This window comes from Oratosquilla oratoria, chromosome 15, assembly GCF_046742065.1.
Source record: "Oratosquilla oratoria isolate Oo_2021 chromosome 15, ASM4674206v1, whole genome shotgun sequence".
Lineage (NCBI taxonomy): Eukaryota > Metazoa > Arthropoda > Malacostraca > Stomatopoda > Squillidae > Oratosquilla > Oratosquilla oratoria.
Window position 1 is genome coordinate 45,766,751 of NC_134791.1, and position 144,179 is coordinate 45,910,929.

The 144,179-nt window shown below is 39.3% G+C and overlaps 2 protein-coding genes across 2 annotated transcripts; one reads left to right on the forward strand and one right to left on the reverse strand.

Moving 5' to 3' along the window:
- The first annotated feature begins 15,456 nt into the window (after nt 1-15,456).
- Alg7 (Alg7 dolichyl-phosphate N-acetylglucosaminephosphotransferase) lies at nt 15,457-90,741 on the forward strand. The gene is made up of 7 exons (XM_076198856.1): nt 15,457-15,685; nt 25,093-25,240; nt 27,690-27,893; nt 58,702-58,829; nt 80,459-80,690; nt 87,376-87,564; nt 90,067-90,741. The coding sequence occupies exons 1-7, from the start codon at nt 15,598-15,600 to the stop codon at nt 90,368-90,370; spliced, it is 1,293 nt and encodes a 430-aa protein (XP_076054971.1). The 5' UTR covers nt 15,457-15,597; the 3' UTR covers nt 90,371-90,741.
- Nucleotides 90,742-130,424: 39,683 nt separating this feature from the next.
- Nucleotides 130,425-131,288, reverse strand: LOC143033157 (carboxypeptidase B1-like). The gene has a single exon (XM_076198356.1). The coding sequence runs from the start codon at nt 131,286-131,288 to the stop codon at nt 130,425-130,427; it is 864 nt and encodes a 287-aa protein (XP_076054471.1).
- Between the last annotated feature and the right edge of the window lie 12,891 nt (nt 131,289-144,179).

A 144,179-nucleotide genomic window follows, 5' to 3' on the forward strand; every position in this document is an offset into this window, starting at 1 on the left:
AATTCTTTCACAAATTTTTGCTATTGTACTTGTTAGAGAGACTGGTCTATAGTTGGTAGGTTCTTCTTTATTTCCTCCTTTATATATAGGTACTATATTTGCTTTTTTCCAATCTTCTGGAACTTTTCCTTCTTTTAAGGAACTGCTTATTATGCTATGTATTTTGTCTGCCAGTTCATTCCTGCATTCTTTCAGAATCCAGTTTGCTATTTCATCTGGCCCATGCGATTTTCTGACATCAAAATTACCCAAGTGTGTCAATATTTCATTCTTTGTTACTTCTATTTCTTCCATATGGGGGACTTTTTCTTTCCACTCAATCTCTTCAGGTTGTATATTTTCCCTTGTAAACACTGATTTAAAATGTTTGTTCATAATTTCTGCCATTTCCATTTCCTCAGTGTATTCAACTCCTTGTCTTAATTTCTCCAAGTCTTGTTTGTTTTTCAGTTTATTGTTTACAAATCTGTAGAATAGTTTTGGTTGATCTTTACACTTTTCTATAACATCTTTTTCATATTTTCTTTTTTCCTCTCTGCACTTTTGTACATATTCATTTCTATAACCAGTATATATTTTCCATTTTTTCAGGTCTTCTGTCTTTTTTCCATCTTTTGTCTTTTAACTCCCTACAACTTTTGTTGTACCAGCATTTTACATATTCTTTTTCTTGTTTTTGTCTTGGGACATACTTTTCCACTCCTTTTTTGTAAATTTTTGTCAAAATATTCCATTTCTCTTCCACTGATGTTTCTTCTTTGTATATTTCTTCCCAGTTTTCTTGTTGGAAGAATTCTCTTATTTTATCAAAGTTTGTTTTTTCATACATCATTCTTCCTTTTCTATATTGTTCATTTCTTTTCATATATTTTTCTTCATTAAGTTCCAGTTCAATCAATATGTGGTCACTTTTACCTATTGGTGTTTTATATTCAATCTTGTCCACTATTCTAGGTTCAGATGTAATTATTAAGTCTAGTCTCGATGGTTCTTCTTCATTTCTATACCTAGTGTTCTCTTGTATCCATTGTGTCATTGAATGGTCAGTAATCATCTCAAGTAGAGCATTTCCCCATGAGTCATCACCATTCTTTACTGTCATTTCTTCCCAGCAGATTTCTTTGCAATTAAAGTCGCCCATCATAACTATTCTTCCTCTGTCTTCCATTATTTTAGTTAATGCTATCTTTGTGTCCTCTAACATACTTTTATGTTCACTCTCCTCCCATGAGGCTGTTTTCGGAGGCACATAATTGATCACAAATTTTCTGCTCTTCTTATCTCGGTCTTCCACTTCTATCATAATCATCTCTACTGTATTCTTTCCATATATGACACCTTTCACGTTTATATCCTTCTTAGTCAGGAACATAACTCCACCCCCTTGTTTTTTCTCTCTGTTTCTAATCCAATAATTGTATGCATCATGTCCTACACTGTTGGGTGGTAGTGGGCCTTTTAATTTTGTTTCTACAATTCCCATTATGTCCGGTTCTTTTTCTTTCAAATAATCATTCAGTTCATTCAATCCTGTTATCAATCCATCTATATTTGTGTAAGACGCTCTTAGTTTTCTGCCACTTCCATTGTATTCTCTGTTTCCCTTATGTTTTTCTTTTGTATGTCGAACTGCTTTATTTTCATGTTCACTACTCTCCAATAGAATCTCTCTTTCTCTGACTCCGTTCTTTCCTCGTTTTTTGCCTTAGCTTCAAGTCTTTTCTGTTTTTCTGCCTCTCTTTCCTCCTTATTCATTTCTCTTTTTATCCATACCTTTTTATATTGATCATTTGTTGCTAGTTTCCCTGTTTTGGATAGAATTTTCTCTGCCGTTGTTTGTGACCTGAATTTAATCTTAATTGGTCTGGTCTTATCTGTACTATATTTTCCGAGTCTGAATTTTTCCTCAATTTCCTTTATAATTTCTGGTTCATCTTCCTGGACTAATTTTAATAAACTGCTTACTCTTTCATTTTCCTCCTTGATTCTTGCGGTTCTATCTGGGTTATGTTTCTCTTCCATTCCTAATATAATTATACATTTCTTTTTGTCAGCTAATTCTCTTACTATATTCTCCTTCTGTCTCATCACTTTAATAACTGAGTCTTCATTATGTTCTTTCAATTGCTGTTTGACTATGTCAGTGAATGAAACCTTATTCCCTTCTTGGGTTGTTCTCCAATTTTTAGCTTCTTTAGCTATTGTCTCTCTGTTTTCATTACTATTCTTCTTCAATTTCTCATTCTCCTCCTTTACATTTCTTAACTGTCTTTTTAGGTCCTCTATTTCATCAGTTAATTTTCTGTTTGCCTTCTCTAGTTGTTCCAACCTTTCAATTCTCTGGAAAATGGAGTCAACATTACCTAACCTACTTTCCAAGTCCTCGATCACCTTATCAACTCTCTCCTCTAGTCTTATCAGTCGGGGGGGGGGGTTGTGTCCCCCCCACCCTCTTTAAATCCCTGGAACATATTCTCGTCACTTTCTACTGTATTGCTCCTCTCTATACTTCTAATCTTTACATTTTTATTAGACATTTCATCATCGCTCAGTCTTTTGTTTACCTTTCGCTTGTCTGGCTGGGCCAAGTCTACTCCCTCCTCATTTCCTTCCATTTCCCTCAGTAATCCCTCCCCTTTTCCTCTTTCCCTACTTTCCCACTACTCCACGAGCAATTTCCCCCCCACCCTGTAAAAACACTAGGCACCTCTCTTTGCGTTGGGATCCACAGACTTCAGTTTTCTTCAGAACGTCATCCAAGCCGTCCATTCGCTGAAGTGTGTGTGTGTGTGTGTGTGTGTATATATATATATATATATATATATATATATATATATATATATATATATATATATATATATATATATATATATATATATATATATATATCAGATAAGTAAATCAACTGATTGTAAACTGTGTGTAATACTTGATTGTATCACAGTAGACACAGTTGATTTACTGTTATAAATGAACGAAATACCTTACACTGGATTGAAACGTTTGGGTATTACGCTTGCTAACCGTCCGGCCACCGTGTTTAATTAATATTTACTACTTCCTACCCTAACCTAATCCTATAAGATGGTGCTACTATAGCGTGAGGTCCACCGCCATATGTCGCCTACCCAGGTGAAGCCTGAGGTCTACTGCGTGACCCGTGTTCTTCCAGGATGCTCCCCGCACCTGTCCATCGATCATGTGACCTGCCCAAATGTCAGGGGAAAAAGTTACCCCTTTAAAATTTTGGAAATACAGTACTTAGAAATTGATTCATCATCCAGCTCTAATATTTTTAATTTACTATTGTAATGATTAGAATTAATCATAAAGAAATCCATAAAAAGAACTGGATTCGTTAACAAATGATAAAAAAAAATGTTACTACGTAAACATTAAGTCCTAATCTCGCTATTGGACGAAGGGTAAAGAATGGGCCCATTGTTTGAACTGATCTAGCTACGTGGCATATTAGAGAAGCCACGAAAACTTCAAGACAGCCGACTCAGGCTGCTAAATCATAATCCGAAATAATCCCTTCACGAAGGGAACCAGTCCTGGAGTAAAATGTACTATTGAAAGGGAACACAAGTTTGCAACACCCCCCCCCCTTCCCTGGTGTGGGAAGTTTATGGAAGTTCTGGAAGAATAAATACAGAGAAAAGATCGAGTTTCCTTTCAACCAAGAATGGAAAAGTGGACTAGGACCCGCTTACCCAATCTCCATGTCCTACCAGACGACTAATCTGCGGTCAAGTACCAACCCTCATCCTTCGGTTTGTGTGTCATTGACACAAGGAGCAGCGGAAAGATGATCGCTTACCCGGAGGGAGCGTTGCAATCTCTATCAACTGAATCAGTGTTGATCGGAACCTATGGTATTTTGATGTAGTGATATGTCTGTCGCGTTTCGCCGCGATAGAATGGTGGCAGCGTGTTTGGGTTCTTTAGCTTATGCTATTGATTCCTCTTACCCACGAGACCTAATTACAGTGAAGAAGGTCACATAGTGTAGTAGTAGAAACTTCTTTAATTTGTTTTAAGCTTGATCTTTGTCATGATTTATACTTTGCATGTCTCAAGTATTGTTATTGAACAGATATGTCTTATGTTAGATGTTCACCTTTCTAAGATTTTTTTTTAGTAGTTAAAGCACACTTGGAAACATGATGCCTAATGATGTGGATGACTCCTTTGCGGAGTTCAATCAATTGGAAAAGGAAGTCCAACAAACAGAAACAGAAACACAAAATTTTACACAGTCCCATCAGGAAGTGTGTTCACAGGTAAGGGATTTAGAACAACAGATTAGCGAAATGAACAGGGAAATGTCTCATCTACAGGGGACAATACGACACTTAATGCAAGTGCATAATAACACACAACCACCAGTAACACCAACACCTCATACACCTCACAGTCCATACAACCCCTCCGCAAGTGCTCACCCCAATCCCGTAGCAGGGACACCACAATCCGGACCCCCAGTACCACCACGTAATATTGCACAAAACACACCACAAGGTGCACCTGCATTCATTGGTACAGAATCCCTATCACCTATAAGAGCCTGGCCAGCATCACATAACCTTACCATCACCACACCCTTCCCTAATCCACCCCCAGCCTATCCACCTCCGCAACCTCCTGTTAATCAGACAAACCCTTCCAATCTACACCAAAGCAATCAGAATGTCATAGCCAGTCCTGGTGGATCACCTAATTGTCCCCTTAATAACACAAACCCCTTCCTTTATTCAAACATTGTCCCAATGCCAATCCCTCAGGAAAGGGTATTCAAGCTAAAGGATGTTGGTCTCCTCAAACTTAGTGAGCTAAGGGGAGTTAGCGCCGATAATAGGCTGAATACTTTCTTCAGGCAGGTGGAGTCGTGCACCAGCTCAGATGAAGAGAGAAAGGAAGTAGCATTAACAAAATCTGAGCCAGATATAGCTACGCTCTTAACAGCGGAGCTAGCCACGAAGGGTAACAATCTAGCTTGGGATGAGATGAAGAGGATCATGAAACGTCAGTTTTTAGGTTCGGCTACACTGGTGCAGGCATGGCAAGAGGTAAATGCCCTGGCTTATTATTTTGATGAACCTCCTAGCTCTGTCACTAAACTACAGTGTAGAATTGCAGCTTTAGCACTGAAGTTCCCCAATGAACAAATCCCAACATCAGATAAATTCCTTAAGACAAAGATATATGAGGGATTGAGTTCAGAAGCTCAAGCTAGATTAGTTGACTTCCTAGCAGATCATATTCCCTTGGAAAAATTTATGCTATATGCTGAAGAGGAATACTATCGAGCTCAAGGAATGAACCGAGGTAATAGAAACAGGACCATGCCCATATCAGGTGCTGGGAGTTCCCAGTCACCAACCCCAGTAACAGGTACTCCTCAAGTGGGAACTCCAAGTAGTGAAATAGATAAACTGACAAAGGAAGTAAGGGAATTAAGCAAAAGGGTTGAGAAAATATCCATGAGGACACCACAGAGTAGTAACACTTACTGTGCCTTTTGCAGAGTAACTGACCATAACCTGTCAGCTTGTCCTCGTAATCCACCTAGGGGAGTATGTTTTGATTGCAATAGACCCAATAGTCGAAGAGGGCACACAGGATGCCTAGGACAGGCAAATAAGAATAACACACAATGACTGCGAGGTCTAGCAAGATCTCCAAGTATAAGTTTAATGATTAATGATTCCATAGTTACAGCTTTAGTTGATACGGGTAGTTGTGCCAGTATAGCCAAGAAATCCTTTGTGGACAGTTTAGGTTTGAAGCCTGATAAGATGAGAAATTTACCTAGTTTAACGGGAGTCACAGACACAGTTGTACCGGTATTAGGATCTGTTTATTTGGGTGTTAGTATTGGCCATCGAGTAGTTACTCACTTATTTTATGTTGTGCCAGACCCTCTTTTAGATACAGAAGTCCTTTTGGGTGCAGATTTACTGGGAAGTGCCCGTCTAACCTGGGATCATAAGAAGGGTATACTAGTTTGGGATAGTATTACCTACAAGGTGCGGCTTCTTAAACGGAGACCTTCCACAAGGAGAATTAAGAGTCTCAGGATAGTTCAACCATCAGACCCTGATGTAAGGGAGATTAGGTTGAAGAAACCAATTATCCTACCTCCTTCCTCGGCAAGGATATATGCCATTAAAGTTAAGGAAGATATAGATAGTGTACTTGAATTTGAGTCGGGATTGAAACATAGTGGTGCTATGAAAGCTTTATGCCTTAAAGTCAATAAGGATCAGGAAGTCCCCCTACCTCTAATAAACAGTACAAAGGGTATAGTTAAGTTAAAGATAGGAACATTAATAGGTACTTATAATAAGATTGATGAAAGGGACTTCAGTTCAGTAACTCCCATCTGTAGAAAGATTGATATCAAGAATGATCTTATCCCTGAAAGCATGCGTGTTGCACCAGGACGAGGAAGCACTAGAGAGGAGAAATTAGAGAATCTGATTGAACAACAGGATTGGTCACATCTAGATAGGGGACAACAAGCCCAATTAAAGGACCTAGTAATGGAGAACCACCAGATTTTCATAGTAGAAAGTAATGAATTAGGGAAATTCCAGGGAGTTCAAGGGCATATTAATGTTAGTGATCCACAGCCCGTTAGGAACCCAATGTATAGATATCCCGAGAAGGCTAAGCAGATTATCTCCGATCTGTTAGAGGATATGGAGGCCAAAGATATAATTGAGCCATCCACAGCTGCTTGGTTGAGTCCTATAGTGCTCGTCAGAAAACCCGATAACTCTCAAAGAATGTGTCTGGACTATAGAAAAGTTAACACTCACCTTCAGACTGATATTCATCCATTACCTAGATTGGAAGAATTAGTTGAAACTGCATCTGGAAATCATTTTTATGCCTCTTTAGACATGAAGGATGCTTATTACCAGGTGGAGTTAGATGAAGACAGTAGAGATTTGACTACTTTTAGTGATGGAGTTACATTATATCGATTCAGGAGACTCCCCTTTGGCCTGAGTTGTAGTCCAGCCATTTTCTCAAGAGTAATTGGAAATATCTTAGCCCCCTTATTAAAGAAGGGCTGGGTCAAGAATTACTTAGATGACATTGTAGTATGGGCTCCTAGCTTAGAAGAATTAATTGAGAGATTGGGAGAGTTGTTCCAATTATTTGGTGAAAAGGGTGTGAAATTGAATATCAAGAAGTGCCAGTTCGCTCAAGAAGAGATCAAATTCCTTGGCCACATCATATCCAAGGAAGGATGCAGACCTTGTCCTGACAACCTGAGTGCAATCAGAGATATGAAAGCTCCTACCAATATCAAGGAGATTAGAAGGTTTTTAGGTATGTGTGGATTTTACCGTAAACACATACGCAATTTTGCAAAAGTTGCTGTCCCCTTAACCAATCTTCTGAGAGGGAAAGAACCATTTAGTTGGACACCAGAGTGTCAATCTAGTTTTGAACAGCTAAAGCAACTTTTGATGACAGCTCCGATACTTATTAAAGCAGATACAACAAAGCCTTTTCAGCTATTTACAGATGCTAGTTTAGATCATATAGGTGCAGTATTGATGCAAGAGAGTGATGGTCTTCTGAAGCCAGTTGGGTATTTTTCAAAGAAACTAAAGCCGGTAGAACAGAGATATTCCACTACCGATCGAGAAGCTCTAGCCATAGTACTGGCCTGTAGACGCTTCCATCATTTCCTTTGGGGTAACATGTTCACTATACAGACAGACCATCAGCCACTTGTATCAGTATTCAAGCGAAAAACAAAATCTCCTAGAATGAATAGATGGGTTATTGAAATGCAAGACTACCGTTTCAAAGTTGTGTATAGGCCAGGAAAACACAATGAAGTAGCAGATCAGCTAAGTAGACCAGTTAGAGCCATCTTTCACAATAATCAAGACAATTATCTTGGATTGAGTAAGGAAGAATATAAGGATAGCCAGCTAAGTGAACCAAGATGGGGTGACCTGATTGCTTATTTAGAAGGAGGAAAATTGCCTAGAAAGAGGTTTCCCCGAGCTTTAATTCATCAGTTCATACTATATGAAGGTTTGCTGTACCTGAGTGCGGACAGGCAAGATAATAGTATACAGTTAAGGCTTGTAGTACCTCAAGAGCTTAGGAAAACAGCACTAAAATTTGGTCATGAACATGTTGCAAGTCACTTAGGTAGGAGGAAGACTATTGATGCTTTGGAGACATACTTCTATTGGCCTTCACTTAGATCAGATGTAGTTAAATATGTCAAAGAATGCATCACCTGCCAAGTCCACAAAGGCAGTCACTCCTTACAGCAGAGATTCCAAGAACTACCTCCAGTAAACAAACCCTTGGAGCGTATCAGTATTGATTTGACCGACATGGTGTCTGGGGCAAATGGATACAGATACGTTCTTACTATCATTGATCACTACTCACGCTATGTGAAGTTTTACCCACTTAGGAACAAGACTACAGAAATTGTCAGTAAAAACTTTGAGAAATATTTGAATGATTTTGGAGTTCCAAAGTGTGTAATTCTTGACAATGGCGCTGAATTCACGTCCCAGCAGTTTAGAGACCTTTGCAAGTCACACAGCATAAGCACTGGTTTCATTACTCCCTACCATCCCGAGGGTAATAGTATCTCTGAAAGGATGCACGGAACCATGAAAACTTTGCTAAATGTCATGTGCCAGGGTCATCCACATCAATGGCCAAAATATTTAGGAGAGACTCAGAGGACCCTTAATTGTGCTATACATGCAACCACAGGTGAACAACCTCATTACGTATTTTTTAGTAGAAGGCCTTTTAGACAGATACTTAGTGAATTACCCTCAATAGATGATGAAGTGATGGACTCTGATATTGCTCGAGCTCACGACATCATCCAAAAGACCCATGCAAAAATGTCAAAAACCTTTATCCATTATGCAAATAGAAAAAGACGGAACAAGAGTGTTGAACTAAACTCTTTAGTTTGGGTGAAAAATGAAACCCAGTTACCTGGAACAAGTCGCAAACTAAATGTGAAATGGCTTGGGCCTTACAAAGTTATTGAAAGTGTCCGTGATGGGTCAACTTATGTACTACAAAATCTGTTTGATGAAACTTTCCTAGAACGTGCTGCTGATAAACTTAAGCCGTTCCATGGTGATGAACAGTACTTACTTAACCTACAGGAGCACGCAGAAACAGTGCCTGACATAGTGAGTGAAGGAATTCGCACAAGAGGTGCTAGAAATATTGTGCCTCCTTCCCGTTTAATAGAAGAGATCTAGACTCTGGTGATGAATATTACTGAAGTGAAGGACCATCCCTCAGCAGGATGGTGAATTAATCTGTCCCTAGTTGTAAGGACATACTATTTTTATACTTTTATACTTTTGTACTTGCTTGTAACTTTTGTGTAGTACCATAGAATTAGTCAAAGTAGATATTCCTCTAGGTTTAAGTTGGAAGGAAATAAGTTTGTAATGGAAATTTTGTAATGTGTCACAGAGACTTGTCATAAATGTGAATGTTTTAGTGGTATTATGGATCTCGTCTTAAGTCTTACTCTTGTGGTACCTGGTTGGTACATTTCTTAGGATGGAGTGCGCCCCTTTCCAAACCCCTTTGAAACTCAATTTTTACGAGTTGTTTCTGGCAAGGAAGTCTGGACGGATAGTCATTAGGACGCCTAGATAAGAGCCAAGTTTGTCTTCTTAAATGGAGAAGCTCTTTTGAGGTAGAGTGCCGTGATCTCCTGTGTAAGTGGAGTCAATCCAACCCCAGCATTAGGCCAGGCAAAGCTACTAGGAAAGCAGTTTGAATGCACACCTATAGGGTAGTGTCCCCATTTAAGTGCTCCAATATATCCATGTTTTATGTTGTTACAAGAGTAAAAATTTTTTGTGTGCTAGACTGAGTTTGTCAGACAAAGATCTATATTCCACTGGAGCAGACACATAGTAAGGGTTAGGCCAGCCCATGACGGAGAGTGACTTGATATTAGAGTGGACATGAATCAATTTTTCCCCAAGGGAAAAGCTATGTCAGGGGGAAAAGTTACCCCTTTAAAATTTTGGAAATACTTAGAAATTGATTCATCATCCAGCTCTAATATTTTTAATTTACTATTGTAATGATTAGAATTAATTATAAAGAAATCCATAAAAAGAACTGGATTCGTTAACAAATGATGAAAAAAAAAATGTTACTACGTAAACATTAAGTCCTAATCTCGCTATCGGACGAAGGGTAAAGAATGGGCCCATTGTTTGAACTGATCTAGCTACGTGGCATATTAGAGAAGCCACGAAAACTTCAAGACAGCCGACCCAGGCTGCTAAATCATAATCCGAAATAATCCCTTCACGAAGGGAACCAGTCCTGGAGTAAAATGTACTATTGAAAGGGAACACAAGTTTGCAACACCCCCCCCCCCTTCCCTGGTGTGGGAAGTTTATGGAAGTTCTGGAAGAATAAATACAGAGAAAAGATCGAGTTTCCTTTCAACCAAGAATGGAAAAGTGGACTAGGACCCGCTTACCCAATCTCCATGTCCTACCAGACGACTAATCTGCGGTCAAGTACCAACCCTCATCCTTCGGTTTGTGTGTCATTGACACAAGGAGCAGCGGAAAGATGATCGCTTACCCGGAGGGAGCGTTGCAATCTCTATCAACTGAATCAGTGTTGATCGGAACCTATGGTATTTTGATGTATTGATATGTCTGTCGCGTTTCGCCGCGATACAAATACATAAAAAACGTGACCTGTCCACGTGACGTAACCTAACCTGATCTATTTGTGTCATTCTTAGAAGATGTACGGTGTGTATCGCTGGAATAAATGTATGGAAATATATGATAACATGTTTATTTTTACATTTCTTCTGTAGCCAAGCCCTTCCTTACTTACCGGTAATTGTTGTATATATTTATTGTATATGTATCCCCTTTATTGTATATGTAACACTTCTTTATTATACACGAGTACTTAATATCAACATATATTTATTGTAAATGTTTTGTATAAGTAAGCCTATGTAGTCATTACATTATATAAGTACCCTATACACAATTAAATAACCGATTATATATACGCCATTAGGCGTACGCTAAACGCGTATGCGTCTATGCCAATTGTACACGTCATAGCATTAAGGTACTAAATATATGTTACCCTTAACCATTTTGCATGCATATTCATCATTATATGTGATTGTTCTCTTGTTTCTGTATATTCTTATGTATATACCTAGATATGTTAGTATTTATTGTTTTGCCCAATCTTTTTCCCGCCTGGCAACAATGTATCAGGAAGTAGGGCACGAGCGCGTCTATGCCCAAGCTAGGCCCCCAAGCATTCGCTTGTGACAGATCACTTCCTGCCATACTTGTGTGTAGACCTCCGCAATAAACTCCTACCAAAAATACCGCGTGTTTGGCACTTACCACACTTCCTTTAATATGAATGTAATTAGAAATCCAATTATCTATCTAAGTCATTCCTAGGATATGTACAAATTATGTGTTTATCGCTAAAGTATATGCATGGAAATGGTAGACCTCACGCTATAGTACTAACGGGAGGTAGATCTCACACTATAGTGTGGTAGACCTCGCGCTATAGTAGCACCCATTCCTAGGATATGTACAAATTATGTGTTTATCGCTAAAATAAATGTATGGAAATGGTAGACCTGACGCTATAGTACTTACGGGAGGTAGATCTCACGCTATAGTGTGGTAGACCTCACGTTATAGTGTGGTTGACCTCACGCTATAGTGTGATAGACCTCACGCACCCATTCCTAGTATATGTACAGATTATGTGTTTATCGCTAAAATAAATGTATGGAAATGGTAGACCTCACGCATTAGTACTAACGGGAGGTAGATCTCACGTTATAGTAGCATCCATTCCTTGGATATGTACAAATTGTGTTTATTGCTAAAATAAATGTATGGAAATGGTAGACCTCACGCTATAGTACTAACGGGAGGTAGATCTCACGCTATAGTGTGGTAGGCCTCACGCTATAGTAGCAACCATTCCTAGGATATGTACAAATTATATGTTTATCGCTAAAATAAATGTATGGAAATGGTAGACCTCACGCTATAGTACTAACGGGAAGTAGATCTCACGCTATAGTGTGGTAGACCTAACGCTATAGTATAGTAGACCTCACGCTATAGTGTGGTAGACCTCACACTATAGTGTGGTAGACCTCACGCTATTGTAGCACCTATAAGATTTACTTTATCTTTGGAAGATATGTGTTTATCGTTGGGAAAGAACACTCTTGGCCACAATCCCTTTCACAAACTCGCTTATTTTCCTATAGTCTAATACAAAAGACTTTCTTTGTTCAACCACCACGTTCTGTAGATTCGTGTATGTGTAATTTATAATGTTTATACTCCCTTTTCCCCCTGTTAGGGAGGGTTTTTGGATTAGAAATCGTACTTAAATTATTTATATGTATATCCAGATGTGTTCATTAATATCAATATATACTGATATGTGCGATTATAGACGATTTCTCGTGTACACCGCACGTGGGAGAGGCGCAGCTTACAAATAGTCTGTACGGTGTGGTCTAAGTGTGATGTGTCGTATTAGGTGTTTGTGTTTGGCGTGCAGGCTTTCTAGGTGTATCGTGTGAAGTTTGTGTTTGTGTTGGTTGAATAAACGAATGTTGGAAACTCGGTGTAGTGACTCAGCGGTTTTGAAGTCGCTCCATCGCGAACCGTGAACTTGACAGTGGCATTCTGAACCTTCTGATGGTCGTAGTTGTTAGTGGGACGTGTCAGCTGGCTCAGTCCAGGGGATTGGCACAGAATCTAGGGCTAGGTACAATCGACGTTTGGTGGACGCTGTTGCAGTTTTGAAGCGTTTTAGTCTTCCCAGCACAGCCTTAGCCCTCGTTCCCTGTCTGCGGAAGTGTGGGGTCTAGGTAAGGCCACTATCCAGTGTGCTACCCAGCACACAGGCATAGTTTTTCACTGGGACGTTTTGTGTTGTTTATTTTAAGTGGAGTGTTCGTGATTGTTATGTTGGTTTGCTTGCAGCAGAAGTATACAGCTTTACATTTCGAAGCGCTGGTCTTAATGCACTATTGCATTACGTGTAACGCTCCCTGCAGCGTTTTGTGTCTGCTAATGTGATTAGTGTCGTCCGCATACGAAAAAGTAAGAGCTCGGTTGCGTGGGTATGCCGGCTTTGGCAGGTCATTCGTATATAGAGTGTACAGAGTGGGGGCAAGGACTGACCCTTGCGGTACTCCAGCCTTCTGCACAAAAGGTCGCGACAGACAGCCTCGCCACTTTATTCTTATTTTCCTGTCGCCCAGGTAGTTGCAGAGCAACCTTGTGAACGGCAGGGCAAAGTCGAAATTGTGGTACAGTTTGTACTTAGGCCTTCATGTCAAACAGCATCGAATGTCTTCTCCACAGCCTTACAAAACAAAATGGCCTTACCAGGGCGACCGTCTGGCGGTCTTTGAACACATTGAGTGGTCATGGAAATAACGTCGTCTGTACCGCGCCCCGGCCGAAAACCAAACTGGCAGTCCCCCAGCACATTCTCCGTCTCCAGATACCCAGTCAGGCGACGGCAGAGAACGTGCTCAAACACCTTACCAAAGTACTCCGAAAGGGAGATTGGCCGGTATAAAAGTGGGGGCGGAGACGGGTTTCTGGGGTTTGGGAATGAGGATGGTACGGGAGGCATTGAGAAGCTGTGGGAAGTACCCAGAGGCTAGTGAGCTATTGTATAGTGTTATCATGTGTGAGATTATGTTATCTGGCATATGTTTGAGTAGGTGTGCATCGATGTTTGAAGGGCCATTGGATTTGAATTTTAAAGCCGAGATTACCCCCCATTACCTCTTCCAAAACGTTGGAGGCAGATAAGAGGATCATCTCCATTTAACTGAGAGAGATCAACAGTCTCGTCGGGAACGAGGTCACTACAGCTATTCTGTGCAAGGTGCTAAAGCAATGTGGTCCTTGCACAGGATGGGGCTTACAGATCTCCACTCCATGCTAGCGCCAGAAGGTCAGCCTGGTGTTGGGGGGAGTGTGCAGAGTGGTTGAGATGGCTGATGACCTTGGGTGGAGACACAGAGCACTCCTCCAGCTGTCGTTTGATGGTCCTCCAGAACTTGGCTGTTCTATGGGCTACCTAGGACAGACCACCCACTAGCGCAGGATCGGCTTGTATGGGAGGGCGTCTTTTAAATCCTGGTAGCGGTTTCTGACTAGTGTTCTGATTGGCCGCCTTCCCTTTGGATATGGGCCAAATGTGAGCCCTAGTGAATTCGCGCGCTTCCGCTCGCGTTGTTGACATCATCAGTCCCGGCTCGGTCTGTAAGGGAGACGGTTGTCTCAGACGCGGTCGGTGTTGGCGGATTGATTACAATCACTACACATGCATTAGATTGTTCACAAACCTTATGGCGCTGTGGTTAGAGTTCTCGCCTGTCACTATAGCGGTCCGGGTTCGACTCCCGCCCAAGGCTATAATATCTCAGTATTGCTTCGCAGCTGGTGATACTACAACTCTCGTGGGCGAGGAATTGTGTGTGTGTGCGTGTAAGGTCACATTATTATCCATAGATTGGTCATACGAGCTCTGAGCTCTCATCAGGGAGGTTATAACTGTTGATTACGAGTCCAACGAGAATGCAAATAGTGAAATTGGCGTCACAGCCGAAGATCGGCGAAGGAAAAGTTCGTCTGTTACCGATATTTTGATAGACCTTTTTATCACATTGCGTAATAATTAGGATTTGTTTTTGCATTATCTTTATAAAAAGTGACTAAGCCATACATCTAGCAAATATTCACCACCTCTATGAAAACCCTCTCAGTTGACCTTGAAGTCTAACATAATGTACTTCCTCTCCTCTCTGTCTTGTGATTTCCTGCATGTTTTGCACAAGGAAACAATCTCTCACCGTTTCAATAAATTTATACTCAACACTGTTTATTTCAGCGGTTGTAGTGTAGTTTGTCCTGTTTATGATTGGAAGATTAAAATAATCGAGAATTATTTGATAAGAAAATTGTTTGTTGCTCATTTCTTGCATCACCTTAATTTATGCAGTTTATAATTTTCTGCCATGTTGCTACTAGGGCTTCTATATATTGAAGCAATTAATATATCCTTGTTATCACACTTGAATTTAATGCATAAGCTTTCAGTAATGCTGTTTAATATAAATTTCACTTTAGGATAAACCTTCCCTTGATAGACAAGCTGACCCCTGCCTTTCAGTTTCTCTGCATAGTTTCTATTATTTCTTTTTTTGATTAACGCAAATAATTATTCACATAAGTTGATGCAAAAAATTGGAAGGTAAATGTGGAGATACTATATATACGTCAGTGTAACGATACCTTTCATGTAACCAATGAAAATGTTACACCCAACAGAAATTTAACTTTGTTAGCCTGGGGCTATGGTTCGTAAATACAGGGGTTGTGTAGGATTCAGACGGGGAGAGGGTGAATTGAATCTTACTTGTCAAATGTTCAGCCAGCGTTGATTAATTTTTGTGATACTTTCTCATTTACACAAATATAACTTGCTCTTGTTAAGATGATTGCTGTCGTCATGGAAACAGGAAGATTGTTGTCTGCTATCATCAGTAGGTTGTATGTCAACAGCTGCTGCCCGCCGACTTCAGGTGGTTATTTTTGTGTTACCTTTGAGTTTGGATGTTAACAAAATATATAGTTATGGAAACAACATGGCAGAAATATTTAGAATCTGAATTACTCTATGGTATTATGTTAGGTTTTATAGTACAATAAATTAGTAATTGATTTTTAACTGCTCCTATGGGTTACATTAATGTTGTGACATATCCATAATCCTGTCGAGTACAATCATGTGTAAATTTTTATTATTATTTGGGATCGATTTACCTCAGCTTTAAGAATAATTTGAGTTTAAATTTGTCTCCAGACACAGTACGAAAAATTAAGTCATTTCATGTGCTTGATAATAGGACCAGAAGACTTATTTTTTCAATGCCTGTATCCTGTTCGGGGTCTTGCTAATCACAGTTTTCCACAGTCTTCCACCTCTAAACACCATCATAATGTTATTTTTGGGTTTTGTTTTTGCCAAAATCATAATCAGAAAAATCAAAAACCCATAATGCAACCGAATAATATTCTAGACAACATTATTTACATGTTTTATGCAAAACACATATAATATGGCAGAAACAATGTCCTGGACCACTAATTCTACTCTTGTACTAGATCAGTCATACTAATTACCAACAATTGCTGACAACTACTGACAACTCCAATGGTATTATTTTTAGTTAATATTGGCATCAATAAATTATTTGTGCCATGTTTTATTGTGTCTGTAATTTTTAAAGCATTGGTGGGTCGCATCAGTATCTAGAATATTTGTTCGTGTTCAGGATTCTCAATGGTGCTGATTACAATTTTGGCAAAACAAAACCAAGAAATAAAATTTTGAGGGTGTTTTTGGGTGGAAGATGGTGATTAGCATGACTGTCCTGACAGGTATAAAAATGGGTCTGATGTTTTATCATAACTGAGCAAAACACACCAAAACCCTCCACTGTTGTCATATCTTGCTGAAACTTGGTGTAGTTAGGTATTTTGACATGTTCTTTCAAATGGTGAAACCAGATATTACTTATCTGATATTTCTTTTTAGATAATGGTCAGTTTCTTAGTATTCCACCAGTATCACTTGCATAGTTCATAATCATGAAGTTTTCTATGTGTGATACTGCCCTTGATCATTAAGTTTGATATATAAATATATATATATATATATATATATATATGTGTGTGTGTGTATATATATATATATGTATATATATATATATATACATGTATATATATTTATATATATATATGTATATATACATATATATATATATATATATATATATATATATATATATATGCTGCATGTTATTGTGGCAAAGTAGCATGCAGTTGATACTTTAGGGTCTATATGGGGTGCCCCTATGGACCAGAGTCACACATCATCTTGTCTGTAAAAGAGGAAAACTCTCTACATAGAGAAATGATGACGCTTTTATACTATGACTGTCCCTCCGTTATGCTGTCCCCCAACCCCTTGTTACTGTCCTGTACCATTTCTCTGAAAATTAATTTCCTTTTTTTGCCTACCTACCCTGTGGTGGGGGGAAAAGACTACTGCCACCAAGTATTTCCACTTGAATTGTAAAAGGCGACAAAAAGGGATGGGGGATGGGATTAGGAGTCCTACTACTTGTAGCCCCAGAAGGGGACATTCCTGAAAAAGAAATTAAAGGCATATGAGGGTTTGGGAGCTTTCCAACCAGTACCCTAAAGTTTGGGTTTTTTAGTGTATGTGGATGTGGTACAGATGAGAGTAAAAGGGAAGAGATAGGCAGTATGTTTGTGAGAAGAAAGATTGATGTACTGGCTTAGAGTGAAACTAAAATGAAAGAAAAGGGCAACTGTGAGTTTGGGAGTGTAGCTGGGAGGTACTCAGGAGTGAAGAGGGGATGAGGGAGAGAAGGGGTGATACTAGTAAGTGAAGAGATAAGTAAGCGGGTAGTGGAGTGGAAGGAGGTGTCATCAAGGTTGATGTGGATGAAGGTGAAGCTGGGAAAGGAGATGTGGGTTTTTGTAAGTGCATATGGGCCTGGTAGTGAGAAGAACGTAGAGGAAAGGGAGGCATTTTGGGTAGATATAAATGAGTGCATAAAGGGATTAGGGTAGGAAATGAACCAATACATGGAGTGATTGGGAAGTGTGGAGTTCTAGGTAAAAATTGTAGTGGAGAACTGATGGTGGAGATATGTCTTGAAAGAGAGTTGATGATAGCAAAAACAGTGTTTAAGAAGAAAGTCAAGCTTAAGTACACATGGGAGAGGGTGGTGGATGGAAGGGTGGCAGATAGAGCGTTAATGGACTATATAGTGGTGACCAGGAGTATGGTAGGAAGAGTTAAGGATGTACATGGTCTAAGGGGAGGGAGTGGGGGAATATCAGATCATTTCCTGGTGGAAGGTAAATTGAGAGTGGAGAATAGGTGGAGAAAAAGGAAAAGGGCAGATAGTAGGGAGATACTTAAAGTGAACTGCTTAAATGAGGAAAAAAAGGAGAATGAGTATAAGAAGTTGAGAGAGGAGTGGGAGAGAGTAAAGGATAGAGTAGAACTAGGAGTGGAGGAGGAATGGGGATGGTTCAAGGAGGGAGTCATAAGGTGTGCAAAGATGGTGTGTGGAACAAGGAGGGTGGGAGGAAATAGAAAGAAGGGTAGTGAGTGGTGGGATGAGGAAGCAAAGAAGGGTGTAGAAAAGAAGCAGGCATTCATAGATTGGCTACAAATTAGGATGAGGGAATCATATGAGAGGTACAAAGTAAAGAGAAAGGAAGTTAAGCATAAGATAAAAGAAGCAAAGAGGAGAGCAGATGTGAAATGGGGAAAGAGTATGACAGAAAATTTTGAAAGTAATAAAAAGATGTTTTGGAAGGAAGTTAAAAGAGGAAGAGGAGGTGAATCAAGTAGAGAAGAAAAGGTAAAAGGTGCAAATGGAGAGATGATAATGGAAGAGAAGGCAGTGAGAGGAAGGTGGGCAGAGTATTTTAGGGAATTGCTAAATGTGAAGGAGGATAGGGAGGGAAAGGTAGTTGCAGTGGGAAGCACGAAGAAAATGAGAGTGATGAGTGAGGAAAATGGAGGAGAAATAGGTAAGGATGAAGTGAAAGCAGCTGTTAAGATGATGAGAGCAGGTAAGGCACCTGGGTTGGATGGATGCCATGCAGAATGTCTGAAGAAAGGAGGTACAGTTATGGTGGACTGGCTGGTGAGGTTATTTAATGTTTGTTTAAGAGAGGGTAGAGTGCCGGAGGACTGGAGGAGTGCCTGTATAGTTCCGCTTTACAAAGGGAAGGGGGACAAGTGTGAGTGTAGTAGTTACAGAGGGATCAGCTTGTTAAGTGTAGTTGGGAAGGCTTATGGGAAGGTCTTGATTGAGAGGATTAGGAGAGGAGGGTCTTGATTGAGAGGATAAGGAGAGGAGGGTCTTGATTGAGAGGATTAGGAGAGGAGGGTCTTGATTGAGAGGATTAGGAGAGGAACAGAGGGAGTAATTGGTAAGGAACAGTGTGGTTTTAGGACAGGTAGGGGATGTGTAGATCAGATTTTTGTGATAAGACAGATATGTGAGAAAGCTATAGGAAAAGGTAAGGATATTTTTTGGGCTTTTATGGATCTGGAAAAGGCTTACGACAGGGTAGATATGAAGGCACTGTGGGAGGTACTGCATATATATGGGATAGGAAGAAAGCTGTTAAGAGCACTCAAGAGTTTTTATGAGAGTAGTAGAGCTTGCATTAGGATTAGAAATAGAGAAGAGAGTGAATGGTTTGAGGTAAAGGTGGGACTTCGTCAGGGGTGTGTTATGTCGCCCTGGCTATTCAATCTTTACATGGATGGGGTGATGTGAGAGGTGAATGCAAGGGTAGTGGGTCAGGGTTTGGAGATGATTAACTTCTTCAGTCCGGGCCAAAATCTCGCGGGCAGCATTAGCTGCCAGACGTACAATGTGTCGTAATAATACTCGCATCATAAAATATAGTCACCACTTATATCGATCGTTCTCTCTTTCACCCGTGAATTTTGATAACCATAGAAAATGTGATGAAGACAGTTTAGAGAGTATGTCATTACGCAGGGGTAACTACAATAAATATAATCAAGACGCCGATATGGCAGCCTCGCGTATCCACTTGCTCCTCATGCCGCCTACGTATGCGGCACCGTATGGAAGGGGTTAAAGAAAATGGAGAAAAGTGGGAGGTGAGCCAGCTGTTGTTTGCTGACAACACTGCGCTTGTAGCAGGATCAGAGGAGGGATTGAGGAAGTTAGTGACAGAGTTTGAGAAGGTGTGTGAAAGAAGGAAGCTGAAGATAAATGTGGGTAAAAGTAAGGTGATGAGATGTACAAGGGTAGAGAGTGACAGTAGGCTGGAAGTGAGCATTAATGGTGAGAAACTGGAGGAAGTGGATAGTTTCAGATACTTGGGTGCGATTGTGACAGGAAAGGGAGGAGTGGGGGTGGAGGTAGAATGTAGATTGAGAGAAGTGAGTAAATGCCTTGGTGGATTAAAAAGTGTAATGAGAAATAGACATATGGGAATGGATGCTAAGAGGAGGTTATATGAAGGAGTGATTGTGCCAACAGCAATGTACGGGGCAGAAACATGGAACATGAGAGAGGAAGAGAGAAGGAGTTTGAATGTGTTTGAGATGAAATGTCTGAGAAGTATGATAGGGGTTACTAGGCTAGATAGAGTGAGAAATGAGGAGGTGAGGAGGAGAACAGGGGTGGAAAGGGAGCTGGGAGATAGGGTTGATGAAAGAGTATTAGGATGGTTTGGACACATGGAAAGAATGAGTGAAGAAAGATTAGTAAAAGAAGTGTGGAAGGTGGAGGTGGAAGGAGTATATGAGGGGGCATCCTAGGATGAGATGGATGGATGGGGTGAAAGGGGCTTTACAAAAGAGAGGAATGTCTGTAGAGGAAGGACGGGAGAGGACAGAAGATAGGGGTGAATGGAGAAGGGTTGTGTATAGATGAGGCTGTGATGCATGAGGGGGAGTGGGTGGGGGATGGGGAGTGAGGAAGTATGTATGAGAAAAAAATTTGCTGCAGCCCAAAGGGATTTCTCCCCGACTTCTCCTTTCCTGCATGAGGCGATGGAGAGGGGGGGGTCGCCGAATTTATGAAGCGGCCTTGCTGTGGATGTGCTGTGTCTTGCGACACTGCTTCTGACCCAGGGCAGTGGAGAGGATGGAGGGATGACCCGTCATCTAGGAGGTGCCAAGATAGGAGGGAGGGAGGAGGGTGGAGGGGAGTGGAATATATGGGAAATGAAATAGGTGGGAGTGATTTCTGTGCCTTTTTCTTTTTGGCTACCCCCCATGTAAGGGGGAAAAAGCCTTTGGTATATGTATGTGTAAGGTAAACTTTTAGAAGTGCACATTATACATGGCTACCCCCTTGTGTAAGGGGGAAAAAGCCTTTGGTATATGTATGTATGTACACCTGCACAATACAGCAATAAAAGATTGAATAATAATTTTGTAAATTATAATATATCAACATAGTATACCTTATTCTTGGCAGAAATCAATGACAAAAAGTTGCTAAAACCTATACATAAGCAAATATAGGTGCTTTGACTGCTTGAGGAACCATCTTTGCTTTGATAGATGCGGAAGTCGAAGAAATTAAAATATGATAAATTCGTCTAACCTAACCTAACCAACCTATCTAACCTAATCAAACCTACCTACCTAACCTAATCTACATTAAGTAATGAGGTACCTGTAATTCTAGAGGTCATCAGGGTCATCATTGTCATCTTCGGGCTCTGAATCTATAAAAAAAAGAGATGGCATCTAAAGGAGTCAATGTGACTTTGTTTGATTATGCATAGCTTTTAGCAACATTTTCTGTTATTGATTTTTGCCAAGAAAGATAGTTATTACATTGATATATTATAATTTACAAAATTGCATAGGTGATAAGTTATACCTGGTTTCACCATTAGAAAAAAAATGCCAGAATACTTATCCACAGAAAGTTTTAGCAAAATATGACACAATTAAGTGGAGGGTTTTGGTTGGTTTTGATAAAATGTTAGACTGTACAAAAAATGGGTAAATACTACAGGGTTTTGTGTGTATATACGATTTTGGATGTAATCATCTTTGTTTTACTCATATGTTTGATATTTTATTAACTATACTAAATATATTGTTAGAAACATAATGGAACTATTGATTATACATACAGACATATACCAAAGGCTTTTTTCCCCATTACAAGGGAGGTAGCCAAAAACAAAGGCATAAAATCCCCTCACACCCATTTCATCCCCACACGCTCCACTCCTATTCACCCCCCCTCCCTCCCTCTTATCTTGGGTCATCCTTGCATCTTGCCCACTGCCGTGGGTCAAAAGCAATGTAACAAGACACAGCACATCTGCAGCAAGGCCACTTCGTTTAATTGGCGACCCCCCCCTCATGGAGTAAAAGAGAAGATGGGGAGAAATCCCTTCGGGCTGCATCAAAATATCATCCACACATACTCCCTCACCCCCCATCTTCCACCCACTCCCCCTCATGCAGTCACAGCATCATCCACACACAACCATTCTCCACTCACTCCTATCATCTCTTTTCTCCCTTCCTTCCTCAACAGAAATTCCTCTCTTTCCCAATGCCCCTTTTACCTCATGTTCACTCCTTCCACCTCTGCCTTCCACACATCTTTAATTAATCTTTCTTAACTCATTCTTTCCATGTGTCCAAACCATCCCAATACTCTTTCATCAACCCTATCCCCCAACTCCCTCTCCACCCATGCTCTCCTCCTCACCTTCTCGTTTCTCAATTTATCCAGCCTAGTAACCCCAACTATACTTCTCAGGCGTTTCATCTCAAACACATTCATAATCCTCCTCTCTTATGTTCCATGTTTCTGCCCCATAGAGTGATGTCGGCACAAACACTCCTTCATACAATCTCCTCTTAGCATCCATTCCAAAATGTCTATTTCTCATTTTACTTTATAATCCACCAAGGCATTTACTTGCTTCTATCAATCTACATTCTACCCCTACCTCCACCTCCACTCTCTTTCCTACCACATTTGCATCCAAGTATCTAAAGCTGTCCACTTCCTCCAGTCTCTCTCCCTTAATACTCACTTCCAGTTTGCTGCCACATTCTCCCTTTGTACATCTCATCACCTTACTTTTACCCACATTTATCTTCAACTTCCTCCTTTCGCACACCTTTCCAAACTGTGTCATTAACTTCCTTAATCCCTCCTCTGATCCTGCCATAAGCACAGTGTCATCAGCAAACAACAACAGGCTTATCTCCCATTTTTCTCCAAGGCCAAGGCAACATAACACATCCCTGGCAAAGTCTCACTTTTACCACAGACCACTCACTCTCTCCATTTCTAATTCTAACTTAAGCTCTAATACTCTCATAAAAACTCTTGACTGCTTAACAGCTTTCCTCCTATCCCATATATTTGCAATACCTCCCACATTGCCTTCCTGTCTACCCTCTCATAAACCTTTTCCAAATCCATAAAGGCCAAAAAAACATCCTTACCTTTTCCTATAGCTTTCGCACATATCTGTCTTACCACAAAAATCTGATCCACACAACTCCTACCTGTTCCTTACCAATTACTCCCTCTGTTCCTCTCCTAATCCTCTCAATCAAGACCCTCCCATAAGCCTTCCCAACTACACTCAACGAACTGATCCCTCTGAAACTACTATATTCACACTTGTCCCCTTTTCCCTTGTGAAATGGAACTATACAGGCACTCCTCCAGTCCTCTGGCACTCTACCCTCTTTTAGACACTCATTAAACAACCACATCAACCAGTTCACCATCACTGTACGTCCCTTTTTTAGACACTCCACATGACACCCATCCAACCCAGGTGTTTTACATGCTCTCATCATTTTAATAACTGCTTTCACCTCATCTTTCCTTATTAACCTCCATTTTCCTCATTCACCACCATTATTTTCTTAGCATTACCCACTGCAGCTACCTTTCCCTCTCCATCCTCCTTCACATTTAGCAACTTCTAAAATATTCTGCCCATCTTCCTCTTACTGTCAACTCTTCCATTATCATCTCTCCATCTGCACCTTTTATCTTTCCTTCTCTTCTTGATTCACATCCTCTTCCTCTCTTAATTTCCTTCCAAAATATATTTTTATTACTTTCAAAATTTTCTGCCATACTTTATACTCTTACCCCATGTCACATCTGCTCTCCTATTTGCCTCCTTTATATCATGCTTTACCTGTCTTCTCTTTTCTTTGTACTTCTCATATGATTCTCTCTTCCTATTTTGTAACCAATTTGTGAATGCTCAGGTTTTTTCTTCTACAACCTTCTTTGCTTCATCATCCCACCACTCACTACCCTTCCTTCTATGTCCTCCCATCTTCCTTGTTTCACACACCAACTTTACACACCTTATGACTCCCTCCTTGAACCATCCCTATTCCTCCTCCACTCCTAGTTCAAATGTCCTTCACTCCCTCCCACTCCTCCCTTAGCTTCTTCATGTACTCCTCCTTTTGTTTCTCATTTAAACAGTTTACTCTAAGCACCTTCCTACCTTCTGTCCTTTTCCTCTTTCACCATCAATCCTCCACTCTCAACTTTCCACCAAAAAATGATCTGATATTCCACCACTGTCTCCCCTTAGAATACATACATCTAAAACTCTTCATACTCTTCTCCTGGTTACTACTGTGTAGTCCATGAAAGCCCTATCCACCACCATCCCATCCATCACCCTCTCCCATGTGTAGTTATGTGTACTATTGATTATAAAGAGATAAAAAGTACATCACTAGAGGGCATCACATGTCATAATCATTTATACCTAACTGTAATATCTTTGTTTTTACATTTAGTTTCTGTTATGATTCTATTACTTTAAGGTCAAAGCATTGTTGAACATGCATTATATTTGCCTGTATGGAATAATTTTTGGTAGAATTTCAGAAACATTCAAGCACATGTATTTATCATGAAACTTATATTGTCCAATAGCTCTAACATAACATAACCTAAACATTCCATAGAGAAAATATATGTTGAATCTACAACTAGACTAACAGTGTATCAGTAGTGTCTCTATGAGGTTGAATAGAGTTATGATACATATAAGTTATACTCTTTAGTTAATGGTTGGAATATTATTGAACTCTGGTAAGCAACAGGTAGATAAAGCTAAATAAGTACTTCAGAAGACATTATTATAAAGAATATTCAGAACTTGATGTTTGTTGTCTCTAGATTTATCAAATGAATGCTTTATGAAGATTTTATTTATTGGGTGTATGAGATGTATTGAGTTCTATTTAGTGTAAAAATCATTCTTATTGGTAAATGATAATCAAAATTTTTGTACATCTTCAAAGTAATTATTATTATTGTTATTGTTGTTGTTGTTGTTATTATTTAATAAATTTTTTCAGACATGTTGTTTGCAGTAGTTGTGAATCTAGCCCTGTCTGTGGCAGCAGTCATAACTGTTGTCAGGACAATACCAGCAGTATCAAAGATGTTTATTGGAGCTGGTTTATATGGCAGAGACATGAATAAAAAGGACAGGGAAACAAAAATGTGAGTAGTTTTTTTTTTTTATCTTGAAACAAACTATCCAGGGTGGATGTCAGTCCTCATAGCCATATTTATTAATTCTCTATGTAATTGGTAGTTACTGTTTACCTATTCTCTTTTCTTACTATTGTATTAAAAAATTGCTTTAGTGGCTCTCATGACTACCACCAACATGAATTATTCTTTTTATAATTATTTCACCTGTTCATAGTTTAATTAAATTAATAATAAACAGTATCCATATCTCCCCTCTCTCCCCTCTTATTAACTAATATACACTCTATCCACCTCTGCCCTCCACACACATTTTACTAGTTTCTCTTCATTCATTCCTTTCATATGCCCAAACCATCCCAATATTCTGTGATCAGTCCTATCTGCCACATCTTTTACCACCTCAACTTTCTGCCTCTCCTCCACATCTCTCACTCTTTTCATCCTCATAACCCCCACCATACTTTGTAAACACTTCATCTTAAACACATTCAAACACCTTTCAATCTATATACCAAGAGCTTTTTCCTGCTTATAAATAAGATAGCCAAGTCAAAGGCACGTACCTACTCCTACGCATTCCACTTTCCTCCTCTACTCTTTCCTCCCTCTCATCTTAACTCCTCATAGATGATGGGTCATTCCTGTATCCTGCCCACTGCCCTGGGTCAGTAGCAATCTAGCAGGACACAGTACATCCACAGCAAGGCTGCTTCACTTAATTGGTGAACCCCTTCTCCATTCCCTCATGCAGAAAAAGAGAAAATTGGGAGGAATCCCTTCAGGCTACGTCAGAATATCATTCACTCATAGGCACCCCCTAACCCCTCCACCCTTGCCCCTCCCTTCCTTGCATAACAGTATCATTTATACAAAGTCACTCTTTACTCATCCCTGTCTCTTGCCTTCTCCATTCCTTGCTCAACAGACATTTCCCTCTTACTGAATGCCCCCTTCATCCCCCATCCATCCATCTCATCCTCGGTTGTCCCCTCAAATTCACTCCCTCTGTCTCTGCCTTCCACACCTCTTTTACAAATTTTTCTTCACTTATTCTTTCCATATGTCCAAACCATCCCAGTACTCTTTCATCAGCCCTATCTGTCATCTCCTTTTCCACTCTTGCTCTTTTCCTTACCTCCTTGTTTCTCACTCTGTCCAACCTTATAACCCCCTATGATACTCCTCAGACATTTCATTTCAAACACATTAAAACTTTAACTCTCTCCCTCTCATAAATTCCAAGTCTCTACCTCATAGAAAGCCTATGGCACAATCACCCCTTCATACAATCTCCTTTTTGCATCCATTCCCAGATGCCTATTTCTTATGACACTTTTTACTCTTCCAAGACATTTACTTCTCTCAATTTACAATTTACCTCTACCTCCACTCCTCCCTTTCCTGCCACATGCAACTCCAAATACATAAAGCTAACCTTGTACATCTCATCACCTTACTTTAACCCACATTTACCTTCAACTTTCTCCTATTACATACCTCCCCAAACTCTGTCACTAACTCCCTTAATCCCCCCTCTCACCCTGCCACAAGTGCAAACACCAAATGACTCACCTGCCACTTTTATCCATTTTCTTTAACCATCTCTAGTCCCCTGCCCAGCAAATTTGGAGACAATAGATTTCAGTTCATGGTCTATATCATTTATAAATACAGTAAGTCCTCATTATACGGTACATATGCGTTCCTGAAAACCTTACCGCAAATTGAAATTGCCACCAAATCCATTATAACATGTAATAATAGGATATGGCAGACGTACCTTCTCCCTGCTCTTTCATCTTCAAAACACGAGCAGATACCGTATCTGTGAATTTTTCTTACCGTAAATAGAATCATGGGTAGTAATTACCAAATACCGTAACCGTGAATTTACCGGATAAAGAATTACTGTATAAGGAGGACTCACTGTACTATGAATAGAAGTGGCCCAAGAATGGAGACCTGAGGAACTCCATTCATAAAAAAAATTCATCTAGAAGTTTTACCATTTAGAGCAATGCTCTGTTTATGATCATGTAATCAATTACTAGTCCAGCTGAATAGGCTACCACTTATTGTGTGTGAAGCTAATTTAGCTTGTGTTGAGTTACGAGTTGTCGGTAATGCATCACATCTTGAATCTTGATGTGGCCAAATGTTTTGAAACTAATATAGCACAAATAACTCATGCCAATATTAACTAAAAGCAATATATTTTGATATATCATTGGAGTTGATGGTAGTTGTTGGTAGTTGCCAGTAATTAGTATGACTCTTTATATACATTACATTCAACACACACAACCTATGGACAAATGGCTTTAACAGACCAGTAGTCTTCCCTTTAGAGTTCCCCTATACTCTGTAGTCTCCAGGTTTGTAATTTTGCTCCCATATTGCTGTAGTGTATTATATAGAAATTAATAACCAATGCAGTGTCTTATCTCTCTTTCAGACCAGAAGGCCTGGGAGTCATCACTGGTTGTGTGTTCCTCATTGTGATGTTCCTCTTTCTTGGGGTTCCTTTTGGGCAGCACTTCATGAACCCCAATGCATCATTCCCACACTCTGAGTTCTCAGAGTTCCTCACATCACTGCTATCCATTTGCTGTATGCTTTTCTTGGGCTTTGCAGATGATGTCTTGAATCTTAAATGGAGGTAATGTAGAATGATTTAAGGTTAACATTAGGTAAACTTTGTATTGAAAGAGAAATTTCATTTATTACTTTTTCAAAACAGAGTAATTATCATATGTATATGTATTTGTTCACCAACAGTCATTAGTGGTGGTAATGAAGGTAGTAGTGGTGATGATAATGGTAGTGATGTGGTGGTGATGATAGTGGTGGATGTGGTGGTGACAGTAGTGATGGTAGTGGTAATGGTGATAGTTGTATTAGTGGTGTTGGTAGAGTTGGTGATGGTAAGGGTAATGGTGGTGACGGTGGCAGTGGTGGAAGGGCCATTAAGAAACTAAAAAAACTCCAGAGCTGAAGATCTAGACAGGATCTCAAACATCCACCTCAAACACATTGGCCAAAATGCATAAGAGCCTTAACAGATATTTTCAACTACTGGCTAAACAACAATATTCAAAACATCAAGAAGAAAGATCGTGTATTACTTATCTTGAAACCAAACAAATCACTGGAGGACCCCTCATCATATAGACCAATCTCACTATTATCCACGATATCCAAACTGATGGAAAGGTTAGTTGCAGCAAGAATCAAATCAGAAATACTTACCTCCTCGAATCAACATGGAATCAAAGAGGACCATGCTACCTGCTATCTGCTCACAAACATTCCACAAGTCCTGGAAAACTTTAACAAAAAGCCTCACCAGAAAGAACAATTACAGTTGCAGTAGTTAAAAATATATAATTTCTTTAGCAAGGACCTCAGACACATACTGTACTTTCCAAAAATATCATAGAGATTAATAACCATAACAAGAAGTGGCTAATCGACTTTATAGCAGGAAGACTATGCAGTGATGTCCATGTGACATTCAGCCCACATATCAAGGGACTTGAGAGTAAAAATTGAAAAAAAAAAATCTATTGACAACCATTTCTAGCACAACTGGGAAATAAAGAAACTTTAATAACCATCTTTAAACAATTCATAAAAACAACCCTAGAATATGCCTCCTCAGCATGGTTTCCATCAATCAACAAATCAAACAACAACACTCACAAACACTACAGATTGAAGCACTGAAAGTAATAACAGATATGCCAAAACCACCCTGATAGGACACCTACACTCTGAAACCAAAATCCTTCAAATACAACAAACTATGAAAATGAAAGGAATACAATTCTATGCCAAAACCCTTCACACTACATCTTATAAGCACTGCCAACAGAATGCAACAAAAAACTACCCCAGTAGCATACTACTCAAATATTGACAACATATCACCCAAACCACATGAAACATCTACACAGAAATATATTCACACCCAGGTAACTAATTAACCCCTTCCATACGGTGCCGCACACGTAGGCGTCATGGGGAGCGAGTGTATTCGCGAGGCTGCCATATCGGCGTCTTGATTATATATATTGTAGTCGCCCCTCCATAATGACATTCTTTCTAATTCTTTTGTAATCGCATTTTCTATGGTTATCAGAATTCACGGGTGAAGAGAGAACGATCAATATAAGCGGTGACTATATTTTATGATGCGAGTATTATTACGACACGTCGTACGGCTGGCATTGGCTGCTGCCACCGAGATCTAAGTCCATGACGCCTACGTGTGCGGCACCGTTTGGAAGGGGTTAAGCACTTCAAAAGAAAGACCACCAAACTCAATACTCTAACAACAACCCCCAGATACAAGTCCCACAGAGAAACTCCTCCTACACCAGGTGGTCTTTCTTGAAGGCTTGATTAGTTACCTGGATGTGAATATGTTTCTGTGTAGATGTTTCATGTATTTACCTAGTTGTACCTTATGGGAAGGGGAGCTATGCTCATGGTGTCCTGTCTCTGTATCTTTCCATGTCTAAATTGTCCTTAAATTTGTGTATTGTTTTTGCACACACTGTTTTTGTTTAGTGTGTTCCATACATCCATTACTCTGTGGGGAAAGCTGTGTTTTTTCAGGTCTCTTCTATAGCTGTCCTTTTTGAGCTTCCTTCCATGTCCCTTTGTGTTTCTCTTATCCCAATTTAGTAAGTCTTCTCTATCCAGGACTTCGATACCTTTCATAATTCTGTAGATAGTCAACAAGTCACCCTTTTCTCTTCTTTGTTCCAGAGTTGGTAATTCTAGTTTTGACAATCTGCCCTCATATGACCGTTTTGATATTGTTGGGGCCATCTTCATAGTTGCTCTCTGGATTTTCTAAATTTTCCTTATATTCTTTTTACCTAGTTGTATTTTACGGGAAGAGAGCTATGCTCGTAGTGACCCATCTTTGTATCTTTCAGCATCAAGTTTGTTCTTAAATTCTTGTATAGTTTTTGCACTCATTGTTTCCTCATCCAATTTATTCCAGATATCCACCACTCTGTGTGGGAAACTATTCTTTTTCAGATCTCTTCTCCCACTATTCTGTTGATATGTTTATCTGGTGCCATGTCATTGCTGATGGTTACTCCTAGGTCCCTTTCTGAGTTAACTTTTTGACTTCCTTTGTACATGCATACATACATATACCAAAGGCTTTTTCCCCCTTATAAGGGAGGTAGCCAAAAAACAAAGGTGTAAAAACCATTCCCACCCATTCCATCCCTATCATACTCCACTCCCTTCCACCCTCTTCCTTCCCTCTTCTTCCTTTGTACCAATTTTATACTGTCCCGATATAGATTTGTACTTTTTCCAAACTCCATTTTACTACATTTCTTGATGTTGAAATTCACTTCACACTTTTGACTCCATTCCCAGACATTATCCTGGTCTTTTTGTAGTGATCTACAATCTTCCTCTGTACTTACTCTCTTCAATAGTTTTGCATCATCTGCAAAGAAGTTCATATAACATTCCACACCTTCATGTCATTTATATATGTGGCAAACATTATCGGAGCCAATACAGAACCTTGTGGGACTCCACTTATAATTTCTTCCTAGGTTGAGTTCTTGTCTCTAAGTACCACCCTCATTTTTCTCCTGTTCAAGAAATCTTTCATCCATTCCAATATCTTTCCTTGTATTCCACCTATTATTTCAGTTTTTCTTAGTATTTTTTTGTGTGGTAATTTATCAAATCTTTTTTGTAGATCTAAGAAGGCACAATCTGCCCATCCATCCCTATCTTGTATTACTTCTATTAGCCTCGAGTAAAAGCAAATCATATTTGTGGCACATGATCTTCTGTGTCTAAATCCAAATTGTTATGGATTTAGTATATTATTCTCTTCCAAATGTTTAATCCATTCACTTTTGATAACTTTTTCACATATTTTTGCTATTGTGCTTGTAAGGGAGACCCTATTGTTAGTTGGATTTTCCTTGTCCCCTCCTTTGTATATTGGTACCATATTTGGATTTTTCCAATCTTGTAGTAGTTTTCCCTCTTTGAGTGAAAAATCAATTATGTTGTATATTTTGTTTAATAGTTCATCTATACATTCTTTTAATATCAAATTTGCAATTCTATCCAGCCTGTGTGATTTTCTGATGTCAAGGGTTTTTTATTTGGTCCCTTATTTCCTTCTGTGTCACAGTTATTTCTTTCATTGGGGGAGATCTTTCTGTCCATCCTCCCAATTTTGTGTACTTTCATTTGTGAATACAGATTTAAAAGGTTTGATCATAGTTTCAGCCATTTCTACATCATCTATATATTCATTATTCCCTTGACACAGTTTCGCAATTTCATATTTATCTTTTAGTTTGTCATTCACATACCTGTAGAATAGTTTAGGTTGGTCCTTGGATTTTCCTATTATGTCCTTTTCATAGTTTCTCTTTTCTTCTCTGCGTAGTTTTACATAATTTCTTAGTTTGATGTATATTTGCCACTTGCTCTTTTTTTTTTTTCCATCTTTTCCAGGCTTTGTCTCTTCTATCTTTAGCCTCATTACATTTTTGTTGCACCAGCACTTCATTTACACACATTTTTGTTTCTTCTTTGGTACATATTTGTCTATTCCCTCATAATTTTCTTTTAATATGTTCCATTTCTCTTCCATCTTTTTTTCTTCATTTAAGAATTTTTCCCAGTTTGCATTTTGAAAGAATTTTCTGAGTTTCTCAAAATGTGTTTGTTGTACATTAGTCTTCCTTTTCTATGTTTCTCATTTCTCAAATCAGTCTGTTCTTTTAGTTTGAACTCTATTAGATGTGGTCACTCTTCCCAATTGGTGTCTTGCATTTTATTTTATCCATGATTTCAGGCTCTGATGTAAATGATCTAGTCTCAACAGTTCTTCATTGTTTCTATACCTGGTATTTTCCTTTATCCATTGAGTCATAGTGTATTCAATAGTCATATCCAGTAGAATATTTCCCCAAAGGTTCTTTTCCACCTTTCACTGTCATTTCTTCCCAACATATTTCTTTTGAATTAAAGTCACCTATAATTACTGTTTCCTATCAGTAATTCAATTAATGCATTCTTTGTGTCTTTCAACATTTTGGAATGATCACTATCTGCCCAAGACTGTGTTTTTGGGGACACTTATATTACTACAAATTTTCTACTTTTGATGTCACTGTTTTCAACTTTAATCATAATTAATTTCACATTATTGTTTCCTTCTGTTATTTAGTCACACTTAAGCCTTTCTTAGTCAAAAACATGACTCCACCCTGTTTCGCCTTTCTATTTTTTGCCAAATGGTTGTATAGACCTTGTCCCACAGTATTTGATGGTAGAGGACCTTTTAATTTTGTCTCCACAATTCAATTATTTCTGGTTTCTCTACTGTCAATGATTTCATTTGTGTAGTCCTAAAATCATGCTGTCTATGTTAGTACATATGTATATGTTATTTTTAATTTTTTGTTTCTTCTCTTTTTTTTTTTAATTATGTTTCCTTTCTTTGTTTTTTATATGTACCAATTTCTTGGCCTCAGGTCCAGTACTCTAAAAAAGAATTCATTCTTTTTCAGTCTCTATTCTTCTCTTGTTTTTTAGTACTGGATGATATGTTGTCAATATTTGAGAAATATGCTGCTGTTGAAAGCCCTCTTATACCGACTGCTTGGCCAGACAGTCTAGGGAATGACAACAACACCAGACAAGAATCACACTAGCATGACTGGACTGAGAACACCATCTATTTTAAAAAAAACACAAACACAATGTAGGCCTGGCCACAATTTCAAACTACCCTAGATGCAACCACCACACAGAAGACACAGAACACCATGGATTACAATGCCCTACACTAACAATATCCAGACAACAACATGATACAGACACCACCTGAATTGTGAACATTCAAGTTATGAACATTCAGAGATACAAAAAAGAATTCTATTAGTTCATTTTTTGTTTGGATGCAAAAGCTGAAAGTCTGAGTTGAGCACTTCAGACTAGTTCATGTTTACACTACTACCTAGGCAGTGCTGCCTGTTTACTTGTGAATGCAGTCAGACGTGCTGTGCTCCATTTGTACCCTGGAAATGATTTTATCTCAGAATACTGTATTCACCACATCCCTTATTCATCATGCCTGGTGGTAAGTGTAAAGTTAGTGACGATAGCAGCAGTGCTAAAAAGTGTCAGGCCATCTTGATAGAAACAAAGTTGGTGGTAGAAAAAAAAAATTAGAAGGTGGCGCAAAAATGATTGATGTGGTGCAAGCATACAATGATGATGAGGTAATCATTATAGGTGGAGGGGAGAAGGCTTTTGAGGTTGAAGGGACTGGATTGAAGAATTGGTCTGTGGATGACTGGATAATTTTTTATTTATTTATTACTTTATTGTGTTATTATTATGGTCACATCCAGTAGTATGTTTCCCCAGAGGCCTTCTCTTCCTTTCACTGTCATTTCTTCCCAACATATTTCTTTTGAGTTAAAGTCACCCATATTACTATATTTCCTTCTTTCAGTAAATCAGTTGGTGCATTCTTTGTGTCTTCCAACATTTTGGAATGATCGCTTTCTGTCCAAGACTGTGTTTTAGGGGGTACATACATTACTACAAATTTTCTACTTTTCATATCACTTTTCAACTTTTATCATAATCAATTCCACATTATTTTTTCCTTCTGTTATCTTAGTCACATTTAAGCCTTTCATAATAAAAAAACATGACACCTCCACCTTGTTTCTCCTTTCTATTTTTCATTCAATGGTTGTATAGACCTTGTCCCACAGTGTTTAGTGGTAGAGGACTTCTTAATTTTGTTTCCACAATTCCCATTACATCTGGTTTTTCTAATGCCATATAATTGTTTAATTTGTTTAGTCCTGAAATCATGCTGTCTGTGTTGGTATATCTTATTTTTAATTTTTTCCTTTCTCCTCCTCTTCTGTCTATTACTTTTTTCCATGTATTTGTGTAATTTTAATTATTTGCTAGCTCTGTTGTTTTTGATAATACTTCTGCTATCACTGAGACCTTAGTTGGATTTTTAGTGGCCTATATTGTTTTTCTTTAGAGTATTTGCCCATTCTATGCACTTCCTTAATCTCTTTGTCCATATCCTGTCCCTCCTCTTGTATCTCCTTCAGAATTGCTTTGGCAATTTCTTTCTCATCCTTTTCTCTTTGATATATAGGTACATTATATTTTTCTTTAATACCATAAACTACAATGCACTTTTTTTATATCTGCTTTGACCTAATTTTCTTTTTCCTTGATTACTTTGCTTACAGTTTCTTTGGCATTTTCTTCCACTTGTACTATTTCCTTTAAAGTTAACTTTTGATTTTTTTGTTCCACTTTCCATTGTTTTTTTTATTTCTTGGTGATCAGTCTCCTTAATCATTTCTCCTACTTTCTCGGTCACCACTTGTATTTGTTCTCTCACTTCCTTTTTCAAGGCTTCATTTTTGTTTTTACCTTCATTTTTCATTCATTCTCATTTCTGATCATATTTAATTCTTTATTCAGATCAAGCTCCTTGTTGGTCTTGTCATTAGCTCTTTTAAGTTGACTTTTTTCTTTGTGCATTTCCCTGTACTCTTTTTTTTCAATTGTATTAGTTCATCCAACAAATCAGTAATATCCCTATTTTTTAAAATATTTTTGTATCCAACTCCAGACCCCTATACCTAAAAATCCACTTTCTCTTGCAAACCCTGAAAAAGCGTAATTATCGAACCTTTGATATGATTTTGGGGTTTCATTCATACAGGATCTTTTAGGAATTACCCCCAGTGTGTGTATTTACCTAGTTGTATTTTGCAGGAGGAGAGCTATGCTCGTAGTGACCCACTGTTGTATCTTTCCGCATCCAGTTTTTTCTTAAAGTCATGTATAGTTTTAGCACTCACTGTTTCCTCTTTCAGTTTGTTCCAGATATCTATTACTCTGTGTGGAAAGCTATTCTTTTTCAGATCTCTTCTGTAACTGTCTTTCTTAAGTTTCTTCTCGTGTCCTCTTGTAGCTCTTCTGTCCCATTTTAGTAGGTCATCCCTATCAAGAATTTCCATCCCTTTCATAATTCTGTAAATAGTTATCAAATCACCTCTTTCTCTTCTTTGTTCTAGGGTTGGTAAATTTAGTTTTTCCAATCTTTATTCTTTTGTCAAATTGCAAATTGTCATTGTCATTTGTCTTTGTCATTGCTCTTTGAATTCTTTCTAGTTTTTTTTTTGTACTAGGTCTCCATAGAAAGGCTGCATATTCCAATTTTGGTCTTATCAGTGAAACTAGTATTTTCTTTACCATTTCTTTATCCATGTAGTCAAAGGTCACTTTCGTTGATCTTAATAAGTTCAAAGTTTCTCTGAGTAATTTGTTGGCATGTGTCATGTTGTTTGAGATAGTTACTCTTAGGTCCCTTTCTGAATTTACTTTTTTTACTTTGTACCAATTTTATATTGACCTAAGATTCTATTTTTGCTTTTTCCAAATTCCATTATACTCCATTTCCAGACTTTGTCCAGATCTTCATGAAAAGATTTGGAATCTTCTTCTGTACTTACTCTCTTCAATAGTTTCACATCTACAAAGAACTTCATATAACATTCCACGCCTTCATCCATGTCGTTTATATAAACAGCAAACATTATTGGAGCCAATACAAAGCCTTGGGGGACTCTGCTTATCATATCTACCCAATTTGTATTCTTTTCTATAAGTACTACCCTCATTTTTCTTCCATTCAAGAAGTCTTTCATCCATTCCAATGAATTTCCCTGTATTCCACCTATTGTTTCAATTTTTCCTAGTAGTTTTTTGTGTGGTACATTGTCAAAAGCCTTTTTTAAGTCCAAGAAGGCACAGTCTGCCCATCCGTCTCTTTCTTGTATTATTTCTATTAATCTTGAGTAAAAGCATATTGTAAAAGCATATTAAGTTTGTAGTACATGATCTTCCACTTCTAAATCCAAATTGCTTGGGGTTTAGTATGTTGTTCTCTTCCAAGTGTTTAATCCATTTATTTTTAATAACTTGCATATTTTTGCAATTGTGATTGTAAGGGATACTGGTCTATAGTTTGTTAGATTTTCTTTATCTCCTCCCTTGTATATTGGTACAATATTTGCATTTTTCCAATGTTGTGGTACTTTAACTTCTTTGAGTGAGAAGTCAATTATCTTGTGTATTTTATCTGTAAGTTCATCTATACATTCTTTCAATATCCAGTTCACTATTCTGTTGGGCCCATATGACTTTCTGACGTCAAGGTTCTTTATTTGGTCCCTTATTTCTTTCTGTGTCAGTGATATTTCTTTCATTTTGGGGGATCCTTCTCGCTGTCCTTCATCTCACATTTGTGAGCTTTCAATTGTAAATACAGACCTTCAGCCGTTTCTATATCTTCTATATATTCTTTGTTTCCTGCACACAGTTTCACTATTTCATGTTTGTCTTTTAGTTTATCATTTACATATCTGTAAAATAGTTTAGGTTGGTCTTTGCATTTGTCTATTATATTTTTTTCATAGTTTCTTTTTTCTTCTCTGCGTATATCTACATATTTCTCAGTTTGATGTATGTTTGCCATTTAGTCACTTTTTTGTCTTTTTTCCAATTTTTCCAATTTTTCCAATCTTTAGCATCACTACTTTTTTTTTTATTATACCAACACTTTATGTAAACCCTTTTTTGTTTTTGCTTTGGTACATGTTTATTTACTTTAACTTTTTTTTTTTCCATTTAGGAATGTCCCCTGTGGGGCTACAAGGAGAAGGATGCCTAGTCCCACTCCCCATCCCTTTCTTCTCACCTCTTACGATCCAAGTGGAAATACTTGGTGGCAGTATTCCTTTCCCCCATCACAGGGAATTCCCCCACAGCAGAAAGTGAATACTCAGAGAAATGGTACAGGACAGCAGCAAGGGGTTGGGGGACAGCATAATGGAGGGACAGTCCTATTATATAAGTGTCATCATTTCTCTATGAAGATTTTTCCTCTATCATAGACAAAATAATGTGTGGCTCTGGTCCGTAGGGGCGCCCCATATAGACCCTAAAGTATCAACTGCTTGCTACTTTGCCACAATAACAAGCAGCCAATACCCCAGAAGGGGAGATGCTGAGATGAGAGGGAGGGTGGAGGAGTGTGGAGTGTATTCAGGGATGGAATGGGTGGGAATGATTTTATGCCTTTTCCTTTTTGGCTACCTCCCTTGTAAGGGGGAAAAGCCTTAGTATATGTATGTACATGTTTATTTGTTCTCTCCTTATATTTTTCTTTAAAAATGTTCCATTTCTCCTCCATCTTTGTTTCATCATTTGAAAATTTTCCCAACTAGCATTTTGAATCGTTTTTTCTAAGTTTTACAAAGTCACTTTTGTTGTACATTAATCTTCCTTCTCTGTGTTTCTCATTTCTTCTCACAATATTTTGTTCCTTAAGCTTGAACTCTATTATTATGTGGTCACTCTTCCCAATTGGTGTCTTATAATTCATTTTGTCTACAATTTCAGACTCAGAAGTGAATATCAAGTCTAGTCTCGATGGTTCTTCATTATGTCTATATCTAGCATTTTCTTTGACCCATTGAGTCAATGTATAATCAATGGTCAGATCCAGTAGGACATTGCCCCAGAGTTCCTCTCCACCTTTTATTGTCAATTCTTCCCAATTTATTTCCTTTGCGTTAAAGTCACCCATAATTATTATGTTTTCTCCATATTTCAGTGTCTCTGTTAATTCATTCTTTGTGTCTTCTAGTAATTTTGAGTGTTCACTGTCAAACCAAGTTTTTTGTTTTAGGGGGCACATATACAACTATGAACTTTCTGGTTTTCATACTGCTATTTTCAACAACTTTAATTGAGATCAGTTCCACATTTTCTTTACCTTCTGCTATCTTTATTACATTTAAGCCCTTTCTAGTCAATAACATGGCTCCTCCCCTTGTTAATCCATTCTATTTTTTGACCAAAGGTTATAAACCTTGTCCCACCATACTTGATTGTATAGGACCTTTTAGTTTTGTCTCCACAATTCCCATTATGTCTGGTTTCTCTATTGACAAGAAGTCGTTTAATTAATTTATTCCAGAAATCATACTGTCCATGTTTGTAAATGCCAATTTTAATTTTTTTCTTCTCTTTTTTGGTTTATGTTTCCATTTATCTGATGTACCATTTTCTCAGTCTCAGATCCAGAACTCTCCAAAAAAAAAACTAATTTTTTTCAGTCTCCAATCTTTTCTCGCTTTTTTCCTTAGCTTCATTTCTCAGTGCCCTGTCTTTCTCTATTTTCTCTTCATTCATTTCCTTTTTTATCCACACATTTTTGTAATTTTCACTCATTGCTAGTTTTGCCGCTATTGATAGTATTTCTTCTGCTATCATTTGAGTTCATTTGAGAGGAAAAGGACAAAAGGTAGGGAGGTGCTTAGAGTGAACTCTGTAAATGAAAAGGAAAAGGAGAAGGATTACAAGAAGAAGCTGAGCGAGGAGTGGGAGGGAGTGAAGGATAGAGTAGAGCTAAGAGTGGAGGAGGAATGGGGATGGTTCAAGGAGGGAGTCACAAAGTGTGCAAAGATGGTGTGTGGAACAAGAAGGACAGGAGGAAATAGAAGGAAGGGTATTGAATGGTGGGATGAGGAAACAAAGAAAGTTGTAGAAGAGAAGAAGCGAGCTTTCACAGATTGGTTACAAAATAGGACGAGGGAGTCATATGAGAGGTACAAAGAAAAGAAAAAAGAAGTAAAGCACAAGGTAAAGGAGGCAAAGAGGAGAGCAGATGTGAAATGGGGTAAGAGTATGACAGAAAATTTTGAAAATAATAAAAAGATGTTTTGGAAAGATATTAACCTCTTCACTCCGGGGCACATCGCATGTCTGGCAGCATTAGCTGCCCGACGTGCGATGTTGCGTCATAATAATCGCATTATAAAGAATAAAGTCAGTGCTCAATCGTTCGTTCTCTTTCACCCGTGTATTTTGATAACCATAGAAAATTGATAAAGCCAGTTTAGAGAGAATGGAGATTACGTAGGTACGACTACAATAAATATAATCAAGATGCTGACGTCGGCATCATCGACTTGCTCCTCATCCCGCCTACATAGGCGTCACCATATAGAAGTGGTTAAGAGAGGAAAAGGAGGCGAATCAAGTAGAAAAGAAAAGGTAAAAGGTGCAGATGGAGAGATGATAATGGAAGAGAAGGCAGTAAGGGGAAGATGAGCAGAATATTTTCGGGAGTTGCTAAATGTGTATTAGGATGGTTTGGACACATGGAAAGAATGAGTGAAGAAAGACTAGTAAAAGAGGTATGGAAGGCAGATGTGAAGGGAGTGAACATGAGGGGACGTCCTAGGATGAGGTGGATGGATGGGGTGAAGGGGGCTTTGGGGAAGAGGGGAATGTCTGTTGAGGAAGGACGGGAGAGGACAGAAGACGGGTGAATGGAGAATGGTTGTATATGGAGGATGTTGTGATGCATGAGGTGGAATGGGCGGGGGGATGGGGTGGTGAGGTAGTATGTGTGAGCAAAATTTGACGCAGCCCGAAGGGTTTTCTCTCTGTCTTCTCCTTTTATGCATGGGTGGACGGAGAGTTGCCGATTTAATGAAGTGGCCTTGCTGTGGATGTGCTGTGTCTTGCGACACTGCTTCTGACCCAGGGCAGTGGAGAAGGTGCAGGGATGACCCGTCATCCAGGAGATGCTAAGATAAGAGGGAGGGTGGAGGGGTGTGAAGTGTATTCTCCCAGTTAAGAAATCCTTCATCCATTCCAGTAACTTACCTTGTATTCCTTCTGTTATCTCAAATTTTCTTATTAATTTTTTATGTGGTACTTTGTCAAATGCCTTCTGCAAGTCCAAGAAGGCACAATCTGCCCAGCCATCTCTTTCTTGTATTATCTCAATTACTCTCAAGTAAAAGCATATTAACCCCTTCCATACGGTGCCGCACACGTAGGCGTCATGGGGAGCGAGTGTATTCACGAGGCTGCCATATCGGCGTCTTGATTATATTTATTGTAGTCACCCCTCCATAATGACATTCTTTCTAATTCTTTTGTAATCGCATTTTCTATGGTTATCAAAATTCACGGGTGAAGAGAGAACGATCGATATAAGCGGTGACTATATTTTATGATGCGAGTATTATTACGACACGTCGTACGGCTGGCATTGGCTGCTGCCACCAAGATCTAAGTCCATGACGCCTACGTGTGCGGCACCGTATGGAAGGGGTTAACCCCTTCAATATGGGCCAAAATCTCGTGGGCAGCATTAGCTGCCAGACGTGCGATGTTGCATCATAATACTCGCATTATAAAAAATAAAGTTACTGCTGTATTGCTCGTTCTCTTTCACCTGTGAATTTTGATAACCATAGAAAATATGATGAAGCCAGTTTACAGAGTATGGGGGTCACGCAGGTACAACTACAATATATATAATCAAGACGCCAACATCGGCATCCTCGCGTACCCACTTGCTCCTCATGACTCCTATGTAGGTGTCATTGTATTGAAGGGGTTAAGTTTGTGGTACATGATCTTCCACTTCTAAAGCCAAATTGTTTAGGGTGTACTATTTTATTTTCTTCCAAGTGTTTGGTCCATTTGTTTCTGATGACTTTTTCGCATATTTTAGCTACTGTGCTTGTAAGGGATACTGGTCTGAAGTTTATAGGATCTTCTTTGTTTCCTTCTTTGTATATTGGTACTATGTTTGCATCTTTCCAATCTTGCAGTACCTTTCCTTCTTTGAGTGAAATGTCAATTATCTTATATGCCTGTCAGTTCATCTATACACTCTTTCAGTATCCAATTTGCAAATCCATCCGGTCCATGCGATTTCCTAATATCTAGGTTTTTTTATTTGGTCTCATTTCTTTTTGTGTTACATTTCTTTCTTTCATTTTGGGTGATCTTTCTTGTTGTCCATCTTCCCAAATTTGTGAGCTCTCAATTATAAAAACAGACCTGTGTGTATTTACCTAGTTGTATTTTACGGGAAGGGGAGCTATGCTCGTGGGGTCCCGTCTTCATATCTCATTTTATCTAAACTATTTTTAAATTCATGTATTGTTTTTGCACACACCACTTTCTCATCTAACTTGTTCCAACTGTCTATTACTCTGTGAGGAAAGCTGTTCTTTTTCAAATCTCTTCTATAGCTGTCTTTTTTTATTTTCTTTCCGTGTCCTCTAGTATTGTCCACTATTCTAGGTTCGGATGTAATTACTAGGTCTAGTTTCGATGGCTCTTCATTTCTATACCTAGTGTTCTCCTGTATCCATTGTGTCATTGTATGGTCAGTAACCATCTCAAGTAGAGCGTTTCCCCATGAGCCGTCTCCACCCTTTACTGTCATTTCTTCCCAGCAGATTTCTTTGCAATTAAAGTCGCCCATCATAACTATTTTTCCTCCCTCTTCCATTATCTTGTTTAATGTTATCTTTGTGTCCTCTAACATACTTTTATGTTCACTCTCTTCCCATGAGGCTGTTTTTGGGGGCACATAATTTATCACAAACTTTCTGTTCTTCTTATCTCTGTCTTCTACTTCCATCATTATCATCTCTACTGTATTCTTTCCATATGTGACACCCTTCACGTTTATATCCTTCTTAGTCAGGAACATAACTCCACCCCCTTCCTTTTTCACTCTGTTTCTAATCCAATAATTATATGCATCATGTCCTACACTGTTGGGTGGTAGTGGACCTTTTAATTTTGTTTCTACAATTCCCATTATGTCTGGTTCTTTTTCTTTCAAATAATCATTCAGTTCATTCAATCCTGTTATTAATCCATCTATATTTGTGTAAGACACTCTTAGTTTTCTGCCACTTCCATTGTGTTCTCTGTTTCCCTTTTGTTTTTCTCTTGTATGTCGACTTTCTTTAGTTTCATGTTCACTACTCTCCAATAGAATCTCTCTTTTTCTGACTCCGTTCTTATCTTGTTTTTTTCCTTTGCTTCAATTCTTTTCTGTTTTTCTTCCTCTCTTTCCTCTTTATTCATTTCCCTTTTTATCCATACCTTTTTATATTGTTCACTTGTTGCTAGTTTCCCTGTTTTGGATAAGATATTCTCAGCCGTAGTTTGTGACCTGAATTTAATCTTGATTGGTCTGGTCTTGTCTGTACTATATTTCCCTAGCCTGAATTTCTCTTCGATTTGTTTCATTATTTCTGGTTCATCTTCCTGAACTAATTCTAGTAAATTTCTTACTTTTCATTTTCCTCTTTGATTCTTGTGGTTCTATCTGGGTTATGTTTCTCTTCCATTCCTAATATAATTATACATTTCTTTTTGTCTGCTAAGTCTCTTACTATATTCTCCTTCTGTCTCATCACTTTAATAACTGAGTTTTCAGTTTGTTCATTCATTTGCTGTCTGATTATGTCAGTGAATGCAACTTTGCTATTTTCTTGAATTTTTTTCCAACCCTCCTTGTTCTCCTTATTATTCTCCTTTAAGACTTTATTCTCATCTTTTACTTCTTTTAACTGTTTTTTTAATTCTTCAATTTCCTTAGTTAAGTTTTTGTTCGCCTTCTCTAGTTCTTCCAATTTTTCAACTCTTCGTATAATATTGTCAACATGACCGAACCTACGCTCCAAGTCCTCGATCATCTTATCGACCTTCTCTTCTAGTCTTGTCAGTCGGGGGGGGGTTTGTGTCCCCCCCCACCCTCTTTAAATCCCTGGAAAATATTCTCATCACTTTCTACTGTATTGCTCTTATCTATACTTCTAATCTTTACATTTTTATTAGACATTTCATCGTCGCTCAGCTGGTCGGGGGGTCGTTTGTTTACCTTTCGCCTGTCTGCCTGTGCCAAGTCCTCTCCTTCCTCATTTCCTTCCATTTCCCTCAGCAATCCCTCCCCTTCTCCTCTTTCCCTACTTTCCCACTACCCCACGAGCAATTTCCCCCCCACCCTGTAAATACAATAGGCACTTCTCTTTGCGTTGGGATCCACGAAACTTCAATTTTCTTCAGAACGTCTTCTAAGCCGTCCGTTCGTTGAAGTGTGTGTGTGTGTATTTACCTAGTTGTACCTAGTTGTATTTTACGGGAAGGGGAGCTATGCTCGTGGGGTCCCGTCTTCATATCTCATTTTATCTAAACTATTTTTAAATTCATGTATTGTTTTTGCACACACCACTTTCTCATCTAACTTGTTCCAACTGTCTATTACTCTGTGAGGAAAGCTGTTCTTTTTCAAATCTCTTCTATAGCTGTCTTTTTTTATTTTCTTTCCGTGTCCTCTTGTATTTCTGTCATCCCATTTGATCAGATTCTCTCTATCAGTAATTTCTATGCCTTTCATGATTCTGTAAATAGCTATCAAATCTCCTCTCTCTCTTCTTTGCTCTAGTGTCTGTAGTTTAAGTTTTTGTAGTCTCTCTTCATATGATAGTTTTGAGAGTGTTGGTGCCAGTTTTGTGATTGCTCTTTGTATTCTTTCAAGTTTTTTTATACATTTTTTTGTACTTGGTGACCATATCGTTGCTGCATATTCCAATCTTGGTCTTATCAGGGTGATTAGGATTTTCCTCACCATTTCTTCATCCAGGTATGTAAATGCCACTTTGATTGTTCTTATCAAATTATAAGTTTCTCCAAAAATCTTATTTATATGTTTCTCAGGTGACATATTATTCCTAACAATGACTCCCAGGTCCTTCTCATTTTCTACTTTTTTTATTCCTTCTTCTCCCAAATTATATGCTCCTGTTATTCTGTTTTTGCTTTTTCCAAATTCCATTATACTACACTTTTTTGTATTGAACTCCATCTCCCACTTCCTACTCCATTCTTGTACTTTATTTAGATCTCTCTGTAGTGATTCACAATCTTCTTCAGTTTTCACTCTTTTCAGTAGTTTTGCATCATCTGCAAAGAAGCTCATATAGCTTTCAATTCCTTCATCCATATCATTAATATATATAGCAAACATTATTGGGGCCAGAACTGTTCCCTGCGGGACACCGCTTATTACTTCATTCCATTTTGAGTGCTGATCTCTTATCACTACTCTCATTTTTCTTTCTTGCAAAAAGTCTTCCATCCAATTTAGCAATTTACCTTGTATTCCTCCTTCATATTCTAATTTCTTAAGCAACTTCTTATGTGGTACTTTGTCAAAAGCTTTTTTTAGGTCTAGAAATGCACAATCAGCCCATCCATCTCTTTCTTGTATTATATCTATTAGCCTTGAATAGAAACATATTAAATTGGTGACGCATGATCGTCCTTGTCTGAATCCAAATTGCCTTGGATTTAGTGCGTTGTTTTTTTCCAAGTATTTTACCCATCTACTTTTGATAATTCTTTCACAAATTTTTGCTATTGTACTTGTTAGAGAGACTGGTCTATAGTTGGTAGGTTCTTCTTTATTTCCTCCTTTATATATAGGTACTATATTTGCTTTTTTCCAATCTTCTGGAACTTTTCCTTCTTTTAAGGAACTGCTTATTATGCTATGTATTTTGTCTGCCAGTTCATTCCTGCATTCTTTCAGAATCCAGTTTGCTATTTCATCTGGCCCATGCGATTTTCTGACATCAAAATTACCCAAGTGTGTCAATATTTCATTCTTTGTTACTTCTATTTCTTCCATAGGGGGGACTTTTTCTTTCCACTCAATCTCTTCAGGTTGTATATTTTCCCTTGTAAACACTGATTTAAAATGTTTGTTCATAATTTCTGCCATTTCCATTTCCTCAGTGTATTCAACTCCTCCTTGTCTTAATTTCTCCAAGTCTTGTTTGTTTTTCAGTTTATTGTTTACAAATCTGTAGAATAGTTTTGGTTGATCTTTACACTTTTCTATAACATCTTTTTCATATTTTCTTTTTTCCTCTCTGCACTTTTGTACATATTCATTTCTATAACCAGTATATATTTTCCATTTTTCAGGTCTTCTGTCTTTTTTCCATCTGGTCCAGGCTTTGTCTCTTGTCTTTTAACTCCCTACAACTTTTGTTGTACCAGCATTTTACATATTCTTTTTCTTGTTTTTGTCTTGGGACATACTTTTCCACTCCTTTTTTGTAAATTTTTGTCAAAATATTCCATTTCTCTTCCACTGATGTTTCTTCTTTGTATATTTCTTCCCAGTTTTCTTGTTGGAAGAATTCTCTTATTTTATCAAAGTTTGTTTTTTCATACATCATTCTTCCTTTTCTATATTGTTCATTTCTTTTCATATATTTTTCTTCATTAAGTTCCAGTTCAATCAATATGTGGTCACTTTTACCTATTGGTGTTTTATATTCAATCTTGTCCACTATTCTAGGTTCAGATGTAATTATTAAGTCTAGCCTCGATGGTTCTTCTTCATTTCTATACCTAGTGTTCTCTTGTATCCATTGTGTCATTGAATGGTCAGTAATCATCTCAAGTAGAGCATTTCCCCATGAGTCATCACCACTCTTTACTGTCATTTCTTCCCAGCAGATTTCTTTGCAATTAAAGTCGCCCATCATAACTATTCTTCCTCCGTCTTCCATTATTTTAGTTAATGCTATCTTTGTGTCCTCTAACATACTTTTATATTCACTCTCCTCCCATGAGGCTGTTTTCGGAGGCACATAATTGATCACAAATTTTCTGCTCTTCTTATCTCGGTCTTCCACTTCTATCATAATCATCTCTACTGTATTCTTTCCATATATGACACCTTTCACGTTTATATCCTTCTTAGTCAGGAACATAACTCCACCCCCTTGCTTTTTCTCTCTGTTTCTAATCCAATAATTGTATGCATCATGTCCTACACTGTTGGGTGGTAGTGGGCCTTTTAATTTTGTTTCTACAATTCCCATTATGTCCGGTTCTTTTTCTTTCAAATAATCATTCAGCTCATTCAATCCTGTTATTAATCCATCTATATTTGTGTAAGACACTCTTAGTTTTCTGCCACTTCCATTGTGTTCTCTGTTTCCCTTATGTTTTTCTTTTGTATGTCGAACTTCCTTAGTTTCATGTTCACTACTCTCCAATAGAATCTCTCTTTCTCTGACTCCGTTCTGTTCTCGTTTTTTGCCTTAGCTTCCAGTCTTTTCTGCTTTTCTTCCTCTCCTCTTTATTCATTTCTCTTTTTATCCATATCTTTTTGTATTGTTCACTTGTTGCTAGTTTCCCTGTTTTGGATAAGATATTCTCTGCCGTTGTTTGTGACTTGAATTTAATCTTAATTGGTCTGGTCTTGTCTGTGCTATACTTTCCGAGTCTAAATTTCTCTTCGATTTGTTTCATAATTTCTGGTTCATCTTCCTGAACTGATTCTAGTAATTGGCTTACTTTTTCATTTTCCTCTTTGATTCTTGTGGTTCTATCTGTGTTGTGTTTCTCTTCCATTCCTAATATAATTACACATTTCTTCTTGTCTGCTAAATCCCTTACTATATTCTCCTTTTGTCTCATCACTTTAATAACTGAGTCTTCAGTATGTTCTTTCAATTGCTGTTTGACTATGTCAGTGAATGAAACCTTATTTCCTTCTTGGGTTTTCTTCCAATTTTTACTTTCTTTAGCTATCGTTTCTCTGTTTTCTTTACTATTCTTCTTCAATTCCTCATTCTCCACCTTTACCTCTCTTAACTGTCTTTTTAGGTCTTCTATTTCATCAGTTAAGTTTTTATTCGCCTTTTCCAGTTCTTCCAATCTTTCAACCCTTTGTAAAATGGTGTTCATATGACCTAACCTACTCTCCAAGTCCTCGATCACCTTATCAACCTTCTTCTCTAGTCTTGTCAGTCGGGGCGGGTTTGTGTCCCCCCCACTCTCTTTAAATCCCTTGAAAATATTCTCATCACTTTCTACTGTATTGTTCCTATCTATACTTCTAATCTTTACATTCTTATTAGACATTCCGTCGTCCTCCAGCTCGTCTTGTGGTCGTTTGTTTACTTTACGGCGGTCTGTTTGGACCAAGTCCTCTACTTCCTCATTACCTTCCATTTTCCCAGCAATCCCTCCCCTTCTCCTCTTTCCTTACTTTCCCACTACCCCACGAGCAATTTCCCCCCACCCTGTAAATACAAAAAGGCACTTCTCTTTGCGTTGGGATCCACAATCTGCACTTTTCTTCAGAACGTTCTTCAAGCCGTCCGTTCGTTGAAAGTGTGTGTGTGTATTTACCTAGTTGTATTTACCTAGTTGTATTTTACGGGAAGGGGAGCTATGCTCGTGGGGTCCCGTCTTCATATCTCATTTTATCTAAACTATTTTTAAATTCATGTATTGTTTTTGCACACACCACTGTGAGGAAAGCTGTTCTTTTTAAAATCTCTTCTATAGCTGTCTTTTTTTATTTTCTTTCCGTGTCCTCTTGTATTTCTGTCATCCCATTTTATCAGATTCTCTCTATCAGTAATTTCTATGCCTTTCATGATTCTGTAAATAGCTATCAAATCTCCTCTCTCTTTTCTTTGCTCTAGTGTCTGTAGTTTAAGTTTTTGTAGTCTCTCTTCATATGATAGTTTTGAGAGTGTTGGTGCCAGTTTTGTAATTGCTCTTTGTATTCTTTCAAGTTTTTTTATACATTTTTTTGTACTTGGTGACCATATCGTTGCTGCATATTCCAATCTTGGTCTTATCAGGGTGATTAGGATTTTCCTCACCATTTCTTCATCCAGGTATGTAAATGCCACTTTGATTGTTCTTATTAAATTATAAGTTTCTCCAAAAATCTTATTTATATGTTTCTCAGGTGACATATTATTCATAACAATGACTCCCAGGTCCTTCTCATTTTCTACTTTTTTTATTCCTTCTTCTCCCAAATTATATGATCCTGTTATTCTGTTTTTGCTTTTTCCAAATTCCATTATACTACACTTTTTTGTATTGAACTCCATCTCCCACTTCCTACTCCATTCTTGTACTTTATTTAGATCTCTCTGTAGTGATTCACAATCTTCTTCAGTTTTCACTCTTTTCAGTAATTTTGCATCATCTGCAAAGAAGCTCATATAGCTTTCAATTCCTTCATCCATATCATTAATATATATAGCAAACATTATTGGGGCCAGAACTGTTCCCTGCGGGACACCGCTTATTACTTCATTCCATTTTGAGTGCTGATCTCTTATCACTACTCTCATTTTTCTTTCTTGCAAAAAGTCTTCCATCCAATTTAGCAATTTACCTTGTATTCCTCCTTCATATTCTAATTTCTTAAGCAACTTCTTATGTGGTACTTTGTCAAAAGCTTTTTTTAGGTCTAGAAATGCACAATCAGCCCATCCATCTCTTTCTTGTATTATATCTATTAGCCTTGAATAGAAACATATTAAATTGGTGACGCATGATCGTCCTTGTCTGAATCCAAATTGCCTTGGATTTAGTGCGTTGTTTTTTTCCAAGTATTTTACCCATCTACTTTTGATAATTCTTTCACAAATTTTTGCTATTGTACTTGTTAGAGAGACTGGTCTATAGTTGGTAGGTTCTTCTTTATTTCCTCCTTTATATATAGGTACTATATTTGCTTTTTTCCAATCTTCTGGAACTTTTCCTTCTTTTAAGGAACTGCTTATTATGCTATGTATTTTGTCTGCCAGTTCATTCCTGCATTCTTTCAGAATCCAGTTTGCTATTTCATCTGGCCCATGCAATTTTCTGACATCAAAATTACCCAAGTGTGTCAATATTTCATTCTTTGTTACTTCTATTTCTTCCATAGGGGGGACTTTTTCCTTCCACTCAATCTCTTCAGGTTGTATATTTTCCCTTGTAAACACTGATTTAAAATGTTTGTTCATAATTTCTGCCATTTCCATTTCCTCAGTGTATTCAACTCCTCCTTGTCTTAATTTCTCTAAGTCTTGTTTGTTTTTCAGTTTATTGTTTACAAATCTGTAGAATAGTTTTGGTTGATCTTTACACTTTTCTATAACATCTTTTTCATATTTTCTTTTTTCCTCTCTGCACTTTTGTACATATTCATTTCTATAACCAGTATATATTTTCCATTTTTCAGGTCTTCTGTCTTTTTTCCATCTGTTCCAGGCTTTGTCTCTTTTGTCCTTTAACTCCCTACAACTTTTGTTGTACCAGCATTTTACATATTCTTTTTCTTGTTTTTGTCTTGGGACATACTTTTCCACTCCTTTTTTGTAAATTTTTGTCAAAATATTCCATTTCTCTTCCACTGTTGTTTCTTCTTTGTATATTTCTTCCCAGTTTTCTTGTTGGAAGAATTCTCTTATTTTATCAAAGTTTGTTTTTTCATACATCATTCTTCCTTTTCTATATTGTTCATTTCTTTTCATATATTTTTCTTCATTAAGTTCCAGTTCAATCAATATGTGGTCACTTTTACCTATTGGTGTTTTATATTCAATCTTGTCCACTATTCTAGGTTCAGATGTAATTATTAAGTCTAGCCTCGATGGTTCTTCTTCATTTCTATACCTAGTGTTCTCTTGTATCCATTGTGTCATTGAATGGTCAGTAATCATCTCAAGTAGAGCATTTCCCCATGAGTCATCACCACTCTTTACTGTCATTTCTTCCCAGCAGATTTCTTTGCAATTAAAGTCGCCCATCATAACTATTCTTCCTCCGTCTTCCATTATTTTAGTTAATGCTATCTTTGTGTCCTCTAACATACTTTTATATTCACTCTCCTCCCATGAGGCTGTTTTCGGAGGCACATAATTGATCACAAATTTTCTGCTCTTCTTATCTCGGTCTTCCACTTCTATCATAATCATCTCTACTGTATTCTTTCCATATATGACACCTTTCACGTTTATATCCTTCTTAGTCAGGAACATAACTCCACCCCCTTGCTTTTTCTCTCTGTTTCTAATCCAATAATTGTATGCATCATGTCCTACACTGTTGGGTGGTAGTGGGCCTTTTAATTTTGTTTCTACAATTCCCATTATGTCCGGTTCTTTTTCTTTCAAATAATCATTCAGCTCATTCAATCCTGTTATTAATCCATCTATATTTGTGTAAGACACTCTTAGTTTTCTGCCACTTCCATTGTGTTCTCTGTTTCCCTTATGTTTTTCTTTTGTATGTCGAACTTCCTTAGTTTCATGTTCACTACTCTCCAATAGAATCTCTCTTTCTCTGACTCCGTTCTGTTCTCGTTTTTTGCCTTAGCTTCCAGTCTTTTCTGCTTTTCTTCCTCTCCTCTTTATTCATTTCTCTTTTTATCCATATCTTTTTGTATTGTTCACTTGTTGCTAGTTTCCCTGTTTTGGATAAGATATTCTCTGCCGTTGTTTGTGACTTGAATTTAATCTTAATTGGTCTGGTCTTGTCTGTGCTATACTTTCCGAGTCTAAATTTCTCTTCGATTTGTTTCATAATTTCTGGTTCATCTTCCTGAACTGATTCTAGTAATTGGCTTACTTTTTCATTTTCCTCTTTGATTCTTGTGGTTCTATCTGTGTTGTGTTTCTCTTCCATTCCTAATATAATTACACATTTCTTCTTGTCTGCTAAATCCCTTACTATATTCTCCTTTTGTCTCATCACTTTAATAACTGAGTCTTCAGTATGTTCTTTCAATTGCTGTTTGACTATGTCAGTGAATGAAACCTTATTTCCTTCTTGGGTTTTCTTCCAATTTTTACTTTCTTTAGCTATCGTTTCTCTGTTTTCTTTACTATTCTTCTTCAATTCCTCATTCTCCACCTTTACCTCTCTTAACTGTCTTTTTAGGTCTTCTATTTCATCAGTTAAGTTTTTATTCGCCTTTTCCAGTTCTTCCAATCTTTCAACCCTTTGTAAAATGGTGTTCATATGACCTAACCTACTCTCCAAGTCCTCGATCACCTTATCAACCTTCTTCTCTAGTCTTGTCAGTCGGGGCGGGTTTGTGTCCCCCCCACTCTCTTTAAATCCCTTGAAAATATTCTCATCACTTTCTACTGTATTGTTCCTATCTATACTTCTAATCTTTACATTCTTATTAGACATTCCGTCGTCCTCCAGCTCGTCTTGTGGTCGTTTGTTTACTTTACGGCGGTCTGTTTGGACCAAGTCCTCTACTTCCTCATTACCTTCCATTTTCCCAGCAATCCCTCCCCTTCTCCTCTTTCCTTACTTTCCCACTACCCCACGAGCAATTTCCCCCCACCCTGTAAATACAAAAAGGCACTTCTCTTTGCGTTGGGATCCACAATCTGCACTTTTCTTCAGAACGTTCTTCAAGCCGTCCGTTCGTTGAAAGTGTGTGTGTGTGTGTATTTACCTAGTTGTATTTTACGGGAAGGGGAGCTATGCTCGTGAGGTCCCGTCTTCATATCTCATTTTATCTAAACTATTTTTAAATTCATGTATTGTTTTTGCACACACCACTTTCTCATCTAACTTGTTCCAACTGTCTATTGCTCTGTGAGGAAAGCTGTTCTTTTTCAAATCTCTTCTATAGTTGTCTTTTTTTATTTTCTTTCCGTGTCCTCTTGTATTTCTGTCATCCCATTTTATCAGATTCTCTCTATCAGTAATTTCTATGCCTTTCATGATTCTGTAAATAGCTATCAAATCTCCTCTCTCTCTTCTTTGCTCTAGTGTCTGTAGTTTAAGTTTTTGTAGTCTCTCTTCATATGATAGTTTTGAGAGTGTTGGTGCCAGTTTAGTAATTGCTCTTTGTATTCTTTCAAGTTTTTTTATACATTTTTTTGTACTTGGTGACCATATCGTTGCTGCATATTCCAATCTTGGTCTTATCAGGGTGATTAGGATTTTCCTCACCATTTCTTCATCCAGGTATGTAAATGCCACTTTGATTGTTCTTATTAAATTATAAGTTTCTCCAAAAATCTTATTTATATGTTTCTCAGGTGACATATTATTCATAACAATGACTCCCAGGTCCCTCTCATTTTCTACTCTTTTTATTCCTTCTTCTCCCAAATTATATGATCCTGTTATTCTGTTTTTGCTTTTTCCAAATTCCATTATACTACACTTTTTTGTATTGAACTCCATCTCCCACTTCCTACTCCATTCTTGTACTTTATTTAGATCTCTCTGTAGTGATTCACAATCCTCTTCAGTTTTCACTCTTTTCAGTAATTTTGCATCATCTGCAAAGAAGCTCATATAGCTTTCAATTCCTTCATCCATATCATTAATATATATAGCAAACATTATTGGGGCCAGAACTGTTCCCTGCGGGACACCGCTTATTACTTCATTCCATTTTGAGTGCTGATCTCTTATCACTACTCTCATTTTTCTTTCTTGCAAAAAGTCTTCCATCCAATTTAGCAATTTACCTTGTATTCCTCCTTCATATTCTAATTTCTTAAGCAACTTCTTATGTGGTACTTTGTCAAAAGCTTTTTTTAGGTCTAGAAATGCACAATCAGCCCATCCATCTCTTTCTTGTATTATATCTATTAGTCTTGAATAGAAACATATTAAATTGGTGACGCATGATCGTCCTTGTCTGAATCCAAATTGCCTTGGATTTAGTACGTTGTTTTTTTCCAAGTATTTTACCCATCTACTTTTGATAATTCTTTCACATATTTTTGCTATTGTACTTGTTAGAGAGACTGGTCTATAGTTGGTAGGTTCTTCTTTATTTCCTCCTTTATATATAGGTACTATATTTGCTTTTTTCCAATCTTCTGGAACTTTTCCTTCTTTTAAGGAACTGCTTATTATGCTATGTATTTTGTCTGCCAGTTCATTCCTACATTCTTTCAGAATCCAGTTTGCTATTTCATCTGGCCCATGCGATTTTCTGACATCAAAATTACCCAAGTGTGTCAATATTTCATTCTTCGTTACTTCTATTTCTTCCATAGGGGGGACTTTTTCCTTCCACTCAATCTCTTCAGGTTGTATATTTTCCCTTGTAAACACTGATTTAAAATGTTTGTTCATAATTTCTGCCATTTCCATTTCCTCAGTGTATTCAACTCCTCCTTGTCTTAATTTCTCCAAGTCTTGTTTGTTTTTCAGTTTATTGTTTACAAATCTGTAGAATAGTTTTGGTTGATCTTTACACTTTTCTATAACATCTTTTTCATATTTTCTTTTTTCCTCTCTGCACTTTTGTACATATTCATTTCTATAACCAGTATATATTTTCCATTTTTCAGGTCTTCTGTCTTTTTTCCATCCGGTCCAGGCTTTGTCTCTTTTGTCTTTTAACTCCCTACAACTTTTGTTGTACCAGCATTTTACATATTCTTTTTCTTGTTTTTGTCTTGGGACATACTTTTCCACTCCTTCTTTGTAAATTTTTGTCAAAATATTCCATTTCTCTTCCACTGATGTTTCTTCTTTGTATATTTCTTCCCAGTTTTCTTGTTGGAAGAATTCTCTTATTTTATCAAAGTTTGTTTTTTCATACATCATTCTTCCTTTTCTATATTGTTCATTTCTTTTCATATATTTTTCTTCATTAAGTTCCAGTTCAATCAATATGTGGTCACTTTTACCTATTGGTGTTTTATATTCAATCTTGTCCACTATTCTAGGTTCAGATGTAATTATTAAGTCTAGCCTCGATGGTTCTTCTTCATTTCTATACCTAGTGTTCTCTTGTATCCATTGTGTCATTGAATGGTCAGTAATCATCTCAAGTAGAGCATTTCCCCATGAGTCATCACCACTCTTTACTGTCATTTCTTCCCAGCAGATTTCTTTGCAATTAAAGTCGCCCATCATAACTATTCTTCCTCCGTCTTCCATTATTTTAGTTAATGCTATCTTTGTGTCCTCTAACATACTTTTATGTTCACTCTCCTCCCATGAGGCTGTTTTCGGAGGCACATAATTGATCACAAATTTTCTGCTCTTCTTATCTCGGTCTTCCACTTCTATCATAATCATCTCTACTGTATTCTTTCCATATATGACACCTTTCACGTTTATATCCTTCTTTGTCAGGAACATAACTCCACCCCCTTGTTTTTTCTCTCTGTTTCTAATCCAATAATTGTATGTATCATGTCCTACACTGTTGGGTGGTAGTGGGCCTTTTAATTTTGTTTCTACAATTCCCATTATGTCCGGTTCTTTTTCTTTCAAATAATCATTCAGTTCATTCAATCCTGTTATCAATCCATCTATATTTGTGTAGGACACTCTTAGTTTTCTGCCACTTCCATTGTGTTCTCTGTTTCCCTTATGTTTTTCTTTAGTATGTCGAACTGCTTTATTTTCATGTTCACTACTCTCCAATAGAATCTCTCTTTCTCTGACTCCGTTCTTTCCTCGTTTTTTGCCTTAGCTTCAATTCTTTTCTGCTTTTCTGCCTCTCTTTCCTCCTTATTCATTTCTCTTTTTATCCATACCTTTTTATATTGATCATTTGTTGCTAGTTTCCCTGTCTTGGATAGAATTTTCTCTGCCGTTGTTTGTGACCTGAATTTAATCTTAATTGGTCTGGTCTTATCTGTACTATATTTTCCGAGTCTGAATTTTTCCTCAATTTCCTTTATAATTTCTGGTTCATCTTCCTGGACTAATTTTAATAAACTGCTTACCCTTTCATTTTCCTCCTTGATTCTTGCGGTTCTATCTGGGTTATGTTTCTCTTCCATTCCTAATATAATTATACATTTCTTTTTGTCAGCTAATTCTCTTACTATATTCTCCTTCTGTCTCATCACTTTAATAACTGAGTCTTCATTATGTTCTTTCAATTGCTGTTTGACTATGTCAGTGAATGAAACCTTATTCCCTTCTTGAGTTATTCTCCAATTTTTAGCTTCTGTAGCTATTTTCTCACTGTTTTCATTACTATTCTTCTTCAATTTCTCATTCTCCTCCTTTACATTTCCTAACTGTCTTTTTAGGTCCTCTACTTCTTCAGTTAAGTTTCTGTTAGCCTTCTCTAGTTGTTCCAATCTTTCAATTCTCTGGAAGATGGAGTCTACCTTACCTAACTTACGTTCCAAGTCCTCGATCACCTTATCAACTCTCTCCTCTAGTCTTATCAGTCGGGGGGGGGTTGTGTCCCCCCCACCCTCTTTAAATCCCTGGAACATATTCTCGTCACTTTCTACTGTATTTCTCCTCTCTATACTTCTAATCTTTACATTTTTATTTGCCATTTCGTCATCCGGTGGTCGTTTCATGTTGACCTTACGCCCGTCTGCCTGGGCCAAGTCCTCCACATCCTCATTTCCTTCCATTTCCCCAGCAATCCCTCCCCTTCTCCTCTTTTCCTACTTACCTACTGCCTCACGAGCAATTTCCCCCCCCCCCCTGCAAACACAAAAAGGCACTTCTCTTTGCGTTGGTATCCACAATCTGCACTTTTCTTCAGAGCGTTCGTCAAGCCGTCCGTTCGTTGAAAGTGTGTGTGTGTGTGTGTGTGTGTGTGTGTGTGTGTGTGTGTGTGTGTGTGTATTTACCTACCTAGTTGTAATATACGGGAGGGGAGCTATGCTCCTGGTGACCCGTCTTTGTATCTCTCCGCATCAAGTTTTATCTTAAAATCTTGTATAGTGTTTGCACATACTGTTTTGTTTTTTAATTTGTTCCATGTATTAATTGTGTGTGTGTGTGTGTGTATTTGTTTGTTTGTTGTGTTGGTGGTACAATTAACCTCCCATAAGTCTGCATAATAGGAATGCAGTCCATGCCCACTTATGAGATTTTCCAATCTAAATGAGTCATGCCTCTGGTTACCCTATTTCTAGCCAAAATAAACTGTTTTAAACTATTTATCTTGTTTTACTGCTGTAGAAAATCCCTTCTTGTGTAATATAGAAGTACTTGAAGACTTAAAGAAGACTTGAAATGGCACTCTCTTCTTTTAGTTATGTAAACTTGAAATACATGAACACTGATTTATATTACACTACCACAACTTGTTGAACACTAACATATATTAAAAAAAATGTAGAATGGCATCACTGCCACCATACATTGTAGGTCATTAGGCACCACTGTCACTGTCAAAGATGCTTTCTGGCAGTTCTGAAGAGGATTCAATGAGAAAGCAGCTGGATGATTCACTGCTAGTGGAAGGCTGGGCTAGCCTTGCTGACTTATAATTAATATGACTTATGGAATGCTGATTTATGGGGGGTATACTGTACTTGTGAAATGTAGTGTGAAGGGTGTGTGATGTTTAGGGTTCTAGTGGGGTATTACATTTCTGTCATTTTTTTTGTTATGTTCTATTGGGAGGATTTTTGTGTCTGTGTCTAGGTGTCCTATATCAATGATTTTGGTAAATCATCTTATTATTCTCAGTGCTCCATTCTGCAGTATTTGTAAATTTTGTTTGGGTTCAATTTGCTGATTATTGGGAACCATCCTGTGGTGTATTCTAGAGTGGTTCTTATGAATTGTTAAAAATGGTAAATAGAGTTTCTATTGTCCAAAGTGAATGGTAATAATGGTTTGAATAGATTTATTTTCTTGTTGATTTTTGCTGTCAGGCCTTTGAAATGTGGGCTGGATGTTAGACAAATATCAAATGTTAGACCCATGACTTTTGGGTTCCTTTTTATAGTGATATTATTTGGCCATTTAATTATATAATAGGGTATTTTTTTATTTGTGGTTGTCTGGAGTGAGCAGTGTTACCATTGATTTCTGGGGTGAAGCTTCCATTTTGTTATTTTTGAGACACTGTTCCAGTTTGTTCAGTTAGGCTTGGGTGTTTTTGCTGCTATTTTGTACTTACTGTGCAGGGTTATTATTGTCATCTGCATTTGAGAGAACATTGGTGCTTAGTTTTAGTTCAGAAGTTGGTAGATCACTCATGAAGAGGTTGAACAGTTAGGGTGAAAGTATTTCACTTTCAGGGACTATTGTATAGACTTTTTGTACCTTATATTTTGTTGTTTTGGGTTATTCTGGATTGTCTTCCACTGTAGAGCTGGGAAACCACCTCTTGACATTGTTATGGATGTCTGTCTTGGTGATTTTTTTGTTTTTTTTTTCCACTTTTTGAATATCCATGTATTTACCTAGTTGTATTTTGTGGGACTAGAGCTATGCTTGTTTTGACCTGGTTTTGTATCTCTCCACATCCAGTTTGCTTTTGAATTTGTGTATAGTTCTGACATTAACTGTTTCACTGTTCAATTTGTTCCAGACGTCAGTCACTCTGTGTGGGAAACTGTTCTTTTTCAGATCTCTTCTGTAGCTGTCTTTCTTTAGTTTCTTTGCATGTCCTCTTGTTTCTCTTTGGTCCCATTTTAATAGATCATCTCTATCAAGAACTTCCATTCCTTTCATAATTCTGAAAATGGTCAACAAATCACCTCTCTCCCTTCTCTGCTCTAACGTTGTCAGTTGCTATTTCTCCAATCTTTGTTGTATGTCAAATTTGATAGTGGAGGTGCCATCTTAGTCGCCACTCTTTGGATTCTTTCTAATTTCCTTGTGTTTTTCTGTGTGCTAGGTGCCCAAATTGATATAGCATATTCTCGTTTCGGTCTTGTCAATGTAACAATTAATTTCTTAACCATCTCTTCATCCATGTAGTCGAATGCCACCTTCATTAATCTTAACAAATCATAAGTCTCTCCAAATATCTTATTTACATGTTTGTCAGGTGTCAAGTCACTTGAGATGATTATTCCTAGGTCCTTCTCTGAATTAACTTTATTTACTTCTTTGTCTCCAATCATATATTTTCCCAAAACTCTATTTTTGCCTTTTCCGAACTCCATTATGCTACATTTCTTGATGTTGAAATTAATTTCGTATTTCTGACTCCATTCCCATACTTTATGTAGGTCATCTTGTGACGATCTGCAATCTTCTTCTGTTTTCACTCTGTTGAGCAATTTAGCATCGTCAGCAAAGAAATTCATGTAACAATTCACTCCTTTGTCCATATCATTTATGTATATGGCAAACATTAAGGGAGCCAAAACAGAGCCCTGAGGGACGCCACTTTTTACTTCTTCCCATTTCGAGTTTTTAACCCTCACCTTTCTTCCATTTAGAAAGTCCTTCATTCATTCCAACAGCCTGCCTTGAATTCCTCCTATTTTTTTCAATTTTGTTTATTAATTTTTTGTGTGGTACTTTGTCAAAAGCCTTTTGCAGATCCAGAAAGGTGCAGTCCACCCAACCATCTCGTTCTTTTATTATTTCAATCAGTCTCGAGTAAAAGCATATTAGGTTTGTGGTGCACGATCTTCCACTTCTAAAACCAAATTGTTTGGGGTTTATTATATTGTTTTCTTCCAAATGTTTGATCCATCTGCTTCTGATGACCTTTTCACATATTTTACTTATTGTACTAGTGAGGGACACCGGTCTAAAGTTTGTAGGATCTTCCCTGTTTCCTCCTTTATGTATTGGGACTATGTTTGCATATTTCCAATCTTGTGGTACCTTTCCCTCCTTTAATGAGTCTATTATCTTATGTATTCTATGTAGTTGGTATAGTAGCTTATGTACTTTATTTTAGTTTGATAATTGTGTACTTTTAGATGGTCAATAATTTTACTTTGTTGTACTTATGATTTGAAATTTTTCAGGTACAAAGTAGTTTTTCCTACATTAGCATCACTACCATTATTGATGGTGTACTACATAAATTTCAACTCCACCACCATTGTTGTTCCAAAGCCACTACGAGTATACATTGGAATGACAGCTGATATTGGTAAGATCACATTTGTTTGTTTTTCTTTTATTTACCTAATAATGGTTCCCAACGATCAGCAAGGCAAACACAAACAACTTACAGACTTTATAGAATGGAGCACTAAGAGTGATAGCCGAATGCACCAAAACCAACCCTATTGAACACCTGCATTTAGAAACCAAAATCCTCCCCATAGAACATGGCATGAAAATGATGGGAACACAATTCTACACCAGAACCCAAAACACAACACACCCTTCACATTACATTTCACAAGCACTACTAACAGAACAGAAAAAAAGCAATATACTACTCAAATATCTATAACAGCCCTTCATCTATACTACACAAAACATCCACATAAAAACACACACACACACACTCAAATTGAAAGAATACAAAGGGCAGCAACCAAACCCCCAGCCTGACAGGTAAACCATATGAGGAAAAACTAAAAGCATTGGGTCTGCTAACTTTGAAAGATGGAAGAGAAAGTGGTGATATGATTATAGCATTCAGGTCACTAAAGGGTATAGATTACATTGGCAGAAGAGATCTCTTGATTTAGGATAGGAGAGCTTTAAGAGGTCATGAGAACAAATTAAGGAAGACCACATGTATAAAGGGTTTGAAGAAATAGTTTTCTATATAGATGCATGAATACTTGGAATACCTCAGAAAAGTGATGTGTTTAGAATGAAATTGCTAACACTTTTTAAGGAAAATGTCAAGAATAAGTATACATGGGAAAGGGTGGAGGATGGAAAGGTTGATAAAACAGTGGACTATGTAGTGGTACCTAAAGGAAGGATAGGAAGAGTTCTGGATGCCCATGTTCATAGGGAAGAGAATGGGGAAATATCTGATAATTTATGGTAGAAGGTAAATTGCGAGTGGTGGATAGGTGGAGAAAGGAAAAGCATGGAAAGTAGAGAGGTGCTTAGAATAAAAATTTTAAATGAAAAAAAAAAGGAGTACTTGAAGAAGCCGAGGGAAGTGTAGGAGGTAGTGAAAAATAAAGAAGTGGGAATAGAAAAGTAATGGATGTTTCAAGGATGAAGTGACAAGGTGTGCAATAAGGGTATGTTGAATGAGGAAGATGGGAGGAAGTGAAAGAAAGGGTAGTGAGTGGTGGAATGATGAAGTGAAAATGGTAGTGGAGAAGAAGTGAGCACTTAGGGATTGGTTGCAAAGTAGGATTTGGGAAGCACATGGGAAGTTCAAGGAAAAAAGAGAAACCAAACATAAGATAAACAAAGCATAGAGGAGAGCAGATGTAAAATGGGGTAGGATTATGACAGAAAACATTGAAAAAAATAAAAAGATGTTTTGGAAGGAAGTTAAAGAGAACAAGGGCGTGAATCAGGAGAGGAAAAGGTAAAAGGTGCAGATGGATAGATGTTATGGTTGTGAAGATGGTAAGGGGAAGATGGGTAAAATATTTTAGAGCATTGTTGAAATTGGAGGAAGATAGGTAGGGATTGATTGTGGCAGTGGAAGAGATACATAAAAAAATTATGTACAAGGAGTTTTGAAAATTATGAGAGCTGGTAAGGCTCCTGGGTTGGATAGGTGTCATGTGGAGTGTTTGTAAAAGGAAGGTACAGTTATAGTGGACTGGCTTGTGAGATTGTTAAATGTGTATTCAAAGGGAGGGGAGAGTCTGGAGGAATGCCTGTATAGTTCCACTGTACAAGGGAAAAAGGGATAGATGCAATTGTAGTAGTTTTAGAGGGATTAGTTTGACTGTAATTGGGAAGGTTAATGGGAGGGATGGGATGGTGAAGTGAAGATGATAGTAGAAAAGAAGCAAGAAATTAGGGATTGGTTGCAAAGTAGGACTGAATAACATGGGAGGTACAAAGAAATGCAATTGTAGTAGTTTTAGAGGGATCAGTTTGACTGTAATTGGGAAGGTTAATGGGAGGGATGGGATGGTGAAGTGAAGATGATAGTAGAAAAGAAGCAAGAAATTAGGGATTGGTTGCAAAGTAGGACTGAATAACATGGGAGGTACAAAGAAAAAAGAAAAGAAGAAAAGATAAAGTGGGCAAAGAAAAGAGCAGATGCAAAATGGGATGGGAGTATGACAGAAAAATGAAAAGAATAAACAGATGTGGAAGTTAAGGGAGGAAAGGGGTAAGTCAGGCAGAGAGGAAAAGGTAAAAGGTGTAGATGGACAGATGTTAATGGAAGTGTAGGTGGTAAGGGGAAGATAGGTAGAATATTTTAGAGTGCTGTTGAAGGCGGAGGATAGAGATTGATTGTAGCAGTGGTAGGCACTAAGAAAATGATGGTGATGGGGCCAGGAAAATGGAAGAAATATAAGAAAAGATGATGTGCAAAGAGCTTTGAAAATTATGAGAGCTGGTGTAAGGCACCAGGATTGGATGGGTGTCATGAAGAGTGTTTGTAAAAGGGAGGCACAGTTATAGTGGAGTGGTTAGTGAGATTGTTGTTTGTCTAAAAGAGGGGAGAGTGCTGGGGGCAGTGGAGGAATGTCTGAATAGTTCCACTTTACAAGGGAAAAGGGGACAAATGTGGTGGTAGTAGTTTTAGGTGGATCACTTTGTTGAGTGTAGTTGGGAAGGCTTATGGGAGGGTTTTAATTGAGAGTATTAGGAGAGGAACAGAGGGAAAAATTAGTGGGGAGTAGTTTGAGTTTAGGAAAAGTAGAGTATACATGGATCAAATTTTTATGGTAATGCAGATTTGTGAGGTTTTGGCAAAAAGCAAGTACAATTTTTGGGCCATTATGGTTTTGGAAAAGGCTTTCAACCAGGTAGACAGGAAGGCACTATGGGAGGTATACTGGGGTCTTGCAATTTGGCAGGGTTAGGGTGATTTTTGAGGCATTGAAATGTGATTTGTCAAAATTAGGGAAGATGTGTCCCAGCCCTTCTTCCTGACCTCCCAAAAATAAAAAACACCCAATATAAAGGACATTTTTACTGATGCCATCTCATTACAAGCTTTTATATTCAACATATTAAATGTATAATACAATACACTGGTTTTGTGCCTACTGCTTGAGGGCAGTCAAACATTTTTCCTGTTTTCAAAAAGGGAGATAAATCATCTATATGCCTAAGCCCGCCACTTTTGTGCTCTTACTTTCGTACATCTCTTAAATTTTCACCACTGTCTTTGTTCCCACTTTTAAAGTTCTGTTTCTTCAATTTTAATCTTTAGTATTGGGCAGTGAAACTTGTCAAAAAGTTTTCTTCCTTCATGAATTTTACTGCAAGGGACTCCCATCAAGAACATTCATTTTAGGTCCCATTTTTAAAGTTCTATTTCTTCAATTTTAATCTTTAGTATTGGGCAATGAAACTTGTCAAAAAGTTTTCTTCCTTCACAAATTTTATTACACTTGTTTCTCTCGGGTACACCAAGGGACTCCCATCAAGAACACTCAGTTTAGGTCCCAGGTAAGTTCTGCAGTGACATTATTTCTTTAATCCAGTGATCTTGAACTTATATTTAAGATCCTCCCTAAACCACTTCCATACTGTGCGTAGGCGGCATGAGGAGCAAGTGGATATGCGGGGCTGCCATATCGGCGTCTTGATTATATTTATTGTAGTTACCCCTGCATAATGACATACTCTCTAAACTGTCTTCATCACATTTTCTATGGTTATCAAAATTCACGGGTGAAAGAGAGAACGATCGATATAAGCGGTGACTATATTTTATGATGCGAGTATTATTACGACACATCGTACGTCTGGCAGATAATGCTGCCCACGAGATTTTGGCCCGGAGTGAAGAGGTTAAGGGCATGATCTTACAATCGTGAACCAATTGAATTTTCTCCACCCTTTCTCCAATCAGATTCGTTGTTACAAGTCTTCAATATTGTTTACTTAAGCAATCTTGAATCTCTGCATAACTTAATTTACAAGTAAGCAAAACATTCTGGCCCCCAGCCATTATTTATAAACACAAGGTTGGGCAACTTCTCGCCTTTGGGTATTATATAAATTAGAAATATAACACTCGTCATGTACTCCTCTTTCTACCTACTTGTCTACTAGCCTCTTACAGGGCTAGGCAGCTACCACTTGGTTGTCCCAACCAACTCTTTTAAACTCTCTTACGGGGCTTTGGCATGCTACATTATTATGGAATTCAACATTTCATATAATATACATGGAGCTAAATTAGTAGTTAAAAATATTTCAGCATAAACTGGCTAAACAAGGTTAAAAGAAATATCATCTACCCAATGGTAACCCAAAAATACATCTACATGTACAAATGTAGCACTAAATACATACTGATTCTTAAAACAAATTAGTATATCTATAAATTGGTTCAGTAAATTGATAAACTCACAGTTATCAAGATCTGAAGATCTCATAATTTCCAGTAAAAAAATCAAATAGTATTTGATGTTTTCCTCATTCTGACTGTGAAATCACTATAATGAAGTAATTTCAATACCTCTTGTACAAGAGTTTGTGGAATTACCAACTGATTCACTGGGCCCCTAGAAATATCCTTCCCACTTACAACTGTTTTTCTATACAAAAGTCCATTGTTCAAATGAAATTCCTCTATCTTATACCCTTTTGGTAGTTTTGGAGGAATACCTCTTGGGTTCATCAAATTCTGGGCTACTTTTTCCCAAGTCTTATCTTTTCTTTGTTCCCTTATTATCATTTCCTCATCTAATGTTACTAGTTCATCTATACTGCAGATGAAATTGATCAACCCTGACATTGGTTGGCTAATATTTCTAGATAGTGCATCTGCTGCAACATTCTTTCTACCTGGAATATATTCAAACTTAACCTCATAACACTGAAGTGTAGTAAACCACCTGGCTAATCTGCCCCTAAGATTCTTATGCTTGAATAAGTTCTGGATAGCTGTATGATCAGTCCACACTCTGATTGGATATCCCAGTATCATATCTCTAAAACTTTCTAATGAATATATCACTGCTAAGGTTTCTCTTTCTGTGATGGAGTAGTTTCTCTCTGCACTATTACAAAGTTTCTATGTGTAAGCTGTCAGTTTCAATGATCCATTTTTCTCTTGCATCAGTATGCCGCCTAACCCTATATCAGATGCATCATTACAAAGAGTGAACTTATCATAATCAGAAAATATGATAACTGAAGAACTAGTAAGTTTATCTTTCAACTTGTCAAAAGTTTGTTGTGCTGGTCCCCAAATGAACTTTGAATCTTTCCTCAACAAAGAACTTAATGGATTAGCTATATCTGCATAACCCTTGATAAAATTTCTATAATACCCTGTCAGTCCAAAGAAACTTCTAACTTTTTCTACATTGTCTGCAACTGGATCATTCTTTTCTGCTTCTTCCTTTGAATTTACTGTACTAAGTTGTCTATTTTATGTCCCAAATAGATGACACTGTCTTGCAAAACTTACATTTTTCAAGTTTCAATTTCAATCCTGCTTCAACTAGTCTTGAGAATACCAAATCTAATTTCTTAAAATGTTCAGCCATTGTTTGGGAAACTATTAAAATATCATCTAGAAATATACTGACAGTGTTTCCTAACAACCCATCTAAAACTGTATTCATTAATCTTATATAAATTAATGGATTATTACTTAACCCAAAAGGCATTTGTTTGAATGCATAGTGCTCCGTTGTTGAAAATGCTGTATAACCCCATGAATCTTCATGATACTCGATCTGCCAGAATGCAGGTTTGATATCTGGAGTGCTAAAATACCTTTTCTTGGTTCCCAAACTATGAAGTATATCTGCTATCACCAGTAATGGTAATATGTCAGGATAATATATTTTTTCAATTCCTTATAGTCAATAACTGGAATCATGGTACCATCTGATTTTGGCACCAGAATCAAGGGGAAGTTCCATTCACGTAGATTATGTTCAGTAATATCCTGTGATAACATTTCATTGATCAATTTATCTACAATGGCTAGTTTGGAATGTGGTACTCTATAGGCAGGTATATAGATAGGTCGAGACCCTGGTTTTAATTTGATCTGATGTTTTAAAACTGTTGTTTTGCCCATGGCATCTCCCGGCAAAGCAATTGCTTTATTGTGCTTCAAGAGCAATGGAACTAAGCTTTCATCCAACTTAGGACAATTAGTAGGTTCTAGTTGATTCTTATATTTCTCTCCCAAGTATGTTTCTTCCTGAATTGAACAGATTGATGAAATTGGGGATTCCACTTCCCCAGTACCCTCATTTAAAATCTTAATAGGTCTTGTACAGACTTGAAAACATCCTATTTGTGTATCTTTTCTTAAGACTATGTCTTTATTCAAAGTACTAATCACTAATATTTCTACCTTGTTCTTGTGTGTCATATAAATTCCTGAGTCCAATTTCAAACCTTTTATCCTAATTGATTCTGAGATGGTTAAGATTTCTTCAGTGATGCTTTCAACTGTACTTCTGCTCTGTTAATTGCTCTGGAGTGTAATAACATGAACTTTATTATGCCACCTTCCACAATTAGCAAAGCTTTATTTGGAGTTGATGAATTCTGAGTAATTTCTGTGATTTCTTGAACACCTGAGTTGGGTTCACTATGAGATTTTATTTTCTGTTTCTTTTATTTGTTCTTGAATGGACTGCTGTGCCCCACTATCATCCAATCTAACATTGTTATCTTCACAATTTCAATAGATTCTTTTATCATAGATACTGGTTCTAAGTCTGGTTGATTTAAAAATGGGATCAACTGGGATTTTATTAAGAACCCTAACTCAGCAGGACATATGATCATGCCCTCTTTTCTTATAGTTGTAAATCCATCAATAAATCTTCTGGGAAAATAGATTCTTCCACAACTATCACTGGAATGTGCAAGTGCTCATTTCTATACAAAATTATATCTACTATCTTACCTAATGTTTTTAACTGACTTTTTGTTACTCCTTGCAATGGGTAGTGGATTGGTTCCAAGATTTTCACTCTCATTTTCAATAGCTTTAAAACATTGACTATAGATCCTGTATCAATAAGTATTTGAATAGGTTTAGTGAAAACTTGACCTGCAATGAGGGGTCCTACAGAAGTCCTTCCAATTGTTATAGTAATTTAATATTTTTATTTTCTTCCATTTCATACTTTGATTTTCATCTGTTATAGTGATGGATCCTTGGTTGTAATGGATCTTCGGATATAACAGATATGTCTGGTACAGTATTTCCATAGGATATAACGGATCCTCGGTTATAATGGATCTTCAGATATAATGACAGACCCCTGTCCCCATATTATCCGTTATATCGAGGGTTTACCGTAGTATTTTTTAGTAGCATTGGTGTCATCCCACCACTGCCACCACTCTAAGCCTGCCACTTTCATGCTCTTTTGTTTTGTATGTCTCTTAAATTTTTACTGCTTTGTTCCTACTTTTAAAGTTCTATTCCTTTAGTTTTGATCTTTAGTATTGGGCAGTGAAAGTTGTCAGAAAGTTTTCTTCCTTTTTTCATAAATTTTACTACACTTGGTTCTCTCTGGTACACCAAGGGACTCCCATCAAGAACACTCATTTTAGGTCCCAGGTAAGTTCTGCAATGATGTCATGATTTCTTTAGTCCAATGATCTTTAACTTTATATTTAACCCCTTCACTCTGGGCCAAAATCTCGTGGGCAGTATTAGCTGCCAGACGTGCGATGTTGCGTCATAATACTCGCATTATAAAAAATAAAGTCACCGCTGTATTAATAATTTTCTCTTTCACCCTTGAATTTTGATAACCATAGAAAATATGATGAAGACAGTTTACAGAGTATGGGGGTCACACAGGTACAACTACAATAAATATAATCAAGACGCCGACGTCGGCATCCTCGCGTACCCACTTGCTCCTCATGACACCTACGTAGGCGTCACCATATGGAAGGGGTTAAGATCCTCCCCTAAGGGTGTGATCTTACAATTGTGAACCAATTGAATTTTCTCCACCCTTTCTCCAATCAGATTCATTGTTACAAGTCTATATACAATATTGTTTACTTAAGCAATCTCAAATCTCTGCATAACTTGGTATATAAGTAGTAAGTAAAACATTCTGGCCCCCAGCCATTATTTATAAACACAAGGTTGATAGCGAGGTTGTGCAACCCCATGCCTTTGGGTATTGTGTAAATTAAAAATATAATGCATGTCATCTACCCCTCTTTCTGCTCACTTGTCTACTAGCTTCTTACATATGCAACTACAAGCCAATCTGTTTGAAATTAGTTGTAGGTAAAATGCTTGAATCAATAACAGCTAATAGAATCAGAGATCACATTGAGAGACGTAATTTGATTTGTGACTCACAGCATGGGTTCTCCAAGGGTAAGATGTGTAACTAATCTGTTGTTTTACACTAATGTTGCCAAGGTGTCAGATAACAATGATAGTTATGATGTTATATACCTTGGCTTTAGCAAAGTGTTCAACAAGGTATCATACCAGAGACTACTAAAGAAAGTCAAACCCCATGGCATAGGAGGAAAAATGTTTAAATGGATTAGAGCTTGGATCATTGACAGAAAACAGCAGGTCACTGTATAAGGTGTAGAATCCAACTGGGGGAGTGTTTCTAGTGGAGTTCCCCAGGGCTCTGTTTTGAGTCCCTTGTTGTTCAATATGTATATAAATGACTTGGACAAAGGAATTAACCACTTCAGTACGGGACTTCAATCTCGCGGGCAGCAGCCAATGACAGCCGTATGACGTGTTGTAATAATACTCGCATCATAAAATATAGTCACGGCTTATATCGATCGTTCTCTCTTTCACCCGCGAATTTTGAAAACCACAGAGAATGGGATTCAGGGCGCATTTGGGAGAATGTAAAAACACAGGGGCGACTACAATAAATATAATCAAAATGCCGATATGGCAGCGTCGCGAATCCACTTGCTCCTCATGACGCCTACGTGTGCGGCACCGTATGGAAGGGGTTAATAGTGATGTTAGTAAGTTTACACACAACACTGAAATAGGATACCTAATTAGGTCAGAGGAAGATGCCGAGATTCTGCAGGATGATCTTAACAAATTGTTCATATGCCTGGTGAAATGGCAAATGGATTTCAATATCTCACGAGTGCAGTGTGTTAAATGTAGATTTACACAACCCAGAAAGATTATACTATTTTAGAGAAAACTGAGTGCAAAAGAGAATTAGTTCTAGTAAGTCCTGACCTTAAATCCAGGAAACTGCACATTAGGTTTTATTGCTAGGATGGTTATGAATAAAATGGCAGAGGTAATTATCAAACACTATCTGACATTAGACCCATCTTTGACTAAGCGGTACATTTTTTGTCTCTGTCCTATAGAATGAATATCAGTTCATTAGAATCAGTACAGAGTAAAATGACCAAAATGATGCATGGGCTTAGAAATTTACCTTATGAGGACAGGCTTAGGTGCCTTGATTTACACTGGAAAGACGCAGAATGTGGGCTGGTCTAATAGAGGTGTTCAAGTGGATCAAAGGCTTTAACAAGGGTGACACAAACAAGGTCATCATTTTAAGCCAACAAAGCAGAACTCACAGTAATGCATTTGAATTGGATGAATTTAGATTTAACCTTCAGTACGAATCAAATTCTTGCATCAGCTGCCATATGAACGATGGATCATACTGCTTGCATTATAGAGTATAAGGTCAATGCTGTATTACTCATTCTCTTTTACTCTGAATAATAATAAACACAGAAAATGTGATTGAACCAGTTCACAAAATCTGGGGTTAACTTGTGTACAACTACAAAAAATATGTATATAATCAAGACACTGATGCCGGCATTCTTGTGTACCTACTCGCGCCTCATGACACCTATGTAGGCGTCATCATATCAAAGTGGTTAAGAAGGAAATAGGCAAGAACTAGTTTACCAATAGAGTGGTCAACAAATAGAACAAACTTAGTAACCATGTAGTTACTGCTGAAACCATCAGTTATTTTAACCCCTTCATTCCGGGCCAAAATCTCGCGGGCAGCATTAGCTGCCAGACGTGCGATGTTGTGTCATAATACTCTCATCATAAGAAATAAAGTCACTGCTGTATTGCTCGTTCTCTCTTTCACCCGTGAATTTTGATAACAATAGAAAATATGATGAAGCCAGTTTACAGAGTATGGGGGTCACGCAGGTACAATTACAGTAAATGTAATCAAGACACCGACATCGGCATCCTTGCGTACCCACTTGCTCCTCATGACGCCTACGTAGGCGTCATCGTATCGAAGGGGTTAAGAAAAGGTTGGATAACATTGTGAATGTGGATAACAGATGGTAATAGACATGGTCTCTTGCAGTTGCCTTCTTATGTTCTTATACTATGATGATCTATGCAAGGTAAAGGATAGGTGTCATCTTTAGTAATGCTATTCAGCTTTCTATAGTCTATCATTAATCTAAATTTTCCACCTGTTTTGAGAACTAATAAACAAAGGGAGGACCAAAGACTAGAGGAAGGTTCTAATAATCCTCGTAGAAGTAAGGACTTTACCTCTTTCTGCAAGATCTCTCTTTTCTCAGGATTGAGTCTGTATGGGTGACTTTTAATGATTTTGTTCTGGGTTAACTCTATCTGATGTTCTACAGTGGACATTTGTCATGGCACATCTGAAGTTAACAAAGGATATGAATGAATTAAACTTACCAAATCATCTTGACATTCAGCTTCTAAATGGGACAGTTTTTCATCCAACTTTTTCAGAGCTAAGGAATTCTGTAAGAGTAACCCAGGATGAGTAGAGTTTTGATCATCTGAATCTTGTCTCACAATGTTAGTTTGTACCGCATTGATACTTTTTAAGAGAACTTATATGACAAAGTATTTTAATCTTTCCTGTCTGAAGTGGAGATGCCATAATTTAAGTAATTTTTTTCTTTCTAAAATAATGTAGGGACCTTGATATTTTGTTTGGAGTGAGTCTCCCTGTAAAGGCAAACATAGAAGGACTTCATCTCCTGTCCTGAAATTCCTAATCTGTGAATTTTTATCATAATGCCATTTCATTCTGGATCTGGCTTGTTTCAAATGTTCCTTTACTAAGTTCCAAGCTTGTTTCAACTTTCCCGACATCTGTCCTACATATTGATTCATTTCTGTAGGATTTTATGGATTCATTATTTTTCTTTTAACATTTAAAGGGACCTCTTATTTCATGTCCAAATATGAGTTCAGCTGGGGAAAAACCTATATTTTCTTGGATTGAAGTTCTAGTTGCAAATAGCAAAGAAGGGAATCCTACTTTCCAGTCTTTGTTCTCTAACACATACTTCCTAAGCATAGATTTTAGATTCACATGAAATCTCTCTAATGCACCTTGGGATTGAGGGCAGTAGGGTGAAGACACAGTTTGATGTATTGCTAGATTTCTAAGAAAGGTTTTGAAATTGGAAGATTACTGCCTTGATCACTACTACGGAGAAATACTTCAATAATGTTGTTGGCTCTAATGTTCTTAAAAGGAATAGCTTTAAGAGAATGTGTGGTTAGACACATGATGCTAAGTAGATATTTGTTTCTGCTCTTAGAAAGGGGAAAGGTCCCACACAGTCTATTAAGACTTTAGAATAAGGTTCTTCTAGAGCAAGGACAGGTTTTAAGAATGCCTTGGGGATAGATTGATTAGGTTTGCCAACTTTCTGGCATGTAGGACAAACTTTACAATATTGGGAAACCTCTTTCCTAATGAGAGGCCAGTAGAAATGTCTAAGGATGTCTGCCAAAGTTTTTCCGACTCCTTGATGACCAGCCAGAGGAGTGTCATGGGCCATGTAAAGTATTTGTGATTGCATGCTAAAGGGGATAACAATCTGGTTTTTAGCTTTCCAAGATTGATCCATAGGGATATCATGTGCTAATCAATTGCACATCTGAACACCTTCATCCAAGTAATAACATCAAGACAAACCCTCGGATTGAAATTTGAACACACATTGATCCTAAAGGGATGAAAGAGATTGGTCCTCTTTTTGGGCACTAATCAATGATTCTCTCGATACACTTGCAATAGAAGGACTATCATTATTATAAATGCCTTCTACAAAGAGGGTGTCAATGTCAAGAGATTCTGAATCCAGAGGAACAGAAGAACTGTTGTCTGAAGATTGAGGGTCCTTGTTAAAGAGATTCAATGATTGTACATAAAGAGTCCAGCTGTTTTAAATTGGACTCTCATTTTCTCTGAGAAGGGGTCACAGTACACACAGGGTAAATAGAAGGATCATCTAGGGAGAAGTCTTTGGATTCTGGATCTTTGGTGACCACGGGAGATTTGACTTTACTGCTAGCTAACTCATTTGACAAAAGATATTGAATACCTTCTACAGGTAATTCATCAACAGCAGCAACCACAAACTTCTTCCTTGACAATATTAGTATATAGGAACATTTTGTGAAGGGGAAGTTTTCTAATCCCTCCTACAATGTCAATAATTACATCTTGTTGCATACAAGATTTAGCAGGGTGTCATATAACATGAAAGTTTATAGCCTCTGTGTCTCTGAGGACAGAGATGGATGTTGACTTTTCACTATAGGAAATATAGTTCCTTTCATGATGAATGGCTCAAATCATGGATCAAGTCCTGGAAGAGATGGCAAGGTATGGGAAAGGATGAGAGTTGAAGACTGTCTTACTTGTGGAAGTAGGTTTAGGTTTTTTCATTATTCTTCTTAATTTTGATAGTTTGGGCCATTTTATTTGAAGGATTTTGATTGAAGGTTCCAGGGGAACTCTTTTAAGTAAGGACTGGTTGAGAATGGTTAGGGAAACTAGGTCTTCTCCTACATTCTGATATATGATGACCCTCTTTATGACAACAAGAATATGAAAGTACTTGATTCTGAGAACTATATCTAGGATAAGAGGCTTGAATAGATTTAGGTTCATATTTTTATTGATTTCTAAATTCTCTCAGATTATTCGACTTTACTTCTCTTGGTACATCATTTGGGTTATTGTGAGTACCTACCTAGAGCAGGACAAAGTTCATAAGGGTTCTTAGGAATATCAGGTTTCTGATGAACAAGAGCATACGAGTGTGCAATGTATGATGCTTCTTATAGATTGGAAGAATTTCTTTCTTCTATATGTAAATGTAGATTGAGAGAAGTGAGTAAATGCCTTGAGGGATTAAAAAGTGTAATGAGAAATAGACATTTAGGAATGGATGCTAAAAGGAGATTGTATGAAGGAGTGATTGTGCTGACAGCACTGTACGGGGCAGAAACATGGAACATAAGAGAGGAGGAGTTTGAATGTATTTGAGATGAGGTGCATTAAGGTATGATAGGGGTCACTAGGCTGGATAGAGTGAGAAATGAGGAGGTGAGGAGGAGAACAGGGGTGGAAAGGGAGTTGGGAGATAGAGTTGATGGAAGAATATTGGGATGGTTTGGACACATGGAAAGAATGAGTGAAGAATGACTAATAAAAGAGGTGTGGAAGGCAGATGTGGAAGAAGTGAAGATGAGGAGGTGGCCTAGGTTGGGATGCATGGATGGGGTAAAAGGGGCATTGGGAAAGAGGGGAATGTCTGTTGAAGAAGGATGGGAGAAGACAGAAGATAGGGATGAATGAGAATGGTTGTGTTTGAATGATACTGAGATGTATGAGGTGGAGTGGGTAGGGGATGGGGGGTGAGGGAGTATGTGTGAAAAATAAATTGACACAGCCCGAAGGGATTTCTCCCAGTCTTCTCATTTTCTGCATGAGGGGACGGAGAGGGGGTGGTTGCTGATTTAATGAAGCAGCCTTGCTGTGGATGTGCTGTCTTGTAACATTGCTTCTGACCTAGGGCAGTGGGCAAGATGCAGGGATAACCTGTCATCCAGTAGGTACCAAGATAAGAGGGAGGGAAGGGGGTGGATGGGAGTGGAGTATGTTGGGGATGGATTGGGTGGGAATGGTTTTTATGCCTTTGTTTTTTGGCTACCTCCCTTGTAAGGGGGAAAAAGCCTTTGATATATGTATGTAAATGAATTTTTAGGGTAGGTGATACTGAGCTTTCGAATGGTTCCAAAAGTATGAGTTCCCTCAATTCCTCATAAGAATGGACTTTTATGGCCCTTAGCCATCTATTGCAAAGCCTAATTAATTGAGATGCATAGTCCATGTAAGTCTGTTGTATATCTTTCTTTTGAGATCTGAAATTTATTCCATGTGATTCAGGTATTACCTCATAAATTTCAAGGATCCTTCTTTATACATACATACATACATTTACCAAGGCTTTTTCCCCCTTACAAGGGAGGTAGCCAAAAAGAAAAAGGCATAAAATCATTAACACCCATTCCATCCCTGAATACACTCCACACCCCTCCACCCTCCCTCTTATCTTAGCACCTCCTGGATGACGGGTCATCCCTGCACCCTGTCCACTGCCCTGGGTCAGAAGCAGTGTCGCAAGACACAGCACATCCACAGCAAGGCCGCTTCATTAAATCGGCGACCCCCCCTCTCTGTTCCTTCATGCATAAAAGGAGAAGATGGGGAGAAATCCCTTTGGGCTGCATCAAATTTTGCTCACACATACTACCTCACCCCCTATCCCCCCGCCCATTCCACCTCATGTATCACATCATCCACATACAACCATTCTCCATTAGCCCCTGTCTTCTGTCCTCTCCCGTCCTTCCTCAACAGACATTCCCCTCTTCCCCATAGCCCCCTTCACCCCATCCATCCACCTCATCCTCGGACGTCCCCTCATGTTCACTCCCCCCACATCTGCCTTCCATACCTCTTTTACTAGTCTTTCTTCACTCATTCTTTCCATGTGTCCAAACCATCCTAATACTCTTTCATCAACTCTATCTCCCAACTCCCTTTCCACCCCTATTCTCCTCCTCACCTCCTCATTTCTCACTCTATCTAGCCTAGTAACCCCCATCATACTTCTCAGACACCTCATCTCAAACACATTCAAACTCCTTCTCTCTTCCTCTCTTATGTTCCATGTTTCTGCCCCATACAGTGCTGTTGGCTCAATCACTCCTTCATACAGTCTCCTCTTAGCATCCATTCCCAAATGTCTATTCCTCATTACACTCTTTAATCAACCAAGGCATTTACTCGCTTCTCTCAATCTACATTCTACCTCCACCTTCACTCCACCTTTTCCTGCCACATTTGCACCCAAGTATCTAAAACTATCCACTTCATCCAGTCGCTCTCCCTTAATGCTCACTTCCAGTCTACTGCCACTTTCACCCCTTGTACATCTCATCACCTTACTTTTACCCACATTTATCTTTAGCTTTCTTCTATCACATACTCTCCCAAACTCTGTCACCAACTTCCTCAATCCCTCCTCCGATCCTGCCACAAGTGCAGTGTCGTCCGCAAACAACAGCTGGCTCACCTCCCACTTTTCTCCATTTTCTTTAACCATCTCCAATCTCTGACCCACTACCCTTGCATTTACCTCTCGCACTACCCCATCCATGTATAAGTTGAACAGCCAGGGCGACATAACGCATCCTTGACGAAGTCCCACATTTACCTCGAACCACTCATTCTCTCCATTTCTAATCCTGACACAAGCTCTACTACTCTCATAAAAACTCTTGACAGCTCCTAGAAGCCTTCCCCCTATCCTGTATATCTGCATAACCTCCCACAGTGCCTTTCTGTCTACCCTATTGTAAGCCTTTTCCAGATCCATAAAAGCCCAAAAAAATCCTTCCCCTTTCCTATAGCTTTCTCACATATCTGTCTTACCACAAAGATATGAGCTACACAACCTCTACCCGTCCTAAATCCACACTGTTCGTCACCAATTACTCCCTCTGTTCCTCTCCTAATCCTCTCAATCAAGATCCTCCCATAAGCCTTCCCAACTACACTCAACAAGCTAATCCCTCTGAAACTACTACATTCACACTTGTCCCCTTTTCCCTTGTAAAGTGGAACTATACAGGCACTCCTCCAGTCCTCTGGCACTCTACCCTCTCTCCAGCAAACATTAAATAACCTCACCAGCCAGTCCACCATCACTGTACCTCCTTTTTTTTTTTAGACATTCTGCATGGCATCCATCCAGACCAGGTGCCTTACCTGCTTTCATCATCTTAACAACTGCCTTCACTTCATGCTTCCTTATTTCTCCTCCATTCTCCTCACTCATCACTCTCATTTTCTTAGCATTTCCCACTGCAACTATCCTTCCCTCCCTATCCTCCTTCACATTTAGCAACTCCCTAAAATATTCTGCCCATCTTCCCCTTACTGCCTTCTCTTCCATTATCATCTCTCCATCTGCACCTTTTACCTTTTCTTCTCTACTTGATTCACCTCCTCTTCCTCTCTTAATTTCTTTCCAAAACATCTTTTTATTACTTTCAAAATTTTCTGTCATACTCTTACCCCACTTCACATCTGCTCTCCTCTTTGCCTCCTTTACCTTTTGCTTTACTTCTCTTTTCTTTTCTTTGTACCTCTCATATGACTCCCTCGTCCTATTTTGTAACCAATCTGTGAAAGCTCGCTTCTTCTCTTCTACAACCTTCTTTGTTTCCTCATCCCACCATTCACTACCCTTCCTTCTATTTCCTCCTGTCCTTCTTGTTCCACACACCATCCTTGCACACTTTATGACTCCCTCCTTGAATCATCCCCACTCCTCCTCCACACCTAGCTCTACTCTATCCTTCACTCCCTCCCACTCCTCCTTCAGCTTCTCCTCGTACTCCTTCTCCTTTTCCTTTTCATTTAAAGAATTCACTCTAAGCACCTCCCTACCTTTTGTCCCTTTCCTCTTTCTCCATCTATCCTCCACTCTCAACTTACCTTCCACCAAAAAATTATCTGATATTCCCCCACCCTCTCCCCTTAGCACATGTACATCCTTAACTCTTCCTATCATAATCCTATTTACCACTACATAATCCATTAATGCTCTATCTACCACCCTTCCATCCACCACCCTCTCCCATGTGTACTTATGCTTGACTTTCTTCTTAAACACTGTATTTGCTATCATCAACTCTCTTTCTAGACACATTTCCACCATCAACTCTCCACTACGATTCTTTCCTGGAACTCCACATTTCCCAACCACTCCATCAATTGGACCATTTCCTACCCTAGCATTAAGGTCTCCTAGTTCTATTACACTGACATTTCTTTCTAAATCCTCTATGCACTCATTTAAATCTATCCAAAAGGCCTCCCTTTCTTCTACACTCTTCTCACTGCCAGGCCCATATGCACTTACAAAGACCCACATCTCCTTTCCCATCTCCTTCATCCACATTATCCTTGAGGAAACCTCCTTCCACTCCTATCTCTTCACTTACTAGAATAGCCACCCCTTCCCTCCCTCGCCCTCTCTTCACTCCTGATAACCTCCCACTTACACTCCCAAACTTACACTCACCCTTCCCTTTCAACTTAGTTTCACTCAAAGCCAACACATCCATCTTTCTTCTCACAAACATACTACCTATCTCTTCTCTTTTACTCTCATCTGTACCACATCCACGCACATTAAAAGACCCAAACCTTAGGGTGCTGGTCGGAAAACTCCCAGACCCTCTTATGCCTTTACTTTTTCTTTTAGGAATGTCCCCTGTGGGGCTACAAGGAGAAGGATGCCTAGTCCCAATTCCCGTCCCTTTCTTCTCGCCTCTTACGATCCAAGTGGAAATACTTGGTGGGAGTATTCTTTTCCCCCACCACAGGGGATATCCTTCTTTATACATTATAATAATCACTTTCCTCACTTCCTAGGGATGTGTAAACTTTGCTATAAACTTATTTTGTATAAGTAAACTCCAGTGTTTTTGTTTGATTTTAAGTTGAGAAAGAACTTTCTCTACTTAACAAAAGAATATTTCAGGATCACTTTCTTTGAAACTAGGGAGGTATGATATATATTTAGAGACATCAAATGCTACCTCTTCTGACTAATTGATAGGTTTAGGATCTATTGCTGCCCTAATTTCTGGAAGTCTAACTTCAGCCTCAGGATTTGTTATCTGTGTTTCAATTTAAGCTTTGTAATGTTGTGACTGAGTTAATTCTATTTCTAGTCTTTATAATTAATTGTTGTTCTATGGTAATACTTTTGTGTATCCATTCGTTGTCTTCCTCCTCAGACACTATGCCCTCATCTAACATATAATCTATTAATTCATTAAGAATTTCTCCTCTGCTACTTCTAGGATGATTTTCTAACCCACATCTTTCTGGTGTCTTGATTAGCTCAGGTTTCCTAAACTTTTTTATTTCTATTATGGACTCACTTTCATTTCTCCCTACTTCAATAAAGTTTACTTTCTTCTTATGCATTATCCATTTTTGTAAATGTTAATTATTCAGGCTTTCTCTCCCTCTTTTGATCTTAGGCAAAGGTCACCACTTATCACATCCTCTCTTAATTACTTTAGTACTTAATTACTTTAGTAATATTTGTCCTAACTAATTAGTTAGTGAATAATATTTTTATTCAGGTTCAAGAGAAAATAAACTGATCATTTACCATTTACAAAACTTTATTACAAAGAAATTTATTTAATTATGAATATATAGAGATTATGATTATGAATTTTCTAATAATATATAAGAATAAGAACACAATATCAACTAGGGAGGAAGTGAGAGACAGAATTTTACTTCACATGATTGTCACTACATTGATTAATCTTTTCTTCATTTAGGTCACAAGCCAACACCAAAAGAATATAATCACAGAATAGGCCTGGCATCAGAAACAAACTGCTCCAATGCAACAAGCACACAAAAGACACTGAACACCTCTTTCTACACTGCCTCACCCCAGCTATATCCAGACAACAAAATATTTCTTCCTTGAGCAACTAATGGGCTGTTCTAGTGGCTGTTGCTGGTTACCTGGGAGCTGGGAATCTCCAGAAAGAGATGTGGGGCATTGGACTGACCAACTCCCCAATAACTTGGTTTAAAAGAAATATCACTTCCAAGACAAGCTAGAGTTATAATGGTGTGCTTATGTTTATGTCAGTACTGCACACTAAAACAGTACCAAAACTGAATTGGCCTTACAACAGACACCAATTGCCAAAGATACAACCACCACACACGACACAGAGCACTTAATACTACCCTGTCCTTCACTTACTAACTCCAGAAAGCAATACAAAACCTGTACTTAATGACTTATGAGCTGAAGTGGGGCAAAGGATTGATTAATTGATTATGCTTAGTGATATTTATTGAAAATTGTATACATACATACATACATACATATACCAAAGCTTTTTCCCCCTTCCAAGGGAGGTAGCCAAAAAGGGAAAGGCATAAAAACACTCCCACCCATTTCATCCCTAAATACACTCCACACCCCTCCCACCCTTCCTCTCATCTGAGCACCTCCTGGATGACGAGTCATCCCTGCACCCTGCCCACCGCCCTGGGTCAGAAGCAGTGTCGCAAGACACAGTACATCCACAGCAAGGCCGCTTCATTTAATCGGCGACCCCCCCTCTCCGTCCCCCTTTGCATATAAGGCGAGGACGGGGAGAAATCCCTTCGGGCTGCGTCAAAATTTACTCACACATACTACCCCACCCCCAACCCCCCGCCCATTCCTCCTCATGCAGTCACAACATCATCCATATACAACCATTCTCCACTCACCTCTGTCTTCCGTCCTCTCCCTTCCTTCCTCAACAGACATTCCCCTCTTCCCCAAAGCCCCCTTCACCCCATCCATCCACCTCATCCTAGGACGTCCCCTCATGTTCACTCCCTCAACATCTGCCTTCCATACCTCTTTTACTAGTCTTTCTTCACTCATTCTTTCCATGTGTCCAAACCATCCTAATATTCTTTCATCAACCCTATCTCCCAAATCCTTTTTCACCCCTGTTCTCCTCCTCACCTCCTCATTTCTCACTCTATCCAGCCTAGTAACCCCCACCATACTTCTCAGACACCTCATCTCAAACACATTCAAACTCCTCTCTTCTTCTCTTATGTTCCACGTTTCTGCCCCATACAGTGCTGTTGGCACAATCACTCCTTCATACAGTCTCCTCTTAGCATCCATTCCCAAATGTCTATTCCTCATTACACTCTTTAAACCACCAAGGCATTTACTCGCTTCTCTCAATATACATTCTACCTCCACCTTCACGCCACCTTTTCCTGCTACACTTGCACCCAAGTATCTAAAACTATCCACTTCATCCAGTCGCTTTCCCTTAATGTTCACTTCCAGTCTACTGCCACTTTCACCCCTTGTACATCTCATCACCTTACTTTTACCCACATTTATCTTTAGCTTTCTTCTATCACATACTCTCCCAAACTCTGCCACCAGCTTCCTCAATCCCTCCTCTGACCCTGCCACAAGCGCAGTGTCATCCGCAAACAACAGATGGCTCACCTCCCACTTTTCTCCATTTTCTTTAACCATCTCCAATCCCTGACTCACTACCCTAGCATTCACCTCTCGCACCACCCCATCCATGTATAAGTTGAACAGCCAGGGCGACATAACGCATCCTTGACGAAGTCCCACCTTTACTTCAAACCACTCACTCTCTCCATTTCTAATCCTAACACATGCTCTACTACTCTCATAAAAACTCTTGACAGCTCCCAAAAGCTTTCCTCCTATCCCATAAATCTGCATAACCTCCCACAGTGCCTTTCTGTCTACCCTATCATAAGCCTTTTCCAGATCCATAAAAGCCCAAAAAACATCCTTCCCCTTTCCTATAGCTTTCTCACATATCTGTCTTACCACAAAGATCTGATCTACACAACCTCTACCCGTCCTAAATCCACACTGTTCCTCACCAATTACTCCTTCTGTTCCTCTCCTAATCCTCTCAATTAAGATCCTCCCATAAGCCTTCCCTACTACACTCGACAGGCTAATCCCTCTGAAATTACTACATTCACACTTGTCCCCTTTTCCCTTGTAAAGAGGAACTATACAGGCACTTCTCCAGTCCTCCGGTACTCTACCCTCTCTCCAGCAAACATTAAATAACCTCACCAACCAGTCCACCATCACTGAACCTCCCTTTTTCAGACATTCTGCATGGCATCCATCCAGACCAGGTGCCTTACCTGCTTTCATCATCTTTACAACTGCCTTCACTTCATGCTTCCTTATTTCTCCTCCATTCTCCTCACTCATCACTCTCATTTTCTTCGCATTTCCCACTGCAGCTATCTTTCCTTCCCTATCCTCCTTCACATTCAGCAACTCCCTAAAATATTCTGCCCATCTTCCCCTCACTGCCATCTCTTCCATTATCATCTCTCCATCTGTACCTTTTACCTTTTCTTCCCTACTTGATTCGCCTCCTCTTCCTCTCTTAATTTCTTTCCAAAACATCTTTTTATTACTTTCAAAATTTTCTGTCATACTCCTACCCCATTTCACATCTGCTCTCCTCTTTGCCTCCTTTACCTTTTGCTTTACTTCTCTTTTCTTTTCTTTGTACGTCTCATATGACTCCCCTGTCCTCTTTTGTATACAGATTGAAAAAAAAATCTTTCTGGGAAAAGCTTTTTTATTTTTAAACTTAGGTCACAATACATGCATTATAATATAATGGAATGTTTATGTTGTAGGAACATTTCATGTGGCTTGTTAGATTTATATGAGGATATAAGTTGTATTAGTTTCCTAATCTTCTTTAATTCTAAATTTCAGGACCCCTATATTATTTGTACATGGCACTGTTGGCTGTGTTTTGCACCAATGCAATCAACATCTATTCAGGTATCAATGGACTTGAAGTTGGTCAGTCCCTGGTCATCTCTGCATCTGTCATTTTCTTCAATTTGATTGAATTGGGTGGCTACCAAGGAAGAGCACATGCTTTTTCTTTGTACTTCATGCTACCCTTTACTGCAAGTACCCTGGGGCTCTTCTATTTTAATAAGTAAGCAAACAGCACTATATACTTGTTTATCACATGTTTCAATGTCATTATTGTATCATGGGCATACTGTTATGAATTTTATAAAGGAAGTGAGGAGGGGTGAGTCAGGTAGGGAGGAAAATGTAAAGGGTGCTGGTGAACAGGTGTTAATAGAATTGAAGGTGATAAGGGGAAGATGGATAGAATATTTAAAATAATTGTTGAATGTGGAAGAGGTTAGGGATTGATTGATTGTGGCAGTGGGAAGAAATAAGAAAATGACTGATGTAAGAGGAAAATGACTTGGCTGTAGGAAAAGATAAGGTACAAAGAACATTGAAAATGAGGAAATCTGGTAAAGCACCTGGGTTGGTTGGGTTTCAAGCAGAGTATCTGACAAAGAGAGGAATGGTTATAGCAAATTGGCTAGTGAGGTTGTTTAATGTGTGTTTAACCATTTCATTATGACTCAAATTCTTGCGTGCAGCATCGGCTGCCATATATAATTTGCATCACACTACTTGCATTATAAAATATAGTCACTGCTGTATTACTCAATCTCTTTTACTCTGAATAAAAATAAACAGAAAATGTGATCAAACCAGTTCACAGAATCTGGGGGTTACTCATGTACAACTACAAAAAAAAAAAAGTATTATCAAGACACACGCCGGTATCTTTGTGTACCCATTTGCGCCTCATGATGCCAATGTAGGCATTAACGTACTGAAGTGATTTACCTAGTTGGATTTACGTAGTTGTATCTTATGGGAAGGGGAGCTATGCTTGTGGTGTCCTGTCTTTGTATCTCACAGTGTCTAGTTTGCTCTTAAATTCGTGTATAGTTTTGGCACACACCATTGTTTTATCCAGTTTGTTCCAGATATCCACCACACTGTGGAATTTTTTTTTTTCACGTCTCTTATATAACTATCCTTTTTGAGTTTTTTATCATGTCCCCTTATATTTCTGTTATCCCAATTTAATAAGTCCTCTCTATCAAGGACTTCTGTGCCTTTCATGATTCTGTAAATGGTCAGCAGGTCACCTCTTTCTCTTCTTTGTTCCAAAGTTGGTAATTTCAATTTAGCCAGTCTCTCCTCATATGACAGGTTTGAAAGTGTTGGGGCCATTTGCATGGCTGCTCTCTGGATGCATTAAATTTTCTATATATTCTTTTTTGGTACTGGGTGACCATAGTGTCACAGAATACTCTAGTCTAGGCCTTATTAGTGTGACTATTATTTTTTAAACCATTTCTTCATCGAAATAGGTACCACTATAAAGGAAGAGGGGACAAATGTGAATGTAGTAGTTACAGAGGGATCAGTTTGTTTAGTATAGTTGGAAAGGCATATGGGTGTGTGTGTAGAGTTGATTAAGAGAGAAACTGAGGAAGTAATTGGAGTGGAACAGTGTGGGTTTAGGAAAGGTAGAGTGTGTTGTGGTATGACAGACTGTTAAGCAAAAAGGGAAAAAATCTCTGCAGTATTCAATCCATTAACTTCCTGTGTTGGAACAGGATAACTAGTTCCAGTAAGCTTGTTTATTTCAGCTTATTGCTTAGTCATGAGATTTCTTACTCCAAAAATTAAGCTTTTTGATTTCTTATCCAATTATTATTTGGATGTAATTTCTGTCTACCATATATGTGGAACAGTGTAATTTAATTAATCCTTTAATCTAAACATTATTCAAATCTTACATGTCCTATATTATTCTAACATAAGAAATTATTTACAGTACTTGCACTTACAATCCCCATCTGTGGTATTGGCTGCATGTTATTGTGAGGTAAAAATCTGCTCAGTAGCATGCAGCTGATATTTTAGGGTCTATATGGGGTGCCCCTATGGACCAGAGCCACACATCATTTTGTCTGTGTTAGAGGAAATCTCTACTCATAGAGAAATTATGCTACTTTATTATACTGTGACTGTCCCTCCATTATGCTGCCCTCCCCCCCCACTCTTAATACTGTCCTGTACCACTTCTCTGAATATACATTTCCATTTTTGCCAAACCCTGTGGTAGGGGAGAAAGAATACTGCCACCGAATGTTCCCACTTGAGTCATAAAAGGTGACTAAAACAGGACAGAGGATAGGACTAGGCATCTTATTCTCTGTAGCCCTAAAGGGTGCATTCCTAAAAATAAAGTCATGGCATAAGAAGGTCCGAGAGAAGTTTTCCACCAGAACCCTAAGGTTTGGGTCTTTTAACCACTTCACTACGGGACTTAAATCTCGCGGGTAGCAGCCAATGCCAGCCGTAGGATGTGTCGTAATAATACTCGCATCATAAAATATAGTCACGGCTTATATCGATCGTTCTCTCTTTCACCCTTGAATTTTGAAACCCACAGAGAATGGGATTAACCCCTTCCATACGGTGCCGCACACGTAGGCGTCATGAGGAGCAAGTGGATTCGCGACGCTGCCATATTGGCGTCTTGATTATATTTATTGTAGTCGCCCCTGTGTTTTTACATTCTCCCAAATGTGCCCTGAATCCCATTCTCTGTGGTTTTCAAAATTCGCGGGTGAAAGAGAGAACGATCGATATAAGCGGTGACTATATTTTATGATGCGAGTATTATTACGAGACGTCGTACGGCTGGCATTGGCTGCTGCCCGTGAGATTTAAGTTCCGTACTGAAGTGGTTAAGAGCAGATTAGGGAGAATGTAAAAACACAGGGGCGACTACAATAAATATAATCAAGACGCCGATATGGCAGCGTCGCGAATCCACTTGCTCCTCATGACGCCTACGTGTGCGGCACCGTATGGAAGGGGTTAATGTGCATGGGTGTGGTACAGATGAGCATAAAAGGGAGGAGATAGGTAGTATGTTTGTGAGAAGAAAGATGAATGTGTTGGCAATGAGTGAAACTAAGTTGAAAGGGAGGGGGGAGTTTGAGTTTGGGAGTGTAGTAGGGAGGGTGTCAGGAGTGAAGAGAAGATGAGGGAGAGAACAGATGGCTATACTAGTAAGTGAAGAGATAGGAAAACATGTGGTGGAGTGGAAGGAGGTGTCTTCAAGGTTAATGTAGATGAAAGTGAAACTGAGAAGGGAGTTGTGGGTCTTTATAAGTGCATATGGGCCTGGTAGTGAGAAGAATATAGAGGAAAAGGAAACTTCGGATAAATTTAAATGAGTGCATAGAAGGTTTAGGGAGAAATGTCAATGTAGTGGTATTGAGAGATCTCATTGCTAGAGTAGGGGATGGACCAGTAGACAGAGTGGTTGGGAAGTGTGGAGTGCCAGGAAAAAATCATAGTGGAGAGTTGTTGGTGGAGATGTGTGTAGAGAGTTGATGATAGTTAACACAGTGTTTAAGAAGAAAGTCAAATATAAGTATACATGGGAGAGGGTGGTGGATGGAAGGGTGGTAGATATGGCTTTAGTGGACTATATTGTGGTACCCAGGAGAAGAGTAGGAAGAATTTTGGATGTCCATGTTCTTAGGGGAGAGAGTTAGGGAATCATTTATTGGTAGAAGGTAAGTTGAGAGTGGAGGATAGATGGAGATTGAGAAAAAGGACAAGGTAGAGAGGTGCTTAAAGTAAACTGCATAAATAAGAAGGAAAAGTTGGAGTACAAGAAGCAGAGAGAAGAGTGGGAGGAAGTGAAGGACAGAGTAGAGGTAGGAGTGGAGGAGGAATGGGGATGTTTTAAGGAGGGATTCACAAGATATGTGTGTAAAGATGGTGTGTGGAACAAGGAGGATGGGAGGAAATAGGAGGAAGGGTAGTGAGTGGTGCGATGATGAAGAAAAGAAATGAGCATTCACAGATTGGTTGCAAAGTAAGATGAGAGAAACATATAATAAGAGTTACAAAGAAAAAAGAAGAGAAGTAAGACATAGGTAAAGGAGGCAAACAGGAGAACAGATGTAAAATGGGGGAAGAGTATGACAGTAATAAAAAGATGTTTTGAAAGAAAATAAAAGAGTATGGGAGGCGAATCAAGTAGAGAAGAAAAGGTAAAAGGTGCAGATGGAGAGATGATAAAGGAAGAGGTGGCGATAAGACAAAGGTTGGCAGATTATTTTAAGGAGTTGCTAAATGTGAAGGAGAATATGGAAGGAAAGGTGGTTGCAGTATTGCTAAGAAAATGACAGTGAAGGATGAAGAAAAAAGGGGAGAAATAAGAAAAGATGAGGTGAAAGTAGTTATTGAAGTGATGAGAGCAGGTAAGGCACCTGGATTAGATGGGTGTCATGTGGAGTGTCTAAAAAGGGAGGTACAGTGATGATGGACTGGCTAGTGAGGTTGTTCGATCACTTTGGTATGATGATGCTTATGTAGGCATCATGAAGCACAAGTGGGTAAACAAGGATGCCTGCATTGGCATCTTGATTATATATATATATATTTTTTGTAGTTATACATGAGTTATTCCAGGATTCTGTGAACTGGTTTGATCATGTTTTCTGTGTTTATTATTACTCAGAGTAAAAGAGAATGAGTAATACTGCAGTGATTTTATATTTTATAATGCGAATAGTACATACAGTAGCATGAGAATATGACTCGTACTAAAGTCGTTAATATTTGTCTAAAAGAGGGTAGAGTGCTGGAGGACTGGAGGCGTGCCTGTATAGTCCACTTTACAAGGGAAAGGGGGGACAAATGTGAGTGTAGTATTTTCAGAGGGATCAGTTTGTTGAGTGTGGTTGGGAAGGATTGTGGGAGGGTTTTGATTGAGAGGATTAGGAGAGGAACAGAGAGAGTACTTGATGAGGAAGAATGTGGGTTTAGCAAAGGTAGGGGTTGCATGGATCAAGTTTTTTATTTACCTAGTTGTAATATATGGGAAGGGAGCTATGCTCGTGGTGACCCGTCTTTGTAACTCTCCGCATCAAGTTTTATCTTAAAATCTTGTATAGTGTTTGCACATACTGTTTTATTGTCTAATTTGTTCCATATATTTATCGCTCTGTGTGGGAAACTGTTCCTTTTCATTTTTTTTCTATAACTATCTTTTTTCAGTTTTTTTCCATGTCCTCTCGTTTTACCGTTGTCCCACACTAACAGGTCGTTCCTGTCTAAACTTCCATTCCTTTCATTATTCTGTAGATAGTCAGCAAATCTCCTCTTTCTCTTCTTTGTTCCAGAGTTGGTAGGTTCAGTTTGGATAGTCTTTGCTCATATGTTAGTTCGACGAGAGTCGGTGCTAGTTTGGTTGTCACTCTTTGTAATCCTTCTAGTTTCTTAATATTCTTTTTGGTACTGGGTGTCCAAAGTGATGCTGCATACTCAAGTTTTGGTCTTATTAGTGGAGTTAGTATTTTCTTTATCATTTCTTCATCCATATAAGCAAATGCCACTTTGACCTCAATAAGTTGTAGGTTTCTCCGAATATTTTATTTATATGGTTATCTGGTTTCATGTCCTTTCCAATCATCACTCCAAGATCTTTTTCAGAGTTTGCTTTTAGTATTTTTTCTTCCCCAATTCTGTAATCTTTTGATATTCTGTTTTTACTCTTTCCAAATTCCATTATACTGCATTTCTTTATATTAAAGTTTACTTCCCACTTTTGAGTCCAATTCCATATTGTGTCCAGATCTTGTTGCAATGAGTTGCAGTCCTCTTCCATTTTTACCTTCTTAAGTAATTTTGCATCATCTGCAAAGAAATTCATATAGCACTCCACGCCTTCATTCATGTCATTAATGTATACGATGAACATGATTGGGGCCAGTACTGATCCTTGCGGGACACCGCTTTTTACTTCTTCCCAGTTGGAGAATTTTTCTCTAATTACAGCTCTCATTTTCTTCCCAATCAGGAAGTCTTTCATCCATTCCAATAATTTTCCTCTGATGCCACCTTTTGACACTATCTTATTTATTAGTTTCGTATGAGGTACCTTATCGAATGTGGTAAAGATGTTTTTTGAGCCTTTATGGATTTGGAAAAGGTTTATGAAAGGGTAGACAGGAAGGCTGTGTGGGAGATATTGCAGATATATGGGATAGGAGGAAAGCTGTTAAAAGCTGTCAAGATTTTTTTACCAGAGTAGTAAATTTTGACGCAGCCCGAAGGGATTTCTCCCCGTCCTCGCCTTATATGCAAAGGGAGACGGAGAGGGGGGGTCGCCGATTAAATGAAGCGGCCTTGCTGTGGATGTACTGTGTCTTGCGACACTGCTTCTGACCCAGGGCGGTGGGCAGGGTGCAGGGATGACCCGTCATCCAGGAGGTGCTCAGATGAGAGGAAGGGTGGGAGGGGTGTGGAGGGTATTTAGGGATGAAATGGGTGGGAGTGTTTTTATGCCTTTCCCTTTTTGGCTACCTCCCTTGGAAGGGGGAAAAAGCCTTGGTATATGTATGTATGTATAGTAGAGCCTGTGTTAGAATTAGGAATGGAAAGAGCAAGTGGTTTGAGTTAAAGGTGAGACATTGCCAGGGATGTGTCATGTTGCCATGTGTTATTCAACTTATACATGGATGGGGTGGTGTGGGAGGTAAATGCAAGGGTGATAGACAGGGGATTGGAGATGGTTTGAGAGAATGGAGGACAATGGGAGATAAGCCAGTTGTTGTTTGCTGATGACACTGCACTTGTAGCAGGATCAGAGGAGGGATTAAGGAAGCTAGTGATGGAATTTGGAAAAGTGTGTGAGAGGAGAAAGTTGAAGATAAATGTGAGTAAAAGTAAGGTGGTGAAATTTATATACATATTCTCTTCCTTTGCAGATATCCAGCAAGAGTTTTTGTGGGAGACACGTTTTGCTACTTTGCAGGAATGACCTTTGCTGTGGTGGCCATCATTGGACACTTCAGCAAAACACTATTGTTGTTTTTCATACCACAAATACTAAACTTCTTGTACTCTACTCCACAACTCTTCCGCTTACTGCCATGCCCAAGGCATCGTCTTCCAAGGTAATCTCATTTTCAGCAGTTTATTGTGAAACTTAACATGTTGGCAAATATTGTCTTGTATGTGTATTTTGGCTTGTGCCAGAGATAGTTTATTTTATGGCTGTTCAACTTATACATGGATGGGGTGGTGCAAGAGGTAAATGCAAGGGTAGTGGGCAAGGGATTGGAGATGGTTAAAGAAAATGGAGAAAAGTGGGAGGTGAGCCAGCTGTTGTTTGTGGACGACACTGCGATTGTAGCAGGATCGGAGGAGGGATTGAGGAAGTTAGTGGCAGAGTTTGGGAGAGTATGTAATAGAAGAAAGCTGAAGATAAATGTGGGTAAAAGTAAGGTGATGAGATGTACAAGGGGTGAACGTGGCAGTAGACTGGAAGTGAGCATTAACCACTTCACTACGGGACTTAAATCTCGCGGGCAGCAGCCAATGCCAGCCGTACGACGTGTCGTAATAATACTCGCATCATAAAATATAGTCACCGCTTATATCGATCGTTCTCTCTTTCACCCGTGAATTTTGAAAACCACAGAGAATGGGATTCAGGGCACATTTGGGAGAATGTAAAAACACAGGGGCGACTACAATAAATATAATCAAGACGCCGATATGGCAGCGTCGCGAATCCACTTGCTCCTCATGACGCCTACGTAGGCGGCACCGTATGGAAGGGGTTAAGGGAGAGCGACTGGAGGAAGTGGATAGTTTTAGATACTTGGGTGCAAATGTGGCAGGGAAAGGTGGAGTGAAAGTGGAGGTAGAATGTAGATTGACAGAAGCGAGTAAATGCCTTGGTGGATTATAGAGTGTAATGAGGAATAGACATTTGGGAATGGATGCTAAGAGGAGACTGTATGAAGGAGTGATTGTGCCAACAGCACTGTATGGGGCAGAAACATGGAACATAAGAGAAGAAGAGAGAAGGAGTTTGAATGTGTTTGAGATGAGGTGTCTGAGAAGTATGATGGGGGTTACTAGGCTAGATAGAGTGAGAAATGAGGAGGTGAGGAGGAGAACAGGGGTGGAAAAGGAGCTGGGAGATAGGGTTGATGAAAGAATATTAGGATGGTTTGGACACATGGAAAGAATGAGTGAAGAAAGACTAGTAAAAGAGGTGTGGAAGGCAGATGTGGAGGGAGTGAACATGAGGGGACGTCCGAGGATGAGGTGGATGGATGGGGTGAAGGGGGCTTTGGGGAAGAGGGGAATGTCTGTTGAGGAAGGACAGGAGAGGACAGAAGACAGGGGTGAATGGAGAATGGTTGTATATGGATGATGTTGTGATTGCATGAGGTGGAATGGGCGGGTGGATGGGGGGTGAGGTAGTATGTGTGAGCAAAATTTGACGCAGCCCGAAGGGATTTCTCCCCGTCCTCTCATTTTATGCAATGGGGGGGACGGAGAGGGGGGGGGTCGCCGATTTAATGAAGCGGCCTTGCTGTTGATGTGCTGTGTCTTGCGACACTGCTTCTGACCCAGGGCAGTGGACAAGGTGCAGGGATGAACCGTCATTCAGGAGGTGCTAAGATGAGAGGGAGGGTGGAGGGGTGTGGAGTGTATTCAGGGATGGAATGGGTGGTAATGATTTTATGCCTTTTTCTTTTTGGCTACCCCCCTTGTAAGGGGGAAAAAGCCTTGGTATATGTATGTATGTATGTACTTACACTTCATTTACTTTACACAGGTAAAGGATAAATTGTTAGTTCAGTTCTTTACTTCTTGGTTCCCATTTTTGTCACTGATGGTGGAGGATTTGTACACACATATACCAAGGGATTTTTCCCCCTTACAAGGGAGGTAACCAAAGTCAAAGGCATAAATCCATAAATCCACTCCCACCCATTTCATCCCCACATACTCCACTCCCATTCCCCATCCCTCCCTCTCTTTTCTTGGCTCCTGGATGATGGGTCATCCCTGCATCTCACTCACTGCCCTGGGTCAGAACCAATGCAGCAAGACACAAGACACCCATAGCAAGGCCGCTTTATTTAATCAGTGACCCCCCTTTTCCATCCCCTCATGCAGAAAAAGAGAACATGGGGCAAAATCCCTTTGGGCTGCATTGGAATATGATTTGCACATACTCCCTCACCTCCCTACATCCCTCACCCACTCCCTTCCATGCATCCATACACAACCATTCTCCACTCACCCCTATCTTCTGTCTTCTCCCTTCCTACCTTAACAGACATCCCCCTCTTTCCCAATGCCCATTTTACCCCATCCATCCATTCCATCTTAGGTCGCCCCTTGTGTTCACTCCTTCCATCTCTGCCTTCCACACTTCTTTTACTAATCTTGACTCATTCTTTCCATGTGTCCAAACCATCCCAATACTCTTTCATCAACTCTATCTCTCAATTCCTTTTCCACCCCTGCTCACCTCCTCACCTCCTCATTCCTCACTCTATCCAGCCTAGTAACCCCTACCATACTTCTCAGACATTTCATCTCAAACACATTTAATCATAGGACAACTCACAAATATTTATTTTTCCCACCAGATATGATCCAGAGACCAATAAAGTTGGGCCAAGTTGTGCAGAGTTCAAGGCAAGTGATTTGAAGCATCCTGTTCTACAAGTGTTAAGACTGCTGCATATTCTTAAGTTGGTGCATCTAGAAGAAGGACTTGGTGATGGTGAAATGTGTAGGATCAACAATTTGACCCTCATTAATTTTATATTGATATGGACAGGACCACAGCATGAAGGGACTCTCACCAAATTGCTATTGGTATTACAAGTATTCTGTACTTGCATAGCATTTTTCATAAGATACCCTCTAGCTAGTTTTTTTTATGATTGATAAATTTAGAAATACAGGAAGACAAGTGCCTACAGGTTGAGTGTTACAATTGTTGATTGTATGTTTTTACAGAGTTTACAATTTCTAGTCATTCATTTCAAAATACCTATGAACACAGAAAATGGTCTTTGCTAGTGCTGTACCTTGTTGGTATAAGATTGGTGCATATTTTTGTTGTGTATGAAAACAGATTTACTCCAGTGTTCTGAGTTAGGCATGGTTGGTTAGTGGATCATCTGGTGCAAATGTATTTACCTAAATGACCTAGTCAATCCCTTTATATTCATAGATAAGGGGATTGTCACCTTGGTGTGTGTGTGTGTGTGTGTATACATATCCATATGTATATATATACATATATATATATATATATATGTATATATATATATATATGTATATAAATATATATATATATATATATATATATATATATATATATATATATATATGCAAAAAGATCACAACACCACGTGATCCAAAAGATTGCTGATAACCACAGGGAAAAAACGGAAAAGAAAACTAGAATTCCCAAGCGCTTTCGTGATATTTCACATCTTCAGGGGATTACAACAAAGAAAATTGTCACATAGGTATATAAGAGGTAATACAATAAACTGGGAAAGGAACGGACATAACACATGGAGAAAATGTCACAAACATTGAACACTTACAATTAAATCATTTTTGAAATGATTTAATTTGATTACAAATTTTGTCAATAATAAAATTATCTAATTTAAACAAACCATAGCTAATATTAATATTAGATCCTTCAGAATTTTTTATCATGCAACTTTCAATGCATATGGATAAAAAATTCTGAAGGATCTAATATTAATATTAGCTATGGTTTGTTTAAATTAGATAATTTTATTATTGACAAAATTTGTAATCAAATTAAATCATTTCAAAAATGATTTAATTGTAAGTGTTCAATGTTTGTGTCATTTTCTCCATGTGTTATGTCCGTTCCTTTCCCAGTTTATTGTATTACCTCTTATATACCTAAGTGACAATTTTCTTTGTTGTAATCCCCTGAAGATGTGAAATATCACGAAAGCGCTTGGGAATTCTAGTTTTCTTTTCCGTTTTTTCCCTGTGGTTATCAGCAATATATATATATATATATATATATATATATGTATATATATACATATATATATATATATATATATATATATATATATATAATTTTTTTTTACATACACATGTAAAATGTATAAATAAAAACTATGGTTGTAAAAAATTTCAGTGTATTATTTCCCCTCAATTGGTGATGACTGCAGGATATCATGTGGGTTTAAATTTGATCTGAAAAAGAAAGAGAAAAAATATATAGCTGCCAAAGAAATTTGAAGTTTTAGTTACAGTACATAATTACTTTTAAAAGTTGTTTTATAGCCAAAAATAGGACACTGGTAAATATACACTGGTTTCCTACTTAAACCAGTCAATCTGTTTCCCAGGTTTTCTCTCATAAAGGTATTGTGGCCCCTAAGAAACTTGCTATAGTCACCAGTTCAGTCTAGAAGTTATTCAATGAATAGATTTTGTGGAGATGTCTGGAGTGAGTGTAGGACAATGTTGTTGCTGTTGTTGTCGTTCCCTAGACTGTCTGTCCAAGCAGTCCCATCTCCCCAAGGAATGCCATGGCCGGAATGGGGTTTTCCCACAAATCCTTTATCAAGTGTATGTTGTGTTGTTTGCGTGCATGATTGTGTATAATGCAGTCTTCCATTATGTGTTGAATAGTATGGGGTGAAGTGTTACATCCTGGGCAGTTGTCCACAATGCAGTCATCCAGCCTCTTCTGGTAGCTTAGAAGGGCTGGGTGGTGGCTGCACTGCAGTCTGGCCAGGTGGACTCTGTCCTTTCGTGGGAGAGAGGATTCAGAGGGATGGATATCAGGGGGTCCGGCTTGCAGCAATGTGTTGTCTTTTAGTGTGTTAATGGAGCGGTGAATGATATGATTATGAATATGTTTCTGGAAGTTGATATTTGGTGGTTGTGGAGGAAGAGAAGAGAATATTTGTATGTGATATAGGTATTTGGGTGTTTTTTTTGTTTCTTGGTGTGTGTGGGTGTTCTACTATGTAGTGTAGTGGGTGTGCTGTGTTTGTGAAGGGTGCAGCAAGTATTTGTGTGCCTTTCATGTCAAGGTGATCTTTGACTTTGAGGACTTTTGTTTCATAGTGTAGATGGTTTGTAGGTGTTGTATTTGTACAGTCTGTAATTGTTTTCAGGGCTTTGTTTTGTATGGTCTGAAGGGTGTTGAGGTGTGTCTCACTGAGATTAGGTGCCCATGCAGGACTCACATAATTCATCACTGAGTGTATGCATTGTTTGTATATTGTAGTATTAGTTTCTTTGTTTTGTCCAAATGTTGTTCCAGTGATTGATTTAAGTGTGTTAAGTCTAGGTGTGCATTTTTTTATGTTTGTGATTTGTTTGTATGACGGATGTATTGTATGTTACACCAAGAATTTTCAGTGTGTATGTGATATTAGAGTGTTGTTGATATTGATATAGAAATATTTTTGTTCTTTTTTCCATTTGGTGAGAAGTGTTGCTGTAGATTTGGCTGGGATATTTTGAGTCTGTAATGAACCACGTGTTGAGTGTGTCAAGGTATGGCTGTATTATTACTGCAGCTTTGTCTGTGTTACAATGTGTGCATGTGATTGTGATGTCATCTGCATAGGAAGAGATTTGTATTCCTGGGGTGTCAGGTGTGGGCATATCATGTATGTATAGATTAAAGAGTGTGGGGGATAGAACTGAGCCCTGTGGTACTCCATTCATAATGTTTCTGGTGAGCAATGATTGGCCATTATATAACACATAAGCATTCCTGTCTGCCAGATAATTGGCCATCCATCTTTTAGTGTTATTGTGCAAGTCTGTGTTATATATTTTGTTAGATTGTGGCGTGGGATATCATCAAAAGCTTTACTAATGTCTAATGTTATGAGAAGTGTTCTATGATGGGGCCTATCTGAGTTGATGCCATCTAAAATTCTTTGCATGAGGTTTATCAGAAGAGTGTGGAGTGTAGTGGCCTAAAACTGTGTTGTGATTCAGCAAGGGGAATATGTGGTGTGATGAGTTGAAGTATGAAGTGTTCATTGACTTTGGAGGGGGTGCAGAGAAGTGTGATTGGGTGGTGCGATGTTGGGATTGTTGGGTCTTTATTGAGTTTTAGGATGGTGATTATTTTCCCATACTTCCAGATGGTTGTGTGAATAGTTGTAGTTTGCAATGTTTGTGAGTGTATGTATACCTTGTCCAATATGTTTTAAGTGGATGTTACTTATGTTGTCAGGGCCACAGGCAGATGAGTGCTTGAGGTTATGTGTTATGTGTTTTGTCTGACTGTCTATGAAGGGTGTATAGTCTGAGTCTGTGGGAATGTCTTTCTTACGTTGAATGGTGCGTTGGTCGTCAGGGTGAGAAGTGAGATGGCTTGTCTGTGCAAAATGGTTTATGAGTGTGTTTGCTTGTTGTCTGTTTGAGGGTAAATTATCTGTTGTTGTGGTTATTGCTGCACGAGATTGTGTTGTATTACTGTTGGATAGTGTAATGCTGTTAAGTGTTTTGTATAATTTGCTGGTGTTTGTTTTGTGGTACGGCAGCGTCTTTGTTGTGGGACCACCCCCAACCCCAAGAGTTGGGGGCCAAACTGTAGCAAACATCCTGGCCACTGGCTCTACGTGAGCGGCACCTATCTCCAGGAGGGGCTTCGGTCGCCTGGGCGAGTACCACAATCCTTTTGCAGGACAATGTTGTTCTTGTTCCTTAGACTGTCTGGCTGAGCAGTCCTGTCATCCTTAGGAATGCCATGGCTGGAATGGGGTTTTCCCACAAATCCCTTATAGTGTACATGTTGTGTTGTTGTCATGCATAATTGTGTATAATGTAGTCTTCTATAATGTGTTGTATAGTATGGGGTGAAATGTTACATCTTGGACAGATCTACGATACAGTCATCCAGCCACCTCTGGTAACTTGGAAAGGCTGGACGGTGGCCAGACTGCAGCCTGGCCAGGTGGACTCTGTCCTCTTAGTGGAGAGAGGATTCATTGAGATTGATAACAGGGGGTCTGGCATACAGCAGTGTCTTTTAGTCTGCTGTTGGATCAGTGAGCAAAATGATTATGGATATGTTTCTGGAGGTTGTGGAGCAAGAGAGGAGAGTATTTGTGTGTGGTATAGGTATTTAAGTGTTGTTTTGATGTTTCTTTGCATCTATGGGTGTTCTGCCATGTAGTGTAGTGGATGGGCTGTGTTTCTGAAGGCTGTGGCAAGTGTTTGTGTACCTCTCATGTCAAGATAATCCTTGACTTTGAGGACTTTCATTTCATGGTGTAGGTTGCCTGTAGGTGTTGTATTTGTGTAGCCTGTAACTATCTTTTGAGGTTTATTCTGTATAGTCTGCAGGGTATTGTGGTGTGTCTCAGTGAGGTTAGGGGCTCATGTGGGGCTTACAGTATATATTGTTTATATTCTGTAGTGGTAGTTTCTTTATTGTGCCCAAATGTTGTACCAGCAAGTGATTTAAGCAAGTCAAGTCTAGATGTGCATTTTGTTTTTGTGTGTGATGTCTTGTTTGAATGACATGGATGTATTGTATGTTATGCCAAGAATCTTGGGTATGTGGTGAGGATGTTGTTGATAAAGAGGTGTGGTATGTATTTGTATTCTTGTGTCCAGTTGGTGAGAAGTGTAGCTGTGGATTTGATTGGAGCTATTTTGAATCTGTTTTATAGTGATCCAGGTGTTGAGTGTGTCAAGGTATGGCTGTAGTATTTAGTATTTGTGCAGCTCTGTCAGTATTATGGTATGTGCATGTACAAGTAATTGTTGTGTCATCTGTGTAAGAAGAGATTTGTATTTCTGGGATGTGGGATAGATTGTGCATGTATCGATTAAAGAATGTGGGGGATAGGACAGAGCCCTGAGGTACTATGTTCCTAAAGTTCCTGGTGTGCAAAGACATAGGCATTTCTACATTTCTACCTGCCATCTTTGGGCATTATTGTGCATGTTTGTGTTGTATATTTTGTTTGTGAGATTGTGTAAGGGAATGGCAAAAAAGATTTACTAATGTCTAATGTTATAGTGTTCTGTCTGGGGGCCTATCTGAATTGATGCCATCGAAAACTCTGTGTAAGATCTATCAAAATGGTATGGAGAGTAGTGATCTAAAACTGTTGTGATTTGGCAAGGGGGATATGTGGTGTGACTGGTAGTATGAGGCATTCTTTGACTTTTGGCAGTGCAGTGAAATGTGATTGGGTGGTGTGATGCTGGAATTGGGTTTGTGTTAGATTTGGGGATTATATTTACCTAGTTGTATCTTATGGGAAGGGAAGCTATGCTCATGGTGTCCCGCCTTTGTATCTTGTAGCGTCTATTTTGCTCTTAAATTCATGAGTGGATTTTGCACACACTATTTTTTTGTCCAGTTTGTTCCAAGTGTCCACCACCCTATATGGAAAACTGTTCTTCTTCAGATCTCTTCTATAACTATGTTTTTTTAGTTTCTTTTGTCCCAATTTAACAAGTCCTCTCTATCGAGGATTTCTGTGCCCTTCATGATTCTATAGATGTTCAGTAGGTCACCTCTCTTCTGTGCTCCAAAGTCAGTAACTCCAGTTTAGCCAGTCTCTACTCATAAGACAATTTTGAAAGTGCAGGAGCCATTTTTGTGGCTGCTTTCTGGATTCTTTCAATTTTCTTTATATTCTTTTTGGTACTGGGTGACCATAATGTTGCTGCATATTCTAGTCTAGGCCTTATCAGTGTGACTAATATTTTTAAAATAATTTCTTTGTCCAAATATGTAAATGCCACTTTTATTGATCTTAGTAAGTTATAGTATTCTCTGACAATTTTGTTTATTTGTTTATCAGAGGACAAGTCATTTGAGATAATTAATCCCATAACTTTTTCAGATCCCACTTTCTTTACCTCCTTAGTTCCAATTTTATATTGTCCTGATATTCTATTTATACTTTCTCCAAACTCCATTATGCTACACTTCTTAATGTTGAAGTCCACCTCCCATTTCTGACTCCACTTCCAAACCTTATTCAGATCTTCCTATAGTGATTTGCAATCCATTTCGGTTTTTACTTTCTTCAACAATTTAGCATCATCTGCAAAGAAGCTCATGTAACATTCCACATCATCATCCATGTCATTCACATAAATAGCAAACATTATTGGAGCCAATACAGATCCTTGTGGAACTCCACTAATCACCTCCTTCCAACCTGAATATTTTTCTCTGAGTACTACTCTCATCTTTCTACCATTCAGGAAGTCCTCCATCCATTTTAGCAGGTTGCCTTGTATTCCTCCCATATGTTCCAATTTTTTAAATAATTTTTTGTGTGGTACCTTGTTGAAAGCTTTTTCTAAGTCCAAGAAAGCACAATCAGCCCATTCATCTCTTTCTTATATTATATCTATTAGTCTTGAGTAAAAACATATTAAGTTTGTGGTACATGATCTTCTCTGTCTGAACCCAAATTGTCTTGGTTTTATTATATAATTTTCTTCCAGGTGTTTTATATTGCCCTAATATTCTATTTTTACTTTTTCCAAACTCCATTATGCTACACTTCTTAATGTTGAAGTCCACTTTTCATTTCAGACTCCACTTCCAAACCTTATTCAGGTCTTCCTGTAGTGATTTGCAATCCATTTCGGTTTTTACTTTTCTCAACAATTTAGCATCGTCTGCAAAGAAGCTCATGTAACATTCCACATCATCATCCATGTCATTCACATAAATAGCAAACATTATTGGAGTCAATAAAGATCCTTGTGGAACTCCACTAATCACCTCTTTCCAACCTGAGTATTTTTCTCTGAGTACTACTCTCATTCTTCTACCATTCAGGAAGTCCTCCATCCATTTTAGCAGGTTGCCTTGTATTCCTCCTATATGTTCAAATTTTTAAAATAATTTTTTGTGTGGTACCTTGTCGAAAGCTTTTTGTAAGTCCAAGAAAGCACAATCAGCCCATTCATCCCTTTCTTATATTTATTAGTCTTGAGTAAAAACATATTAAGTTTGTGGTACATGATCTTCTCTGTCTGAACCCAAATTGTCTTGGGTTTATTATGTTATTTTCTTTCAGGTGTTTTAACCATCTATTCTTGATAATTTTCTCACAAATTTTGGCTATAGTGCTTATTAGTGAGGCTGGTCTATAGTTAGTTGGTTCTTCCTTGTTTCCTCCTTTATATGTTGGTACAATGTTAGCATTTTTCCAGTCTTCTGGTATTTTCCCATGCTTCCAAATGTTGGGTATGGTATTGTGTGAATGGCTGTAGTTTGCAATGTTGGTGACTGCATGTATGCCATGTGGTCCGAGGTGTTTTAGGTGGATGTTACTTATGTTGACAAGACCACTAGTGGATGAGTGCTTGAGGTTGATAATATGGTTCATATGGGTGACTATGAAGGGTGTGTAGTTTAGGTCTGTGAAGAAGTCTCTTATGTCAGATGTGTTGGTTGTTTGGGTGAAGGATTTACCTATTTGTATTTACCTAATTGTAGTATACAGGAAAGGAGCAACACTCATTGGGTCCTACCTCTTATTCTCTAGTTGTTGTTTTTTTATCATAGCCTCAAATTCATGTACAGTTCCAACATAATTTATAGCCTTGATTTCCAATTATCATATTTTTATTTGAACTTGTGTATTGTTTAAGCTTGGGCTATATCACCTAAGCTATTCCAAGTATTTATGTATCTGTATGGAAAACTATATTTCTTCACATCCTTTAGACGTGTGGTTTTTCTGAATTTGCTCCCATGACCTCTTAAAGCCCTCCCATCTTTAATCAAGAGATGTTTTCTGTCAGTGCAATCTATCCCCATTAGTAACCTGAATACTGTAATCATACCTCTTTCTCTTTGATCTTTCAAAGTGGGCAGACCTGGTGCTTATAGTATTTTCTCATGTGGTTTATTTGCCAGTTTGGTTGCTGCTCTTGTATTCTCTTGATCTTGCTTATATCCTTTGCTCTGTGTTGGGACCATACTACTGACACATATTCCAGTCTTGGACAGATCAGGGTTTCAATGAGTTTTTTAAACATATCTTCATCTATATAGTGAAGTGCAACTTTAACCTTCTGCAGTAGTCTGTATGTCTCTCCCACAATCCTGGTGATATGTCTGTCATGTGAAAGATTGGCTTTTATCAACACTCCCAAGTCTTTCTCCTCATTTGCTTTTGTAATCTGCTCATTCCCATGGAATAGCTTAAGGATGGTCTATTGCCATTATTGCCTATTTTGAGTACTTTGCATTTTTGTATATTGAACTTCATTTCCCAGTCTTGAGTCCATGCAAAAATAGTGTCTAGATCTTTTTGGAGTAGTTTACAGTCCTCATTTTTCACTCTTCTCATGATTTCTATGTCATCTGCAAACATACTGGCATACCTTGTTGTACCTTCCATTGTCATGCCCTAGTGTGATTATAAAAATGATATTGCAATCTCATGCAATATTATAATCATATTGTAATCATTGTGGGTAATGTACCTTGTCATTATAAATTACCTTTATTGCCTAATGTCTAGTAATAAGTAGTTGTATGTACAGATCAGCTCCTAGCTGATCATGGTCAACACCCCTAGTAGATAGGAATCATTGAAATTCCTCCTATATCAACTACTCACCTATTGTGGTCAACACCCCCTGACAAAGGACTCTCAGAAAGTGATTATTATTCACAATCACCATCATAAATAGGTTATTACTCTGCCATTTCCAATCTTAACAAAAGTGTTATAAAGTTCCCAAAGTGTATGTGCCCATTGATGATCTTCAATATAATCAGTGTAGTGAATTTTCAGTTGAAGTGTGATCCTCTCCACTTCTCACACTTCCTTTGGTAATATGTTTCTTGTTTATAAATGAAGTGTTAAGTAGTTTTAAGATAATATAATTTTAATGCATGAATAAGATTTTTATAATAAAATAATAGATGTTAAATGTTCATGATTTTCCTCCTCCCTCTGATTTGATATAGAACCTTAAATTGTGTCATGTCATACTTGTTAATTTAGGGAAACATTATGAAAGTAATTAAGCCCTAAGAGAATGACATGATAAATGGCAACCTTGCCTATGACAGAAAAAAAGAGAGTGAAAACCTGAACAATTAACATTTACAAAAATGGATAATGTGTTAGAAGAAAGTGTAAACTATAATGAAGTGGAGGAAAATGAAAGAGAGTCCATAAAAGAGTTACGAATATTAAAGAGATCTGAGCTGATCAAGAAGGCTGATAAATATGGGTTAGAAATTAATCCTAGAAGTAGATGAGGAAAAATCCTTGATGAATTAATAGAGGATTTGATATTTACCTAGTTGTATTATACGAGAAGGGAGCTATGCTCATGGTGACCCGTCTTTGTATCTTTCAGCATCAAGTTTATTCTTAAAATTGTGAATAGTATTTGCACACACTGTTTTTTCATCTAAGTTATTCCATATATCCATCATTCTGTGTGGGAAGCTATTCTTTTTCCTATATCTTCTATAGTTGTCCTTTTTGAGTTTCTTTTCATGACCTCTTGTTTTTCCATTGTCATTTTTTAGTAAATCTTTTCTGTCAAGGATTTCCATTCCTTTCATGATTCTATGTATAGTCAGTAGATCACCTCTTTCTCTTCTTTGCTCTAGTGTTGGTAGTTCTAGCTTCGATAAATATAATCTTTGTTCATATGTTAATTTGGAAAGAGCTGGTGCCAACTTTGATGTTGCTCTCTGTATTCTTTCTAGTTTCCCTATATTCTTTTTAGTACTGGGTGTCCATAGTGTTGCTGCATATTCCAGTTTTGGTCTAATCAATGTGACTAATATTTTTTTTATCATTTCTTCATCCAAGTATTCAAATGCCACTTTCATTGACCTTAGTAGGTTGTATGTTTCATCTACTATTTTGTTTATATGTCTGTCCAGTGTCATGTCATTGATGATTATTACTCCAAGGTCCCTTTCCGAGTGCACTTTTTTTTATTTCATTTTCACCAATTTTGTAATTTTTTAAAATTCTGTTTTTGCTTTTATCAAACTCCATTATGCTACACTTCTTGATATTAAAGTTCACCTCCCACTTTTGAGTCGATTTCCAGATTGTATCCAGGTCTGATTGTAATGAGTCACAGACCTCATTTGTTGATACTTTAATATTTTTGCGTCATCTGTGAAGAAATTCATATAACATTCAGCTCCTTTGTCCATGTCGTTTACGTATATGGCAAACATGATTGGAGCCAGTACTGACCCTTGTGGAACACCACTTATCATTTCTTCCCATTTCGAGTATTTGTCTCTAATTACTACCCTCATTTTTCTCACAGTCAGGAAGTCTTCCATCCATTTTAATAAATTACCTGCAATGCCACTGATTGATTCTAATTTTCCTATTAATTTTTTGTGCGGTACTTTATCAAATGCCTTTTGTAGATCTAGATAGGCACAGTCTGCCCATCCATCTCTCTCATCTATTATATCTATTATTCTCAAATAGAAGCAGATTAGATTTGTTGTACATGATCTTCCTTGTCCAAATCCAAATTGGTTTGGGTTTAGTATAGATTTTTCTTCCAAATGTTTAACCCATCTACTTTTAATAATTTTTTCACATATTTTAGCTACTGTGCTTGCTAGGGAGACAGGTCTGTAGTTAGTTGGATCTTCCTTACTTCCTCCTTTATATATTGGTACAATGTTTGCATTTTTCCAGTCTTGTGGTACTTTTCCTTTTTTGAGCAAGTATTTTATCTGTTAGTTCCTCCATGCATTCCTTCAGTATCCAATTTGCAATTCCATCCAGACCATGCAATTTTCTAACATCTAGGTTTTTTATTTGGTCACTGATTTCCTTTTTTGTTATGGTTATTTCCTTCATTTGGGGGGAATTCTGTTTTTCTATTCCTTCACAGTTAGGTGAGTTCTTAATTGTGAAAACCAATTTGAAGTGGTTACTCATAATTTCTGCCATTTCTTGTTCTTTTGTGCATTCATGAATTCCTTGGCATAGTTTTTCTATTTCTTGTTTTTCAGTTTACCATTCACATGTCTGTAAAATAGCTTTGGCTGATCCTTACATTTTTCTATAATTTCCTTTTCACAATTTCTCTTTTCCTCCCTGTGTATTTTTACATAATCGTTTCTTAGTTTGATGTATGCCATTTGCTCTTTTTTTTTTTTTTCCATTTTTTCCAGGCTTTGTCTCTTTTATCCTTGGCTTCATTACATTTTTTGTTGTACAAGTTTTTCATGCATATTCGTTCTTGCTTTTGTTGTGGAACATATTTGATCACACCCTCATTATAAATTTCCTTTAGTATATTCCATTTCTCTTCCATCCTTGTTTCCTCACTAAGGAATTTTTCCCAGTTTGCATTTTGAAAAAATTCTTTAAGTTTCTCAAAATTCATTTTGCTATACATTGGTCTTCCTATTCTATGTTTCTCATTTCTTCTTGCGTCCATTTGCTCTTTTAATTTGAATTCTATTAGTACATGGTCACTCTTTCCTAATGGTGTTTTGTATTCTATTCTGTATACAATTTCGGGTTCTGTTGTGAGTACTAAATCCAGTCTCGAAGGTTTCTCATTGTTTCTGTATCTGGTATTTTCCTTTATCCATTGGGTCAATGTGTATTCAATGGTCATATAGAGTAGCATGCTGCCCCATATGTCCTCTTCACTCCTCACTGTCAATTCTTCCCAACATATTTCTTTGGAATTAAAATCACCCATAACTACTGTATTTCCTCTTTTGGTATATCAGTTAGTTCATTTTTCGTATCTTCTAACAATTTGGAATGATCATGTTCTGTCCAGGCAAGGGTGGCCATTGCCAAATTTCCAAAAAGGAGGACACTGCATATCAATTATTATAATATACAGTAATATATATGTATATATATATATATATATATATATATATATATATATATTATATATGTATATATATAAATATATATATATATATATATTATATATATATAAATATATATATATATATATATTGTTATGCCTTCTGCAAGGATATAAGGAAATATGTCTAGGAGGGCCTTGATGTGGTTAAGGCAAATCCAAACGGAAGTTAACATAAATAACTAATTTAATTTATAACAAAATGTCAACAAAACAAATATAATAACTTTACAACAACAAAATTAATCAATAGACAATTCCTCAACCTAAACCGAAACCAAGTCATGAGATTACAGTTACGTGGGTACACAACGGGATTAGAGCGAAAGCGATGGGGAGGGAAGTTACGCCTCGATAGCCAACGAAAATTGTCCGCATAGGAGCCGGCGGAATGTATTATATATAGTGTTGGCGAGGACGGGAGGAAGGGGAAGGATGAGCCGGACAGAACTAGTTTAAGTCTGTCGGAAGAGTAATGAGTAGAAACGACCACACGCATACAAGCAATTTACAGTACATACATAATTATCCAACAAGTACAGAGTATTATACATATACAGACATTTTAAATACATGGAGGATGGTGGGCCATCACACACACCCCCTAGAACTCATCAACTCAGGAGAACAGATGAGTTGGGAGTTCTAATCAGGACGGCTAAGGGTATCAGCAAGGATATTCTCAGAACCCTTGATATATTTTATGTCGAGGAGGTATTGTTGAAGGAACAAGGACCAACGTAACAGCCTCCTATTACTGTTCTTGTTCCGTTCAAGGAATATTAACGGATTGTGGTCCGTGAATATCCGTAAAGAGGTCGAGCTGGGTGGTACGTAGCATTCGAACTTCCGCAGGGCAGAGATGATAGACAGTAGCTCCTTCTCGGTGGTCGAATACTGCCTTTGGTGTTGATCTAGTTGAGCCGAGTGGTACGCGACAGGATGCAATATCCTATAATTTTCTTGGAGAAGAACAGCTCCGACGGCTTGATCACTTGCGTCCGTCTGGAGAACGAAGGGAACGTCGAAGTTAGGTGAACGCAGAACTGGATCCTGTGTGAAGAAGGTTTTTAGGAGCAGGAAAGCGTTCTGACATTCCGGAGTCCAGGAGTAAGGTATGGAGCAGCTTGTCATTCGGGTAAGGGGTAAGGATACCTCCGAGAAGTTTGGACTGAACTTCCTATAGTATCCGGCCATACCCAAAAAACGCCTAAGTGCTTTTCGAGTAGCGGGAGCCGGATAGTCGAGAATGGCCGAAATGTTGGCTCGTTTTGGCCGGACGACGCCTTGTCCCACCTCGTGTCCCAAGTACGTCACTGTAGCTTGGGCGAAGATGGTTTTGGAAAGTTGGATGGTGAGGTTGGCTTCTTCCATTCGGGACATTACGACATCTAGTAGTTGTACATGGTTCTGCCAATTAGGAGAATATATTATTATATCATCTAAATATACAGCTACCCCATCAATGTCCTGTAATAGGCAACTCATGGTACGTTGGAACGTAGCCGGACTATTACGTAACCCAAACGGCATGACGGTGTATTCATAGAGTCCAAAGGGAGTGATGAATGCAGAGATGGGACGAGCTTGTGGAGCCAAAGGAATTTGGTAATAACCTTTAGTGAGGTCAATTTTAGTAATAAACTTGGACTGTCCCACCTTGTCAATTAAATCGTCGACGCGGGGAAGAGGATAGGCGTCAGGGACGGTAATTGCATTCACTCGTCGGTAGTCCGTGCACAGTCGAGTTTGTCCGTTTTCTTTGGGGACTAGGACACACGGAGCGGCCCACGGAGAATTACTGGGAACTGCCAAGCCGTGCTGCACGAGATATTCGACCTCTTTCTTCATTATCAGCTTCTTCTGGGGATGTAGTCGGTACGGGTGTTGGTGGCTAGGAGAAGTTCCTGGATACAGTTGAATCTCATGGGACGTCAGGTTACAACGGCCAGGATTATCTCGGAACAAGGATCTGTGACTAGAAATAATTTCAGAAATCTCCTTAGCTTGGTCAGGATTCAAGTGGTTAAGGTACAAAAGTAGGTTGTTCAAGATGTCGCTGTTGTTGCCGACTGTGGGAGGATCGAAATGTGGCAACGTCGGTTCGTGGACCAGTGGACGGTCGGTTGACATAGGTATTTTACTGGTACCGTGATTTAGCGAAAGCAATGGTTTGACTGAACTGTCTAGTGGTATTTTGGCAAGGTATGGCTTGAGCAAGTTAACATGAACAAGTTGAGTAGTTTTGCGTCTGTCAGGGGTTTCTAGTACGTAATTATATTCAGACATCTTTTTCTGAACTTTATAAGGACCATGGTATTTAGCTTGAAGAGGTTGTCCAGAGATGGGAATGTACGCAAGAACCATATCTCCTTCCTTGAATTCTCGCTTACGAGATTTCTGATCAAAATTAACCTTCATTTTACTCTGTGAATGTTCAAGGTTCTTCAAGGCAAAAGAATGAATTCTGGCTAGGTTATCCTTAAGGGAAACAATATACTGGTTAACAGACTGTAAAGGTGAGGTAGAAGAAGATATGATATGGTCCTTGATTACCTTGAGGGGTCCCCTTACCTTCCATATAACAATTCAAAGGGAGAAACACTCAGAGCTTCGGATGGTGTTTCACGGAGCGTAAATAGGAGGAAAGGCAATCCCTCATCCCAGTCACGGTCTTCCTCGCAACAGAACTTACGTAGCATATTCTTTAACGTTTGATGACATCGTTCTAGAACTCCCTGACTGGCGGGGTGGTACATTGTAGACAGAGACTGTTTAACATTTAGTTCCTTGAGAACTTGGGTAAAGAGTTTGCTAGTGAAATTGGAACCTCTATCTGACTGTATTTCCTAAGGAATACCAAAGGAAGTAAACATGTGAGTTAAACACTTAATTACACTCTTAGCAGAAATATTCTTTAAAGGAAAAGCTTCAGGGTACCTGGTAGTGGGACAAAGAACTGTTAAAATGTACTGGTTACCCTTCTTGGTCTTGGGCAATGGGCCTATTATGTCAACCACTAATTTCTGAAAAGGTTCACTAGGTACTTTAATGGGTTGAAGGGGATACGGAGGAATAGACTCGTTTGACTTGCCTACTAGTCGGCAAGTGTGGCAACATTTAACGAATCTACTTACCTGTTTTCATATCAGGCCAAAAGAATTCTGACAAGAGTCGTAAATAAATTTTCTTAATACCTAAGTGTCCTGAGTGTCCTGTATGAGCAATCTCTATTACCTGAGTCCTCAAGTTAACAGGTAGAACAATTTGGTGACATTCTGCCCAGGTATCATCATCAGAAAGGTGACGAGGTTTATACAATCCCATAAGTATTCCTTCGTGCAAATAAAAGGAGGGAGTATGTAGGATATCCTCCTTGGGAATAGCTCTGTTAAACAAGGGAGCTAAGGAAGGGTCGTTCTGTTGAGCCTCTCTGATGCTCAGCTCAGAGGGTAGAGTAAGCAGGGTGGTTGGGGTGGTTGGAGAGGTAAGAGTTGGTTGGTTAACTTTTGCTTGGGGTCGTGTAATAGCACAGGTTGGAAATAGGTTGGGTTGGGTTTGCTCTATGGTAGAAGTTGGGTTATATGGTAGGGGAGAAGTAGAAACAATTAAAGGAGGATGGACTAGTTCTCCTGCTAGATCGTTACCTAGTATAAAATCTGCTTCAGGGACAGGTAGGGTTGCCGTTTCACTTACTCCTACGGAGACAGTATCCTTGATGAGTCCACAGTCCAGGTGCACCTTTGCCAGAGGTACTGAGAAGGGGTTGTGGAAGTCCTGCAAGTATACATGTTCTCCTGTATAATTACGTTGGACTCCCGGCAGCGCTGACTGAAGTAGCAATGACTGTGCTGCTCCTGTGTCCCGTACTATTCGGAGGTTGTGTTCTACGTGGTCTGGACCAAGCGATACTGTTCCCGTTGAACGGAAAGGCTGAAAAGGATCTACAGAATTGGCAGTAGAATGGTTAAAGGAAGCTACAGATTTTATATTCTTTTGAGCTACTTTACATTTTGGGTCTGGGCAATTTGCAATTATGTGTCCTGGTTTCTTACAGAAGAAACAAACAGGGGAACTAGGGTTATCAATTTTCCCATCTTTACTACCACTAGTTGGTTTTACATGAGATTGTTGGCGGTTACTGTCCTTTCCGACATTTTTGTGAATCAATGAGAGGGTATCAGTCAATTTGGCTGCTTTCATAAGGTCAAATTCCTCCCTGTCAACAATGTGAATATTTAACTATACTCGGTGCATCGAAAACTGGCCGTTAGGGCGGAGCACGGAAATTCCCCCTGTGTTGCCACATATAATTATTTTATGATTCTATTTTATTTTAAACTTTATTTTATGATTTTATAATGTTGCCACATATAATTATATTATAATTCTTTGTCACACACCACCACTGAGGTATAAATCAAAGCAATGTTTTCTATACAAAGGTTTCGTTTCCTCGATTCGTGGACATGGCATATGTGCGGGAGAGAGCGACGTTGCCACTCTATCCCTTCTCTGGCCACGCCCCCACACTGCATTCAGAAAACATTGCATCCACACGCACGTTCTCGCCATGGATAAATATATTATATATATATATATATATATATACATATATATATATATATATATATATATATATAGAGAGAGAGAGAGAGAGAGAGAGAGAGAGAGCGGGCGGGCGGGTGGGTGGGCGAGCCGTGCGGGCCGTGTTATCTGTTGAGATGTGGCAATACCGGGAAATTCCCTAACCCCGCCTTAGCGGCCAGTTCTCGTTGCGTCTACTATAGTGAGGAATTTTACGCACGAATTCTTCTAACGCGATCAAGTTCACTACTTTCTCAAGATTATCGGCTGATGCTGATTTAATCCACTTTCTTAATGCTCGGAGTTTGACGCGAATTCCATATGTTTGATAGTTAAGTTTGTTAGAATTTCGAAAGGCTTGTCGATAACCTTCGGTGGAAATTTCATAAGCGGAAAGAATTGTCTATTTGACCGTTTCGTAGTCAGTGTTATTTTCCAGATTGTTACATACTTGTAAACCTTTAGTGGACAGCTTGGGCTTAATGAGCCAAATCCAGTCTGCTTGGGGAATTGCAAAATGTTTACTTCTTCAAATTTTCGAAAAAATAAGGTTGGATTCTCGTCTGAGAAGGAGGGAATAAGTTTGGTGTATTGCAAGAGATCTAACTTACTTGAATTTGAAACCACTTGTTGACTTGGGGTCGATAGTTCGAGCCTTTTTAGTTCGAGTTCGTGCTGTCTTTGAAACTGTTTTTGTTCTTTATCATGCTGCACTTCGAGTTCCTTAATTTGCAGTTCATGCTTCATCTTCCTTTCAAGTATCTGATATTCTAGATGGTCTAATCGAGTCTCCTTCGTAGGACTACTGTCTAATTTGGCTGCAACTGTTTGTTCTAAATGTTCAAATTCTCTGCCTTCGTCTTCCGTTTTCTTTAACTGATCTATATGACTCAATATTAGTTGGATTAATTCAGTTCTACTAATGTTCGCTGGATAAGTTAATTCCCATCTTGTTGCTATTTCTTTCAGACATTCTTTATTTGGGTTCTGAATTATCAGTTCTTCCACCGAGGGGTTCTCAACAAAGTTTTCGATATTCAGTTCTGACATCGCGAAATTTTTACTCGCTAACAGTTGCTACTAAGCAAGGTACTGCGCGTGGTTCGCTTACGCGGTATACCGGACAAGAAATACAAGTAGAATTATAATACTCGACTCCCACGAATATTATAAATCTTTAGGACAGAATACATTAACCAAAACTACATGCCGTAAGTAGGATAGAATTATCGTTCCCACACGTATCCTAAACGGATCCTACTTCAGTACTCTTACGAAATTTACAGCTGAAAGAGTTTAACGTGGTCATGTGCAATGGCGTATTTACGATTAACTGACTGATCACTCTTGGACCAATTATTACTTTACTGGAGTACTGAGTTACAAGTTTACCGGACAGATGGACAATTTCGATGGTTGTGGGAATGCAAGTGTAACTTATGTATTACGTTTCGCTCGTATATCTCACACCTTCTTAGTTTTTGTTCGGGTAAGAGGATCCCGGACGGGCCCCCATTCTATGTTATGCCTTCCGCAAGGATATAAGGAAATATGTCTAGGAGGGGTTCGTACTTTGTGGCCTTGATGTGGTTAAGGCAAATCCAAACGGAAGTTAACATAAATAACTAATTTAATTTATAACAAAATGTCAACAAAACAAATATAATAACTTTACAACAACAAAATTAATCAATAGACAATTAATTCCTCAACCTAAACCGAAACCAAGTCATGAGATTACAGTTACGTGGGTACACAACGAGATTAGAGCGAAAGCGATGGGGAGGGAAGTTACGCCTCGATAGCCAACGAAAATTGTCCGCGAGCCGGCGGAATGTATTATATATAGTGTTGGCGAGGACGGGAGGAAGGGGAAGGATGAGCCGGACAGAACTAGTTTAAGTCTGTCGGAAGAGTAATGAGTAGAAACGACCACACGTATACAAGCAATTTACAGTACATACATAATTATCCTACAAGTACAGAGTATTATACATATACAGACATTTTAAATACATGGAGGATGGTGGGCCATCACAATATATATATATATATATATATATATATATATATATATATATACATATATATATAATAATAATAATAATAATAAGAAACTGGAAGTGAATAATATTTTTCACTTCTAATGACACCGACAAAAAACAAATACCTACAGGGTAGAAGGTAAAATATTAAGATGGATCCAGAACTTTCTAACAGAGAAAAAACAGAGGGTGTTGATAAATGGAGAGGCATCTAGATGGAAGGAAGTAACAAGCAGAGTCCCGCAGGGCTCTGTTCTTGGCCCCACGCTCTTTGTAATATTCATCAATGACCTGCCAGAAGCAGCAGTAAATGGAAGTAAAGTGTTTCTATATGCAGATGACACTAAGATATACAGGACAATACAAGGCATTGAAGACTGTGATAGGTTACAAAGGGACCTGGACGAACTCAAAGAATGGACAGAGAGGTGGCTCCTAAGTTTTCATCATGAGAAGAGCAAGTTTATGAGGATAGGGAGGACCACGGTGGAAGAGAAGGGTTATAGCTTGTACGGTAACATCAGCAAGACAAGAAATGAAAAAGACATAGGGGTGATCATAGATGATAAGCTAAGTTTCTCCAGCCAGTTGGCAGAAAAGATCAACAAAGCCAGTATGATAGTAGGGCTAATCAGAAGGACCTTCCAACATCTAGAACCAAACATTCTCAAGCCTCTGTACACAGCTCTAGTAAGGCCGCACTTGGAGTCCACCAACCCGGTATGGTGTCCCCATCTGGTGAAGGATTTGGAGGCTGTGGAGAATGTACAGCGGAGAGCTACTAAATTAGTGCCATCCCTTAAGGAGTTATCTTACGAAGAGAGACTGAGGAAGTTGAACTTGCCCACCTTGGCATACAGGAGATCCCGGGGGGACCAAATTGAGACCTACAAAATCGTCACTGGAGTATATGATAGAGACTGCACTGAGGGTCTCTTTGAATTTAGAGAGGGGTCCAGTACAAGGGGAAATAGGTGGAAAATATTCAAGCCAAGAGCATGGTTGGACCTTAGAAAGTACTCCTTTAACAATAGAGTCATTAATAATTGGAATGATCTACCAGAGTGGGTGATAAATGCAGACTCAGTCAAAAAGTTTGAGGCAAGGCTAGACAAATTCTGGAAGGAACAAGAGCAAATATTTAACTATAGAGCACAAATTAACACTGCACGCAGCCAAAACCATACTAGAAATCAGGCTGCCTCACTGGAGTCACAGGCCACATAAAGTAAACTTCAACTGTAATTTCTTACTAAGTTATAACACAAAACATAGTTGTATCCTCACCTTGATTGCCAAACTCTTTGGCCCAGTCAGAGTTAAACAAAGTCTTTCTTTTCGGCATTTTCAGACTCCTTAACCTCATAAATTGATTGCCAAACCACACTGCGCCGTGGCCACCTCAGGACTGCAGCCCAATGTATGAGATGTGAATCATGCAATCACACATTCACAACATTGGTCCTGTGCAGTTCCTGTCTACTTTGGCTGTCGAGTTCCAATGTTGATCTTGGCCTGGGTACTCTCACATGATTAAATTGTACGGTATTATTGTAAACCTAGGGTTATTTACCGTTGGTATTTATCTATTTATTTTTAATATATTCTTTATTCATTTATCTATTTATTTGTTTATTAATTTATTTTTATCACACCCCAAGAAAGGAGGATAAATGCACGTCAGGTGTGAGGTTGCGTCGGATGGAGGACAAAGTGCTCAAAAGGAGGACTGTCCGGCCTAAAGGAGGACGTCTGGCCACCCTAGTCCAGGCCTGTTTTAGGGGGCACATACACTACTATAAATTTTCTACTTTTCATGTGGTTGTTTTCTATCTTTATCATGATTGACTCTACATTATTTCTTCCTTCTGTTATCTTTTTCACATTTAAGTCTTTCTTGGTCAGAAATAGTACTCCCCCCTCCTTGTTTTTCCTTTCTATTCTTCATCCAGCAGTTATTTAGACCTTGTCCCACTGTGTTAGGTGGTAGATTCCCTTTCAATTTCGTTTCCACTATTCCCATTATGTCTGGCTTTTCTGATGCCAGGTAATCATTCAGTTCATTCATTCCTGAGGTCATTCCGTCAATGTTGGTATATGCTAATTTCAATTTTTTTCTTTCCCTTCTGATAGATGAGGACATAGTGTTAGAGGAGGAAGAAAATGAATAGAAAGGTGTAAACCTAGTACAAAAATCATAATTAAAAAGACTAGAAGTAGTAAAAGTTCAATCCCAACATAACAAAGCTCAGATGTCACAAGCTGAAGCTGAGGTTAAATTGATAGAAATTAAGGCAGGATTAGAACCTAAGCCTATCAATAAGTCAATTTTGTATCATCAGCAAATTTGGAGATAATAGATTTTAGTCCGTGGTCTATATCATTTATATATACTCGTACTATGAATAGAAGTGGCCCAAGAATGGAACCCTGAGGAGCTCCACTCGTAACATTTTTCCATCTAGAAGTTTTGTATTAAAAACAACCCTGTTTTCGATCATTCAACCAATTTCTAGTCAAACTTAATAGGCTACCACTTACTCCACATGAAGCTAATTTAGTAAGTAGTCTTTCGTGGGGGGACGGTATCAAAAGCTTTTGAAAATTATAGATATATTAAATCTATATTGTTTCCGTGGTGTGAATGTGAGTGTATGTGGCGCGGACGGAGACGGGCGGTTGGCATCCCCGATGGGGGGGGGGGGTCAAAGGGCGCGAGCGTTGGTATCCCCAGAGGAGGGGTGTCCGCGCATCGGTGTGGGTCGACAGTACCAAGGAAGGACCGCGTGTGTGTGGAGGTGCGAGTGTGAATGTGAGAGAAACTCACCCCGAAGGAAGGGGCTAGTATTAGAAGTTAGGAAGGGAGGGAAACTAGAACGGAAGGAACCGTGCTGCTGCGAGTGTTCCGAGCTGTAAGGACCGATCCAGAAGCAACCGAAGGAACGGGATCGTCAACAACAAAACCAAGTACCTCACAAGCTATCTAGGCACCGCCGAGATGACCGCACCCAAAAGTACCGACGAGGCGTTCAAGATGAACAGTATCACCCTGAGGCCGTTTGACGGCAATGGAGACGTTGCCGTGTGGCTTACGAAGGCGGAGTTGGTCGCGGAGCTAACGGGAGTAAAGGACGTGGCAAGTTACATCGCTCTAAATTTAGAGAACGAGGCCTTATACATCTACTTGGATATGACGACCGAAAATCGAAAGGATGTGAAAAAGGTGAAGGAAAGGTTACAGGAAGTTTTTGGTGGGAGCCCTTTTGATGCGTTTTGTAAGCTACAGCGAATGCGGTGGACAGGTGAACAGGTCGACGTGTCCGCCAATGACATCAGAAGATTGATGGGCCTGGTTAATCTCGAAGGCAACAACCTGGAGACGGTAGTGAGAATGGTTTTCGTGAATGGGTTTCCGGGTCGCATGTCGACTGGGCTGCAGGAAGTGGATAATGCAGCGAAGGCGAACATGGGCAAACTGATACCCGCGCCAGGCTCCTGACTAGGGCTAAAGATGGAGGGCTGGTGGGAGCCGTGGCTAGAGAAGAGTCACGGAAGAGGATGCAGGGCGTGGCGGGAGAGGGAACGCGGGCCGGAAGAGTGGACGGCAGGCATTTGGATGAACCGCCGAGAGAAAGGAAAACGGGTGAGCCCGGGGGTGACTACAGCGGATGGCGGGGGCTGTCTCGGGTCAGTTGTTACGAGTGTCGGCGACTGGGTCACTTCGCGAGGGACTGTACAGAGATAGAGCTCATCTGCTACTCATGCAATCACCCAGTGCATAGGGCCCGACACTGCAATCAGGGAAACGGAAAGCCGGCGGCCACCACGTAGGGGACTGCCGAGGAAATATAAGGACTCCGTTCAGCCGTATGCCGATCGTGGATATCTGGGTGAGAGGAAGACGAGCGAGGGCGCTGATAGATTCAGGCTGTTCAACCACGATCGTGAGGACCGACGTAGTTCAAGAGTTCCGACAGGGAGATGTGGCCCTAACGACAGTCGATGGGAGGGAGACGAAGTGCGAAGGCGACCAGGAAATTGAAATGATAGTAGAGGGTATCCTGATACGACTAAGAGTGCTCGTCATAAGAACGATTCTAGAGGGAATTGACGTGGTGCTGGGGATGGATGGAATTACCCAGATTGGAGAAGTCACGCTTATCGGTGGGCTCGTAAGGAATGGAATGATGCGGGACTCGGAAGAAAGGATGAAGACCCGATCGGAGCCGGGTGTGGACGTAGGAGTGGCAATGGGAGCTGCGGAGGGCGGTGCTGCCCCGAAGCTCGACCCTGTCGAGAGGGCGGCTCCGTGCACGATTGAGGACGAGGACTTCCTGGCGGATTTTGATGCCCAGAAGTGGGAAGTAGAGTGGTATCCGAAGGAAGGCTTGCCCTTCTTGAAGAACAAAGTCGACTACTACACACAGACCCTCAGAGAGGTGGTGAGGGAGGTCTTTGACCTTGAAGTGGAGCGCTGGATCGAGGAGGGAATCTTGAGTCCCTGAGAGGAACCGGTGGAGGGCGGAATCTTGCCATTGATGGCAGTGGTACAGCCAACCAAGAGCAAAGTACGACCGGTGTTGGATTTCCGAGAACTGAACCAGTTTGTGAAGTGTCATACTGGCGACGATTTTGTAGACGTGTGCAGCGAGACCCTACGCAGGTGGCGCCGAATGAGGGGGGCGTCCGCGGTTGTAGACTTGCGGGCGGCTTACCTGCAAATTCACGTGGCGAAGAAGCTATGGAAGTACCAGCTAGTAAAATACAAAGGGAGAACTTACTGCTTCACCAGACTGGGGTTTGGGCTCAGCTCGGCCCCGAAGATCATGACGAGAATCCTGAAGACGGTACTGGAGAAGACTGAAACGATGAAGAAGGGCACCGACTCTTACCTCGACGACATACTGGTGGACGATAGCGTGGTATCAGCGTCAACCGTAGTGGACCATTTGGCTCGGTAAGGATTGATAGCGAAGGAGTCTTAGCCGTTTGAAGGAGGAGCAGTGTTGGGACTGCGACTAGAAAGGGACGGGACCGGAAAGCTGATGTTCAGGAGAGGGAATGAGATTCTGAAGGTGACGGATGAAATGAGCAAACGAGAGCTCTTCTCCCTTTGTGGCAAATTAGTGGGCCACTACACGATCGTCGGTTGGCTCTGTATGGCGTGCAGCTACATTAAAAGGCGGTCGGGGTCGAAGGATTGGGGAGACTTAGAGTGGGAAAAAACTGGAGACGCCTGGCGGTTGATGTAACCCACTATCGGGGCACCAGATACCTGTCGATGGTCGATTGCGGGCCGGGACGGTTCGACATCTGGCGAGAACTGAAGGCGGAGACTGGAGAAGAGATTGCACAGGTGATGAACGAGATATTTTTTGGAACGGGGTCCATTGGATAAAGTCCTGATGGACAACGGCACAGCGTTTCGGTCGGAGACGCTGAAAGGCACATTGGACAAGTGGAACACAAGACGCTTCTTCCGGGCAGCTTACCGACCGAGCGGAAATGGGATAGGAGAACGACACCATCGTACGATTAAGTCCATGGCCGAGAAGGCACGAATACTGCCGACTGAGGCAGTTTTTTGGTATAACATGTCCCCCAGGTCAGGCCAAGATGACGGCTCGGTCCCACAAAGAGCCGTGTATTTGATTGGCGGCATCCCCAGGTAAAGAAGGAGAGATTCGAAAAAGATTTGGGTGTAATTATCTCAAACGACTTGTCCTATGACAAACATAAACAAAATTGTCGGTGAATCCTACAACTTGCTAAGATCAATAAAAGTGGCATTTACATATTTGGACGAAGAGATTATTAAAAAAATATTGGTCACACTGATAGGGCCTAGACTAAGATATGTGGCGACATTGTGGTCACCCAGTACCAAAAAGAATAAAAAAAGAAGAAAAAAAAAATAGAAAGAATCCAGAGAGCAGCCACAAAAAGGGCACCTGCACTTGCAAACTTGTCATATGAGGAGAGATTGGCTAAACTGGAGTTACCGACTTTGGAGCAAAGAAAAGAGAGAGGTGACCTACTGACCATCTACAGAATCATGATAGGCACAGAAATACTAGATAGAGAGGACTTGTTAAACTGGGACAAGAGAAACACAAGAGGACATGAAAAAAAAACATAGCTACGGAAGAGATCTGAAGAAAAACAGTTTTCCACATAGAGTGATGGACACTTGGAACAAACTGGACAATGAAATAGTGTGCGCAAAAAACATTCATGAGTTTAAGAGAAAACTAGACACTGCGAGATACAAAGGCGGGACATCACGAGCGCAGCTCCCCTTCCCGCAAAATACAACTAGGTAAACACACACACACACACACACACACACACACACACACACACACACACACACACACACACACACACACACACACACACACACACACACACACACGCACACACACACACACATATATATATTTAACAGCTCAATACATTGTACTAACTCCCCATGTTTACAGCAGTGCACCTTACCACCGATTCGTCCCACTGCACCCTCATTTATAGAGCCAAATTCTTCCCATCGAATCGTCCTACCACCCTCATTCATAAGAGCCAAAGCCCCTACATCCTGGGTAAGTAGATATTTTTCCGTTTTCAATATCACTTAGGAGGCATTACGATCTGTGTTTCTATTATTATTATTATTAAGAGGAGGTTCTATGAAGGAGTGATTGTGCCGACAGCACTGTATGCGGCAGAAACATGGAACATAAGGGAGGAAGAGAGAAGGAGTTTGAATGTGTTTGAGATGAGGTGTCTGAGAAGTATGATAGGGGTTACTATGGATAGAGTGAGGAATGAGGAGGTGAGGAGGAGAACGGGGATGGTAAGGAAGTTGGGAGATAGGATTGATGAAAGAGTATTGGGATGGTTTGGACACATGGAAAGAATGAGTGAAGAAAGACTAGTAAAAGAGGTATGGAAGGCAGATGTGGAAGGAGTAAATATGAGGGGGCGACCTAGGATGAGATGGATGGATGGGGTAAAAGGGGCTTTGGGGAAGAGGGGGATGTCTGTTGAGGAAAGACGGGAGAGGACAGAAGACAGGGGTGAATGGAGAGTGGTTGTATATGGATGATGTTGTGATCCATTAGGTGGAATGGGTGGGGGATGGGGGGGTGAGGTAGTATGTGCGAAAAAATTTGATGCAGCCCGAAGGGATTTCTCTCCGTCTTCTCCTTTTCTGCATGGGGGGACGGAGAGGGGGAGGGGGTCGCCGATTTAGTGAAGCAGCCTTGCTGTGGATGTGCTGTCTTGCGACACTGCTTTTGACCCAGGGGAGTGGACAAGATGCAGGGATGATCCAGAAGGTGCCAAGATGAGAGGGAGGGTAGAGGGTGGAGGGGAGTGGAGTGTATTGGGGATGGAATGGGTTGGAATGGTTTTTATGCCTTTTTCTTTTTGGCTACCTCCCTTATACGGGGGTAAAAAGCCTTGTTATATGTTTATGTATTATCATTATTATTATTATCATTATTATTATTATTATTATTATTATTATTATTATTATTATTATTATTATTATTATTATTATTATTATTATTATTATTATTATTATTATTATTATTATTATCATTATCATTCACTCATTCTTTCCATGTGTCCAAACCATCCCAATACTCTTTCATCCACCCTATCTTCCAACTCTCTAGTAAAAGACTAGTAAAAGAGGCGTGGAAGGCAGATGTGGAAGGAGCGAACATGAAGGGGCGACCTAGGATGAGATGGATTGATGGGATAAAAAGGGCTTTGGGGAAGAGGGAAGTGTCTGTTGAGGAGGGACGGGAGAGGACAGAAGACAGGGGTGAATGGAGAATGGTTTTATATGGATGATGTGATCCATGAGGTGGAATGGGTGGAGGATGGGGGATGATGTAGTATGTGTGAGAAAAATTTGACACAGCCAGAGGGGATTTCTCCCTGTCTTCTCCTTTTCTGCATAAGGGGACGGAGAGGGTGGATCGCCGATTTAATGAAGCAGCCTTGCTGTGGATGTGCTGCGTCTTGCGACACTGCTTCTGACCCAGGGCAGTGGACAAGATGCAGGGATGACCCGTCATCCAGGAGGTGCCAAGATAAGAAGGAGGGAAGAGGGTGGAGGGGAGTGGAGTGTGATAGGGATGGAATAGGTGGGAGTGGTTTTTATGCCTTTGTTTTTTGGCTACTTCCCTTATAAGGGGAAGAAGCCATTTGTATATGTATGTATGTATGTATGTATGTATGTATGTATTGTTATTATCATGATTATTATCATTATTATTATTATTATTATTATTATTATTATTATTATTATTATTATTATTATTATTATTATTATTATTATTATTATTATTATTATTATTATTATTATTATTATTATTATTATTATTATTATTATTATTATTATTATTATTATTATTATTGTTATTATTATTATTATTATTGGGGGGTGGGGTAGTATGTGTGAGTAAATTTTGACGCAGCCCGAAGGGATTTCTCCCCGTCCTCGCCTTATATGCAAAGGGGGACGGAGAGGGGGGGTCGCCGATTAAATGAAGCGGCCTTGCTGTGGATGTACTGTGTCTTGCGACACTGCTTCTGACCCAGGGCGGTGGGCAGGGTGTAGGGATGACCCGTCATCCAGGAGGTGCTCAGATGAGAGGGAGGGTGGGAGGGGTGTGGAGTGTATTTAGGGATGAAATGGGTGGGAGTGTTTTTATGCCTTCCCCTTTTTGGCTACCTCCCTTGGAAGGGGGAAAAAGCCTTGGTATATGTATGTATGTATGTATCATTATTATTATTATTATTATTATTATTATTATTATTATTACTATTATCATTGTTGTTGTTGTTGCTGTTATTATTACTGTTATTATTATTATTATTATTATTATTATTATTATTATTATTATTATTATTATTATTATTATTATTATTATTATTATTATTATTATCATTATTATTATTGTTATTATCATTATTATCATTATTATTATTATTATTATTATTATTATTATTATTATTATTATTATTATTATTATTATTATTATTATTATTATTATTATTGTCATTATTATTATCGGTTAGTCCATGAATATGTCCAAACATCTTTCTGACTCTACATACCGACTCAATACACAACCGCCGCTCTACGCTTACTTCTAATACACCAGACGTGTCCCCTCCTGCTAACAACTCTTCTGAAAATTCACTCGCTACTCAAAAGACTATGACAACACAAAACCTTATCACTGTAGTCAAGGATGAAACCACATTACCTCTTTTTAACGGTAAGAACATCCCTGTACACAATTTCCTCTCTGAGGTTGAATCAGAGATCACACGAAGGAACATTACAGAAGACAAAGGTAAAATATTCATTCTAACATCCAGAATAGACGAGAATAACACATTAGCTGGTGATGTCATTCAGTCTGATCTATTTGAGGAAACTGAATCGTATCGTGATTTTGTAGAGCACCTTAAAAAGCCCTTTGCATCATTTGAGCCACATAGGTCACTGCCCCCCCCCCTACTCTTTGGCTAGAACTTACAATCATGGTCCACACCACCCCAAAGAAAAAGCTGTCAAAATTGCTTCAACATTTAAGAGTGAACTCCGAGAAAGCCCCAGAAACTCAGACTGGGTCTCAGAAGACAATATTTCATTGGAACACGTAGCCTCACTTATGGATTACTATTCCAATTATACCCAGACACACTCCAGAAAGCTAGTACTACTCCATTCACACCAGGTATCACACAGGGCGAATTCTCCAGGAAATTCTCTGACACAGACAAAGCTATCACCCAGATCCAGAGCTAGTCAGTACCCAATGCACCCACCCACACAATAGCCCAGATCACACGGTCTCCCTCACATATTACGATATCAAGACATACATCTCGCACTTGACACCGCTCACGCCAACGCTCTCCATCAAGAACACAACTGGTTTGTACCTATTGCCACAAAACAATACACCTCCTAAGAACGTGTTACTACAGAAACCCTTTACAACCAAACCGAAACTGCGATTATCACGGTACATGTTTCCACACGAATGGTCGTTGCCGTGTGCTGTTAGCACGGAGGCAACACAGACCAGGTCAAGAGATGACCTAGGTCAGGAGACGACGGCGAGATTCTGCAGGATGATCTTAACAAATTGTTCACATAATCGGTGAAATGGCAAATGGACTTCAATATCTCAAAGTGCAACGTGTTAAATGTAGGACTACCCAACCCCGGAAACAGATATAGAGAAAACTGAGTGCGAGAGAGACTTGGGAATTCTAGTGAGTCCGGACCTTAAAACCAGGAAACAGTGCATTAGCGCCAATAATAAAGCTAACAGAGCATTGATTTTCCTTGCTAGGACGGTTACGAATAGAAGTGCAGAGGTAATTTTCAAACTCTATCTAGCGTTAGTTAGACCTGTCCTTAACTATGCGGTACATCTTTGGTCTCCGTCTTATAGAATGGACATCAATTCACTAGAACCAGTATAAAGGAGAGCGACCAAAATGATAAATAGGCTCAGAAACTTACCTTACGAAGAGAGCCTTAGGCACCTCAACTTACACTCTCTGGAAAGACGCAGAGTGCGGGGTGATCTAATAGAGGTGTTCAAGTGAACCAAAAGCTTTAACAAGGATGACGCAAACAAGGTCATCATGTTAAGACAACAGGGCAGGACTCAATGTAATGGATTTAAATTGGACAAATTTAGATTTAAGAAGGAAATAGGCAAAATTGGTTTACTAATAGAATGGTTAACGAATGGAATAGACTTAGTGACCATGAAGTGAACGCTTAAACTATCGGTTGTTTTAAGAAATGGTTAGACAACTTTATGGATGGAGATGGCAGGCGATAATAGACATGGAACTACCTAGTGTAGGCCTCATTGTCTCTTGCAGTCTTCTTCATTCTTATGTTCTTATATAAACTCCTGTAAGCCATTCACGTAACACATCTCCTTTATGACTACAGAATACCAAGACTCAGTGCACACCAAGGACAGTTACTCCATTCCGGGAAATTCACTCATCAACTCTACCTGTGCATACCCTGGATATCCCAGACATGTCTTCCCATTCTTTAACATTCAATGTTACGTCTAGCAATACCAAAGTGACAGTCTTTCTCGACACGGGTTCCCCAGTTAACATAATATCAACACACAGTTTGCAATGTAGATGGTGTACCATTCCCGATAGTTAGTAAATTCTCCCTAGACATTAGCTTCAAAGATGAGTGCCCATCCATTCCAGTTACCGCCTACGTAGCTGACGTTCACTTTCCTGCTGATATCCTCATAGGTTTAACATTGATGAAGCAACATAACTGGGGTGTGAATGTGATGAATGTGACAGACGGGGACGCGCAGATGGCACCCCCGGGGTGGGGTCAAAAGGTGCGCGCAGTTGGTAGCCCCGAGAGGCGGGGAATGCCCGTGCGTCGGTGCGAGTGGCAGTGCTGTGAGTGCCACGGGTGTGTGCGTGCGTGTACGAGTAGAATGAGGGGGACGCGAGCGGGACTGTGTTAGAATTTAGGTGTTAGGTAAGATAGCATAGGAACTGTGTGGCGTGAATCCAAGGAGGATTAAAGAGCGAAGCAGAAGCAACTGCAGGAACGGGATTTCTACAGAAATCAAGTAAATAATATACCGTTCTCATTACAAGATATCTAGGCGCATGATAACCGAGACAATAAGCTCCAGGGAGCCATTTAAGATGAGCAATATCACCTTTAGGCCGTTTGACGGCAATGAAGACGTCGCCGGGTGGCTAAAAAAAGGCGGAATTGGTGGCAAAACTGACGGGTGCCGGATATGGCCAGCTGTATTGCCCTTAATTTAGAGAACGACGCGTTGGCCATCTATCTGGATATGGCTACTGATGCTCAAGTGGATGCGGGGAAGGTGAAGAAAATATTGCAAGAGGCTTTCAGCGAGAGTCCGTTCGACGCGTTTAGTCAGATGCAAAGAATACACTGGGCAGTCGAACAAGTTTATGTTTTCGCCAACGAGATCAGAAGGTTAGCTGGCCTGTCTACATTCGAGGGCGAAGGCTTGGAGAAACTAGTTAGGATGGTGTTTGTAAATGGCTTTCCAGATCGCATATCTGCTGGACAACATGAAATAAGTTATGCGGTGACGGCGAGTGCGGACGAGTTGATAACCCGCGCTAGGCTCTTCACGAGGACAAGAAAGAAGGGCCATTGGCGGCTATGGCGAGAAATCAGACGCCGCCGGCCCTTGGGAGGCGGCAACTGGGCAACGACGGAGAAGGGAAAATGGGGGGAGGGGGGATCCAGGGGGGACTACAGCGGATGGCGGGGTCCGTCTAGGGTCCGTTGTTACGTGTGTCGGTGACTAGCTCACTTCGCGAGGGACTATAAGAGGCGGAGCTCATCTGTTACGAATGCAATCAGCCGGGACATATGGCTCGACACTGCAACCAGGGAGACGAGCAAAAATCGGCCGCTACGCAAACAGCCGCCGAAGAAATGTAAGGACGCCGTCCAGCCTTATGCCGATTCTGGATGTCTGGCTGAGAGCAAGACGCGTGAGGGCGCTAATAGATTCCGGCTGTTCAACCACGATTGTAACGACTGACGTGGTTCAAGAGTTCAGACAGATGTGGCCCTGATGACAGTTGACGGGAGGGAGACAAGTGCAAAGGTGACCAGGAAACTGAAATGATAGTGGAGGGCATTCCGATATGACTAAGAGTGCTCGTCATTAGAACGGTTATAGAGGGAATTGACGTTGTGTTGGGAATGGATGCAATTGCTCAGCTTGGAGAAGTCACGCTTATCGCCGGACAAGTGAGGATTGGAGCGATACGCGACTCGAGTACGGAAGGGAGGAAGAGGACCCGGCTGAGGCCGGAAGTGGACGTAGGAATGGCAATGAGGGCCGTGGAGGGCAGTGCCACCACGAAGCTCGACCCTGTCGAGAGGACGGCGCCTTGCACGATTGAGGACAAAGATTTCCTAACCAGAAGTGGGAAGTAGAGTGGTACCTGAAAGAAGGCTCACCTCTTTTGAAGAACAAAGTCGACTGCTACAAACAGACTCTCGGAGAGGGGATGAAGAACGACTTTGACCTAGAAATAAAGCGGCGGATTGATGAGGGAATTTTGAGTCCTTGGGAAGAACCGGTGGAGGGTGGAATCTTGCCCTTGATGGCAGTGGTACAGCCAACCAAGAATAAAGTACGACTGATGTTGGATTTCCGAGAACTGAACCAATTTGTGAAGTGTCATACTGGCGATGATTTTGTAGACGTATGTAGTGAGACCCTACGCAGATGGCGCCAAATGAGGGCGGCGTCCACGATTGTAGACCTGAAGGCGGCTTACCTACAAATCCACGTGACGAGGAAGCTATGGAAATACCAGCTAGTAAAATATAAAGGTAAAACTGGGGTTTGGGCTGTGCTCAGCCCCGAGGATCCTGACGAGGATCCTGAAGACCGTACTGGAGAAGACTGAAACAATGAAGAAGGGTACTGACTCATACCTCGATGACATACTGATATTGGCGTCTGACGTAGTGAAACATTTGGCTCGGCACGGATTAGTATCGAGGGAGCCGGAGCCAGTGGAAGGAGGAACAGTGTTGGGACTGCGACTTGAGAGAGATGGGACCGAGAAGTTGCTGTTCAGGAGAGGGAACGAGATTCCGAAGGTCACGGACGAAATGAGCAAACAAGAGCTCTTCTTCCTGTGTGGCAAGTTGGTGGGTCACTACCCGATCGCCGGTTGGCTCCGTGTAGCGTGCAGTTATATTAAGAGGCGGTCAGGGTCGAAAGATTGGGGAGAGAAGGTTGAGGATAGCACGCTAATGATGAAACGTGACTTCGTACAATGGATGGAACATGATGATCCAATGAGAGGACGGTGGGGCGCACCACAACAGGGCTGAGGCGTACCGTGTTGCGATGCTAGGAGTATAGAGACAGGCGTCGTCTTGGAGATAGGAAGCGTGGTAGTCAAAGATGGAGCGTGGCAGCGAAAAAAGGATGAATACATCACATCAACGCATGGGAGTTGGACGCGGCTATAAAAGGAATCACTTTGGCGATGAAATGGGGGCTGCGTGAGATCGAAATCGGGACTGACTCAGCCAAAGTAGCGGGGTGGATGAACTCAGTGCTGACGGCTGAGAAGAGAGTACGCACGAAGGGGGGCTGCAGAGATCACATGAAGCGTCGTCTTGGGATCCTGAGGGAGTTAATAGTTGAGTTCGGCATGAAGATGAGGGTGACCAAGGTGCTGTCGGGAATGAACAAAGCAGATGCGCTAACCAGTGTAAAGAAAAGCTGACTGAAAGTAAAGGAGAACATGACGAGAAGTTTGGAGTGTGCACTGCAGGGTCCCTATGCGCGAAAGAGTTGCATGGAACTCACCGCTCCTCCTTTGACTGCTGGTGTTCTTGCTTCAGCTGTTGTTCTTCTTCCTGTTGCCTTTTTAACGCCACTTGAAGTCGTTCATGTTGTTTTTTATGCTCCTTATCTTATGCTTGCAATCGTTCACTCAGTTCTATCTGACCCTCCTTAAACTCGTTGTGAGTTTCACATTGGGTTTGCAGAAATCTCATAATTGTCACCAGACACTATTTTCCTTGCCTGGTTTCGTGTGTGCAAACTCTCAGACTCCATGCATGTAGTGGTGGGTCACGTCAAGAAGTACTTAGAAGGATTGGCATTGCCCATGGTGTTATGACATTGTCAGCATTTATGTTGGAGAACTAAGATCCGAATCTTTAGATGAGGCAAGGGTGTCCTCTGCACATGTATGGGCAGACTGAACTGATTAACCCAGTAAGCAACAATGTTATCCTTCTGCCACTCACTGCAACAATACAATCCCATTTCTGACACCAATATTTTACCAACTGCCGACCTCTGTACAACAACTGAAGCTCGGTGTCAGAAAGTCATGCCTCGAGGCAGGGTAGGGAATCTCCAAATGCACAGTCTTACTCACTTAAGGTTTTTATTTATACAAAAGTCACACTTTATGGTCGATTAAAACACCCCACTTTATACAAATTCACCAACTTCACTGATCGCACCGAAATTGTACCTTTCTGATTTCCATGCTTGATTCAGTCATAATCACCAAATCACTTTTCTTGATCACTGGCACTTTAGATTTTAACTGATTATCACTTAGTTACTAGAAAACAGGACATTCACAAACCAGAGTTGGTCGCAGATTCTAATTGTCCTAGATACAATCACCACACGGACACCGAACACTTTATATTACAATGCCTCACACTAATAATTCTTAGTCAACCACACAATATATCTTCCTTGAGTAGCTTGTGTGCCCAACCAATAGCTGTTCCCGGTTTCCTAAATGCCGCGAATCTTCTGCAAGAGACCATGGGGGACAGATTGATTGACAGCGATTTTCTCTAACTTCGACTCATTAACTCACTGACAAACTGACCCCCGTGTGTTCTCATCTACCCATTTATATATCTAATTCGAACTTCTAGATTCTTTCAGACTTCTAGGTAATACAGTACCAGTAGTTTGAGAAGGTTCCAAGCCAATCAGCATACCCTCCAGCTCAAAAGCCACATTCCAAAGCCATATCCTTAACTAGTAAACTAAAATACTTAGAAAAAGAAAAGAAAAATAGTTTCATAGAATAAACCCAAATTAATGCTTGGCTTAGTATCAAAACTACTAAACACTCACAGGTTACTATTATCATGAGAGGAGAAACAGCTCTAAAATATCCACTTTATAACAACACTCTTTCCATATATCTAGGCATTATTCTCCTCCCAGTCGATAAACAGACTTCATTTCTAGCTCTGAATCTTGACTCTTGCTTTTCTTGAGTCCCTCATCGAAAACACCAATCACTTCCTGTTTTCGAACCTGTAATTTCAAATGTCAGTTCCATACAAGCTAAGGAGCCAACGTCCTCAAAAACCTTACCGAGAAACCAAACATCTGATATCATACGACAAGGATTTTTTTTGCTTATTCTTTCATCCTTCTTCTAGGGGATCAATAACGAATACACATTTGTGCTTGTGATGGTCCTGCGAGACAGACAACACTCCAAAGTTTCTTCTCAGAGATATCTATAGGAGGACCTATACGATACACATGAAAAAGTTGCACTGAGAGAGGGCATTCTATGCTTTTATAACTCCTTAACCTCTTAACAATCACCAGGTAAGCAATAATTGGTTAAGCAAACTGTTGCGGCTGAGGATTTCGTCAGTGAAACCTTAGACAACAATATTATCATTTTGCCATCCTCAGGTCCCACTCTGATCGAGTAGATTTTGCCGCTGTATCTCTCACAAACACAGAATCAAGATCCCCCCCTTTTTGTTTAAATATCTATTGCCAAACTCTTTGTTATACTTACTATAATGCCCTACCCGACTATCTGACTTACATTTGCTCATGCACCTCTTTCCATACAGTGAAAGACTATAAAAAACGGGACTACCATCTCTGGAAGAAGAAGAAGAAAGGGTGGGGGGGCTAAACCAGAGATGATCTCTTGGTATTGGACAGGAGAACCTCAAGAGGGTGTAATAACAAATTTTAAGTCTCGAGGATATCAAGAAATACAATTGTCTATACATATGCATAGACCAATGGAATAGCCTGTATATGAATAAAAAAAGTCGATATAGTTCAAGCAAATACCACAAATGCATTTAAGTCAAGTATGATATACGGATTCACTCAGTTGAGCAGTAGTAGTCACTCAGGTCAGGTCAACCGGGTAGCTGCTTCAATTAGTGATATGGCGAGGGGTTGTGTTACCGTGTTCAGCGCCGATGAAGTACAATCTCTACTTAGTAGAATTGAAGTGTTAAGTGCCTTAAAGAGGAGAATCGTGTTCTCCGCTCGAAGGCCCAAAATACGGAAGACAAAACTAGCTATGAGCTTGGATGGAAAACGGCCAAAAATAAGATGCGGAATAGTGGAAAAAATTCCTCACCAGCCCCACTCGATTGCAAGAACTCGTTTCAAGTACTAGCGAATCTGCAGGAAGAAGAAAAATGAAATTCAAGAGAAAAAGGGAAGGGCAGACGCTGGATCCCTGCCCACAGGTAAGATTTTGGTTGTAGGAGACAGTCAAGTGAGGTACTTAGACAGGGCTTTCTGCGATAAAGACAGGAAACATAGGACGCAGGTGTGTTTCCCCGGCGCGGGGATATGAGATGTTAGAAATAGGATTGAAGAGTGTTTAGTAGGGGAAGGTAAGGCCCCTGCCGTTTACTTAAGTGCCGGGGGCAATGATATAGGTAAGTTAGGGAGTGAGGAATTGTTTGCGCGGTTCCGGGATGCGCTAGACAAGATTAGAAATAGGGGAGGTGTTCCTGTTGTATGTGGAATCCTTCCGAGGCGTAGAGTTGGAGGCATGTGGCATTCCAGGGTTATTGCAATGAATTGCAGGCTGGCAAAACATTGTAAGGCTAATGGATGGGCATTTGTCGACAACTGGGACCGCTTTTACGGTAGGAATCATCTATATACAAGGGACGGGGTGCACTTGTCACCCAGAGGATTTTGGCTCCTTGCTGAATCGCTTGAGTGAGAAGTAGGCATCCTACATTCTTTTTTCGGGTAGATTACTTGGGAGAATGGGGGGGGGGAAGTATCGGAATACAGTTTAGGCAATAGAAACAACTTAGAGAGGGACTGTGAAAAGAATAACCAAAGCAGGTGGAGGGAAGATAAATTAAAGTTTACTATACAAATAGCAGAATCATAATTAACAAAATTTATTTGCTGCGAGGTAAAGCATGCGTAGAGAATTTATATATTATAGCTATTACTGAGTCCTGGATCAATATGGCTGATAAACATTTCCTTCCGGAAATCGAAATAGAAGGATATAAGTTTTTTTTTTTTCGCAAGGATAGGGTTGGCAGAAGTGGGGGAGGTGTAGCACTTTTTGTTAAGAATACGATAACCTGTATTATCAACAATTCTGTTAAGGAAGAGGACTGTACGGAATCCATTTGGGTAGAGATTATAGGCAAGAATAAGAAAGTTATCATTGGCATCTTGTATAGACCTAACCTCAGCATTGAGCAGACTGATCCCCTGATTCATGAAATTCACAGAGCGTCCCAGTACAAAAACGTTGTGATCATGGGAAATTTTAATTATAGAAACATTGATTGGGAAACTTTAATAGGAGATCAGGAAACAAAGAAATTCCTAGATGTGGTGCAGGATAATTTCCTAAAACAAGTGATTACCGATCCTACGAGGGGAGACAATACTCTGGACTTAGTTTTCACTAATAATGAGCACCTAATGAGTAATGTAAAAGTGGGAGATAGTCTAGGCTCTAGCGATCATCAAGAAATAAGATTTAATATTATTTGGGAAGAATTAAAAAGTACGAATAACGTCCAAGTACCAGACTTTAGGAGAGCAAACTTTGACAATATGAAAAGCTATTTGAAATTGAATATGGAATGTCATGCGGACGTTGCGAACGTTTCGGACATTCGGTGCGTGACCGGGGGTCAGGTCATGACCAGGGGTCGGGTCACGGAGGGTAATATGCATACCTTGGATCAGGTCATTTGGGGGCGAGGGCTCAACAGACAGGTCAGTGTTTTGGATGAAATGTATAGCAATCTGATTTAATTATTAATGCACAAAATACATTTATCCCACTGAAGTCAATACGGAAAAATAGTAATATTCCCAAATTGATGACGGACATATTGAAACATGAGATCGGAATGAAAAGAGGACTTTACGTAAAAATAGAAAACGGGGAAACACACTTTAGATCAAGATATAACGAAATGGCAAAGCTGGTTAAAAAGAATGCACATACAGGGAAACGTAATTATGAAATTAAGGTTGCTAGTCAAGCAAGATCCAACCCAAAGGGTTTCTTTAATCTCTGTAGAACAAAAAATAAAGAAAGAATATGACCAATTAAAAACGATGAAAATTTCATGATAGAATCGGAGGAAAAAAATGAGCGAGGAGTTTAACAATTATTTTCTATCGGTGTTTACTAATGAGAGGTTAGATAAAGTACCAGACTGCGATCCGATTTTCAAAGGGGATGAAGAAAGTAGTCTATCTAATATCAGCATTAGTAAAGTAGAAGTAGTCAAGTAGATTGAAAGACTTAAAGCTACAAAATTTGAAATCTGCGACCAGTTAACTGAAATATTTAATAAATCAGTAGACACTGGTTTTGTGCCAACTGCTTGGAGGCAAGCAAACATTGTTCCTGTTTTTAAGAAGGGAGATAGATTGTCTATATGCAACTACAGGCCAATCAGTTTGACATTGGTTATAGGAAAAATGCTGGAATCAGTAATAGTAAATAGACTTAGAGAACACATCGAAAGACACAATTTAATTCGTGATTCACAGCATGGTTTCTCCAAGGGTAAGTCGTGTCTGACTAATCTTCTATCCTTTTACACTAAAGTATATAAGGCGTCAGATAACAATGATAATTACAATGTTATTTACATTGACTTTAGCAAAGCGTTCGACAATGTGCCACACCAGAGACTATTAAATAAAATCAAAGCCCATGGCATAGGAGGAAAAATGTTAGAATGGACTAGAGCTTGGGTTAGTAACAGAAAACAGTGGGTCACCATAAATGGAGTAAAATCTAGTTGGGGCAATGTTACTAGTGGGGTTCCCCAGGGGTCGGTTTTGGGTCCCTTGTTGTTCATTATGTACATAAACGATTTAGACGGCGGGATAAATAGTGATGTTAGTAAGTTTGCGGACGACACCAAAACAGGACGCCTAATTAGGTCAGGAGACGACGCAGAGATTCTGCAGGATGATCTTAACAAATTGATAACATGCTCGGTGAAATGGCAAATGAACTTCAATATCTCTAAGTGTAGCGTGTTAAAAGTAGGGCTACACAGCCCCGAAAATAGATACAGCTTAGATAACACGCTTTTAGAGAAAACTGAGTGCGAGAGAGACTTGGGAGTTCTAGTGAGTCCGGACCTTAAAACCAGGAAACAGTGCATTAGCGCCAGGAATAAAACTAACAGAGCATTAGGCTTCATTGCTAGGACGGTAACGAATAGAAGTGCAGAGGTAATTATTAAACTCTATCTAGCGATAGTTAGGCCCATCCTTGACTATGCGGTACAGTTTTGGTCTCCGTCCTACAGAATGGACATCAATTCACTAGAATCAGTACAGAGAAGAATGACCAAAATGATACATGGACTCAGAAATTTACCTTACGAAGAGAGGCTTAGGCACCTTAACTTACACTATCTGGAAAGACGCAGAGTGTGGGGTGATCTAATAGAGGTGTTCAAGTGGATCAAAGGCTTTAACAAGGGTGATGCAAACAAGGTCATCATATTAAAGTAACAGGGCAGGACTCGCAGTAATGGTTATAAACTGGACAAATTTAGATTTAAGAAGGAAATAGGCAAGGATTGGTTTAATAATAGGGTGGTCGACGAATGGAATAAACTTAGTAACCATGTTTTAAGAAACGATTAGACAATTTTATGGATGGGGATGACAGGTGGTGATGGATGCGGAGCTGCCTAGTGTAGGCCTTATGGTCTCTTGCAGTCTCCTTCATTCTTATGTTCTTATGTTCAGGAGACGGGATCACACGAGTATAACTACAATTAAGTAAATACCTGCATGGCCAATACTTTGAGACAACATTGATACGCTTAACAATAGGGCATTCTTGTCTCATCTGTCGTTTTCTCATACATAAAGGGAACCCCCTGTCTAACTCTTCGGTTTTCATCTTACTGTCTCACATCTACTTGAATGATCTACCTAGTCAACATCTCGCAACAACATCCTTTCTCACTTTTCTCCTCAGAAAACGATTTCAGAACATCTTATTTTAGAAGAACCAACACTAATCCCTCTGTATTCCTTCAACAGACCTCTTTTCCAAACTAAAATCTTCTTCATACCATACACTTCCGATCTGGCATCCAAGCGCTCCCACAGTTTAAAGATATCACATATTTTACCATGCACTCTACTGAGTAACTCATACCTACCCCCCAATTATGATCTTTGATATCGACATAATCTTCAATCATTGAAATGCTGGTGACGAAATGCAATGGAATACCATTCCTATACAAATATTACATACATGCCTCACAATGCTTCCAATGCACTCGACGCTATACTCTGCGTGTTTGATTGAGAATTGAAAACGAAGTGGATATCACTAGTCAGCACTATGTTTTAGACACTTCTATGTCGTTGGGCCGTCAGTCCACATATCCACCGATCTATAATTTTTTTTCTATTCAAACTTTGTCACCTCATAAGTGATTTCTGAACTTTCAACTAACGAGAATTGTATACATGAAAGACTCACACTGATTGATGTCCTAGCTCCCGCTAAAGTTCCCATTAGGATTTTACCTTCCCTCAAATTTTCTTCTCTCGATACAGTTGGTAGACTTCTTGCCTAAGTGTTCGAAGTCCGTCCCACACCTCCTGCGCGATGGGTTCGATCTGCGAAGGCATTGTTATGAAGCCCATGGTGCCCGTGTCGGGGAGTTCGATTGTATATGTGAAGGGCGCCTCAGTTGAGGCAGAAACCCAGTCGAGGGCTCCTCCTGATGCAGGGTATAGCGTCGAGTGGACTTGCCCCGAGGTATACAGAGTTCCTCGCGATCTGGCCATCGCGCGGGCCATTTTCTCTCCTATCTGGTGCAGAGGTTCGTGTTTTGGGTGGTGCCGCGATGTGAAACCCCAGGGATAAAGAAGGAGCTGCCCATAGCAGTGGAGCGAGATAACTGCCTTCAGAGAGGGTTTATGTCTCAGGACATGGTCCCGGTAGGCTCTCGTTTCCGGTTCTGAGAAAGGACTCTCACCCCCGTAGGTCGGGTCGCAGGAGAATTTTCTGGCCCCTGTACCTCCCCAGTGGAACCCAAAATTCCTATTGACATCCACGCCGTAGCAGCGGGCGCTGCTTCCTCTGCTCCTTGTCTTCCTCCACAAACGGTCCACTTCGTGGGAGTAGACATAGCCGTCGGGGTTGACGACAGGGAGGACGTGCCAGGAAATGGTGTGGTTGGAGTTGTGGTGGAGGAGTCGATGGATTAGGTTTAGAGCAACCGCATGGCTGATCCACTCCCGGGCGTGCATGCCGGCGTCAACAAAAATTATTCTGTCACTCTTTCCTGTCGATGGATGTATTTGAGCCAAGTAGATCGGGCGCCCTTCACTGCTTTGCCCGATCTGGACCAGTCTCATGAACTTTGAATGGCGCTTGGCCAGACAGTGCATATTCTCGTAAATCCTCCGCAAGGGGTGAAACTCTGAAAATGAGATTTTGCAAAAGTCGCTCCCTTTACCTGTTTTTTTCTTCTTCTTCAAACCTATGCTCATTCTGGTTTTCCTCTGAGATTCATTTATAACGTTTTGGAAGTCGTCAATGATTATATCAAAGTCTGCTCCGATGAACCTAAGCCATCGCTAAAGGTTCGTCTCACTTCGAGGACCTACGAGGACCTAGGCGATACCCTGGGGTCTAAGCGCGGGAACGAGAATTTCCACATCCTCGAAGGCTTCGTCTACGCGTTGGACCTGGTTGAAGAACTCGGGTCTCCCAGCTTGTATGCCGTACACGCTGAAATTGGCGTAAGTCTTCTTTGCTGGAGTCCAACTACCTCTTAAAGTCAGAGGCATTCCTGTCACCAGAGTGGCGATGAAAGACAACCAAAGGGTGGTCAGATAAAGTAGAGGATGTCTCATACCGCAAAAAAGTAAAGACACTTACAATCGAGGAACTTGACGATGAAGGCTGGAGAAGGAAAGAGGATCTTTTGTCTTGAGGGGTGAGAGCCCTCCTGTAGGTGACAAGGTTATTTTGAGGTCTATATTAGTATATTAGTCCAGCCTCACCTGATCAACTCTCGATGAAAATGGTACCACGGTAAAACTGCTGGTTATATCTAGTCTACACACAATAGAATGGATGATTTTAATTATATATATATATATATATATATATATATATATATATATATATATATATATATATATATATATATTTTTTTTTTTAAGGGAAGATACACGAGGACAGTAAAAGATAAGATGTCAAGATGGAGAGCGGTAACAAGCTGAGTTCCACAAGGTTCAGTGCTTGCACCAATAATGTTTATTGTTTATGACGCAAAAACCATGAGAATGAAAAACGAGGACTGTAGGCTATTGCAAAAAGATCCAGACACTATTTTTGCATGGAACCAAGAATGGGAAATGAAGTTCAATACCGTAAAATGCAAAGTACTTGAAATGGGTAATAGCGGCAAAATACCATCCACTTGAGGCGAAACTTGGGGTAGAAAGCAGTGGCCAAAAGACACTCCTCATCCTCAAAGGTGGATGTGAACCTCCTCTCCATGGCAGCGAGGAGGGCGTTGACCAGGGACTCGCACAGCCGGAGGTTGCCGCTTGTCATCAAGTTCACCAGCTTCTTCTTGGTCACAATGAAGGTGGGGATCGGGCAGCCCAGGTAGCATTGCTTCTCCCCCTGGATGTGGTCCAGTGCGTTACATAAGAACATAAGAATAAAGGAGACTGCAAGAGACCATTAGGCCTACACTAGGCAGCTCCATATCCATCACCACCTGTCATCCCCATCCATAAAGTTGTCTAATCGTTTTTTAAAACAACTGATAGTTTCAGCGCTTACTACATGGTTACTAAGTTGGCGATAGGTGCCATGACATGATAATTGAAATAGAAAAATAGTATTTATTATTATTCAACTAGATTTAAAATAGCAGCATAAACTAAAAAGTAAAAAACAATAGTGTCACGATAACACCCAACTTATATTTAGTTTATTTACCTTAGCATATTCTGACATGAAGTCAATATCTTTCTGGACAAACATCAGTATTATGGAGGAACGCTATCAAGGCCCATGGGATGTCAACTTTCTGGCCGACTACTACTGGTGCCTGAATAGGGATGTCCCTGAAGAGACCATTCATCCATGAGTAGCTTCCTTAGTTTATTATACTCTTCTTGCTATCTATTCAAAATATTTTGTAAGCTTTCTGTGAATAAGTCAGTCTAATATTTTCAATATTGTGTTTCATCCATCTACAAATAGATCGGAATTTAGGATATTTTTAATGTGCTAATTTTTCATTAACTTGATCTGATTGAGTAAAATGAGCATGGTTTTTTGATTCAGTGTAAAAAACTGGCTTAGAATCAGGTATTATATGTTAGACCTTGGCTCTTAGGAAATCTATTAGAACAATCTCCATCCTCTAGGGCTTAATTTGAGGTTATCTTGGACAAAAGTTAATCCCATACATGTAAGCGACATCATACCCGTGGGAACTCCTCGAACATAATCAGTTGAGTGACAACGTACATCTGATAGCATGTACCTCAATCTCTTCTGGTAAAAATATTGAAATGTATGTTAAAGTAATTAAAACTTCCAAATTGTTCTTCTCTCTTTTGAACTTTTAATCAGTTTCTAGGTTCTGTCTACTGAATGCATATGTCATTTTCGTGAAGGTCGGTGCAATCAATTTCTTTGAATTATTCTGTTCTATATTATTATATTTCATTTTATTTATTGTTATAGTTAATTTTTTATATGTTACAGTCACTACTGTTTTTGTCATTATTATTATTATTATTATTATTATTATTATTATTATTATTATTATTATTATTATTATTATTATTATTATTATTATTATTATTATTATTATTATTGTTATCATTATTATTGTTATTTTCATTGTTATTATTATCATTATTACTAATATTATAATTATTATTATTACTATTATTATTATTATTATTATTATTATCTTTATCATTGTTATCATCATTATCATTATTATCACTATCATTATTATCATTATCATTATTATTATCATTATTATTATGACTATTATTATCATTATTATCATTATTATTATTATTATTATTATTATCATTATTATCATTATTATTATTGTTATCATTATTATTATTATCATTATTATTATTATTATTATTATCATTATTATTATTATTATTATTATTATTATTATTATTATTATTATTATTATTATTATTATTATTATTATTATTATTATTATTATTATCATTATTATTATTATTATTGTTATTATTATTATTATTATTATCATTATTATTAATATCTTTATTGCTATTATTATCCTTATGATTATGATTATCATTATTATTATTACTGTTATTAACATCATAATCATCGTCTGGGGTATTGGTTTCATGTTATTGTGGCAAAGTAACATGCAGTTCATACTTTAGAGTCTATATGGGGCGCCCCTACGGACCAGAGCCACAATCACTTTTGTTTGTCTGTGATAGAGGAAGACTGTTCATAGAGAAATGATGACACTTTTATTATACTGCGACTGTCCCTCCGTTATGCTGTCCCCCAACCCCTTGTTACTGTCCTGTACCATTTCTCTGAATATTCATTTTCTTTTTTCACCTACCCTGTGGTGGGGGGAAATAATGTTACCACCAAGTCTTCCCATTTGAGTCGTAAAAAAAAAAAAAAAAAAAAAAAAAAAAAAAACCGGGACGGGGTAAAGGACTAGGAATCCTTCTACCTGTAGCCCCACAGGAGATATTCCTAACGATATAAAGGCATGAGAGGGTCTAGGAGTTTTCCAACCAGCACCCTAAGCTTTGGGTCTTTTAATGTGCGTGGATATGGTACAGACGAGAGTAAAAGGGAAGAGATTGTCAGTATGTTTGCGACAAGAAAGATGAATGTGTTGGTATTGAGTGAAACTAGGTTGAAAGGGAGGGGCGAGTGTGAGTTTGGGAGTGTAGTTGGGAGGTTCTCAGGAGTGAAAAAGGGACGAGGGAGAGAGGGGGTAGCTATATTAATAAGTGAAGAGATAGGTAAGTATGTAGTGGAGTGGAAGAAGGTTTCTTCAAGGTTGATGTGGATGAAGGTAAAGCTGGGAAGGGAGATGTGGGTCTGTGTAAGTGAGTATGGGCCTGATAGTGAGAAGAGCATAGAGGAAAGGGAGGCTTTTGGATATATTTAATTGAGTACATAGAGGGATTAGGAAGAAATGTCAATGTAGTTGTATTAGGAGACCTTAATACTAGGATAGGAAATGATTGGGAAGTATGGAGTTCCAGGAAAAAAATCATAGTGGAGAGTTGATGGTGGAGACGTGTTTTGAAAGAGAGTTGATGATAGCAAATACAGCGTTTAGGAAGACATTAAAGCATAAGTACACATGGGTGAGGGTGGTGGATGGAAGGGTGGCAGATAGAGCGTTAATTGACTATATAGTGGTGACCAGGAGTATGGTAGGAAGAGTTAAGGATGTACATGTTCTAAGGGGAGAGAATGGGGGAATATCAGATAATTTTCTGGTGGAAGGTAAGTTGAGAGTGGAGAATAGGTGGAGAAAGAAGAAAAGGGCAGAAGGTAGGAAGGTACTTAGAGTGAACTGCTTAAATGAGAAAGAAAAGGAGAATGAGTATAAGAAGTTGAGAAAGGAGTGGGAGGGAGTAAAGGATAGAGTAGAACTAGGAGTGGAGGAGGAATGGAGATGGTTCAAGGAGGGAGTCATAAGGTGTGCAAAGATGGTGTGTGGAACAAGGAGGACAGGAGGAAATAGAAGGAAGGGTAGTGAGTGGTGGGATGAGGAAGCAAAGAAGGGTGTAGAAGAGAAGAAGCAGGCTTTCATAGATTGGTTACAAATTAGGACGAGAGAATCGTATGAGAGGTACAAAGTAAAACATAAGATTAAGGAGGCAAAGAGGAAAGTAGATGTGAAATGGGGTAAGAGTATGACAGAAAATATTGAAAGTAATAAAAAGATGATTTGGAAAGAAATTAATAGAGGAAGAGGAGGCGAATCAAGTAGAGGAGAAAAGGTAAAAGGTGCAGACAGAGAGATGATAATGGAAGAGAAGGCAGTGAGAGGAAGGTGGGCAGAGTATATTAGGGAGTTGCTAAATGCGAAGGAGGATAGGGAGGGAAAGATAGTTGCAGTGGGAAGTGCTAAGAAAATGACCGTGATGAGTGAGGGAAATGGAGGAGAAATAAGGAAGGATGAAGTGAAAACAGCTGTTAAGATAATGAGAGCTGGTAAGGCACCTGGTCTGGATGGATGTCATGCAGAATATCTAATTAAAGGAGGTACAGTTATGGTGGACTGGCTGGTGAGGTTATTTAGTGTGTGCTGGAAAAAGGGTAGAGTGCCGGAGGACTGGAGGAGTGCCTGTATAGTTCCCCTTTACAAGGGAAAAGGGGACAAGTGTGAGTGTAGTAGTTTCAGAGGGATCAGCTTGTTGAGTGTAGTTGGGAAGGCTTATGGGAAGGTCTTGATTGAGAGGATTAGGAGAGGAACAAAGGGAGTAATTGGTGAGGAACAGTGTGGTTTTAGGACAGGTAGGAGTTGTGTAGATCAGGTTTTTGTGGTAAGAGAGATATGTGAGAAAGCTATAAGAAAAGGTAGGGCTGTTTTTTGGGCTTTTATGGATTTGGAAAAGGCTTATGACAGGGTAAACAGGAAGGCACTGTGGGAGGTATCGCAGACATATGGAATAGGAGGAGAGCTGTTAAGAGCAGTCAAGAGTTTTTATGAGAGTAATAGAGCTTGTGTTAGGATTAGAAATGGAGAGAGTGAATGGTTTGAGGTAAAGGTGTGACTTTGTCATGGATGTATTATGTCACCCTCCTGGCTGTTCAGTCTATACAGGTGGTGCGAGAGGTGAATGCAAGGGTAGTGGGTCAGGGTTTGGAGATGGTTAAAGAAAATGGAAAAAAGTGGGAGGTGAGCCAGCTGTTGTTTGCGGACGACACTGCGCTTGTAGCAGGATCAGAGGAGGGATTGAGGAAGTTAGTGACAGAGTTTGAGAAGGTGTGTGAAAGAAGGAAGTTGAAGATAAATGTGGGTAAAAGTAAGGTGATAAGATGTACAAGGGGAGAGAGTGGCAGCAGGCTGGAAGTGAGTATTAAGGGAGAGAGACTGGAGGAAGTGGATAGTTTTAGATACTTGGGTGCGAATGTAGCAGGAAAGGGGGGAGTGGGGGTGGAGGTAGAATGTAGATTGAGAGAAGCGAGTGCCTTGGTGGATTAAAAAGTGTAATGAAAAATAGACATTTTGGGAATGGATGCTAAAAGGAGACTGTATGAAGGAGTGATTGTGCCGACAGCACTGTATGGGGCAGAAACATGGAACATAAGAGAGGAAGAGAGAAGGAGCTTGAATGTGTTTGAGATGAAATGCTTGAGAAGTAAGATGGGAGTTGCTAGGCTAGATAGAGTGAGAAATGAGGTGAGGAGGAGAACAGGGATAGAAAGGGAGTTGGGAGATAGGGTTGATGAAAGAGTATTAGGATGGTTTGGACACATGGAAAGAATGAGTGAAGAAAGATTAGTAAAAGAGGTATGGAAGGCAGAGGTGGAAGGAGTGAACATGAGGGGGCGTCCTAGGATGAGATGGATGGATGGGGTAAAAGGGGCATTGGGAAAGAGAGGAATGTCTGTTGAGGAAGGACAGGAGAGGATAGAAGATAGGGGTGAATGGTGAGGGGTTGTGTATGGATGATGCATGAGGGGGAATGGGTGGCGGATGGGGGAGTGAGGGAGTATGTTTGAGAAATAAATTGACGCAGCACGAGGGAATTTCTCCCCATCTTCTCATTTTCTGCGTGAGGGGGCGGAGAGATGTGGGTCGCCGATTTTATGAAGCGGCCTTGCTGTGGATGTGCTGTGTCTTGCGACACTGCTTCTGACCCAGGGCAGTGGACGGGATGCAGGGATGACCCGTCATCCAGGAGGTGCCACGATAAGAGGGAGGGAGGAGGGTGGAGGGGAGTGGAGTATGTAGGGGATGGAATGGGTGGGAGTGGTTTCCATTCCTTTTTCTTTTGGCTACCTCCCGTGTAAGGGGGGAAAAGGCCTTTGGTATATGTATGTTTGTATTATCATTATTATTATTATTACTATTATTATTGTTGTTGTTGTTGTTATTAATGCAAATAATGAAATAATGCAAAATTGTTTTTTCAGGAACAAGTGCAGTGTTTGCGGACAGACTCTACAAGGCGATAAACAGGCGGCTCACTGTTCCTACCAAAACAAGATGGAACAGCCTCTATGACAGCCTGGTGGTCCTCAACAAAGTGCTGGAGAAGAAAGATCAGCTGTACAGGTGCATGAACCAGCAGAGGAATCTGACAGTGTGCACATCATCTCAAAAACACTAAAACTCCTCTCTTCCTCTTTTATTTTACATGTTTCTGCCCCGTACAGTGTTGTCGGCACAATCACTCCTTCATACAATTTCCTCTTAGAATCCATCCCCAAATGTCTGTTTCTCATTACGCTTTTTAATCCCCCAAGGCATTTACTCGCTTCTCTCAATCTACATTCTACCTCCACCCCCACTCCTTCCTTTCCTGCCATATTTTCTCTCAAGTATCTAAAACTATCCACTTCCTTCAGTCTCTCTCCTTTAATACTCACTTCCAGTCTGCTGGAAGTGAGACTTGTTCATGAAGTACTAAAAGATATTCAAAATTGTGCTGTTTACATTGATGATATTGTACTATTCACTGAAACTGGGGAAGAGCATCTCATACCTTTGAGGAGAGTATTTGAAAAATTGAACAAAGCAAACCTTACTGTAAATTTGGTGAGATGTGATTTTGGAAAAGCTTATGTAGATTATTTGGGTTACAAAGTTGGACAAGGAAAGGTGCAATCTTTAGATGCAAAAATCAGGGATATTGTAAACCTACCTTCCCCAACATGTAGAAAGGAATTGCTAAGGTTTTTGGGTATGGCTGGCCATTACAGGAGATTCTGTAAGAACTTTTCAGATGTAGCTTTGCCTCTGACGAGATTGCTATCAAAAGGGAGTAAGTTTAGCTGGACTAAGCGTTATGAAGAATCTTACACTGAAATTAATAAGTTGTTAACGAATGCCCCTGTACTAATCAGGCCAAATTATGATAAGCCTTTTAAGTTGTATGTGAATGCCAGTGGCTATGGAGTATGTGGTGTGTTAATACAAGAGGTTGAGGGCGTTGACCATCCAGTGGGTTACTTTTCAAAGAAATTCTTGAAATACCAGATAAAATATGGTACGGTGGAAAAGGAAGCGTTGCCTTTAATCTTAAATCTGCAACATTTTCATATGTACGTAAGAGGAACTGAAATACCAGTAGAGGTATATACTGACCACAACCCTTTAGTGTTTTTGAATAAAATGAAAAATTACAATCAAAGATTGATGAGATGGTGTTTACTTATTCAGGATTAGGATCTAATAAGTAATCATGTGAAGGGTAAGAACAATGTAAAAGCAGAAGCATTGTCATGTGTTCCAATGAGCTATGAGGCATCTTGAAGAGATGGCTCACATCTTATTGCACGGGGGGTGTTGCGGTATTACCGTATTTTATATTGTATTACAATCGCCCCTGCGCCGTTTTCGTTTCTTGGGTGGTAAAAGTTGTTTTGACACACCTTAGAAAGAGCGAAGATTTCTATATTAGTATAGAAGATTATGCATTATTTGATATGCGAAGGAAATAAATATGTATGTATGTATATATGTATGTATGTATATATGTGTATATATATATATGTATATATATATGTATATACCGTATTTTCCGGCGTATAGTGCGCGACTTTTTTCCGTTGGAAGGGCCTAAACATGGGGGGTGCGCGTTATCCGGTGGTGCGCATTATCTACGGCCTACGATAAAAATTCTGCGGCTGTGTGTGTAATTTTTTTCACAACAACGTGACGATGTTGGCCGTCACAAAGTCGGGACGGCACACTTCTCCGTGACGTTCCGTGAGAACAAGAAGAACAGCCATGGTGACATGAAAGAATACGCCATCATGGCTACCGTATATAAATATTTGGTATAGGTAGGTATCTATCGAATCTTATTTTTCATGTTTAAATAGACCTAAACACCATGAAACATGATCAATATTCATGATATTTGCCCATGTTCACAGCATCTTAGTTTGAATTTTTATGTTGGCTTTGTTGCTTCACTTTAGGTATGGTACAAATTCCGTTGCGGCCGTTCATAAACTCGTGTCAAACACCTGACTACAACACCCTCTTTCGGGAGTTATATTAACTAAACGTCACCTCGATGAGAGACTGTCCTATTTCACCACTGTCATTGCAGGTTCAAAGCTAAAACGAAACATTCGTAGTTTCAGTATTAAATAAAAAATGGTAAAGACGAATTATTTCCTCAAGATATAAAATGAACATTTTCTGTAAAAATCCCGAAATTTTTCTGTATATTTTACTTACAATAAACTTTTTTTTTTAGATCATATTTCCTACAAACTATTTAAGCTACAAAGTAATAAGGGACCAACGCACAACATGAGTCATATACCGGTACATGTAGTTCCGACTTTTTCTTAGTTGTGTCCTGATTGATGCCTAAACTGATACTTAATTTAGTGACAAATCAACAGATTTCCCAGAGGTGGCTCTAGCCAATGAAAAATACTTCTCCATGTAACCTCGTTCACATGATATAGATACAGAGGTAAAACTGCGTTATAGACAAATGCGATCGGGCATGCGCGTTATACGTCGGTGCGCGCTATCTGTGTACTGAGATAACGAAGTGCATGGGTGCGCATTATAACCCGATGCGCATTTTAAGCCGGAAAATACGGTATACATATATATATATATATATATATATATATATATATATATACATATATATATATATATGCGGAAAAACACCAAGGAATAAGATAAACTGATGACCAAGCGCTTTCGTCTATTGAGGATGTCTGAATAGACGAAAGCGCTTGGTCATCAGTTTATCTTTTTCCTTGGTGGTTTTTCCGTATATTTAGAATCACGAGTTTATGTGATTTCTCATGCATATATATATATATATATATATATATATATATATATATATACATATATATATATACATATATATATTTATATATATATGTATATATGTATGTATAAATGTATGTATATATGTATGTATATGTATGTGTATGCATATATATGTATGTATGTGCGACTATGTATATGTATGTGTATGTATTTGTATGTGTATATATGTGCATGTATGTATCTATGTATATATATGTACGTGTATGTATGTGTATGTTTGTATGTATATGTATGTATGTATATGTATGTATGTGTATGTATGTATGTATATGTGTGTATATGTATGTTTATGTATTTATATGTATGTGTATGTGTATGTATGTATATGTATGTATATATATGAATACGTATGTATGTGTGTATGTATATGTATGTGTGTACATGTATATGTATATGTATATGTATGTGTGTATATGTATATGTATGTGTGTATGTATATGTATGTTTGTATGTATATGTATGTGTGTGTATGTATGTACTCGTATATATATGTATATGTTTGTATGTATATATATGTATATACAGTATGTATTTGTATATGTATGTATATATATATATATATATATATATATATATATATATATATATATATATATATATATATACATATGTATATGTATACATGAACTTGGCCAGGTCGGTCGAGGCGTTCCGAAAGTTAATCTCGAATGCGCCCCTCTGCGCGGCGGACGAGTGTCAGGTCTCCAGGCACTCGGAACTCGGGGGAACTTTTACACACCAACGAAGGATTACAGCGAAGGCCAGCCGGCACAGCGAGGAACATCGAAATAGCGGAGGACAAATGAATCGACCGCTCGGCTAAGAGGGCGGGACTACGGGACGGATAGCCGGGCGGCGAGAACGGGCAGGCCATAAGGAACACACGAAACAAATGGCCAGCCGGTTAAGAGGGCGGGACATCTGAACTATTTATATACTGGTCGGAATATCTGGCTGGTCAGATTACAAAGGAGGACATATGAAACACACAGGACAGATGGCCAGCCGACATAGAGACGAGATAAATGGGTGGATTGCCGGCTGGCCAATAGGAAAATAAGAAATACTGAAAAAAAAACGGAATAAATGGCCAGCCGCCATAGAAGGAGGGACAATATATATAATAATGGGCGGATATCCGGCTGGTTGGCAGAGGAAGAAATAGCGGAACCCATCGGTCGGTTAGCTGACAAATATGAGGAAGAAAATGACCGTCTGGCTGGCTGGCTGGATTATGAAATGAATCAGAGTGGGCCGGCGGGTGGGCGAGGGTTTCCCCTCAGCTAAATAGAATTGTACTTTGGTCGAATTTGATAGCATCTCCAGCTCTGACAGTGTGCTCCATGGTATTTGGTAGAAGTCTTCCCGATCATTCCAAGGCTCTCGAAGCCTATTCTTCCTTCTGTAGTAGTATTTGGTTCGGAACAACGGCAGGACAAATGAAAATCAACACAAACTATCTAATCTCTTTCTTTTGGTAAATAGCCACAAGGTGCGACACTAGAAGTGTCACATGAGAAATATAGGTGAAGCTCGGACTAAGGCCACAGCTTAGTGGAGCTTATGGTTGTAGCTGGACGTGGAGCCTAACGTCAGCGAGGCGGTAGCAGATGATGACGGCGAGGCTCGATGGGACGGCTAGAAGGCTGGACGAAGAGATGTTGTTGTGTGTGCTGGTAGTCACAGTTCTGGTCATCTCGGCGAAACGCCGACCTTTTAAAGGAGGCTGTCGGGAACGTGAGGACCTTGCAAGTTCCTGATTGGCTGACCGCTGGCTGGTCGGGACGTCCTTGCGACTTACGCTTGCCAACTATGTGTGTGACGGGTCGTGGGATGCGTCACGTCACTACACTTCCATCACTAGTGCTTTTGAACCTGTCTGACTTGGATTCTTTGTATAAAAAGAAATAATAATAATAATAATAATAATAATAATAATAATAATAATAATAATAATAATAATAATAATAATAATAATAATAATAATAATAATAATAATAATAATGATAATAAAAATAACGATAATAATAAAAGGGGAGGGAAGAGAGGGAGAGATCCTACACGAGCCTTTCCTTAATGTACATTTGTTTTACATTTCTGCTGTTCATGGAAATATTTATTTTTACACACACACACACACACACACACACACACACACACACACACACACACACACACACACACACACACACACACACACACACACACACACACACACACACACACACACACACACACACACACGCCGGGCGGAGACAAGTTGGGTTTGTCTCCTTTCACGTGTAGCCCCTGTTCACCTAGCAGCGAGTAGGTACGGGACGTTAGTCAAGGAATTGTGACCTTGCATTCCCGGTGTGTGGAGTGTGAGTGGTCTCAGACCTACCCAGAGATCTGCTAATAATGAGCTCTGAGCTAACTGCCGTAGGGTGGTGTCTGGCTGTCTCGAAAAGAGGCTGCAGCAGATCCGAGGAGGTGAATACACCATAGTAAGGAGTCTGAACGACGTGGAGCGGAATTTCCAGACGACCGATTCCTCAGGCTTCTGTTAAAAAAAATCAGGCTATTTGTATCTGCCTGGGTAATAACAATATATATATGCATTAGTTTTTTCTTTCTAATAAGGGGGCGCGTAAAGGCCAGAGTTTCGAGTCGATGGAGATTAGAAGACTGTGAAAGAACAATTTTTTTTTTTTACATCTTGATGGATAAATGGAATTCATTAGACAGACGGAATCTTAGGTGCGATCCGAAAAAATCCGATGGAACCCGATGGACGGATACTCCTTACCGATAGACGGAATCAGACTTAGGGCGGTCCTCACGGGTCAACGGAACCCGACGGCCGGGTCCCGACGCAGTGGGGTTCTGACACAGGCTTATTTTTGTTTTATTCTCAATTTTTAATTTTCTCTTTTGTCTACTTTATCATTCACTCTCACAGTGTGTGTAACTTTATTTCTTGAATGAGCTGAACTATTTGTAAAAAAAAAGAAAAAAAAAAGAAGAAAAAATAATAATAATAATAATAACACTTAGCAGGACCCGAGGAAGTCCCATGGCTATCTAAATTTGAAGTGTTACGAAGGAGTCTTTGAGGCCTCCCGAAGGAGAGTTAAAAGTCTCTCGAAGGGGACTTCAAACTCTCCCGAAGGAGTCTTCAAAGTCACCCTAGTGAGTCTTCGAAGGAGTCTGCTAAGTAGTCTCCAAATAAGCCTTCGAAGGAATC

Excerpts from the sequence above, each read along its gene's own strand:
- Alg7 (XM_076198856.1), top strand. The coding sequence starts at position 15,598 with ATGATTGCTGTCGTCATGGAAACAGGAAGATTGTTGTCTGCTATCATC. Across the intron at positions 58,830-80,458 it reads TGGAATGACAGCTGATATTG|GACCCCTATATTATTTGTAC; the intron begins GTAAGATCACAT and ends TCTAAATTTCAG. Across the intron at positions 87,565-90,066 it reads CCAAGGCATCGTCTTCCAAG|ATATGATCCAGAGACCAATA; the intron begins GTAATCTCATTT and ends TTTTCCCACCAG.
- LOC143033157 (XM_076198356.1), bottom strand. The coding sequence starts at position 131,288 with ATGCACTGTCTGGCCAAGCGCCATTCAAAGTTCATGAGACTGGTCCAG.